The sequence below is a fragment of the Taudactylus pleione genome, unplaced genomic scaffold (genome assembly GCF_031769625.1).
Source record: "Taudactylus pleione unplaced genomic scaffold, aTauple2 ptg000019l, whole genome shotgun sequence".
Classification (NCBI taxonomy): Eukaryota; Metazoa; Chordata; class Amphibia; order Anura; family Myobatrachidae; genus Taudactylus; species Taudactylus pleione.
Genome location: NW_028284421.1, coordinates 18,398,872 through 18,543,050, shown reverse-complemented (window position 1 = coordinate 18,543,050; position 144,179 = coordinate 18,398,872). Strand labels below are relative to the sequence as shown.

At 41.1% G+C, this 144,179-nt stretch overlaps 4 protein-coding genes and 3 non-coding genes across 8 annotated transcripts; 6 read left to right on the top strand and 1 right to left on the bottom strand.

The window, feature by feature from the left end:
* Nucleotides 1-27,022: 27,022 nt before the first annotated feature.
* On the top strand, nt 27,023-27,973 carry LOC148540369 (olfactory receptor 5AR1-like). The gene has a single exon (XM_088444506.1). It carries the CDS (start codon nt 27,023-27,025, stop codon nt 27,971-27,973), a length of 951 nt encoding a protein of 316 aa, XP_088300632.1.
* Nucleotides 27,974-43,890: 15,917 nt separating this feature from the next.
* Nucleotides 43,891-44,841, top strand: LOC148540368 (olfactory receptor 5AR1-like). The gene has a single exon (XM_088444355.1). It carries the CDS (start codon nt 43,891-43,893, stop codon nt 44,839-44,841), a length of 951 nt encoding a protein of 316 aa, XP_088300481.1.
* A 9,552-nt stretch (nt 44,842-54,393) lies between these two features.
* Nucleotides 54,394-108,887, bottom strand: CHRNA5 (cholinergic receptor nicotinic alpha 5 subunit). Of its 2 annotated transcripts, XM_088445749.1 has the most exons (7): nt 108,595-108,887; nt 107,196-107,322; nt 69,405-69,562; nt 65,577-65,621; nt 63,099-63,208; nt 60,824-61,655; nt 54,394-54,616 (listed from the first exon to the last, which is right to left on the bottom strand). In XM_088445749.1, the coding sequence occupies exons 2-7, from the start codon at nt 107,320-107,322 to the stop codon at nt 54,443-54,445; spliced, it is 1,446 nt and encodes a 481-aa protein (XP_088301875.1). In that variant the 5' UTR covers nt 108,595-108,887; the 3' UTR covers nt 54,394-54,442. The 2 variants fall into 2 exon arrangements, with proteins under 2 accessions (XP_088301875.1, XP_088301869.1); XM_088445743.1 differs by lacking the exons at nt 107,196-107,322; nt 108,595-108,887 and adding an exon at nt 87,497-90,054.
* A 171-nt stretch (nt 108,888-109,058) lies between these two features.
* TRNAD-GUC (transfer RNA aspartic acid (anticodon GUC)) lies at nt 109,059-109,130 on the top strand. Its single transcript has one exon. It is a non-coding gene; the product is annotated as a tRNA-Asp (tRNA).
* A 611-nt stretch (nt 109,131-109,741) lies between these two features.
* Nucleotides 109,742-109,813, top strand: TRNAD-GUC (transfer RNA aspartic acid (anticodon GUC)). Its single transcript has one exon. It is a non-coding gene; the product is annotated as a tRNA-Asp (tRNA).
* A 247-nt stretch (nt 109,814-110,060) lies between these two features.
* TRNAI-AAU (transfer RNA isoleucine (anticodon AAU)) lies at nt 110,061-110,134 on the top strand. The gene has a single exon. It is a non-coding gene; the product is annotated as a tRNA-Ile (tRNA).
* Nucleotides 110,135-135,935: 25,801 nt separating this feature from the next.
* Nucleotides 135,936-136,910, top strand: LOC148540363 (olfactory receptor 5AR1-like). The gene has a single exon (XM_088444044.1). It carries the CDS (start codon nt 135,936-135,938, stop codon nt 136,908-136,910), a length of 975 nt encoding a protein of 324 aa, XP_088300170.1.
* Nucleotides 136,911-144,179: the final 7,269 nt, after the last annotated feature.

Sequence of the window (144,179 nt, the reverse complement as noted above, 5' to 3'; positions counted from 1 at the left end):
TGTGAAGATCCCCTGAACATAGGAACAGAAGAATTTATAACTGGGATGGACAAATGAGCGGAAGTTGTTCTTTGAAGTATACTACTCGAAATCCCCTCCTGGGGAATGACACTGGGAACCCCATCCTGGAGTGAGACACTTGAAGTCCCCTCCAGGGGAATAACACTTGAAATTCCCTTTTGGGGCACAACACTTGGAACCCCATCCTGGGGTGAAGAACTTGAAACAAGAACTTTCTCTTGAAACGTAACACTGAAAATCCCCTCCTGGGGTATTACACTGGGAACCCCATCCTGGGGTGAGACACTTGAAGTCCCCTCTAGGGGAAGGACACTAGGAACCCTCTCTCTGGGTAAGAGGCTTGAAACCCCCTCCTGGGGTAAAGAACTTGAAATGAGGATTTCCTCTTGGGGCATGACACTTGAAATCCCTTCTTGGGGTATAACACTAGAAACACCCTCCTGGGGGATAGCATTTGAGGCCCCTTCCTGGGAAACAAGATTTGAAACCTTCTTTTGGGGTGAGAAACTCAAGGCCCCCTCCTGGAGTACAGAACTTGACACTCCCTGTTGGAGTATGGGACCTAAAACCCCCTTCTGGGGAAGCTGACTTGGCTTTTCCTTTCAGGATATGCAATATGAAACCCCCTTTTGGGATGCAAGAACACAGACTTCCTCCTGGGGTGAGTGGCTCAGAACCCCCTCTTGAGGTATGGAACTTGAGACCCTTTCTTGGGGAGTAACACTTGAAATTACGGTCCGCTCCTGGGGCATAACACTCGAAACGAAGGCCTCCCCTTGAAGCATGAAACTCGAAATGAAGGCCCTCTCCTGGGGCGTGAAACTCGAAACGAAGGCCTCCTCTTGAGGTGTGTAACTCGAAACGAAGGCCCCCTCCTGGGGCATGAAACTCAAAACATAGACCCCTCCCTGGGGCGTGAAACTTGAAATGAAAGCCCCTTCTTGGGGTACAACACTTGTAACGCCCTTCTAGGGTGAGAGATTTGAAACCCCCTCCTGGGGCATGAAACTTGAAATGAAGGCCCCCTTCTGGGGCGTGGAACTTGAGACCCCCTCTTGGGGAGCAAGACTTGGGACCCCCTCCTGGGGTGCGAGACTTGGGACCCCCTCCTGGGGTGCGAGACTTGGGACCCCCTCCTGGGGTGCGAGACTTGGGACCTCCACTCGGGGTAAGGAAGTTGAGACCCCTCCTGGGGCTACTGACTGGAGTCCCGTATTGGGAAAAACAGAATCCGGACTGGGACCGATGGAAATGGAATGCGGGCCGTGAACAGTAGAAATGGAATGAGTAGTGTCCCTGACTTTAGAAGGTTGAAATATCCTCCCAATATTTCTTAGACGAGGGTTGAAGCATCTTGTAGCAGGGCCCCGATCGAAAACTTGAACTTTCTTTTCCTTAGTGGACATCACCTCCTTATCTGTAACTGAAGAAACGGGAATCACTGATGGATGATGGGGAGAACTGAAAACGCAGACATTAGGAGTCACACACTTGTCCCCACTTCTCAGTGGGCGCAGAGTACAGTCCTTAAGAAAGTGATCGTCATAACCACAATATAAACACAGATGCAGTTCCCCGCGTCGCTGACGTTCAACCTCAGTAAGTTTAGGGCGCAGGTAACTTTGATGCTTTACTTTAGTTTGCTTGGAAAAGCTGTTAGTCAAGTCAGGAGTAGCACTAGAAAGCTTGGAAATAACTTTTTAAATTTTGGGACGGAGATTTTGTAGTTGTTCTAGAAGCCAGTAGAAACTCTTGAAAGGTTCAGGGTCATGAATATCTGAATATTGGGGAACCAGAGGACACTTGAGAGGTTCACTAGCTTGCACAGAAAATTTTTCATCTGTAGGGGTAATTGAAACTTCGGAATGGAACTGTGGAGAATTCACTAGCGGAACTTGTGGTGTGTCTGGGGACAAAGCAGCTAGAACTGAATGAATAACCATCATTTGACTAGAGAGTTCTTGCAGCTGCTGTCTGACGGATTGCTAAGCTGTCTCCTGTGCAGACACACGAAAGAGTAAATCCTGAAAACCTGCTTCAACCTGGAACCCGGCGGCTTGCATATTAGGCTGTTGAAACTGTCACAATCCGGTGAAAGTGATCCTCTGTGGAGGACGGTGAGCCGGTGGGTTCAGGTGACTATCGGAGTGACTGAGGCTAGGTCTCCTATTTGCGGCTGAACCCAGGTTTGGCTAGACCTGCCCAGAGGCGCGGAGTCTAACTCACTTGGTGGTTTTCTCCAGTGACCCCTCCAATTGGGATTTGGTTTTCCGCTGCACCAAGTGAGCAGGTCACGGCCCTCTGGACAGGTACCTGGAAATGGCGGAAGACCGGAAACTATATTAAGTTATTGCTAGAACACTGGAGATACACTGGAATACAATTAGAAATCCTGATCACCGGCTTGCATGAGATTACTGAGAAAGTACTGAGAATCACTAAGAAATCCAGGAGCTGACTAGCTCAGCAGCTCAGGGAGACGTGGACACAGGCAGGTACTGGAGTTTGCTAAATATGCAGGAAAGCACAAACATATACTGGGGATTGCACATACAAGAGTAGAGTGGACTCAAGGAATATATTGGGAATGCTAGAAATGTGGTACTGGACAAAGGCCAAATACTGGGAGAGCTAGAAATGCTGGTACTGGGCAAAATACTGGGAATAATTATATATGCAGGTGCAGATTGCACAGACAAGACATATAGAGAAGATAGGCATACACTGGGAGAGTGCTAACTGCAAGTGCAGATTTGCACTGACAAGACACAGAGCAGATTGACACAGACATGTGCTGGGAGGACCAGCTGTGAGCTAATTAATACCAGCAGGTAATCTGACACTTCAGTGATACAGGGTAATAGCCACAGGAAAGCTGCAATAGAATTAGCAGCACATATACAAAGACACACAGGGAAGGGACATGAAACACTGAAGTACTTGTGAGAAAGCTAAAGTCTCAGAGTAAGGTTTAGCATGGAAGCTGATACAGGAAACTGGGAAACTGTGAGCAGGCTGAAGCAACAGTGGGAGTAACACAGGCACTTGGAATAATGAAGTTGAACAGCAACTTCCTGGAGTTCTGGAGGCGGATTTATACCCAGGGGTAGCAGATTACTGGAGCACAGCATCAGCTGACTGAAATCATGCTACCATAGGTTAGGAGTACTGTCACATGAGAGGAACTATCATGGCGGCGCCCATGATGGGAACTCCGATCCCCAGCACACACAGCCGACCATGGAAGCTCGCAAAAAGCACCTAAGGCAGAATACTCAGCCCCACATCCATCACTGCACCAGATGTCTGACCGCAAGGAAGTCAGGGGAAGCCGGCAAGGAGGTGAGAGAGGCCAATCCTAGGCTGAACCCTGACATGTAATGTTCTCTATTTCACTAGTTTCCCACCAGGCCAGAGCAGGTAGACCGTCTGATATCAGTCATACTGTCCCAAGATCAGTTGTAAGATGGTGGGGCTGGCAGAAGCATGGTTAAACATTGAGGTGCGTAATGTTGTCAGATTACTGCACCTAAAGGGCTCATCAGCAGCTGAAATTCATCACCAACCTGTCGAGGTGTATGGTGATTTCATGAAACATAATTTCATGGAAACAGGTTTGGGTTTGGTGCACTTTCTTTGATAACAGCAGGACACACGTTCAAAATGAGCCGCGATCTGGCCAGCCAAGTACGTCCACCACAGATGACAATTTGTGCCACATTGAAGGTATGTATGATTCAGGATGGCAGATGCATTTGAGTTAGTGATATTGCTGACAAACTGAACAACTCAGTGGGTACTGTGCACAACATCATTTATGAGCAACTGGGGAAGAGGAAGAAGTGTTCACACTGGGTACCGAAGCAATTCACAAAAGTTCACAAAACTAATAGGATGGGATTGTCTCTTGTGCACTTAACATTTTACCATGAGGAGGGAGTGCAGTTTATGCAGCATATTATTACAGGTGATGAAACGTGGGTGCATCATGTGACACCAATATAGAAAACAAAAATGCAGCGCTAAGTATAAGTTAAAAAAAACATTTAATAATAAATAAAACTGAAAATTATATTCAAACAATCCTACTAAAAGGTACATTAAACCATAAATGGTTGATTGAGCATAGGCACATCATGTGACACCAGAGACGAAGCAAAGATCCATGACATGTAAATGCACATCGTCCACACCTTAAAAGAAATTCTAAACAACTCTATCAACAAAGAAGGTTGTGGTTTTGGGACAACAAGGGGATACTTCGTGTTGATTTCCTGATCAAAGGGAGATACTGTGAATGCTGTCTGCTATTGTAACACATTGAGCTGGTTGTGGAGGGAAATTAGTCAAAACTTACCTGAGTTGTTGCGAACAGGCATCATATTGCTGCATATTAACTCCAGACCACACTCAGCCAATCACACACATGAGTTGTTACAGCACTACCATTGGGATATTCTGAACCATACTCCCTAAAGTACTGACCTGGCACTGAGTGATTTCCATCTCTTTGGACCATTGAAGAAGCACCTGGGTAGAAGGCAATTCGCAACCAATAGTAAAGTTCAGCAAGCCATCCTGTCCTGGGTTCAGATGCTTGACACTGATTTCTTCTATGTCAGAATAGATGTCTTTGTGCAATGTTGAAACAAATGCTTAGACAAGTATGGAGACTGTGGATGTGGAGAAATGTTCTGTACCAAGGCCATACTACTGATTATACGTATATGTATGAGTTGAATCAATTTAAGCAATCAGTGATCTTGTTACCTTATTTATTGAACCACTTATTCAGATATATATATATATATATATATATATATATATATATATATATATATATATGGAAGGAAAAATCACATATCTACACTCTCCTTACTCTTAATCCATCCTCTGGGGTGCTGCATTCAAAGCCATACCAGTGTTCAGAACTGCCACATAAATAGCAAAATGATGATGGCACTTTCCAAATTATTCACGCAAAAAAAAGTTTTACTTAATCATCATGTTACACAAGTGAGAAAGAATATATTGCACAGTCACTTCACCATGGAAAAATGTTTCAGGAACACAGATCATGAACTTTGGCATCTAATGTTAGCTAGTTATCATGTCAGTCAACTTTGGCCACCTCCAGGCCATTCCAGACTACCACCCAGTTCAATTGCCAGCGGCGTAGACCTGCTGCAAAATAGTTGTGACCAAATTGCTCACTTACCTGACACCCGATATAAATCTTGCAAATGAGCACCAGCTGCTGCATTGAGCTCTCCAGAGTGCGTTCCACCTGGCCAGACCCCCCCTTTAGCATGCACTCCGATCAGAGGCACCCACCTGTCACAATAAACACACATAAACAAGGAGGTATTCCGGTGTGGGCTGAAGTCAAGCCAGCCATAAGCCAATGTATCCATAACATCCACTACATGGCACAAGATCATACAGATACGTATGCCTAGGTAACTGTGGTATTCCACATAACGGGTTCTGGCTTCTGCCAGATCACTTTCACTATTATTCCGCAACACTCTTATGAATTGAGAAACTGGTAGACCTTCAACCAATGCCCTAGGGTGATGACTGTTAGCAAACAAAACAGTGTTATGGTAGGTTTTCTTGCGAAACAATGTCGTCCGCAGGAGGCCATTAATTCTAAAAATAGAAATATCCAGGACTTCAATTAAATTGGCTTGTATTTTACCTGTGAATTTGATGGGCCTATTAAGTCTTTTGAAACAATGGTTTTCTGAGAGCATGACAGCTACAGAGTCTGGAAATTAGGTCATCTGTACCTATAACTGACACAAGAATGGTCATAACCACCCTGTTCAATACTAGAGCTACCCAGTTTGCAAAATCAGTCAAGACGAATTGGCCTATAATTGGGACAGATCTGAAACTTTCTCATGTAGCATCCTTCAACAGAGGACCTAATTTGAGACATCTTCTCATGCAACCCATGAAAATTTCAGTAAAAAAAGCCAATATGACCACCACAGATGCTTATACACTGGGATCCTCACTTCCCAGCTGCATGCTGAACTGCCAGCTGCACCACCTAGGATACCCATCACCATGCATGTAAGAATCCCTCCCAAAACCCCTCACCAACGGGAATGTATTTTTTATCAAAGACACCATGGGTCACTTGATGAAGGAACTGGTGGCCACACATACCCAGGCAGTTGCAGACATAAAGGGGCACATTCAACAGCTCTAACACAGTGTTACTGAAACGTAGCAATGCATCGGTTAAGCTTTTCAGGATGTCGCAGAGTTAAAGAAACACACTACTCATTTTTAGAAGTTAGAATACTAAATATGGTTGAAATTAGATGATTTGGAAAATAGTTCAACATTAAATAACCTGGGGATTCTTGTCAAGGTCACTGAAAGGCCTCACTCTACCAAATCGTATGCACAACCTTACCAGACCTTCTACATATCCAAGAGAACTGTACTGATTTGGTCATTGAAAAAGCCCATAGCCTTGGCCACAATGATCTAATAATGATGCAAGGCCATGTGTGTATAGCTATCACAGCCTTAACTACTCACACAAATATGCCATTTGTGAGATATCCAGGAAGTTATGGGACTTGGTGTGGAATAACTCCAAATTCTTTATATTCCAGGATTATTCATCTTAAGTGACCAGGACATGCAGAAAATGTGCTTTTTTATTAAATCTGGCAACATGGTCTTTTCTTCACTTATTTGAGGTTTTAACTAATGCATCTGATGCTGCCGCCTATTTGAATGAAAAGGATGAACAGCTTTGGACAATGGTCACTGTCCCCTTGCTTTGAGTTGTATAGTCTTGGACTAAATCCTCTAACTACAGTACCTGTCTTGGTCTACCAAAATACTTGATATCAGCTGTGGTGATATTTTCTCTTATTATGTGGTTCTCACACTCTATATAGAATACCCTTTGGAAGTCCTGTTTATGTTATGCCTCCAGTCCACAAAAGGTTCTGTGTGTTCCTGTTTTTGTGTGTGTCTTCCTTTTTTGCATTCTTTCCCATATTGTTTTCCTCTTTCCCTTCCCATTATCTTTGGTCCTGTTCTGGAATGATCATTACCATTTGTCTATCTGTCTATTTGTTTGTACTTTATGTTTGCTCTATGTCAATGAAGGGGGCATAAACTCCCTGATTAAGCACAAAAACATTTTGCTTTATGTTAGTAAACTTGATTTAGATGTTGTTGTCCTGCAGGAGGCATATTTCCTAACTTCCAAAATACTGAAACATAATTCTTTGAACAGGACAGTTAACGCCATACTCCTCTAAGGCCAGGGGTGTTGTGATTTTGGTGAAAAGATAATTACAAATTAAATCCCATTCTGCTATAGTATTCCCTGCAGGAAGATATTTTTCTATTGATCACCAATGTTAGATTTTGTGTAACCTTTATGCTCCCACTATGTACAGGAAAACAGTTTTTATACTATGGTCTCCAAATTGTACCCCTTTTCCTCATTGCCATTTATAGAGGGTGGTAACTTCAACCTTGTTTTCTCCTTGTATATATCAGAGGTTCCCAAACCCGGTCCTCAACCCACCCCAACAGTTCTTGTTTTAGATATGGTTGAGCACAGGTGGTTAAATCAAATTAACTGAGGTAATAATCAAGTCACCTGTGGTTAAGCATGGATATCCTTAAAACCTGGACTATTAGGGTGCCTTGAGGACTGAGTTTGGGAACCTCACATATATATGTAACAATCCATAGAATAGAGTGTTGTTGCAGTATAAAAATACCTACAGCACCTGATATTTCCAGGTGGTCCCCCATTGAAGTACTAACCCATCCCAACACTGCATAGCTTCCAAAATCAAACAAGATTGATTATGTCCAGTCTGGTTTGTCTGTAGTGGGCTCTGTTTATTCTATTAGTCCCATATTACTTATCACCACCAGTAAATTAATAGATAAGTCAATAAACAGAATGTTACAAGCCATAGAAAGAGTGTTGTGGCAGTAAAAAAAAAAGACATACAGTGCCTGGTATTCCCATCCAAGTATTGCCTAGGCCCAACACTGCATAGCTTCCAAGATTAGGCATGTCCTGTGCAGTGTGGCTGTAGGTGCACTTTATATGTTCTATTATCCATCTTCTACTTTTCAGCACCAATAAATTATTAGATAAGTTAATAAAATGAATGTAAAAAGCCATAGAAAAAAGAGTCAGTAAAAAAAAACATTTAGCACCTGGTATTCCCAGGTGGTCTCCAATCCAAGAACTAACCAAGTATAAGACTGAATAGCTTGAAGATCAGATGAGAATGAGCATGACATTGTGGTGCGGCTGTAGGTGAACTCAATTTCCATTATTAGACCTCTTCTACATTTGGGATGCAGTTATCAGCCGGCGGTCAGCATGCCGCCAGTCTTAATCCCAACGCTGAAAGTCCAACATGGGACTTAAAATAGGCGTCGAAATACCGATGCTCATCTTAATCCCGATGCCAGAATCCAGAAGGGCGCCAGCCCAAATGAGGTAAATCCGGGGCGCTGTTAGCTGCAGGGGGGGAGTGTTAGGTTTAGGCAGTGTAGCGGGGTTAGGGTTAGGTTTTGGGGGAGGAGGTTAGGGTTAGGCACCCCTAGGGTGGAGGGTTAGGATTAGGCACCACTGGGGGGAGCAGGGCCGTTTCTAGGGGCGGGCGACCCGTGCAATCGCACGGGGCGCTCCACCCTGTCACTGATCTCAAAATACGCGGCCAACGTCCAATCACCGCCTCCCTACTCTCGTCATGGGTGGCACTGTCACATGACAGGAAGCCGCTCTTCCCGCTCGGCGTTCACAGCAGCCGCACTGACACTCTGGGCGCCGGCTAAGAGGGAGAGACCTCCGTCCTCCGCTCCACCACTCCCCCCGGGTCGCAGCCGGACTCTGAGTCCTGAAGGAGGGCCCGCTTCCCTGCCCTGTCTGGCTTCTGCCTCCGCTCCGTCTGCTGCCGCCTCAGATTGACTCCCGCGGCGGGCGCGGCCGCCGCCTCATTCAGGTCTCAGCGCCCTATACAGTGACTGAGTCACATGGTGGTAGCAGGGGCCCCGGCTGTCCGACCGATCCCATCTGCCACAGTGCCGCACTCCGGAGTCCGGACTGGCTGGCCTGGGACAAGCAGCTTCACCAGGTAAGGTAACCTCCGCGAAGGGGGAGGGGGTATAGGCTGCTTGTGTGTGCGCACTATCAGTCGGGGGGGGGTGCAGGCTGTATGCAAAATCACACAACAGAGGTTTTAGTGAAAATATTATAATGGGGGGGGCGCATTTTGAATGCTCGCACTGGGAGCCAAATTGGCCAGAAACTGCCCTGGGGGGGAGGTTAGGGTTAGGCACTAAGGGGGGAGGGTTAGGTTTAGACATGAAGTGGGGAGACTTAGGTATATGCACTAATGGGGAGGGGAAGGGTTAGGGTTCAGGGTGGGGAGGGTTAGGGTTAGGCTACAAAAAGGGAGGGTTAGGGGGAGAAGTGGGAAGGGAAGTATACTTACCCAACCCCTGTCGGGATACCAACCGTCGAGATGCCGCTGTCGGTATTTTGACAGGAGGCATCCCAACAGCCGGCATTACATAAAATTATGTGACAAGTCAAAGAAATTACATATTTTTTGGCAGTGTTAAAAATACATATATCACTTGGTATTTACAGGTGGTCTCCCATCAAACTTGTTACCATTGCTATTACTACATAACTTATAATATCAGATAAGATTTCTCATGTTCAGTTTTTTGTGGCCATAGGTAAACTCAATTTATTCTCTTAGACTGCTTCTAATTCTCATCACCCATAAATAATTGATAAGGTAAAACAAAAATAATTTGACAAGCAATAGAAAAGACTGTTGTTGACAGTATGAAAATACCTACAGCATACTGTATCCCACCCAAGGACTAACCAGATGCAACACTGCATAGCTTCCAAGATCAGATGAGATTGGACATGTCCAGCGTGGAATGGCTGTAGGTGAATTCAAATCATTATCTTAGACTTTTTATAATTTTCACCACCAAGAGAAAAATTTAAAAGTTAAAAAAAATTTACAAGCAAATGCAAAGACTCTTGTTAGCAGTATAAAAATATCTACATCTCCTGGTATTCCTAGGTGGTCTCTCACCCAATTACTAACCAGGCCAAACACTACACAGCTTCCAAGAAGAGATGAGATTGGGCATGTTCAGTGTAGTGTGGCTGTAGGCGAACTTCATAGACTGTATTCTCTAAGACCTCTTTTACTTCTTTCTACCAGTAAATTAACTGTGAAATTGAAAAAATTAATGTGACAAGCCAAATAAATGACTGTTATTGTAAATGTTTAAATTCCTATAGCATCAGCTGTTTTTAGGTGGATTCCATCCAAGTAATAACTATGCCTGACACTGCATAGCTTCAGAAATCAGATGAGAATGGTCAAGCCCAGTGTGGTGTGGCTGTAGGTAATGTAATTGTTTTCAATTAGACTTCTAGTACCACCAATATATGAACTATTCAGATAAAAAATGTATGTGACACTAATTAAAAAAGAATTTTGTGGGCAATATCCAAATTTATACAACACCTGGTTTTAATAGTTTTTCTCCCATGCATGTACAAGCTATAAAAGCAGTATCAAGACACCTACTATACCTGGTATTCCCAAGTGGTCACCCATCCAAGTATTATTCAATGACAACATTGCATAGCTTCCAAAATCAGATTTGGTTTGACGTGTCCATTGTATTGTGGCAGTAGGTGAATTTAAGTTTTTCAGTTACACCTCTTCTATTTCTCCCCACCAGTAAATGAACTGTTTAGATGAAAAAATTAATTTGTGAATCCATATAAAAGTTTGTTATTGGCACTACAATACCTACAGCACCTGTTATTCCCATGTGGCTTCCGAGCCAAGCACTAACCAATTGTGAGATCTAAGAAGTTAAAAAGTTAATCGTATACAGTTTCTTTCAGTCATTAAAAGTGTTGTGAATGTTAAAAGCATTCTCTTTGAGAATCGAGCAGATTTAATTCAATATATGCTACATTATACCATGTTAGCTCCCAAAGTCCTGTTATTCTAGTTGGCTCTTTTTCCCAGAAGACATAATCAAATTAACATAATTGTTATTTTTATTATAAAATCATTTGCATCTTTTAAAAATTAATGTTTTCTTCAGTAAAATTAGTTTTTTCAAGGAACCATGTCATGTTTAATAATGATGTAAAGGAGAGTAATGTCAGCGGATATTAAAAACTTGTTTCCTCCCATACAGTCTCTCATTTCTCTAATTTTTTCAAAGTGTCGGTGGTGTCCCATAGATAAAATTTTGTATTTGTGACCAAAGATGGTAGTTGAGAGTCATTGTAAGCTGACAAGTTTGAGGTTACACGGTTGATGCCCGCAATGATAGTGTATCCTGGAGGGTTTGTGGAGTTTTTATAAATTTTGATAGGATTTATTCGGTGCGGTTCCAAATCAGAATTGGATAAATTTGGCTTGAATCTGGATGGGAATGCTTTTAACATTCACCTCACTTTAAATATCAGCAAAAATACTATTAACTCTTTTTAAACCTAAAAATTGATATAAAAGAGAACCAGCTCCATACCAAATACTCTGAAATACGGAATTATTTTAGCATGACTAAGATAGTGAAACCTTTGCTTTTTGATGGTTCAGTGTACATAGCATGACTAAGATAGTGAAACCTTTGCTTTTTGATGGTTCAGTGTACACAAACTTTATTTAAGGCACACAATTATTAAAAATATTGTACAAAATTACCTTCAGGCTTTGTGTATAAGATGTATATGAAACATAAATGAATTTCATCTATGTACAGAAACTTTTTTGAGCCACAAAATTATTGAAAATATTGTATAAAATGACCTGCAGGCTGTGTGTATAAGGTGTATATAAAGCATAAATACATTCTGTGTTTAGATTTGAGTCCCATTCCTAAGATATTTCATTATGGTATGAAAATATTCCAAAATACTGAATATTCCGATATCCAAAATACCCCTGATCCCAAGCATTTTGGATATGGGAGACTCAACATGTATATTGAAGCATCCAGTGAACACCATATAAACTGTTGAAAATATGAGCAAAAACCTCTTTAACAAAGGAATATGAAAGTACAACGATCAAGAAAGCTATTGAAACTGTCACCTCCACAAATAGGAAGAAACTGTCACCTCCATGAATAGGAAGAAACTGTCACCTCCATGCTTTTAAGAAAAATTAAAAAGACACAAGATGAGAAATTTTTAACTATGGATCCAACTCTAAAAAAAATTGAGAATATTATCAGTAAAAGCTGCAACCTACTACTTAAAGATCCTACATTAAGGAACTTATTACCATCGAAGACTACTGTAGATTTATTTACCGCAAAGCAGCAAAATTGGTCAATATGGAAACTAATCTCATTAGAAATATAAATAAAAGGATTCCTAAGCTTGCAAATATGTAAAGAGTAAATTTACAAAATATACTACATTCACCATCCACAACAAAAGTTCTGACACTCTTAGCCAATCAGCACTTCCCCATTTAGTCCTATGGGAGTGATCGGCAGTAACCTGTCATTACACAAAACACTGTACAATGTGTGTCCATAGGGCCTTGTTCGGTTTATTGTTTTCCAAAGACATGAATTTGTTAAGTATGACTTTTTATCATCTTGAAAAAAATACTACCCCTTTGGTGTGTGCATAATGTGCTTATTTTAACATTATTTTAGTATTTTCTTTACAGGTGGACTACAAGTGTTCCGTGTTGTTCACAAGTGCCAGCATGCTGGGGCTGCCTTGCTGGGACTTGTAGTCTGCCTGTAAAGAATAATATTATTTTCTATTTTTACACATTAACCCTGCACCCACCACCAACAGGGGTGTGGTGAATAGCTCCAGGCTTTCAGCCGAGGCGTTTGCATTCCTCAGGAGGGGAAACCCAATTTTATTTATGGTATCCTGACTTCCTGCTCTGGGATGACCAGTTTAGGGCTGGACTTCACACTGTGTGTCTCTCTGTTATAACTTAAGTCCCCCAGCTTGTTCAGCCCGGTGCTGGTTGTTGGAATATTGGGAGGTCTCAATGCAAGTTTTTCCCCTGATTTTACAGTACCAGACCAGGTTAAGAGGAACAGGGCTAGCTATGGATTTACAGGGGAATCCCACACATTTTATGTTTAACTATTTCTAGCCTTTTACATCTAAGAAGCCTGCATAGATCATAGTGATCTGTGCAGTGTTTCTATTTGGACGGGTGTGCCATTGTTTTGAACTTCTATTTGCTATCAGTTTTGAACTGAAAGATCAAAACTGATGGTATTTAGAGCTGCCAAAACCAATTGACATCAACATAGGGTTTCAATTGAAGCTGAAACAAGACAGATGATAAATAGCCGTTTTTTAGACACAACACTCCAGTCATTTTTATTCATATTTTCTCTTTTTATCTCTACTATTTATATTTTATCTCCATATATTTTACATAACACCAGATATTTTATCTCCATCAATTTAATGTGTGGTCAGTAGCCCATACCATTCCTTGGAGACAAAATGATAGAGAGAATTATGGCCGTTTTTGGGGGGCCAATAATGTATGCTGAACCAACTAAATATTGTGCAGCTTATCCATATTAGCAGAGTACTTCCGAAAAGTGATCTAGTACTGCCCTATTAGTTCCTTTGCTAATATTAAGCGTGTCTTTTGTAAAGAATGGGGTTGATTTAATGGGTTCCCTTGAACCCTTTTCAAAAGGGTGGTGATTATCTTGGTGGTACAGTGGTTGGTTATGCCACTCATTATCAGGAGGCATTTCCCTTACATACTGCTTCAGCTAAACAGGTAGCTACTGTATGAAGTTTGTAGAGTTCTTTTATAGAGTTGGGGGGTAATTACTAAGAATTGTTTTTGGTAGATTTGGCCAAATTCAGTGATAAAGGTGATTTTGTAAATCGGAAATTCACTAATGGTAAAATCGCATCGATATCGCACGTCATACACGACTTCACAAACCAAATCGCAACAAATCACCAACGAATCAAACAGCATCAAAATAATATTGGCCCCAATGAAATTCACAAATTTACTAAGATTCGTTTTGTCAAAACTGACTACACCCAAATCGCACCTCAATACACTAAATCAATGCACTTGTTTTAAAAATGTAAAAATCAATATACTTAATTTCAACATCAGCATCCAATGTATTTGATAGAATACACCTATGAAAAAAACAATGTTAGGGTGCCTCTTTTTCTGCAGAATATAATTGGTATGCTAATTAGTGACACTGTTTAAAATGACATTTAGCGGTCAAGTATGTCACTCTATTTCTTACACACACTTTTTCATTAACATGTCACAGTGTTTACACATTTTTATTTTCTAAAGTATTCCTAGTCATTTAGCCATTATTTGAAGGTTTCTTAGATACCAAATACAAATAAGTACATGACAAGTGCTTTTACATTCTAATAGAAGAGAGATAAAACAATGATATTTTATGTCAATTAGGTCAATAACTGAATATTATGTTCTTGCAACCTTAATTGAACATTTTCTTGTAATGAAAACTAAATTCCTACCCAAAAGGACTAAACATAAATATATTGTGTATACAGTATATATATATATATATATATATATATACCTCTTATTAATTAAAAACATACAGATATGTGTCATATTTTTGTTTGGCACAGCATAGAATTCAAAGGTGAACATATCTGTATTTTAGCAGCATGCAACAAAGAAACTGAAGACATACTTTTCAACATTATTATGAATGTCTCCTTCTAGTTGGCTGACTAGGGGAGGGTGATGAGCGGTTTGGACCTGCAGCTCCACCTCTGGTGCGATCCCCACGCTTAGGTGGTGTGGTGCAGGTGAGGGGTTCAAACTGCTACCATTAGTACTTGTAGTCTCAGGGAATCTACTCATTATGGTAGCATTTAAAGTGACCATATTTTGATTCATGTCTCTTACTACATTGGTTAGCGCTTAGAACATGTGTAAATAACTCTCATGAAAAATATTGTTAGCACTAGTTTGTGTCTCAAGTGTTCAGGCCATCAATTCTAAAATCCTTGCTAAGTTGTTGTTATGCCTGCTAGCATTTTAATTTTGGCTCATCAGAGTACCATTACAGTTTGCTGTCATGCTTACGCATTACCCTTGTCATTTGTGACAAGTGTTCCATTTGTCTTCTGTTTCCTCAGGATTACCACGTGGCTGAATTCTTGGAGACTGCGGACCTTTAAAATAATATGACAAAGGTAATGATTATGATATTATTCACTCTTTGGGCGGAGTATCTGTGTCATGGACATGGACAGCCACAACCTCCTCTGGCGGGATGATGGAGCACAATGGCTCTTCATACTCTAGCCACTCCATTTGGGAGATCCAGAACCGGTATGCCTTTGATGTTTGGCCTCTGTGTCCATTTTGACCTTCACATGCCTCTTAATGTCACTGAAGCAATTTTTACAGACACCTACTGTGTGCTTCAGCAACCTGGAGCAGTTGACCTGATCCAATTTTTGCTTCCACTTCAACAACTTCTTCCAACCATTGTCACTGAAGCAATTTTTACAGACATCTACTGTGTGCTTCAGCAACCTGGAGCAGTTGACCTGATCCAAATTTGCTTCCACATCAACAACTTCTTCCAACCATTGTTCGGGAGGAGTGTTGCCCGAACAAATGGTTGTAATGCCTTATGACCCCATTAACAAGGGCCATATTCTCCTCAAAAGCAAAACGCACATTGCGGCCACTCTTTGTTTTGCACTGTGCTTTCATCCTCCTCCTCCCCCACATCAGACTCCGGCAAAGGCTGCTGCACTGTAACCTCCTCCACATCTGACACCATCCCCTCTGCCCTCCTACTACCACTCTCCTCTTCCATTAAAGCAGAAAACACTGAAAATAAAAGAAAATAATAAATCCTCCAACACCACCTCACACACACACACACACACACACACATTTCAGACACATACACCATAGTTGCTCACAAATAATGACAAGACAAAAAAATATAATATAAAACAGGACAAAAACATGACAGACTTTAAAAACTTACAAGACTACAGAAAAACACGAGACAACTCGCACTACTAACCAATCAACAATCAAATTAGATTTCAGCAAATCTCTACTCTCCAACCACTATGCACACTCCAACAAACACTAACGCCACCAGTGCACGTGTTCCCGATGGTTTGTGAGCGTATTTATACCATCACGGTGATGCCATAGTAGCATGTGCGAATTCTGACCAATCAGATTATGTTTGCGATTACCTCTGATTTGCTCCGATTTGGCATGCGCTTTTGAGTGGATGCGAGTTCTGTCATATTACACGTGCAAATTCAGTTGCCAATTTAATTGCAATAAAACCCCGAATTGACTAATCCCGCACATGACATAACACGACTAGTTACACCATCAAAAGACAAAATTAAAGCAAACATGAATCTTGGCAAATGTGCGTTTTGATGCAAAAAACATTCTGGCAAACAAGGTGTGAGAATGGATCGCATCTCAACACGATTCTTAGTACATTTCCCCCCAGATCTTCCAAAGGCAATCCTTATAGGAACCATTTTTATGTTCCATTTAAATAAGGGGGTGTTAAAACTTCTAAAGATTTTGTGCCTGAATCAGAGCTGCATGCTATCCCACAGCTGTGATTTCACGCTTTGGATGTTCGAAAATATGCTAATGCAACCATGGCCGAACTTGTACTGAGACACCCACCTGAGCATCGCAGCTGTCTGCAACTGTGTACACATACGCAGCATTGTACACAGATCATGCTAACATCAGCTCCTTGAGTGAATCTATTTTCACTCAGAAGGGCCGCCGCAACTGAGACCCCGGAGCCATTTTTCCTGCGTACATGATCACAGGCGCAGGATGTGACACACCCTCAAAACATTCAAGACACACCTGAGTTTTTAGCCGACACTCCCCTTTGCCTCCCCCAAATGCTCCATGCTTGTCAATCACACTGCGAATAAAGAGCAAACCCTGATGTATGCGCAGTGCGACTCTAATAATCACTCCATTTACAAATTCATTGGCATAGAGTACAACTCTGATTCAGGCCCAATATCCATAAGGACATCGGTTTATCATACTAAAATAGATGGATTAGTGGAGCAATTTAATCACACATTAAAATCGATGTTGAGACGATATATATATCTGGACCGAGAGACTTAGATTCAAACTTCTTCTCTAAGTGCTGTTTGCTGACCAAGAGGTACACCAACTTTCTATAGGGTTGTTACCATTTGAGTTTCTTTATGGGCAGAAACCTTACGGTATCCTGGATCTCTTGCAAGAATCCTGGGAGGAACATCCGGTAGAAATCTAGAATACCCAATAGTATGGACATGAACATGCAAAATCATTTAGATTTTGTTGGTCAGTCAGAGAAAATTTGTTAAACTGCTAACAGGCATAGAAATGGTTATATAATTGTAAAAGTAAGGTTTAAAAAATGGTCAGCAGGATAGAAGATTTATTACTAATGACTACTCCAGATAGCAAAAGACAAAAATGTCAGCACATTAACCACAAGTCCTTATCTAAGGGCTAATTGCCTAATCAAAGAGTACTACTAAATGCACAGGACACATTTATTAAAACCATAAAGAAATACATAAGAAAATCCAAATTGAATAAACCACAATGCTACAATATGAAAAAAACTTCATATACTCTGCACATACCGTGCTGGATATATGGAGGAATCACACTCCAGCAAGAAATCCTCCCATTAAGGGAGGGAGGTGAAGCTGTTTAATTGAAGCATGTAAACCCAATTTTTCCTTTAGCTGCTTGAGCTGGAGCTAGTCATTGCAGTGGGATATTGTTATGATACCTGTTGAGTGGCTCCTTCAGTCCTGATCCACATGACTAACGAGAGATCCCACTGAGCACTCCCATTGTTGCCACAGGTGAAATTGTGGTCACCGAATAGGCAGGAGCTAAAAGGCTTGTAATACTAGGGAAGGAAAAAGGGGAGACTCTGAGCACTGGTGACAAAGGAAATAAGATGAAGGTAAAATTACTCCAAATAAATAAATATGCAAATGCAAATAGTAGTATCAGGGATATATTATCCTTATGGAGGTGCACCCATTAGAGTAAGAACAACATTCAGAAAAGGGAAAGAAAGTACTCTCTTTTTTAGGCACAAGAATCTACCTTGTATAGTAAAACTGAACTTTTAATGTTATGTCATAAAAGAATCATAGGAAATAAAAAACTTAAATTATAAACATACAATAATATACATACAATAATTGCACAACGTTATATTAAAAAAGCTAACACTTTTATCATATCAAACAGCACATCAGAGAGTGGTCATGATCTATATAAATAGATTCAATAATCCAAGGTACCAATACCTCAATACAAAATGTAAGGGAAACCACACGTAATTGGTTCTGATGCAGCTGTAGCCAAGGTGAAGTTTTTAAGTTTGTATATATATTTTCTATACAAGGGAAAAATATCCCAATATCTGTAAGACAAGCACAATCCAACCGCATATGAATAAATAGCAGATGATTAACAGTTAGTAATCTATAATCTTCTGGGGAGGAAATAAAGGCAAGCAAATGAATATTCAGATCCCAATTTAAGATAGTATTTTTACTTATATATCAATCATCTCAACATAGTATCTTTTTTATGCATCTGTAAAGTAAATATTTTTTCAGACTAGATGCAAAAATATTCTTGTAGGAGTCAAATTGTGGATCAATGTAGTTTCACTAGTCTGGATTAATTTAAGGTGTGATAAAGGACGTAATTTAATACCACAGTAATTAGCATTAGATGAGTACCAAAAAGGATAGTGAAAAATACTGTTCAGTATAGTATGGTGCAAGTGGCTGCTGTATCCCATATACAAGTGTAGTTAATGGGGCATGAGAGGACCTGCCTCCTATACCCTGGCAGTATGAAGAAAGATATTGGCATCTGCTGTTTATCCAGTCTAACTCACTAGGAGTCTGGTGAAATCAGAGCAGGCTCCCTGGTGCAGTGTCCAGTAAATGAGAGTGCCATATGTATAAGAAATAAATAGAAAATCATGAGAAGGAGGAAATCCTGAATGCTGCTGCCCTATATTTGAGATATAATATGAGATGAGCGGTTCAGGAAGCTCCAATCCCAAAAGAAGAAAGATACAGGGAGAGAGCTGGTGTGTATAAGTCAATCTCACCCCACTGTTGTCTGAGACAGCGCAGTGGGTGGCCCAAAATTAGTAACACAGCAGCCACTTTCACCATACTATACTGAACTAGGGATGTGCGCCGGAACATTTTTGCTGGATTTGGCTTTGGTTCTAATTCGTCGACAGGCTTTGGATTTGGATTTGGATTTGCCAAACTGCGGTGACTGGCTTTGGATTTGGATTTGGATTTTTTTACAAAAATTGACAAAAAAAGCTAAATTCACATAAATTGGTCTTTTTTTTCTTCCTAGAGTATTATTAACCTCAATAACATTAATTTCCTGTCAATTTAGACCACCTCACAGCTTATAATCTTGTTTTCAACATTATTGGCCAAAGGTTGCAGTGAGCTGACTGGTTACCAAGCGACAGAGCAGCAGCGCAGCGGCACAGACACCACAATTTAAAGCACATCTATGAAACATTGCCACACAGCAGTGGCAGAAATGAAAAGTAGTGCACCCACCCAGTGGGGTACGGCCAGCAGAATCACAGTACTTGTTTACAAAGTGGGCAACGGCCCTAGGAGTCACAGTGCACAATCGTATTCACATTACACCACACATAGTGCCCCTGATTCACATTACACCATAAAGTAGTGTCTCTTATTTATGTTACAACACACAGTAGTGCCCCTTTTACACAATGCCCACAGTAGTGACCCTTTTACACAATGCCCACAGTAGTGCCCCTTTTACACAATGCCCACAGTAGTTACCCTTATACACAAAGCCCACAGTAGTAATGCCCCTTATACAATGCCCAAAGCAATAGTGTCCCTTACACAATGCCCCCAGCAGTGGTGTCCCTTACACAATGCCCCCAGTAGTGGTGCCCCCTATGCAGTCCCCTTAGTAGTAGGGCCCCCTATGCAGTGCCCCCAGTAGTAGTATGCCCCCCAGTAGTATGCCCCCATTAGCAGGCCCCCAGTAGTATGCCCCCCCAGTAGTATACCCCGAGTAGCAGACCCCCCCAGTAGTATGCCCCCCATTAGCAGGCCCCCAGTAGTATGCCGCCCAGTAGTAGGCCCCCTGTAGTATGCCCCCCAGTGGTAGGCCCCTCCATTAGCAGGCCCCCATACACACATAAAAAGAGAAAAAAAAAACTTACCTGTATCCCCGCTCCAGCCGCTGTCCGCTCTGCTGCCACGCGACGAGGAGGGAGCCGGAAGATGGAGCTCATGATTGAGCTCCAGCCAGCTCCCTCCGTGCAGCAGCCAATGAGAGTCTGTGTGACTCTCATTGGCTGCTGTAACAAACACACAGCTGCCGCTGGTGGCTGTGTGTTTGTTCTGTGTAGGGCAGACCGCTATCACAGCGGTCTGTCCTACACTCGAGGATCCCTGATGTTGGATTCTCTAGTGAGAATCTGACATCAGGCGGCCGCCATTCGGCCCCGAACGGGGATCCGAGTCAGGCGGGGAACACCCGAACAGGGTTCGGGTGGACTCGGATCCCCTATGTTCCGAGTGGTTCGGATTCCACAGAATCCGAACTGCTCATCTCTATACTGAACAGTATTTTTTCACTATACTTTTTGGTACTCACCTGATACTAATTACTGTGGTATTTAATTACGTCCTTTATCACACCTTAAATTAATCCAGACTAGTGAAACTACATTGATCCACAATTTGACTCCTACAAGAATATTTTTGCATCTAGTCTGAAAAAATATTTACTTTACAGATGCATAAAAAGATACTATGTTGAGATGATTGATATATAAGGAAAAATGCTATCTTAAATTGGGATCTGAATATTCATTTGCTTGCCTTTATTTCCTCCCCAGAAGATTATAGATTACTAACTGTTAATCATCTGCTATTTATTCATATGCGGTTGGATTGTGCTTGTCTTACAGATATAGGGATATTTTTCCCTTGTATGGAAAATATATATACAAACTTAAAAACTTCACCTTGGCTACAGCTGCATCAGAACCAATTACGTGTGGTTTCCCTTACATTTTGTATTGAGGTATTGGTACCTTGGATTACTGAATCTATTTATATAGATCTTGACCACTCTCTGATGTGCTGTTTGGTATGATAAAAGTGTTAGCTTTTTTAGTATAATGTTGTGCAATTATTGTATGTATATTATTGTATGTTTATAATGTAAGTTTTTCGTTTCCTATGATTCTTTTATGACATAACATTAAAAGTTAAGTTTTACTATACAAGGCAGATTCAGGAGCTAAAAGGTGACAGAATATTTGGTTGCCCCAGTATGCAGGGTTGTGGAATCCATTTACCATCCTCCACTGCAGCTTTGTTGATGATGGCAGTACACTCACAAAGGCTCAAGGTGACAGAATGTTGGGCTGTCACAGTATGCAGGGTTGTGGAACCCACTCACCGTCCTTCACTGCAGCTTTGTTGATGATGGCAGTACACTCACAGAGGCTCGACTGCCAACACCTGAAGGAGCTACTCTGTGCAGGCTTGTTTGATTACGCATGTTACATTCAGGAGAAGCTCCAAACGGATACACAGCCACACAGGTGGAATAAAAGCATCAGTTGCCATGGTCAAGATTGTGCTGCCTCATTAAAGTTACCAGCAATTCTTGTAGTAGAGTGCAATTAGAAATGTAAAAACCATAATGGTGAATGTGGATTTTCTTATGTGTTTATTTATGGTTTTAATAAATGTGTTTATATTAGTCATTGTGAGCCTGTGCATTTAGTGGTACTCTTTGATTAGGCAGTTAGCCCTTAGATAAAGACTGTTAGTTAATGCGCTGTATTACATGTTTTTTTCTGAGTTAGTTATAATATAAACCACACAGGTTTTTAAGACAGCATCTACAAGGGGCATAGTATTATTATTATTATTATTATTATTATTATTATTATTATTATTATTATTATTTACCTCTGACTAGTGCCCTATAGTATTTTTATTTTCTTTTGTCTACTTTTGTACTCCAGATAGTAAACTGCTAGCAAAATAGTAGGGTCCTTTTGTAGTCGATTGTAGAGTCATAAATTATTAAATTCTCCAACCAGAAACCCAAAGGAAACATAGATTTATCTAGTGAATCTATTGAAAGCTTGGGAAGACCAGGAGATGCTGTTTGCTCATTCTATTGAGGGTGTAAATTATATCCAGGTCTATGGGTTCCATCAAGTATATTTCAACCCTCAATCTCATAAAAGGGTATTAGCAGATTGAGGAGCCTAGGGATAAAACATTCTTTACCATTCCCCTGGGTTTGTTCCAATGGGTTACTATGCCATTTTGGGCTTCATTGTGTCCCTACTTCCTGTCAGTGAGTTATGGATAAGATTTTTCGGCCTCAAAAAAATGACGCTGCCACCAATTTGGAAGATGTAGATATTTACAATTTTATTGGAGGTGCATTTAAACCATGTGCTCCAGTCATTGGAAAAAGCAGGCTTAGCCATAAAGAGACTAAATACTTGGGTTACATAGTAAACAATGGTGGTCTTAAACCTTTGGTAAATAAGCCATTGCATTCTTTTCTGGGATTGTCAGGACATTACAGGATGTTAATTCCTCAATTTACAATTTGACAGTACCCTTGTCAGATTTATTAAAGAAATCTGCTGAATTTAAAGTGGTCTCCATAATATATCTTAGCTTTTGATTCTGTCAAACATTTGTTCTTTGTCACAGCCATGTAATGAAAGCTCCTGATTTCTCTAAATTGTTAATTCTATGAACAGAAGTTTCCAATATTGGTTTGAAGGCTATAAAATGGGCATTAGAGAAACTTGGGTATTACTTATCAGGAGTGTCTTTTGTAGTAGTGTCAGACCATGCTCCCTTGAAGTACATTTCCTGATAGATGGTAATCCAAGACACATGAGATGGCCTTCCAGCCATTTTTTGAGTCTGTCATTGGCCATTCTGACTTCATCTTATGCAGATTTTTTACCTTGAGTTGAACTGGAGTGCCAACATCCACCTCGAGTTGTCAATGACTACCCTCTTTCTTGAAATTAGGCACAATTAGGGACAATGGATAGCTATGCAAAATATTTTATTTATAAGTATTTTAAGTGAATTTTGTGGGATGAAGTGCACCATAGATGTGCATACACAATCTAATTATTTAAATCTGACTATGCATGTATGTTAGAATCATTTAGATGACTAGACATACAGTAGGACCATATTCAGTTTGAGGTAAAAAGTCGGAGGTTAGACTTTTCGCCATCATCGCAGGTTTTCCTGGGGATAAAGTATTGGGCGCGTGCCCGCGTATCCCCATATTCAATTAGGAATCGGTGAAAACGGGACCCGGTGAAAAGGTGGTATCAAAAAGTCCTGTCACTGTTGGGGAAATCAGCCTGTCACCCCCCAAAAGATGGTCTGACATGGGGGATCACTATGGGTACCCCCGAATTGGCCTACAAAAGCTATTTGGGGTTTGTAAATGGTGCGGCAGGTGCTTTTATGCATCTTAAAAGAAGTGGTATGTAAGAGAATACGTACAAGAATATTACTAGGCAAAATCACCAGTTCCACAATGGTTATAGACAGGAGAGCGACGCGTTTCGTCTACTCTGTAGACTTTTTCAAGCTCAACGTGAGTAGATCGGCTAAGCCGCTGAGGGACACCCCAGTTTCTACTGTTTCATTCAGTCTGAATCTCTCAGACATTCTCATTTGGATTTCTACACGGTTAAAATATGGAACATTGCATGCGTATTAATTAACATATGTAGTCTCTTACAGGATTTTTTTTGTGCAATTTTCAATCATTTAAAGCCAAGTATAGACTCCTTCCAGCTTGATACCCATGAGAATCATTAATGTGATTTGTACTTATTAAAGGAGCAGTTATAAATGTTTTTTATTATAATGTGTATGTGCAATTTTCATGCATGTTTTAAATCTACCTGCTATTAAATAGATATTAGTGTAACCAGCGCTGCATTGTGTTATTAATGTTTCCAATTAGTCGGTTACATATTTGATCGTTTGTATTTGGTTTTAGCGTGGGGGTAGTAAATCCCTTGGAATTGCATGCTGCAGGTTCTCTGACCATTGAAATTTATTGAATTTCATCAATTGTCCAGCGCAGACCTTTTGTTCTTTTTTTTCTAATTGAATATGGCCCATAGTCATGTATAGAATCCTTAGACTGCAAGTGTGCCAACAAACAACAAAACAACCATAATAGGTCCCTTAGATATTAATTGTAATTAATCCTCATGGGGCTGTGTTATTATTATTACTACATTTTAAATCTCAAAAGGCTGCTGGTGGAATGAATATCCTTATAAAGGCCCAGCGAAGTAAGTATCATTTTTATACAGCAGCCTGATAGAAATACAACTGATGTAATACTACATAGTGTTTTATGTTCTTGCCTTCATTTAGGCACCAAATACATAAAAAATGTAAGTATTATATAATATATGGTGTTATGATTTGCACTGAAGACCACAGTTTTATATATATATATATGGCTGCTAGAACAGATAATTAATTATCTGTTGTACTTAGATTATGTATGTGCAGGAGTTCCACGGGCTGGCTCAGATTCATAGTGCTTGTCCTCTTGTGCTGCCCCCGTATTACCAATGTGCTGTGCATGGCCAATGCCAATATACTGAGCTTGCGCAAAGAAAGAGTTTTATGTTCAGCTGCTGATTACTCGATTTTTGCAGCCACTGCCAACAGCAGATTCAGGAATGCAGAACCGATCTACATCATTGATAATGAGAGCTTGCAGAACAGTATTCCCATGCATTCCTGCAGGAAAATAGCACTGCATATACTGTAGCATTTGATATAGAGGCAATGAGAGCCAAGCAGCAACTTGGAAATGTTAGTGTTCAGATGCATGAAAAGATTGTTCTGCACCTGGTATATCACAAAACAGGACTTGAAGTCCTGCAACTGGGATACCACAAAGCAGTTAGTGCTGGGTGTTGTAATAGTAATGAACTGTAAAGTCTGTCGGGTAGAAAATAAACTATTTTTTTGTAATGTGAGTTAGCTTTTAAGTAGCACCCTGACTATTATATTTAGAGATAAGTAAAATTAATTAATATGGTTTTGAGAATGTAAGGACTTTGGCCTATTCAAGTGTTTTGTATAAACTTGTGAATGTAAATTTAGATGTTCTGCTTGTAGGGGAATAATTAGTAGAGAGATTTTCTGAAAGTTGTCATTAAAAAAAAATGATGCCTTAGAAAGTGAGTTCAAAAGTAAGAAAAAAACGACTTTGCTATGTAACTTCTTTTTGTATCTTCAAAACATCTAGAGATGAGTAAACTTATCAAAACAGTTATTTGGAACATTTGATTCATACTGCATTATGTCAAGGAATATCACACATTTCTCTGGACGAATTTGGCCTTGAGGGTTCTATGTAAACTTCCCCCTATAATTTTTGTCCCGCATGGAATTCTTTCTTATTATACCCCAATCACACCATAGATCAGAATGGATTAACATTGTCATTGTCCCTATTCTATTTATAGACCAGGGTTCTGCTAAATGTGGATTTGGAGAAAAGAAAAAAAAGGAAGTAACTTTGCAACTGGACAAACCATGTAACAATGCAAGGAGAATATATATAGTTTTTGCTTTGCTCCCTATTTAGATCCAGACCCACATTGTGAAATGTAATTGTGAGGAATAATGAAGGAGAAGTTGAACTTTAAGGGCTAAATTTACTGTGCTGTACTATTAAAACATCTTCAATGGTTTCAGCTACTGGATTTAAAGTTGCAATAAAATGATGCTTTGTTTTGTATTTAATATTGTAGCGCCTTTAAATCAAACACCCATAACCACTAAAGATTCAGTAGCCATGGAACGCAACTATTAGTAAATTTTGATTAGTTTGTAGCACCAGAACTGCACACCTTTCTGAACATTGAAAATATTTTTACTTTGATTTTACAAAACAGAAGCAGTAACCAATTAGAATTAGGCAACCTGTTCTATGTGAGATTCACTCATCTCTATTTCTGTTTTACATTAACAGCCCAGACACAATGTGATTATATATATGAGGAACTGTCTGCCATCTACTGGAAAGAGATGTGCTGGGGATATTTGCTTGCATGTGATTTATCAAATGTACAAATCTGTCTACACTCACAGCCCACATCTTGTATTTTACTTCTTCCTTTTCTCCCTCTAGAGTGTTAGGGCGGGATGTACTAAGCATCGCATCCCCGATGCGTTACTTCCCACCTCTCATCAGGTACATACCTGCATTAATTACATCGGTATGCACTTAGAAATTTGATTACAATCACAAAGGACAGCTCTCTCTATAAGAGGTGTCCTTTGCAATAGCCTCGATAGAGAGAATTCCAGGTTTAATGCCCATTTTAGAAATGTGATAAAACCCCCGAAAACAGCAGTTTGGGGGTTTTTACCACATGTCTGCCCTTAGTACATCCCATTCATAGTCTTCACATGCCGGGCCCTCGTTATGACTGTTACTGTTAAAGATGCTAAAACATTGACACAATTTTCAACCAACAAAAACAGGAAATATAATTCAAACACTATTCTTTTATCTTTGTTCTGAAGGTTGGTGGATGTTGGAGTTGGCAAAGCTATCACTGGATATTGCATATCATTTTATGTAGAAGATATTTTTCATATATATGTTCTCTGTTTCAAAAATCAGTCAGAATAATGTTTTGATTCATTAAGAGCTGATGTTCAAATGATAAATAAGTTACAACATATCATATACAGATTTGTATCGATTATACCGCTGAGCAGCACACAATGAAGCCAAAGGATACAAGACTTGTGACAGAATTTGTACTCACTGGTCTTTCCTCTGACCCAAACCTTCAGCTTCCTCTCTGTCTCCTCTGCTTATCAGTGTACCTGGTAACCTTGCTGGGTAATCTTATGATCATAGTGATAATTAGAGTGACTCCAGGCCTGCAGACACCAATGTATTTTTTCCTTATGAATTTATCCCTTATAGATATGATCTACTCATCAACTATTACACCCAACATTATAGCCAACATTCTCTCTGTAAACAAAACAATTTCTATCACTGGTTGTGCAACACAAATGTTTTTCTTCATTGACTTGGTGAGCTCTGAAGGGATGCTGCTTGCTGTGATGGCCTATGACCGATACGCAGCCATATGTAAACCTTTATATTATACAACACTTATCAGCAAAGCAAGATGTTTTCAACTTGTTTGCTCAGTATACATGGCAGGATTCCTTAATTCATTAATACATACATATTTTGCATTTATCCTACCATTCTGTGGGTCAAATCATATTAATCATTTCTACTGCGATATCAACCCCATCTTAAAGCTGTCATGCAAAAATACGTTTCTTAATGAGCTTTTCTTATTTATTATTGCTGGCTCTATTGAAGTGGGCTCTTTTTTATGTATACTGATATCATATGCCCATATTTTATTACCGTTATTAAGGATTGGCTCTTCTAGAAGTAGGAGCAAGTCTCTTTCCACCTGTATCTCGCACTTTACGTGTGTAGCCTTGTTCTATTGCCCAGCTCTCTTCATGTATTTACGACCAACTTCTGCGTACGCAGTGGACCAGGACTGGATGTTGTCTCTGTTCTATACAGTGATCGTACCAATGTTGAATCCCATTATCTACAGCCTGAGAAACCAAGATGTAAAACAGGCTTTGGCAAAGCTGAAATTCAATAGTATTTTCTTATTATTTAGGTTAAACTGAGAACATTAGGCAGTTGTAGATGACTTGTGCCGATACTTACACTACAGGGCAGCACTGACAATTCTCTCTTACATTCTATAAAAGTACTGTATAAAAGTATACAGTCTGTGATGACTGACAGTGTCTCATCTCCCATTTCTGAACATATCTATATATTGCTAACTCCTAACAAGTTATTCTGGATCATGACATTTTCAAAACAGGCTGCTCTAATTCATGTCCCAATACCTCTGAAAACTGTATCCAGTGCCTTGAAATCCCAAATATCTGTGAACATATGTATGACGCTAACCACAGGTTCCCAAATGTGGTCTTTAAGGCACCCCAACAATTCAGGCTTTAGAGTATAGTTGAACAGTGGTCAACATGAATATACTTAAAATCTAGACGGCTACTTAAGGACTGAGTTTTAGAACCTCTGCACTAACCTCTTAGACTTTTAGGGGCATATTTATTAAACACATTTTGTGGGAAATCCCTCTAAAATGTATATTTTCATGTGATACTCGCAAAATGTAAGAATTCCCATTTGTGATCGCAATAGCAGCTACTTTCTGAAAAATTTACCATGCTCCTAAATGCAGAGCATTCCAGTGTTTGGCCCTGGTAGATAACGCAATATTTAAATGAAATTAGCCATTGTAGCTTACAGGCTACAGATCACAGATACACTATATGGACAAAAGTATTTGGCCACACCTGTTACTTATTGAATTGAGGTGTTTCAATCAAACCCGTTGCCACAGGTGTATAAAATCAAGCATCTAGCCATGCAGTCTCCATTTGCAAATATTTGTGATACAAAATGGGTCACTCAGTGACTTCAGGTGTGGTACTGTGATAGGATGCCACCTTTGCAATAAGACGGTTTGTGAAATTTCATCCCTGTTGGATATTCCAAGGTCAACTGTAAGTGATATTATTAGAAAATGGAAGCATTTACTAACAACAGCAACTCAGCCATGAAGCAGAAGACCACATAATATCACAGAGAGGGGTCAATGACTGCTAAGGCACATGATGCATAAAAGTCACCAACACTTTGCTGATTCCATAGCTGAACAGTTCCAAATTTCCATGTGATGTCAGTAGTGAACTTCCTGCTCTATTAGAGCAGGAAGTTTCCTCAGGCTTGCGGTGGATGAGACCCTACCACAAGGGTCTCATTGCAAGCCGGATGGTCGCGATAATCGCGACCATCACCAGGCCGTCCGCTAAAGCTGTGGGTGGGTGGCTGGAGGCCAGGGGAAAAAAAAAGGGCCCGCCCTGATTCAGAGCGAGCGCTTGCAAATAGCAAGCACCTCTGAATCAGAGCCAGAGTCCTGACCTCAACCTCATCGAGCAGCTTTGGGATGAACTGGAACAGAGATTGCGAGCCAGGTCTTCTCCACCTACATCAGTGCCTGACCTCATAAATGCTCTACAGAATGAATGGACACAAATTCCCACAGAAACACTCCAAAATCTTGTGAAAAGCCTTCCAAGAAGGGTGGAAGCTGTTATAGCTATAAAAGGGGGACCAACTCCATATTAAAGTATATGTATTTCAATACAATGTCATTATAGTCCCTGTTGGTGTAACGGTCCAGCGTCCGAATGCTTTTGTTCATATAGTATATGACTGGAAAAGGGATCCATAGGATCCATCCCCAGTAATGGCCACTTGCACGGTCTAATGACCTTGTATGCGCACTAGACCGACAGAGGTCTCGCAGCACAAAGCAAACTGATTGCATCAATTATGACTTTACTTTACACATCGAAGGGACAGGCTCCTATTGGAGCCTCTGGGCCTGATTCAGACCCGCTCGCGAGTGGGTCAATGGGGGCCCAGTGTGCATGCGCACAACAGAGCCGGTTCCATCGCGCGCAGGCGCGAGTCCCGGATAGCGGCGGCAAACCGACGCTACGGGTCTCGTACCAAAGGGGGAGTGCTGCCGATGTTTAGTGACAGCACGCCCCCTTTGGTGGGCGGCCCGGGGGCGTGGCTGCCCAGACGGAGGCATTCCCATGGGAACGCCTATCATCTGGGGCTGGCCCCACTGACATCACAAGTGATGTCAGTGGGAGTGCTTTCGGCTCTGTTAGAGCCGAAAGCACTCTTGGGCTTGTGGCAATGAGACCCTACCACAAGGGTCTTGTCGCAAGCCCGATGGTTGTGATGGTCGCGATGGTCTTGACCATCGCGACCATCATCATGGCCGCTTGCTATAGCTGTGGGTGGTCACCCACAGCCAGCTCCGTCGATGTTGAGTGACAGCACACCCCCTTTGGTGGACGGGCCGGGGGAGTGGCTGCCCAAATGGAGGCATTCCCATGTGAACGCCTCCGTTTGGGGGCGGCCCCACTGACATCACAAGTGTGAGCCAAAATTTCTCTGGGGCTTGCAGCAACGAGACCCTACCACAAGGGTCTCATCGCAAGCCCAATGGTCGCGATGGCCACGATGATCACCCACAGCTAAGCGAGTGGCCAGGAGGTCGCTCTAAAAAACAAGAAGGCTGGCCCTGATTCAGAGCGAGCGCTCTGTCAGAGCGTCTGGCTCTGAATCAGGGCCACTGTCCTTTTTTTTTTGTATTGCCGTAAATAACAGCGATAAGTAATTATATAATTATCGGGTCTAAAACCCAATAATTAATAAATTAGCCCCTTAGCCATCACCTGCCAGAACATTCTTTCCATGAACTTGTATGAGAATCTTGTCTCAGGTGGCACAATTATAAGTAGGATAAAAATGTTTCTCACCTGGCCATTGGGCTGCCATAGTCTTCTAGCTCTCACTTCCTCTAGACACAATGCTCCTGAAATTAGTGACCACAGAAGAATGTGCAGTGTGACATCAATATTCTGGCAGTAATTACAAATAAGGGGATGGAATGTGCTTTGATTTTTTATAATGCTGATAATTTCCAATCAAGTGAAACTGTACCAAAATGTAAACAATTATTGTTAAGATTTAATTTGCCTTCTCATTTCTAATATTCTTAGCTATGTGAATCGTTTTTAGCCCTTTCTTAAACATTCTAAACTTTCTGAAAATCATAGCGTGCACAGAACTAAATGCAGATATTCATATTTATACAGAGCTTTACGCATCTTTGTGACCACACTTTTGCTTGATTTCATAGCTCTCATCATTATCAGTGCACAATTGCATAAGCCCTGCCTTTGATAAAAGAGATGCAGCTGAAAACAATTGGATCTGTACAACTCAGCATAGTTCACGGTTCCGTCTATGCACCATTGTCAAGTTCTCACTAAACTTAGTCTATGTGTGACCACTCTGTTGCCACCCATTGATTGCCTTCTCAGCCACAAATGGAGATGTGACTGAGATGCGGATAACTCAGAATAACCTGTAGATGCAGGCGCTGGGCTACAGAGCTAAGGAATTAAAGATCCATCCACACAATGGACCAGTGTACAATTCTATATAAGCCGCTATGTTATGTACTTAAAATCTGTGCATGTTACAGAGTCAATAAAAAAAGCTTATAATATAAATACATTATGGACCTGATTCTGAGTCACATGCAATGGTGTTGTCCATGTACTGTACATGCACGAAAAGTTCTGCAAACCTCTAAGGTGCATCCGTTACACAGCATAACCACAAAGGTGCTGTTGCGATCGATTCAGACAATGTCAGAAATGTGGTGGAAAAGTGATGGGTGTCCCTGGGCAGTGGCTGGGAGGTGGCTAGTAGAGCGTGTAAAAATGGTCCGTTCAGTGGGCGTATTATGAGAGTGTCACGGGTGTGCTGCAGCGTGTGTTTTTTCATGCGACTCAGAACTAGGCCCTTTTTGTCTTTTTAAAATACAATAAAATAGTATTGGATGAAACACCTTCTACTAAACTACAGGGCAGGTTGGACTTCTGGTTATGGTGGTTATGGAGTAAGCCACACTTCCCCTCAGCTCTGCTGCCTGCTCCGCCTGCATATGGTCATTCCAGACCTTCAAATAGCGCTCATTTCACCTGACTTCCAATATGGCCACTGCGGCCACCACAAATGCTGACACACCTGGATTCTCTCTCTCCAGCTGCCATGCCAATCTGCCAGCTAATATCGTTCTACACCTCCTCACCTATGAGGAAGTTGTTTTAATTATCAAATAAACCATGGGTCCCTTGATAAAGGAACAGGCGGCGATGCATACCCAGATGGTTGCAGACATAAAGGGGCACATTCAACAGCTCTAACACAAGTAAGTCGGAGCAACACATGGGTGAAGCTTTTCAGGACATCACAGATTTTAAAAATCACACTACTCATTTACAGAAGTCAGAATACTAGATATGGTCAAAATGAGATTGACCAGTTCAAGAGGAAATAACCTGAGGATTGTTGTCAAAGTCGATGAAAGGCCCTACTCTTTACCAATTGAAAGGCCCTACTCTTTACCAATTCCTATGCACAACCTTACCAGAAGTTTTACATATGCAAGAGAACTGTTCTAATTTGGTAATTGAAAGAGCCTATAGGCTTGGCCACAATGCTCTAATAATGACACAAGGCTACGTGTACTTGGCTATCTATGCCTTAACTACTTACACAAAGAGGTCATTTGGAAGACACAGGATATAGGACTTGGGAGTTTATTTACTAAACGCATAGTTAGCGCACATCTCCGATGTTTTGGGATCTGCGCATGCAGAAGAGCAGGTTTGCGCATGTGCAGAACGGGTACTGTGATCTCGCTGGCAGACCCCCTCTAGCCATAGGTGGTTGGGGGGGCGCAGCAGCGGTGTGGCTGGTCACTGTTCTTGGAAATGGGTGTGTCACCAACCAGGACCTGGTCAGGCTGCAGTAAGCTTCAGCCTCTGCAGCCTGGCCAAAAGAGCAACCACCGTGATTGTTGGTTGCAATGGTGTTTCCAGGCTGTGACCTCGTCACAGAGCTGGGATCACAGATGCAGCAATGAGGTGTCTGTTTCCTGCAGAACCTCCTGCTGCAATAGCATTTTAGATGGACAGAATTGCACAGCAGCTCCATCTCTGAATCACGCCCTCTATTCCCTGGAGTGCTGGTTTTTGAGACTGAATCTACTAGATTGTCTGATCATGCCTTGGTTCAGATGACTGTTGCCACCATGGCAGAAAGAGGTTCCTTATGCAGAGATTCCTTATGCAGTTTCTACCTCCCTTAAATTAAAGAAAAGTGGAATCCTATTGGCAGGAATATAAATACGACAATACACAGCATGATACAGATTATCCTTTTTTGTGAAACTTCCAAGGTGCAGGATTATCTCCTACACAAAACAATGGCAAAAAATATTTTTTTCTTGGAATCTTACCAGTTAGCCCAGCACTCCTTAACTGTAGACTATCAGTTGTACAAAGCTACTCTTACCACCTGTAGCAAACAAGCCTACCATAGTACCAAAAGCCATTTTTTTTACTTCTTTAGTTGGAGAGATCGGTTTTCCTTTAGATTAATTTCAAATTTTATGGATTTGGCAAAAAGACAGAGGGCCTGATTCAGAGCCGGACGCTCTGACAGCATGTCAGTGATGTCAGTGGGGCCGGCCCCAGATGGTAGGCATTCCCATGGGAATGCCTCTGTCTGGGCAGCCACGCCCCCGGGCTGCCCACCAAAGGGGACGTGCTGTCACTAAACATCGGCAGCACGCCCCCTTTGGTACGAGACGCGGAGCGACGGTTTGCCCGTCGCTATCCGGGTCTCGCGCATGCTCGCGACGGAGCCGGCTCCGTCGTGCGCATGCGCACTGGGCCACCATCGACCTGCTTGTGAGCGCATAGCGCTCGCGAGGGGGCCTGAATCAGGCCCAGAGTGCCTGCTCGTAAATCTATTGAATATATCTAATTCCACTTCCACGATTAAAACACTAAAAATGATCTGGCAGCTCTTCACTGCTACCAGTGAACAGACAATGGAGGTAATAAGATCCTTTTATGCATCTATAAATACCCAACTTACTATTGATGTTGTAGCAAAACATTCTTTCTGGGGTGATTGCAGCTGCCTCAACTGGAACCCTGATGGGCTCATTGGGGAGCATTATAAAATCATCTCATACAGAATATGTGATGCCCCTAAAACAATGTTTAATACTATCATAGATGTAAAAAAATGGTTACAGAGTTACTTTAACTCTGCTATCCATAAAGTTCTTCCCAAACTCGGTAGGGACTTACCATAACTGGACTCTTATCACCCTATCTCCCTCCTAAATGTAGACTATAAATTACTAGCAAAGATTCTGGCTGACAGCCTCAAACATATTCTCCTTTTAATTATACATGAGAACCAGACAGGCCTCATATTGGGCCTGAAAATAATCATAAATAACAGGGTGGTACTTTTTGCAGCACAGTGGTCCTCTGGTGACCCGGGCATGACTCTCTTGGGACCACCTACTTGAGTCTTTGGTGTTATAGATATTGTTAGGGCCCTTCGTATCATGTGTCACCTACGACCCAAGTTGCCTGTAACAGTTATTTTTCTCCTACATTTCAGATTATATGAGGGACATGCCATGGCTGTCCTACTGTGCATTTCCATTACTTTTCATGATAGCTTTACTCAACCAGCCATTATTTTCTGAAGTTGTAGTACATTCCACTGAACTACAATTGTCACTTTTTGCAGATGATATTCTGCTGTTTATTTCAAACCCCAGTATATCTATTCATGCCATAATGGATGTCATCTCTGTATTTGAATTATTTGCAGGTTATAAGATAAACGCAGATAAATCTGAAATACTTTATCATCTCACAGTGTTACTCCCTCCCTACAGTATTTACCATAGATTCTGTCTGAACAGTACCCAAATATTTGGTAACAAACAAAATTTATATAAGTTAAATTTCACTCCCCTGATCCACTAATTGGAAGTCTCCCCACTGTCTTTGTTGGGACATGCTGCTGTTCGCTAAAGTATTACCTTCCCCTAATATTACACAAATGCTTCCTACTCGCCTGTCCAAAAATGATTTGGCTCTTTGCTCCACTCTTTACTCCAAATATCATTGGTCTGATAAAAAGTTACGAATCTCCATGGCCAAACTGAAACATTAATGTAAGGATGGAGGCTTAGTGGTCCCTGATCTCCTGGCCTTCACACATGCTGTGCATTTTCACATTTCATCTATATGAATATTGCTCAGGACTCAGGACTTTGCTTCACACTCCCAAACAACCCCACCCCTCCAACTATCTGCAAAGCATACTTATCAGAGAAGCCTCGTATCAAGATATTCTATATTTTGTGGCAACCCTAACTTCCTACCAGGTCTAAAGAATGCATTATTCACAGTGTGGCAAAATAAAAATGTAATAGCTGTTTATCCTCTGTTTGATCTAAGTGGTGATGTTTATTCTTCCCAACATCTAAGAGACAAGTTTAACTGACCTCATTATTGTACATGCACATGTACTTACAAATGAGACATTTTGTGCTCACTATGCTAACTGCAATGAGCTCAGAGCAAGGGGACGCTGAGCTGATGACATTACTTAGATTTGTGACATTGCTTAATTGTAAAATTAAATACTTATACTGGGACCTACAGTACTTAAAGTTGACCTGGATAAACTTGGGTGTTGTAATATTTCCAAATGGACTGCTGATATTCCGGTAATGCTTGATAGGGAAAAAGAAGAAATCTGTTGCACAGGAAAATATGAACAAATTGAACATGAAAAGTACCCCTAACAGTAATGATTCTCAATTCTAATTATAGTTGGGGGTGCTACCACAGATCCAAGAGATACATATAGCTGTAATAGCTAATGTGCCAGGGGTAAAGGTACCTACACACATAGCGATGTGCTCACAATCCCACAATGTGTTCGATTTCCCTCACTCTCCCCGGGAGCTCCCCGGCAGTCGTGGGCACGATTTGGTCTGAAAATGCTGCCAATGTGACACTCGATCTATCGTGCCTCCTAAACTATCCAGTGCATCGTGACTTGAGACAGCATGGCAGATCTAATGATGCGATGTGCGACCTGCGGGGACGCGCATCACATCGTGATCGTGAATGGGGACTCACGATTTCGGCATATTTTACGTGATCTGTCATTCAATGCATCGGAATTGGCCAGACGGGGTAAAATATTGCCGTGTGTATAACTGTATCCTTTTAATTTAAGATACAATTGTATCTGATACATACAGTGAACAACTGTTTCAATATAACACACCAGTATAAGAGATACATAGTAACTCCAATTATGGGCAATATTTTCAACTAGCTGGAGTCAATCTGACATGTTTTGGGAATAGCAGTTAAATATGTGTATGATCTTATCAGTATATAGGATAATATATATATAACAATAAAACCAGGCATCAATATTAGGGTATAGATTGAGCTCTTTATTGAAAGACATGAGAATAAGGCACTCGACTATTTAAAAGACTATACACATTTCTTTCTATATTTTTAACCAAATACTTCACTTTGCTTTTGTATCATATGAATAATTTTAAATAATATAATAAAGGTTTTATTTTAACACTCATGCACCATATACAGATTCCTTTCCTTTTTCTCTTCCATTCCGATAATGCTTGAAGCCCCAGATATTTTGGGACATATGAGTTTAACATTCAAATGCCTTTAATCGGCCCATGTCCAGTAAGTCCATTTCCTAGAGCTAATATACAAAGAGCTAATTTATGTAATGGGTCGCAGAGGAGACCTGTCATTTTCCAAAGGTAAGGCTCCAAATTCTCTGATTGTCCATAACTTTTTGGAATGCACTAAAATTAGATGGTTTTTGAATAGGGTTATTTTTTTCTCATCTTTATTTTCCCCCTGAGTTGTATTTAGACCCATAGCCCTGGCACTTAGGGGCATATTCAATTGGGGGTGAGAATAGCAAAAATCCTGCACCCGTGGTGTTTTCCTGCAGGTGCAAGATTTTTGCTATTCAATTAGGAGCGGGGTTTTTGTTTTTTTGAGCGCCAGGAGTTTTTTTTTTTGTGTACCTCCAGAGCACGGCCAATTTTTCAAAAAGTTTGGGAAATGCTCTGGGACCCTCGTGGCACCTCTCCTAATGACTAATTAAGCAATTGGAAGTTTCCTATTAGCTTAATTAGTCAGTAATACTCACCCTCCGAAGTGCTGTCTTCTGCATCCAGCGTCGGGACCTGGTCTCCTTCAGCAGCGGTTTGTGTGTGTGTGTGTGTGTGTGTGTGTGAGTGTGTGAGTGTTTATGAGTGAGTGTGTATGTGCATGAGTGTATGTGTGTGACCCATGGTGTGTGTGTGTGTCCCGTAATGGGTGCTGGGAGAACCACATCTCCCAGCAGCCCCCTCCCCAGTAATAAGATGGAGGGGAGGCCACCGGGAGCTGCAGAGACCACCGGAGACCCCCGGGCAGGTAAGTATACATTTTTTCCTTTATTTTTTTACGCGGCACAGGGTTTTCAGCTCTGAAAACCCCACAACCACTTTTTTTATTGGATACCGCGTGTATCGGGAGTGCGCATACCCATGGTAATCCAAAATTGGGCGCGAGGGGCGCAAGGTTTTTTCCTCTCTAAACCTCACGCCCAATTGAATATGCCTCCTAATTTCGGAATATACAGATCTTATTCCAGTCCTTTCTATAGTGGTCACTATTGCCAATTCTACCGTACTTCATTGGACAGACCGATCTTCCCCTCTTTTAGGTATTGTCAACATTATTAAAAACCTTGTATTTTGTTCTCCCAGACAGTGAAAAAAGTGTTGTCAGAGTTTATACAAAAATGAGTTCTTATATTGAATCTTTAGATGCACATACTTCATCGCAAATTATGCGCATTTTTGAAACCACTGATTGGTCTTTGCTCTGCAGACTTGATGACTTAATCATTGGTTTTATAATGTGAACATACAATGTCGTATGCAAACGGAAAATAGTTTCAGTCTGCGCAAGTGTCTGTGCCGCACTGCGCAAGCATTCTAGCTGCACTGCACATGCGTCCTGGTGGTCACTACTGAAATACGCAGGCAGAGCAAATAGCTGTCTTTTGCCGCAGTTGCACTCACACCAGCGCCCATGTTCAGTTGAAGATTCTGTGCATCCTTAGGGCTGGTGCAATCTTCTATTCTGCGACTGATGGTGTGTTTTAATACGCACAGAGGTAGATTAGCGCCGCAGCTGGTGGGTGTCTCTGTAGGAAGTCCATCAGCTGTGGCATTAGCATAAAGATGCTGTCACTCTGCGGTAAAAGACGTATTCATGACTGTAATAGTGTGCACCTCTGAACTAGGCCCTTTTGTGATATGTCCTTATTAACTATTTCATTCTGGAATCCCCATCCTTATCCCTTCTCTTTCCTTATTTTTGACCCCTTGTCGTTGTCTCTGTATATGCAATTGTTTTTGTTTGTACTATCACTTATGCTTATTTATTTACTGTACTATTTATTAATGTCGTATATGAAATATGTTAATATCATATTGTGAATTTACAGATCCTCTTCTCTCAGGAACTATTTTGTATTGTATTATTGCTCACTGTGTCAAGGTTTGGGCTGCATACAGTATTTTCCTTTTATTTGTGCCCATTGCTGTTTTGTATTATTTGCATTATTGCTGAAACCCCAATAAAGAAATATAAAAATAAAACTACTGGGCAGGTTAGTCTTTGGGCATAACTACTCAACATAATATGACCACTGGATATGATTATTACATTTTATTCAACAGTACATATTTACAGGGTCGATGTTAGCCCTGGGGGGAAGCAGCCTTCCACACACACTGCTTACATTACCAGCAGTAGGTTGGCTGGTTTGCATTCTACACTCCTGGGACCGGGTGCTGCTCGTGGCTGTGACTCCATAGCCAAACTCCACTATCCCATTGTACAGCAACACTGAAATGGAGGAGCAATACCAGCAGCCTCACCTGTCAGAATCTGATGGCACTTCTCCTTCATGTCTGTGACCACTCCATATGGGGCAGTTTGTCATGGCATGTGCTTCCAGTATGAAACCGCTTCCAGGCAGCGCTAGCCAGCTTCTAGGGGCTGTAGCCAATGCTATCCCTAGAAGCCAATGTTTTGCACATGCATGGTCCCACCACTGCTTGTGCACATGCCCTGGTTCTAGTGCCTGCCAGATCCAATGAACAGGCACCAGAACCAGGGACTAGGCCATAAAAAGGTCCAGGAAGGTATGGGCCAATGCAGGGGCTAATTGTGAGTGGTGAGCTGCTTTAGCATATTTTATCGTACTCACACTACTCTGTCGTACTACTCTGTATCTGCTGATAAGCTGCAGGAAACGGAGCCAATATGCCTAGATGAGAAACTGGTGATTGATACAGAAAAACAAGAATGCCCCAGGAAAGGGGATGCAGTCAGGAAGCCGATGGTCAAAATGCCAACCGCCGGCTTCCCAACTGTCAAATTCTGACAAGGTAATAATGACAGGTGTCGAAATCCTGACGCCCGGCATACCGAATGAAGGTAAGCTGGGCACCGGGCACGGACAGACGCGGGTGGGAGGGTTAGGTTTTAGGGCTCCCAAGCACTTCAGCGAGTGGCAGCCACTTTTGTGGGTGAAGTGCTTGGTTTGTTGGTTCCCCACAAAACAAGCTCCATCAACCTATTTCTTCAAATCCCTGCTGAATACAGACTAGTCGAGGATTGAGTGTAAGCAAACCATTTTGGGCTAACATTGCACATCTATACTGCAAGGTGCCGATTCCGGAAATGGAAATTGTAGTTTCCTGCATGCGGAGCTATGGCGTCCAGGGGGAGTGAGGGAGGTAAGTCTATTTAAGTTTTTATGTGTTGGTTGTACACTTATGTATATCCTGAGGACAGGGATACATTCCCCGAAATGTTGAAATAAACACTACTTTTTCTGGTTGCTACAGAGAAGCTGGTAAATGAAAGTGTGTCTAACATGGAGAAGCTTGTAGTGAGTGGGAGTGTTGATGAGGGATTACGCTACTGCACAGACTCCAGTTTATTCTTCCAGGGAGGCTTCATTCCCTGTTCTAAGATGACCATCTAGGTTAGTACTACGCATGCGCAGTGCTATCTTGCCATTGTGTAAGGGTGCCACAGTGGGAGAAGGACATTTACCACCTAGCTCTAGGTATACCCTCAACATTGCCCTGCATTGTTCTAACATCCTGCACTGTTACCTGCTAGCTGCATAAACTCACTGGCTGGTAAGCTGTATAACACCCCGCACCATCTAGAACCAATGTGTATCACAGTGAGTACAACTGCACATCATTTATCCTGCAATAAACCGTCCCACTGGATAAGCAACTGGGCTGTTCATAGTGATAAGGCATCCGCTGGTATGTACATAAACTCTGCCATACTACCACACCTGTACACACACATTTCCAACAAGCTTTTAGGGTACAGCCTATAACAGTGTTTTAGCAATCTGCTTTGCTCAGAGTATCCTATGGACATAGACTTATGGACATGCTGTATGTGACTTATTTATGTGAAGATAGAAAAAATTACACTGAAAACATTAATGAAGTAGATGTAATTTTAAATTATACTAATTAATACCCAAAAGATATTTTTTTAGTTATATGAGCCATCTTTGTGGGTGCTTGAACACATATATGGACGGGTACCCCCAATCATCAAAAGTTGACTCCAATGTTTAAAAGTATATATATGTCTCAAAAAAAATTCTGAAGTACAAAAAGATATATGATTAAATGTACTGTGGTCTGGGATCCTCTCATTTCAAAATAGTGAACAGAGTAATCCCCAACCAAAAATCCAGGGTACCTGAGCCAGTGGCATCCTTCCCTGTGGTGACACCCGGTGCGGGGAGAGCTGTAGTGTGTGCGACATATCCGCGTGCAGACAAAAAGGGGGTGTGGTCTCACGGGTTGGGTGTGTGGCCTCGCCTCCCTCACTGTATCAAGAGCCGAGTGCTGCACATAATGCTACAGTGCAGCCCACACACCCTTGTGATGCCACTGACCTGAGCATTATCCCAACATGTATCTCCATATGCGCCCTATTGAATGCAGGTTATGAGGCAATAAGAAATGTCCCAATGAATGGATTGCATGAAAGCAACTATGAGAAAGGTATTGGTTTTGTTTGCATATTTGCAGTTTTTAACACAAATGTTACAACCCAAAGGTTTGAACACAATTTTTAGCATATGGAATAAAGAGTTATCTATGCCAATATATTTTTTAGTTTCTATTTCTATTTTATCCCCTTAGATTACAATAAGAAGATCCTTAAATATGGCCCATAGTCATGTATATAATCCTTAGACTGCAAGTGTGACAACAAACAACAAAATAACCATAATAGGTCCCTTAGATATTAAGTACAATTAATCCTCATGGGGCTGTGTTATTATTATTACTACATTTTAAATCTCAAAAGGCTGCTGGTGGAATGAATATCCTTATAAAGGCCCAGCGAAGTAGGGATCATTTCTATACAGCAGCCTGATAGAAATACAACTGATGTAATACTACATAGTGTTTTATATTCTTGCCTTCATTTAGGCAAAAAATACATAAAAAATGTAAGTATTATATTATATATGGTATTATTATTGGCACTGAAGACCACAGTTTTAAAATATTTAAATATGGCTGCTAGAACAGATAATTAATTATCTGTTGTACTTAGATTATGTATGTGCAGGAGTTCCACTGGCTGGCTCAGATTCATAGTGCTTGTCCTCTTGTGCTGCCCCCGTATTACCAATGTGCTGTGCATGGCCAATGCCAATATACTGAGCTTGCACAAAGAAAGAGTTGTATGTTCAGCTGCTGATTACTCGATTTTTGCAGCCACTGCCAACAGCAGATTCAGGAATGCAGAACCGATCTACATCATTGATAATGAGAGCTTGCAGAACAGTATTCCCATGCATTCCTGCAGGAAAATAGCACTGCATATACTGTAGCATTTGATATAGAGGCAATGAGAGCCAAGCAGCAACTTGGAAATGTTAGTGTTCAGATGCATGAAAAGATTGTTCTGCACCTGGTATATCACAAAACAGGACTTGAAGTCCTGCAACTGGTATACCACAAAGCAGTTAGTGCTGGGTGTTGTAATAGTAATGAACTGTAAAGTCTGTCGGGGAGAAAATAAACTATTTTTTTGTAATGTGAGTTACCTTTTAAGTAGCACCCTGACTATTATAATATGAGATAAGTAAAATTAATTAATATGGTTTTGAGAATGTAAGGACTTTGGCCTATTCAAGTGTTTTGTATAAACTTGTGAATGTCAATTTAGATGTTCTGCTTGTAGGGGAATAATTAGTAGAGAGATTTTCTGAAAGTTGTCATTAAAAAAAATGAGGCCTTAGAAAGTGAGTTCAAAAGTAAGAAAAAAACTAATTTGCTATATAACTTCTTTTTGTATCCTCAAAACATCTAGAGATGAGTAAACTTATCAAAACAGTTTTTTAGAACATTTGATTCATACTGCATTATGTCAAGGAATATCACACATTTCTCTGGATGAATTTGGCCTTGAGGGTTCTATGTAAACTTCCCCCTATAATTTTTGTCCCGCATGGAATTCTTTCTTATTGTTCCCCAATCACACCATAGATCAGAATGGATTAACATTGTCATTGTCCCTACTCTATTTATAGACCCGAATTCTGCTAAATGTGAAATATACTAATATGAGGACTGGTTCTGGATTGGGAGAAAATAAAAAAAAAGGAAGTAACTTTGCAACTGGACAAACCATGTAACAATGCAAGGAGAATATATATAGTTTTTGCTTTATTCCCAATTTAGATCCAGACCCACAGTGTGAAAAGTCATTGTGAGGAATAATGAAGGAGAAGTTGATCTTTAAAAGGCAAAATTTACTGTGCTGTACTATTAAAACATCTTCAATGGTTTCAGCTACTGGATTTAAATTTGCAATAAAATTATGCTTTGTTTTGTATTTAATATTGTAGCTCCTTTAAATCAAACGCCCATAACCACCGAACATTCAGTGGCCATGGAACGCAACTATTAGTACATTTTGTTTAGTTTGTAGCACCAGAACTGCACACCTTTCTGAACATTGAAATATTTTTACTTTGATTTTACAAAACAGAAGCAGTAAAAAATTAGAATTAGGCAACCTGTTCTATGTGAGATTCACTTATCTCTATTTCTGTTTTACATTAACAGCTCAGACACAATGTGATTATATATTTATGAGGAACTGTCTGCCATCTACTGTAAAGGGATGTGCTGGGGATAATTGCTTGCATGTGATTTATCAAATGTACAAATCTGTCTACACTCACAGCCCACATCTTGTATTTTACTTCTTCCTTTTCTCTCTCTAGAGTGTTAGGAAGGGATGTACTAAGCATTGCATCCACGATGTATTACTTCCCACCTCTCACCAGGAACATACCAGCGTTAATTACATCGGTATGCACTTAGAAATGCAATTACAATCACAAGGACAGCTGTCTATATAAGAGGTGTCCTTTGCAATAGCCTCAATAGAGGGAATTCCAGGTTTAACACCCAGAAGTCCCTCCCTTTGGCGTCCTTCTGTACATACGCATGTATGCGATTGGATCCCTCTCAGAGGGCATCCCAAAAAGAAGTCCATAGATGGCGTTCGTTAACCACCTAGACGAAGCACTGAAATCCATTGCATTCTGGTCCTTAGAACATTTTAGAAATGTGGTAAGACCCCCGAAAACAGCAGTTTCAGGGGTTTTACCACATGTCTGCCCTTAGTACATCCCATCCATAGTGTGCACCTGCAGGGCCCTCGTTATGACTGCTACTGTTAAAGCTGCTGAAACATTGACACAATTTTCAACCAACAAAAACAGGAAATATAATTAAAATACTATTTTTATCTTATTTCTGACAGTTGGTGGATGTTGGAGTTGGCAAAGCTATCACATACGTAATATACAGATCTGTACAGATTATGCCGCTGAACAGCACACAATGAAGCCAAAGGACACAAGGCTTGTGACAGAATTTGTACTCTCTGGTCTTTCCTTAGGCCCAAACCTTCAGCTTCCTCTCTGTCTCCTCTGCTTATCAGTGTACCTGGTAACCTTGCTGGGTAATCTTATGATCATTGTGATAATTAGAGTGACTCCAGGCCTGCAGACACCAATGTATTTTTTCCTCATGAATTTATCCCTTATAGATATATTCTACTCATCAACTATTACACCCAACATTATAGCCAACATTCTCTCTGTAAACAAGACAATTTCTATCACTGGTTGTGCAACACAAATGTTTTTCTTCATTGACTTGGCGAGCTCTGAAGCGATGCTGCTTGCTGTGATGGCCTATGACCGATACGCAGCCATATGTAAACCTTTATATTATACGACACTTATCAGCAAAGCAAAATGTTTTCAACTTGTTTGCTCAGTATACATGGCAGGTTTTCTTAATTCATTAATACATACATATTTTGCATTTATCCTACCATTCTGTGGGTCAAATCATATTAATCATTTCTACTGTGATATTAACCCCATCTTAAAGCTGTCATGCAAAGATACATTTCTTAATGAGCTTTTCTTATTTATTATTGCTGGCTCTATTGAAGTGGGCTCTTTTTTATGTATACTGATATCATATGCCCATATTTTAATACCGTTATTTAGGATTGGCTCTTCTAGAAGTAGGAGTAAGTCTCTTTCCACCTGTATCTCTCACTTTACTTGTGTAGCCTTGTTCTACTGTCCAGTTTTCTTCATGTATTTACGACCAACTTCTGCGTACGCAGTGGACCAGGACTGGATGTTGTCTCTGTTCTATACAGTGATCGTACCAATGTTAAATCCCATTATCTACAGTCTGAGAAACCAAGATGTAAAACAGGCTTTGGCAAAGCTGAAATTCAATAGTATTTTCTTATTATTTAGGTTAAACTAAGAACATTAGGCAGTTGTAGATGACTTGTGCCGATACTTACACTACAGGACAGCACTGACAAATATCTCTTACATTCTATAAAAGTACTGTATAAAAGTATGACTGACAGTGTCTCATCTCCCATCTCTGATCATACCTATACATTGCTAACTCTTAACAAGTTATTCTGGATCATGACATTTTCAGAACATGCTGCTCTAATTCATGTCCCAATACCTCTGAGAACTGTATCCAGTGTCTTGAAATCCCAAATATCTGTGAACAATACTGTATGTATGACGCTAACCACAGGTTCCCAAATGTGGTCTTCAAGGCACCCCAACAATTCAGGCTTTAGAGCATGGTTGAGCACAGGTGGTTAAATTAAATTGACTGAGGTTCTAATTAAGTCACCTGTGGTCAACATAGATATGCTTAAAAACTGGATGGTTACTTGAGAACTGAGTTTTAGAACCTCTGCACTAACCCTTTAGACTATTAGGGGCATATTTATTAAACACATTTTGTGGGAAATCCCTCTAAAATGTTCATTTTCATGTGATACTCGCAAAATTTAAGAATTCCCATTTGTGATCGCAATAGCAACTGCTATATTGTGAAGTTTACCATGCTCCGAAATTCGAAGCACTGGAATGTTTGGCCCTGGTGGATAACGCAATATTTAAATGACATTAGCTATTGTAGCCTACAGGCTACAGATCACAGATACACTATATGGACAAAAGTATTTGGCCACACCTGTTAATTATTGTATTGAGGTGTTTCAATCAAACCCGCTGCCACAGGTGTATAAAATCAAGCACCTAGCCATGTAGTCTCCATTTGAAAACATTTGTGATACAAAATGGGTCGCTCAGTGATTTCAAGCATGGTACTGTGATAGGATGCCACCTTTGCAATAAGACGGTTAGTGAAATTTCATCCCTGCTGGATATTCCACGGTCAACTGTAAGTGATATTATTAGAAAGTGGAAGAATTTACTAACAACAGCAACTCAGCCACGAAGCAGAAGACCACGTAAAATCACAGAACGGGGTCAACGACTGCTAAGGCACATGGTGCATAAAAGTCACCAACACTTTGCTGATTCCATAGCTGAACAGTCCCAAATTTCCGTTGGCATTAATGTAAGCACAAAAACTGTGCCGCAGGAACTTAATGGAATGGGTTTCCATGGCCGATCAGCTGCATACAAGCCTCACATCACCAAGCCCAATGCCAAGTGTCGGATAGCGTGGTGTAAAGCACACCGACACTGGACTGTGGAGAAGTGGAAACGTGTTCTGTGGAGTGATGAATCACTTTTCTGCTTGGCAGTCAGATGTGCGAGTCTCGGTTTGGCGAATGCTTGGAGAATGTTACCTGTCTGACTGCATTGTGCCAACTGTGAAGTTTGGTGGAGGGTGATAATGGTATGGGGTTGTATTTCAGGGTTTGGGCTAGGCCCCTTACCTCTAATGCAGGACAATATTAATGATTCATCATACCAAGATGTTTTGGACAATGCTATGCTTCGAACTTTGTGGCAACAGTTTGGGGAAGGCCCTTTTCTATTCCAACATGACTGTGCCCCAATGCACAAAGCAAGGACTATAAAGACCTGGTTTGATGAGTTTGGTGTGGAAGAACTTGACTGTCCTGCACAGAGTCCTGACCTCAACCTCATCGAGCACCTTTGGGATGAACTGGAATGGACACTGCAAGCCAGGCCTTCTCGTCCAACATCAGTGCCTGACCTCATAAATGCTCTACAGCATGAATGGAGACAAATTCCAACAGAAACACTCCAAAATCTTTTGGAAAGCCTTCCAAGAAGTGTGGAAGCTGTTATAGCTGCAAAAGGGGGACCAACTCCATATTAAAGTATATGTATTTGAATACAATGTCATTATAGTCCCTGTTGGTGTAATGGTCAGGCGTCCAAATACTTTTGTTCATATAGTGTATGACTGGGAAAGGGATCCATAGGATCCATCCTCCGTAATGGCCACTTGCACATACATGGTCTAATGACCTTGTATGCGCACTAGACCGACAGAGTTCTCACAGCACAAAGCAAAGTGATTGCATCAATGACAACTTTACTTTACACATCGTAGGGACAGGCTCCTATTGGAGCCTCTGTCCTTGTTTTTTTTTATTGCTGTAAATAACAGCGATAAGTAATTATATAATTATCGGGTCTAAAACCCGATAATTAATAAATTAGCCCCTTAGTCATTGCCTGCTGGAACATTCCTTCCATGAGCTTGGATGAGAATCCTATATCAAGTGGCATAATTCTAAGTAGGATAAAAAAAATATTTCTCACCTGGCCATTGGGCTCCCATAGTCTTCTTGCTCTCACCTCCTCTAGACATAATGCTCCTGAATTAGTGACTACAGAATGATGTGCAGTGTGACATCAATCTTCTGGCAGTCATTACAAATGAGGGGATAGGATGTCCTTTGGTTTTTTATAATGCTGATATTTTCCAATCAAGTGAAACTGTACCAAAATGTAAACATTTATTGTTAAGGATTAATTTGCCTTCTCAATTCTAATATTCTTAGCTACAGTATGTGAGTGGTTTTTGACCCTTACTTAAACATTCTAAACTTTATGAAAATCTTTGTGGACAACAACAACAACAAAAATCATCAAGAATTAGATATTACTATTAGGCTGATGCAAGCTGTCCACAATTACAATCACATAGCGTGCACAGAACTAAATGCAGACATTCATATTTATACAGAGCTTTACGCATCTTTGTGACCACACTGCCCCTATCCATTTACTTTGTTTCATAGCTCTCATCATTATCAGTGCACAATTACACAAGCTCTGCCTTTGATAAAAGAGATGCGTCTGAAAACAATTGGATCTCTACAACTCAGCATAGTTCACGGTTCCATCTATGCACCATTGTCAAGTTCTCACTAAACTTAGTCTACAGTATGTGTGACCACTCTGTTGCCACCCACTGATGCCTTCTCAGGCACAAATGGAGATGTGACTGAGATGCGGATAACTCAGAATAACCTGTAGATGCAGGCGCTTGGCTACAGAGCTAAGGAATTATAGATCCATCCACACAATGGACCAGTGTACAATTCTGCATAAGTCGCTATGTTATGTAGTTAAAATCTGTGCATGTTACAGAGTCAATAAAAAAAGCTTATAATATAAATACATTATGGACCTGATTCTGAGTCACATGCAATGGTGTTGTCCAGGTACTGTACATGCACGAAAAGTTCTGCAAACCTCTAAGGTGCATCCGTTACACAGTGTAACCACAAAGTTGTTGTTGCGATCGATTCATACAATGTCAGAAGTGTGTTCGAAAAGTGATGGGTATCCCTGGGCAGTGGCTGGGAGGTGGCTAGTAGAGCGTGTAAAAATGGTCCGTTCAGTGGGCATATTATGGGAATGTCACGGGTGTGCTGCGGCGCGCGCTTTTCCTGTGACTCACAACCAGTCACTTTTTGTCTTTTTAAAATACAATAACATAGTATTGGATGCAACACCTTTTACTAAATTCCACAATAGTTTAAATACATAAACTTCAGGGCAGGACTTCTGGTTATGGTGGCTATGGAGTAAGCCACACTTCCCCTCAGCTCCGCTGCCTGCTCTGCCTGCATATGGTCATTCCAGACCTTCAATAGCACTCATTTCACCTGACTTCCAATATGGCCACTGCGGCCACCGCAGATGCTGACTCGCCTGGATTCTCTTCTCTCCAGCTGCCATGCCAATCTGCCAGCTGCACCACCTACCTCCTCAGGATCACCAACAGATACCCATCGCCATGCAGAAACTAATATTCTACAACTCCTCACCTATGGGGAAGTCGTTTTAACTATCAAATAAACCATGGGTCCCTTGATAAAGGAACAGGTGGCCATACATACCCAGATGTTTGCAGACATAAAGGGGCACATTCAACAGCTCTAACACAGGTAAGTCGGAGCAATGCATGGGTGAAGCTTTTCAGGACATCACAGATTTTAAAAATCACACTACTCATTTACAGAAGTCAGAATATTAGATATGGTCAAAATTTGATTATTTTGAAAACAGTTCAAGATGAAATACCCTGAGGATTGTTGTCAAAGTCGATGAAAGGCCCTACTCTTTACTAATTGAAAGGCCCTACTCTTTACCAATTAAAAGGCCCTACTCTTTACCAATTCCTATGCACAGCCTTAGCAGAACTTTTACATATCCAAGAGAACTGTTCTAATTTTTCTAATTTGGTAATTGAACCAAAGAAAAAAGATTCCCTCCAGCACACTGCAGAAATGTCAACAAAAAATTTATTTTTGTTGACATTTCTGCAGTGTGCTGGAGGGAAACTTTTTTTCTATGGTTCAGTGTAAACCCCGCCCTTTACAAGCACCTGTCATTAAGCTGATATGAGCGACCACCATACTTTTTGTTTGCAGTCTTGAGAGGCATGAAGGGAACCAGCATTGGGAGGATGTGCTGGTCCTTATAGTTCCATGTGGAGGTTTCTGGGGTGCCTCCAAGGTGAGTCAGCTCTCAGCTTATACATGTGCTGTTATTATACAGTACACTAATTTGTAATTATATGACCCAGAGTGGGTGCTATTATGTAGCAATAATTATTTTGGGGTGAGTGTTTGGGAGTGGGGCCCCCGGATTTGCTCTGGCTGGACATTTTCCAGGGCATCACCACTTAATTCACATAGATATTTTTTTTATCACTTTTCTAATTGTTTGTTTATTATACATGTCATTTTAATTCTCTCTAATTTCATTAAAACTTATTGATTTATCTTTACACTTCACTATCACCTTTTTTCCATTTTTCGTGTGATGCCCTGGGAGTGGTCCTTGGCTGGGTTCTTTTGGGCTTCTCTGCGCCTCGGATGTGAACCCCTTAATGTTAGGGATGCCGGTATAGAGGAGCCTTGACGCTGGCCCGGCGCTTAATCATATATTTGCAAATGTATGCAACCAATACCTCTGAATTTCTATTATCATGTAGGATTCAAGTATTTTTGCTAATATTGCTGCAGTGTGCTGGAGGGAATCTTCTTTTTTCTGTGGTTCAGTATAAACCCCGCAGTTTACAAGCACCTGAGCAATATCACTAAGCGACCACCATACTTTCTATTTGCAGTTCTGGGAGGCATGAAAGGAGCCAGCATTGGGAGGATGTGCTGGTCCGTATAGTGCCATTTGGAGGTTTTTGGGGTACCTCCTAGGTGAGTCACCTCTCAGCTTATACATGTGCTGTTATCATGCAGTACATTAATTGTAATTATATGACCCAGAGTGGGTGCTACTATTTTGTAGCAATAATTATTTTGGGGTGAGCGTTTGGGTGTGGGGCCCCCAGAGTGGCTCTTGCTGGGCCTTTTTCAGGGCATCACCACTTAATTCACATAGATATTTTTTCATCACCTTTCCATTTGTTTGTTTATTATTTATGTAATTTTAATTCTTTCTTATTGTATTAACACTTATTAATTATCTTGACACATCTATACTTTATACTTCACTATCACCTTTCTTCCATTTTTCTTGTGATGCCCTGGGAGTGGTCCTAGGCTGGGTTCTTTTGGGCAGCTCTTTGCCTCGGACGTGAACCCCTTAATGTTATGGATGCCGGTATAGAGTAGCCTTGACGATGGCCCTGCGCTTAATCATATATTTGCAAATGTATACAACCAATACCTCTGAATTTCTATTATCATGTAAGATTCAAGTATTTTTGCTAATATTGCTGCAGCTACAATTAGCTAGGTGTGTTTCATGCAAGTTTGACACTCTGGAACTTCTCTGTGCAGTGATTGCCTTCTCAGCGAATTTTCAATTTAGCACAACTATTATTACCATCTATACACTAGCTAGTTTTATTGATTTTTTTATTTCATGTTTTTATGGTATTGTGTATATGTTGTATGTTTGTATTGAACCCAGTTCAATTAATATTCCAATTGGTACATTACTCTATATTTTTATTTATTACTCTATATTTTTTACCAGCACAGTTATTCCTATTATTCCCTCATTTTTTGTGTGATGCCCTGGGAGTGGTCCTTGGCTGGGTTCTTTTGGGCTGCTCTGCGCCTCGGACGTGAACCCCTTAATGTTAGGGACACCGTTATAGAGGAGCCTTGATGCTGTGACGGCGCTTAATCATATATTTGCAAATGTATGCAACCAATACCTCTGAATTTCTATTATCATGTAGGATTCAAGTATTATTGCTAATATTGCTGCAGTGTGCTGGAGGGAATCTTCTTTTTTCTATGATTAGGCATGACCCTGCAGTGTATTAGAATCAATATAATTATAGTATCGGTCCCACCGCATGCGTATCAAGCGCATAAGGTAAAAGTTAATTCACAATCCTCTAATTGTAAGAAACATCATTGCAGGTTCTTCAGTGACTATAATTCACTTCTGATGGATCTTATTAATTACAGCATTGCAGTGTACCAGTTATCGATATTATACATTCCTTATCAGGCAGTTTGCATTATAGATGTACTACTACAATAAACTATCGCTGCCTGTATATTCAGTTTTATTGCACATAGATATAAGCACCGATAGGTATACTGAGAAAAAATATAATTGCACTATAACGATATCTGATATTCCTAGAAATGGTATTTCTTCCCAACAACACAGGAGCATATATATGTGTAATAATCTATCTAATAAAAGTGCTTACACATTGCCAAAAATATATAATTAGATATTAGTCTGCAAAATACTGATATCAAAATATCAGTATATTAAAAAGGACATACGCAGTTTAACAAAGCAAGCATTTCAGCGAGGGGCAGCCACTTTTGTGGCTGAAGTGCTTGGCTTGTTGGGTCCCCACAAAACAAGCTCCTATTTAAATCCCCACTGAATACACTTTAGTGGAGGATTGGGTGTAAGCAAGCCATTTTGGGATAACACTGCATATCTATACTGCAAGCGATGCAGGAACCACGGATTACCACATTATCGGTTTTCAAGTCCTTGTCAGCTGACTGCAAACTTAGGGATAGAAATACTGAAATCAAACCCCTAGACGAGACATAAGGATCCGGGTTTGTGGTCCATATACAAGTTCCTCTACAGCCGGGCTTTGAAATAAAATAGTGGTGAGTGCACTCTTAGTCCACTGTAAACATAACTTTATATTATTTATATCACCATGGGGTTAAACACTGGGACTCTGCACTTCTAGCAGTCTATTAAAAGATATTTGACCTAAAGGGCGGTCTGTATATATCAAATCAGCGCTTTCTCTATCTCTCTGATCTTTTTCAACTGCAAAGAGGAATGGTTCACTACGTTAACCAAATGTGACCCTATCACAATCAAAGGGATTGGCAGTCAAATGCTTCCAGCTGCAAAAGTTAAAACAAGTATAGCCATGTTCACAGCCATTTATCTTGAGAACCGTTCTACCACAGTTACCCTAAAGGACATAACAGCTATTGAAGTGTGGTCAAAAAGAAAACCAAGTGTAAAACCTCAGAGCTTTTGAAAGCACAGTCTACATCCCAAAAGAAGGAAGTCACAAGCTTGAATCAAAATCAGAAAAGTGCATCATGCTTGACTATTGCCATGAAAGCAAAGTCTACAGATTATGGAATCTAAGTAGAAAAAACTTGTCATATCCAGAGATGTTATAATGAAAGAAACTGTACAAGTTAGAGAAAAGCTGGAAGTTGATATACAGAACAAGTATGTGTCATTGGATATAACAGCAGCTGGAGATGTATGTGAACCAGAGGCTACCAGTGTGGAAGTTCAACCACAGAAAAGATCTTCTGCAAAATCAAATATCGGCAGACCACCTTGGAGGTATGATGAAGAGATTGCAAATATTGCATTCAGTGAGCCTCTAGATCAGTGTTTCCCAAATGCATTCCTCAGGGAGCACTAACAGTGCATGTTTTCCAGGTCTCCTCATAGAATAGCAAGTGAAATAATTAGTTCCACTTGTGGATCTTTTAAAATGTGTCAGCCAGTAATGAATGGTGTATTCATTACTGGTTGATACATTTTAAAAGATAAGTGGAGCTAATTATTTCACTTGTTATTCTGTGAGGAGACCTGGAAAACATGCACATGTGCACCAACTAGGAAAAATGGAAACCATGCACTGTTAGTGCTTCCTGAAAAATGAGTTTGGAAAACACTGCTCTAGACATTCAAGAAGCAAAGTCAAGATCCAATTTGATGTGAGTGGAAATCCAACATAGGTAAAGAGACTTTGCAAGACCTAATTGTCTCAAGTGTAAAAGACATAAAAGATCATGACAGTGACAGCCGTCCTGAGTTCGTAAGTCAAGAGACTGTTGTTATGGACCATGATGTCAGTGAGGGAACTCTTGCTAATATATATATATATATATATATATATATATATATACACATTGCTATATGTGTTTAACCCTCTTTCAGTTTGCTACAGAGAAGCTGAAGATGAAAGTGTGTCTAACATGGAGAAGCTTGTAGTGAGGAGGGGTGCTGATGATGGATTGCGATACTGCACATACTACAGTTTCTTCCTCCAGGGAGGCTTCATTCCGTGTTCTAAGATGACCATCTAGGTTAGTACTGCGCATGCGCAGTGCTATCTTGCCATTGTGTAAGGGTGCCACAGTGGGAGAAGGACATTTACCACCTAGGTCTAGGTAGACCCTCAACATTGCCCTGCATTGTTCTAACATCCTGCACTGTTACCTGCTAGCTGCATAAACTCACTGGCTGGTAAGTTGTATAACACCCCGCACCATCTAGAACCAATGTGTATCACAGTGAGTACAACTGTACATCATTTATCCTGCAATAAACCATCCCACTGGATAAGCAACTGGGCTGTTCATATGATAAGGCATCCGCTGGTGTGTACATAAACTCTGCCATACTACCGCACCTGTACACACACATTTCCAACAAGCTTTTAGGGTACAGCCTATAACAATGTTTTAGCAATCTGCTTTGCTCAGAGTATCCTATGGACATAGACTTATGGACATGCTATATGTGAAGATAGAAAGAAATGACACTGAAAACATTAATGAAGTAGATGTAATTTTAAATGATACTAATTAATACCCAAAATATATTTTCTTAGTTATATGAGCCATCTTTGTGGGTGCTTGAACACCCCAATATCCATGTCTATGCATGCTATGCAAATATATGGAGGGGTACAGCCAATCATCAAAAGTTGACTCCAATGTTTAAAAGTATATATATGTCTCAAATACAATTATGCAGTACAAAATTATATATGATTAAATGTACTGTGGTCTGGGATCCTTTCATTTCAAAATAGTGAACAGAATAATCCCCAACCAAGATCACATGGATAGCTCCAGAGAGAGTATTTGAAACAATTTGCAGCAAGATCAACTTAATGAATAAAACAGATATTTAGCAAAACATTTCATTGCACACATATTTCATTGATTTTGTATATATTTATTTTCTTAATTTTAACTATACAAGATATTCAAATAAAAATATTTTCTTTTTAAAGCAATAATTTTCAAAATATTTCATACAGCAGCAAATATATGGGGTATGCATTCAATATTTTAAGAAAAGTACAGGCAAGTAGACTATGTCGTTCTGTCTCCATGCATATTCCCAATGTGTATAGGCACAATGATGTTTGCCCACTTGTGTATAACAGGAATAAATAGAAATAAGGACCCAAGAACTGAAACAAGAAGAAATGTCCATAAAAACACTCGGTCCAAAACTTGAGCCACAAATTTCCAATCTTCAACAACCTGGAAAACAAAACAAAGTTGTTACTTGTTAGTTGGGTAAATGTCACTATTATATTCTGGTGATCTGATACATAATTCCCATTTTCTTTATTCAAAATTGTAGGGCTGATTTAGAGGCAGATGCAGTTGCAGTCACGTCTGCATCTTTATGCTAATGACGCAGCTGATGGGCATCCTACTGAGATGCCCACCTGCTGCAGAGCTACTGCAACTGCACCTTTGCATGCAGTCATTGGCCGTGATGTGCTTGGGGCTGAGTAGCCTCTCCCCCCCTCCCAGTTAACTTCCAGGAAAGCATACAGAAATTGTCTCTCTACATACACATTCGTTCTGCGACTGCCCGCAGTAACGATCGGGATGTATACACAGTGGGACTCAGATGCATGTGCAATATAAAAAACATCAGACAACTGCACAAACATCAGCACTGAGTCCACCTCTGAAGCAGGTCCTGTATTTCATAAAAGCATATAAAAAATACAGCAAATCAATAAAAAAATGTAATGACTTATCATGTCACGGTGTGCTTTGCTTTTGATATGTTGAGCTGCTAAATGACTATGGGCCTGATTCAGAGCCGTTCGCTATTTGCGGTCGTTCGTTCAAAAACAAGGGGTGGCTATTCAAATGATCCGTTCGCAAATTGCAGTCTGTTCACACCTCTAAGTCTGAACGAGCGAGCAAAACATACGCTCATTTATTTGATAAAAACGCCCCCTGGCCGCTTGCACCATACGTCATGTCCGCTATTTATTAGATTAATCGAGTACATCGTACAACGTATGAACTGCTCGCTATTCTTGTGGTTGGTTTTTTCAACCGCTATTTTGCGAGCAGTTCTGAGTTAAAAAAAACCAAGTGACGTGGTCAATGACGCTGCTGTATTAATAATGCACTCCCTTAAAACGCCCGTTTTGACCTTTAAGCACGCCTGCGTTCGAATTCCACTCCCCTGTTTTCAAACACCTTCCCCTGTTACCACTCACATACGCCTCCTTCTGTCACTCAAAATAGCAGGCACTCGCTATATAGCGTACAAACGATTTTCGGCCGCACTGACTGGTTCGCGCATGCGTACTAAAAACCGTACGCATGCGCAGATGTGCGAGCATCGCTCGGAACGAGCGTACGGCCGCTAGCGAGCGGCTCTGAATGAGGGCCTATGTGTGTATGTGTAGAACTGGGCAAAATATTTGTAGCTGTTCTGTTGGGCTTTAAATGTTATCAGTCCTTCTCCAATCATACCACACAGCAGAATTAACTAACTGCCATTGTCTCTGCTCTAAGTATAAACTATACATTACCAAAAATGCCACTTTATAAATGCAGTTCGGATTGGTATCCTGCAGAACAACAAAACTAAAGCAAAACTAAAATACTGTAAAATATTGTATAGTTGGGTATCTCTGCAACTTGCAATGTTCTAGAGATGTGCGCAGTCCTCTGTGTTTTGGTTTTGGCAAAATCACCCTCAAATGTTATGGTTTTAGTTTTGACAAACCACTCTGAAGTGGTTGGGTTTCAGATTCGGTTCTTGTTTTAGATTGCTTTAAAATTGATATAAACAGCTAAAATTATGTAATCCAGACCTGTTTACATTCAATCCAAAACCTAGGTTCAGTTTTTAAATCCGAGTTCTGAACTCAAAGCAGACCCGTGCTGGGACTCGGTTATACTCGGAACCCCCAAAGTGATCCGAGTCAGTACTCAATTCATTAGTGTGTGTTCACTTTTCAGGAAAACTGAACTGCACATCTTTAACCTATTCCGCCACAAAACTAAATTTTTGTAAATGTGAGTACGTGATTTGATTAGTTAAATGAATGCCGAGAAGAGGTATTGAAAATGATTTTAGACTTTAATAAAATAAAATAAAACAAAATTAATGTATAACTAGAATGTGAGCTCAATAAATTGCCAGTGTTAGAAGCCAGCCAGAGAATTAGATTTTCTCCATAAGGACACTGCAAAGTGTGGGAATAGAGGGGATACATACTGTGACAAAAACACTGGAGAGGTTGTACAGGGAAGATATATAGTCCCCAGGTTTTTAGCTTCTGTCTGGTAGACAGAAGCTCATTCGCAGCCTTGATTGCCAGACTACCTGTGAGAGGCTAATAAAGGCAGAGTCAATCTTTGCAGTCAGTCTCTCACTGCCAGAGAACGGGTCAGAGGCCTGTTGAGAGACACTGTGATTACTGACCATAAGTGCTCTGCTAAACACTTCTGTTTTGTGAGAGGGACATTAGGTCTTTCACTCAGAGAGATAATCATTTTGTTTAGTGGCCAGGATTTACTTTTATGTTTTGTTTATTTTTGTGCTGCTAATAAAAGCAGCTGGAGATACTATTACCAAGGCTCTGGACTGATTTACCATTTACCCCAGGAGACGGCACCCTTACCCTGATTTTGCCACAATACGACCTGTCATTTGGAATGCTGTTGATGGCATTGTTTCAATGGTAACAATGCAGACACTGTTGTTATGTTATTTACACTATTACAACTTTAAACGGAATCAGTATGAGATGCCGGCTGTTGGAATCCCGATGCCGGCATCCCTAAAGGGTTAACATACCGACACTAATTAAATATTACATTTAAAATAGGAACACCAATAGCACCTGCAATCTATAGTTTTCTTTAAGCAGAGCCCCTTGAATGAAGTGCTGTACATATTAAACAGGCATAGTCTGTACTTATATTTCTTGTTGTCTGTTTTATCTCCCTGTACGACACTACAGAATCCTTGTAGCTCTTTATAAAAAAAAGATAATAAAAAAAATATATAACATAGGGCTCTATTTATTAAAATTAGTTTTACTAAAATAATGTGAAAGATGGTGTTTTCACACCCTTTTCACATTATTTTAGTATCACCTACAGTTACTAAAGGGCAATTGGAGTAGAATTCGTAAAATTCTACTCCAAGCCCTAATTATCACTTATTTTTAGTAAGCAGATCGCATTTCCCATAATTGTAATGGGAAATGTGATCTGACCAAAGTTACTAAAAATAAAATGTGAAAAAATACCAGGGAAAGCCCTGTGATAATAACGCCACCTGGAGGTCTCCCCCAGTTACCGGACTCCTGCTCCGCTATAACGGGCAGAGCAGAGCCCGGAGCCAGCCCCAGTGATCAGCTGTGTGGTCTAAACAGACCACACGCTGATTCACTGGGGCCCGGTCGTTACCTGACAGGGTCCCAGTGCAGTATGGGATGTCACCTGACCGGAGCGACAGAGGACATCACCGGAGGCCCGATAACTGCAGGTAAGTGTAATTAAGGGAGGGGGGGTCGTGAGGGGTCCACGATTGCAGGGGGTGGGGCTTAGTGAAGGGGGCGGGGCTTGGTGACAGGGGGTTAGCAGCGGTGGCCAGTTGGCGCATGCGCAGGGCACTTGTCACTGTATTTTTTGCGAAAATACCGTGATAAGGCTCCAGAGGAGATTCGCAGGGACAGAGCTTTATCGCAAGCTCTGTCCCTGCAAGGAATTTGTAGTAAATCCCTGTGATATTGCCTGAATTCGCAATGCGAATTCAGTCGGTAATATCACACTACAATCTGCATTACAAATGTGGATTGTAGTAAATAGAGCCCATAGAGAATTAATGCAGTGAATATTCCTATTTTAATAGGTTTCTAAACTAAAAGTGCTGCATCTGTATATTGACCATCAATAGTAAAACTAATGTTTTACTTAGTATAAGCCAGATCTCATATACTGATATGATAATATTAAAATGTAATTGCACTTAAAGCATGACATCGACTTAAACCTTTCATACTGTGAAAAATAATGTGCCATTGGTTTGTTGTGGTCCAGTCAGGGGCGGATTTAGGGTTCAGGTCACCCCTAGGCACAATATTATCTTGTCTTCGTGGTCTAAGAATGTCCTCTTCTGGGCTCCAGACTGCACACGTGTTCTGCTCCCGAGACTTCACTGATGCATCATGGGTATGTAGTCCATGTTGCAGCCACGACTTCTGTCTACAAAAAGCTGCAGCAGCATTGGGGCACTGGAAAGCTCTAATGCCAGGGGTCTGCTGTGCTGTTCCCCAGCTAGTGATGTCACTAGGCACATGCCTAGTGGGAAATCCACCACTGTGCCCAGTCCAAAGAGCTCTGGCTACAACCATGGGCAACAAATCATGTGAGCATTTATTTTCACCATTAATTTTTTTTTGTGTGTTTTTTTTTATTTTGAGAAATCTTTTCATTGGATTTTGTCAAATATATAAAATGAAGGTTTGCAGAAGGGAATTATGGAGAGGAAGAAGTCTCACACAGGGTATAAATATATAATTATCAAATAAATATGTACACATACCTGTAACAATAAAGATGCTAGCATATAAAACATCATATGAGCATGTTCAAATTAAAGTCGAACATAATTTAAGCATACCTTGAGCATATGATGACTTACAAGGAGGAAAGGAGAATGAAGTCACTCAGGAAAGGACATAAATGAGGAAGGTCTCACAGATTTAGAGGAGATAGGGAACATAATAACCCAACCATTAACTCCACACACTAGTATAATAGGTTTGCACAAGCTGTTACATATAAAGCTAGAGCTTTTTTCCATACAATAAACATACCAAACTCAGCTGATAATTGATAACAACGAGGGAGATTCTGTTTTTTTTTCCATACAGTGTTTAACTTTGCCATTTAGTTGCGATTAAGAAGTGTGTAATAAGTTTTTGGAAATGGTTAGGAGTATTTCATATATTGTACATTAGTAAGGTGTAGGACAGATTGCTCAGTCCAGGTGGTGTACCTTTATCCAAAGAGAGACTATTTTGGGACAGTACCACAACACATGGGACAGAGTACCCTCATATTCTCATGCTCTCCAATAGAGAAGGAGAGTATTTGGGAAGATAGTATGTTATCATCCATAGACCAGGTATCATCAATAATACAGTTTACAGACAATTTAATTTATTTTTACACAATTTGAACATTTACGAAGAGTAAGATGAAACTTACCCATGTACTCCTTACATCTAAGCTCATGAAGATATTTATTTGTATGTTTGTAATCAAGAATTGAATTATAGAAGGTTGTAATGAGGCCTTTAGATGAAGCATTTCCCAAGTAAAAGGACTCTAATGGAGAATGTGACAGGGAGCCGGGACGACCCCAGAAATGTCTAAACTCTAGATATTGATAAAAGCAAATGTTAGAGAGGGATGCAGTCAGAATACCGGCGGGCAGTATTCCGCCCGCCGATATTCCGACTCTGACAGCCGGACAGGGGACTAAAGATAGGCGTCGAAATCCCGATGCCTATCATTAGCCCCACTACAAAATACCAACACCCGGCATAACGAATGAAGGTAATCCGGGTGTTTTAGCGTCTAGCCACGGGGGGGGGGGGGGCTTTAGGGTTAGGTTTAGGGACCCCCAGGGAGACTTAGGGTTAGATACCCCCCCAGAAGGTTAGGGTAGAGAAAGGGGGGGTTAGGGTTAGGCATCACTAGGGGGGTTAGGGCTAGGCATCCCCCGGGGAGGGGTAGGTTTGGGATGCAGGGAGGGGGGTTAGGTTTAGGCACTAACTGGGGGGAGGTTAGGGTTAGGCACTAGGGGGGAGGCTAGGGTTTGGCACCACTAAGGGAGGGTTAGGATTAGGGATATGGGGGGGAGAGGGGAGGGTTAGGTTACTTACCAGCCCAAGTCGGGAATTAGGTCCATCGGGGTTCCGCTGTCGGTATTTGATCCAGCGGCTATTTAGTTCCTGGCATTAAATACAGATTCTGTTAGAGAGGTGAAATCTCTGTTGAAGATCCATAAATGCAGGAACACATTTTCACTGTGCTATATCTGCCAAGAATCTGACATTGTAAAAAGTCCACTCTGCAAATGAGGAGAATAAGAGACCTGGTACAGTTTGAGCATTATTCCAAAGAGGGGCTAATGTCCAAGAGTTTGTGACCAGCTTATATGTTTTAGTGGTATGGAGACAGCTAAGGTAAGAGGTAAGCTAAATAAGGGAGGTTAATATATTGGTTTGTGCCGAACTAATATTGAATAGGAAATAATATAGGTTAATGATATTCACTTTTATACCTACCCAGATTCTTGTGTGTGGAGGTCAATGCAGTAGATCTTTAAATGTATTATTTTAATACAACATATTAAAAATAAACTTTTATGTCAATTATCTTATAAAAGATTAACTCAAGTATACATACCTCTCGGACTTCATGTTCCTTAACCACATGCCTTGTTATATAACGGATGGAATCCAAAGCTGCCTCTAATGTATTCCTGGATTTCACTGGTCCATTCACTATCCCAGTCTCTTCTTTCCTTGTAAAGTATCTGTCTACATGACTCCTCATACACAGCAGTTTAGGAAGTTTATGAAGAAAGATCTTCCGGACCCATGGTGCCATTGCATTATGTGTTGCAGAAGATCGATTGTGAATGTTTATAGCAAAAACTGTTATAACAATTGATAGAGTTACAAAGATCATGGTAAATACCAAGTATTCTCCAATAAGAGGTATGACTTTAGAGGATGATGGAATTATTTCTTCAATCACCAGGAGGAAAACAGTCAGAGACACCAGCACAGAGGTGCAAAGTGAGATTTTTTCACCTTGATTGGAAGGTAGGTAAAACACAAGGATTGTTAAAAAGGAAAGTCCTATGCAAGGAATGATAAGAAAAAGTGTATAAAAGAGAGGCAAACGTCTTATGACGAATGAATACGTAATAAATGGGTACCAACAGCAGCCATCTGTTCGGTTCCCTTTTTTTCCTGTAGCAGTAACTATTTCCCATTCTCCATTATCAAAGAAGTCTCTCTTGTCTACCTCATAGTCTTCAAGACTGATGTCAACTTGTGATCCATCGTATGTCCAAGACCCAAACTTCATGGAACAGTTTTGTAGGTCAAAGGGAAAAAAGGTGACGTCAATTGTACAAGAACTTTTATAGTTAGCAGGTGGTGTCCAGTATATGGTGCCATCATATTTTACCACGGCTTTTGTAACAGAACCTTCAAAACGGCCATCAGCACTAACATAAAGACAATTATTTGTAAACAGGTTATTTTTATGCAACTCTCTTTCTATACTTTATCTGAGATGTAAAAAGTGATTTTCCACCTTTAGACTACTTTAATGTATGGACTTGTAAACACCCTCTTGCTACTTTTACGAAGTTGCTTTATTTTTCTAGTTTACTCTGTGCTTTTCAGTCATTTAATTATATATTTACCCCATGATAATGCACAGCTCTGCTATACTATTAGCATTGGATGCATACAACAGAATAGGCCATTTAGATATTTCAGTTGTCAGACCAGCTAAAAGAGCAAATAACCCAGATAACTCCTGCCTGCAGCTATTTGTACTTTAATGTCATTTTGACTTCTCCCGTCTTTCCTAACTTTTGCATCAGATAGAACTAAAAGGTTTGAACAGTCTGTGCTATCGCTGATAAGCACAGAAGGAAGACAGAAAGACAAAATGACAAAGACAATTACTAAAAAAAAATTCAGAAATATTGAAAAACAACAAGAGCGCATAAGCCTATTAACCCCCACCTACAGCTGTTTATATTTCAATGTTCTTTTGATTCTCACTCCTTCCCTACCTTTTACATTAGATAGGACTAAAAGGTTTGTACAGTCTGTACTATCTCTCTCATGGCTTTACCAGGCCTCTTCAATCACAATTCACTTAAGTAATTAATGATTATATGTATCAGTTGCCTGTAATATGTTGAGAAGCTGATTATAAATCCCTGAACTTTAAACGACCAACTGCAAAGAAACCCTTTTTTATTCTCAGATAAACTTTTATGTTGTATAATTTGTCATATAAAAGACTGCTACGTGTGTGTGTGTCCTTTGTTTTTATGTTTCTTTTTAAAATAAAACTGTATATTATAACAAGTAACATAACCGATACAGTAACTAATGGGAAGTTAGCTCAGAACGCCATGAACTGAATAACAGGCTCATGATAATTTTATATTGTAATTGAACTGTATGTGGTTATTTGTAATATCTTTTTATGAGATATAAAATGGGAATGATGTGCCCACTACTGTAAAATACCATATAAGAACTGCATATTAAAAGCCATCAAGAAGTTCAGTGATCGTATAAAAACACAAGACCACATGGCAAGTATTTTAATATAGATCACAGAGCATCCATTATTTCTTATAATACATAAGGTTCAATTTATAATACATAAGTTTCAATATGAAACAAAGCAAGTTGCTTGCATCAGGTGATCCTAACATTTGCTTGTGTTTGGTCCTCACTGACAAATACAGTATACATTTCCTTATAAAATACATGTGACACAAGTAACAACTCTTCACTAAATATGTTATATTGGAATGGTATAATTATTCTTCAAATAGTAGTGGTGACATCAGTACAAGCCATATATAAGTATAAGATTGAACATATGTTCTTGCTATTTATTATATATGTACTGTACTTACTTGTCATAGAGAACAATATCAGGAATCCAGATAGAATCCGATGGAACACGAATTGATGTTATACCAGCAAATTCTTTCGGAGCCCACCTTAGTTTGACATCTACCCATTCCTGATTTAAAAAAATATAGGATAAAATGTAACAACAATACCACAGCTAAGTATTTATATTGTTAAATATGAAAAATTGACAAACTGACAGAACGAAGTAAAAAAAAAGTAAGGAAACTTTTAAGGCATTTCTCTAGAGATTTATACAAGTGAGCATCTTCCTCACTGTACTGACTTAGGCAAGTCCATAGACTACATCCCACCTACAGATATGTTATTTGCCTTGTTTGGATGAAGATGCATCTTGAAGACGCATCAAAATTTTGCCTCAATGAGTAATCAAAGAATGTTTCAAAGAAAGATAGGAAAATTCCCAATAATAAAGAAAGACTAAAGATTTTTGTTATATGGAGAATTAGCGTTGGTAAGACAGGACAAACAGTATATGAGGAAAAGTGATGAAAGGAGCAGGTAGTACAATGGAAATAACAATGAAGAGTACAGGTGCCATGCTTCATCACAGGATGATAAGGGTGAATTAAATATTTAGCAAATTGAGCAGAAATGCTTGGAGTTCCTGAGTCTCCTGCTGGATAGAATTAGCTCATGTTCGCATGGCCATTTGTGATATGGTGTTTGGCAGGAGAATGGAACATATACAGAGACTGAAATAGAATCATAGGTCTCTATGGAGTCATGAAATGGGCACAAAGGTTATTTAAAGTAATGGATAGTAGGGGTTGGGTACGGGATGTCAGCGCACGGGATACCGGTGGTCAGAATCCCGATGCCAGCATCCGGGCAGGGTTAGGACACGACACCTGTTGATCAGTATTCTAACCCTCTACCTCTCCCTAACCCTCACTCCACGTTGCCTAAACCTAACCTCCCCCCTAGTGCCTAAACCTAATTTCCCCCCGCACCCTAAACCTAACCCATCCCCCATAATGCCTAACCCTCCCCCTAGTGCCTAAACCTAATCTCTATCCCTAACCCTCCCCATAACTCCAGTACTTATCGTCGGGATGCCGGCTCCGGGATTCTGACAGATGTCGGGATTCTGGTGCCGGTATTCTAATCAGGATTATAACGGCATCCCAGAATATAAAGTAGGATGATGTAGAACATGTATTTTTGCTTTTCCTGGCTAAGACAATGAATTCATTATAGCATGTGTATGCGCAGTCAGTCCACTGCTCCATCGATCAATGATCTCTATTGCAGTATTCATCTCTCCTCCGTTGCCAAAATATAGAATGCAGGAGAACATTAATCTTTTGAAGTAAATAGATAAGTTATTGACCAATGAGATCTGCATTGGATGACTACACTGTGGGGTTAAGGATGGAGTTGAATATTTTAAAGCGGTATATGAAATTTAAGGATTTTTAGGAAATGAGTTATTGTACAAGATGAAATGCCATAAGATACAACAGGCAAAGACATTTATTTACTGTAACTATCAGTTCAAATAAGTTATTTGTTTCCTGCTCAGAATACAATTCAGTTTCTCAAAGATATCACCACTTCCATGTCATGCAAGTGTAAAGCTGGGTACACACTATACAATGTAACGAACGATGTGTTCCACTTTCACTAATTCCCAGAACACACAATATATACTGTAGTGTACACACTACGCAATGTTCTGAACGATGGCATGATATATCGTGTTGGGGGATTGTATACAATTAATCGTATCTCCTGTACACTATGTTTGGTCATGTGTACACACTACATGATGTGCACCACATTGTACATCGCATTGTCCCATCCGACGTGCAATACAGCAGATAGGATGATGCGATGAACGACGGCCAGGAACAACTGATTGGGCATACACACTATATGATGTGTACAATATATTTTGCTGATCCGTGTCGGAGCGATATATTGGACGATAAATCATATAGAAGGCCTGATTCGCATATGTACGCTAATGCAATCGCAGCTGTGATCCCGTATGCACCTGTTGTGAGAAAATATGCTAATGCATGCAGCTGCCTGGAAGTATATTGAGATGCCCACTGGCGGCTTCTCAGATCTAAGCAAGTGCATACAAACATGCAGCGGTGGTCGCAGATCCTTCAATAATCAACCATCTAAGTAACCCCATGGCAGCCCAGAATGGCCTCGGTAACTGAGACACTGGTGCCAAGTTTTCTGCGTACGGGATCTCAGTAGTATGCTAAGATGCACACAAAAAACAGCCACAACATGTCTACGTTTTTGCCGCCACTCCCCGTAATCACCCCCAAACGGTCCCTAAATGTCCATCACTTTGCAAAGAAATCCTCACTGCAAGCAATATCACTAAGGTACCATGGCGCATGCGTAGTGTGACCGCGACACCTGTTCAGTCGGCTGATAATCGCTCAACTGCATTAATATCGGACCAGTGTGTACCCAGCTTAAGAATTAATGCATACCTGCTTTAGCCACACATTAGTTGTCATCAGCTGATTTTTTTCATCCTGTAATAAAATATAAATATTTGTAACTTTAGAATGGTACTGCTATTTATATACGTTATGTGTGTATGATAATAAAAATGCTTGCAGTGTAGTATATACCATTTTTGAACATACATTAAGCCCTTATAACACATTTGAGGCAGATTTTCAAGTTATTTTATTGAATTATTAAATTAAAAATAACGTTTTATTATTACTACATTAAATTAAAAGTAACACCTATATTTCATATAAACACTGCATTCTGTAGGCTTTTAGGACATTGCACTATACTAGTTCTCATCCTACCTATTATACTGCTCTGTTAGTATTCATTTTTTTCTGAATTAATCTCCTCTCCGCATCCTCTATCAGTTGGAGTTCCTCCATGCTCGGCCCTATGCCATCCCTTCTTCTCTGTCTATACCAATCTCTTGAAATACCAATATGCTTCTTTCGTTTTGAAGAATTTCCTCTATGCGGCTAACACCCAAATGTACCTATCCACTCGGGATCTTTCACCATCTTCCCCATCTGTATTGGCTCATGTTACTTAAGAGGAGAATGGAGCCGACAGTACTTTACTTAATATAGGGGGATATGTATTAAGCAGTGGCGGAACTAGAGAGTGGTGGGCCCAGGTGCAAGAATATGCTTTGCCCCCCCACCCCCACCCCACCCATTCCTGGCACCCCAACATTTTTTCACCACCCCTCACCCCTCCACAGTAATTAAATAGTGTTTGTCCTGCTGCCCAGCCTTGTTTTCTCACCACCCCTCACTGCCCTCCCAGTCAGTAAATTCAGTCTGTCCAGCCCCAGTGTGTCAGCCTCGTTCTCCCCCAGCCCGAGCGTGTCAGCCTCTTTCCCCCAAAGCGTGTCAGCCTCTTTCACCCCCAGCGTGTGTCAGCCTCTTTCCCCCCCAGCCCCAGCGTGTGTCAGCCTCTTTCCCCCCCAGCCCCAGTGTGCGTGTCAGCCTCTTTCCCCCCCAGCCCCAGCATGTGTCAGCCTCTTTCCCCCCCAGCCCCATAATGTGTCAGCCTCTTTCCCCCCCAGCCCCAGCATGTGTCAGCCTCTTTCCCCCCAGCCCCATAATGTGTCAGCCTCTTTCCCCCCCAGCCCCAGCATGTGTCAGCCTCTTTCCCCCCCAGCCCCAGCATGTCAGTCTCTTTCCCCCCAGCGTGTCAGCAGCTTTCCCCCAGCCCCAGCATGTGTCTCAGCCTTTTCCCCCCCAGCCCCAGTGTGTGCCAGCCTCTTCCCCCCCAGCCCCAGTGTGTCAGCCTTTTCCCCCCCCAGCCCCAGCGTGTGTCAGCTTCTCTCCCCCCAGCATGTCAGCCTTCCCCCCCCAGCATGTCAGCCTCTCCCCCCCAGCCCCAGCATGTCAGCCTTTCCCCCCCAGCCCCAGCGTGTGTCAGCCTCTTTCCCCCCCAGCCCCAGCATGTGTCAGCCTCTTTCCTCCCAGCCCCAGTGTTTGTGTCAGCCTTCCCCCCAGCCCCAGGGTATGTGTCAGCCTTCCCCCCCCAGCCCCAGTGTGTGTGTCAGCCTTTTAACCCCCCAGCCCCAGTGTGTGTGTCAGCCTGTCCCTCCACCAGCACCAGCATGTGTCAGCCTCTTCATCCCCCCCAGCCCCAGTGTGTGTGTCAACCTGTCCCCCCCTCCAGTGCCAGCATGTGTTAGCCTCTTCATCTCCCCCAGCGTGTTTGTCAGCCTGTCCCCCCCCAGCACCAGCGTGTGTGTCAGCCTCTTCATCACCCCCCAGCGCCAGCATGTGTGTCAGCCTGTCCCCCCCAGCGCGTCAGCCTCTTCATCCCCCCCCAGTGCCAGCGTGTGTCAGCCTCTTCATCCCCCCCAACACCAGCCTGTCCCCCCCCGGCGCCAGCGTGTGTCACCCTCTTCATCTCCCCCCCCAGCGCCAGTGTGTGTGTCAGCCTGTCCCCCCCCCCTTAGCGCCAGCCTCTTTCACCCTCCTCCCCCTCCATACCACCGCCACTTACCTTATTTCTTCCTCTTCTGCTCCTCTTGATCCGCCGAAGCGGCTCTGCTCCAGCTCCAAACATTTAGGTAATGGGGACCAGGTCGGCCGGCAGCGGCGCTGTCGGATGCAGGCGGCCATGGGCCCCTGCACCACAGCGGGGCCTGGTGCAAGGCACCGGCTGCACTGCCGCTAGTTCCGCCCCTGGTATTAAGCCTTGGAGACAAATAAAGTGGAGAAGTTGCCCGAAGCAACCAATCAGCTTCTAACTATCATTTCAAATAAATGACAGCTAGATGATGATTGGTTACAGCAGGGAATTTCTTCAGTTTATCTCTCCAGGGCTTGATACATATTCCCTATATTAAGTAAAGTACTATTGGCTCTGTTCTCATGAAAAGCTTACCGACACAGAATCTAAATGGTAGTAATATTTTGTAAATAAATAAACTCTTCTAGAAAAGTATGTACATTTACATACTGTACACTATATAATTGTTATATATTGTCATCATATTCTTTGAATGCTATAGTATAATAGTTTATATGCTTATTTCTTTATAATCTGAAACAAATAGACTACTGGTAAATGTTTTCTACTATAGTAAATTAAATGTGTATCTGCCAGTAAATCTTTCACCATGTCAAACTTAATCCTGTGCTACTAATCTTTCCAGCCACCAGTAGAAGTCACTGATCATATATATTTGTGTTAACAAAATGTCAAGAAACCTACCCCTCAAGCTTACCGCCTAGTAGTCATCCATGGTTCAGAATTGATTGACAAATCCTAATCTACAGTATCGCCAAATTCTGCAGCATATATAAGAGACATATCCAGACAGTGCTGTAACAAGCTGGCAATGCGCTTTGTGCCAGCTCCTCCTACTACACTTGTGATGTGATTACATCACGCCTAGGGAGCAGGGGCACTGTCATTGTTGCTGGCTAAAGGACAAGGCTGAAGACATTGCCGCCAGTTACAGTAAGGAGAGCCCTGTCCCCACATTTTTAGGAACTAGTGCCATTTCAGGCACTCTGACAGCCACATGCAGGTGCCTTGTGGCAGCGAGGATGCGCCCACAGGGCCCTGCACTCTGTGCGCTGGCAACGCTGGCACATCCCTAGTTATGACCCTGTATCCAGACACAAGACACTGCAAACTTTAACTCACACACCCACAATCTACTGACAATTACAATTCAATTCTAACTGGCATTCCCCTAACTTTACATCTCAACAATTTTCCTCATTGAACATTCTTCTACTGCAGATTCATTCTGCCAGTCCCTACCTTGGTAAACAGTACTTTACAGAATCCAATATAAAATACTTCTACTAACATACAAAACCAATAACCAATCAGCACCACACCTCTACACAGTTCAAGCAAAGCTGACATTCAGTTTCTACTCTCAAGCAAATTTTTGACCAAGAAATTCATATTGCAGTGTTATTGAAATATACATATTATACAGATCTGTGCCATATAACCTTAGTAATTAGTATATAATTAGGACCTTTCTACATCATTGTTAATACCCAGTCTTGTTTTATTACCTTTATTACCCTGTTTGTCCCATTTGTAAGTACTATGGAATATTCTGTTGCTTTGCAAGTAAATGTTAACAATAATAATAATAATAATAATAATAATAATAATAATAATAATATAAATAATAATAATAATTAGTGTTTAGATGTAAATAAATGTAAAAAGGTGTATGTGACTTATTTATCTTCAAATAGAATATTATCAATGATAATCACATAATAAAAGAGAAACACGATTGAAATCCTCTAAGTTATAATAATATAAAGTACTATACATACTACATCCACAAGCTGTGTAATTGCGAGGCCAAACTTCACTTTCACTGTGTCATTTAGTTGTTCAATTGGACGAACCCATTTCTGATAATCTTGTTCTTGAAATAAATATTTGAACAATCGATCTTCACTTTTTGCAATAAAAGATGGTTCAGAAATACCTGTGTATACACAAGCAAAATAAACAAGATTAGCACCAAATGAAAAAAAAAGAAATTAATTATTTTTCAAACAATTTTACATTTCATAACATCAGCCTTTATCCACATTAATAAAAGCAACTATGTAAGAGTAGGAAGCATATATATCTAGGCCTATAGTAAGTTTGGACATTTTATCTGTTGTCCAATGTGAAATATCATTATAAAAATCTCTTTTTATTTTCATTTAAATGCAAGTGAGTTAAGCCCACTATTATATTGCAGATTTAATATTATAATTAATGGGGATATAGTCATAAGGTTGACAATTACAAAGTCAACATTTATAATGTTGACACCACAATGTCAACCAATATGATGTATTAGATGATGCAGCCATAACTGATGGTCACATGACCATTGGAACCTTGTAGATGTAGCTGGAAATGCTGCTGCCGCCAGGACCAAGTAAGTGACGTTTGGGCCACCAGGGACAAAATGTCAACATTCTATTATGTCAACATTTCATCAGTGTCTACATAATGTCTAATATGATTATGTTGACATCATTATGAATGTCAACATATCATAAGTAGACCCTAAAAAAATAACAACACTATTGGAAATTTTATTTATATAGCACTAACTGAAGTATCCGGCGTTGCCTAGGTTTAAATCTTCAAGTTACTCCCTAGTATGCCTTTTGGAATCCAATGTTATCACTCTGTGAAGTTTTCATCCAAATCCATTCAGTGGAAGGCTCAGAACAGGCTCCCCAGGTCCGAACAGGTTGCCTGGGTCAAAGTTCTTCCCAGCACACTTCACCGTGAAGTCTGACCAGAACCCCAACCAAGTGTGACCCCCCTGGGAAGTTTTCATCCAAATCCATCAAGTGTAAGGCCCAGAACAGGCTCTACAGGTCAAAGTTCTGCCCAGCGTATACCAACGAGAGGTCTGACCAGGACCTCGACCCCCTTGTATGTCTTCTGGGATCAAATGTTACCACTCTGTGAAGTTTTTGTCCAAATCTCTCCAGTGGAAGGCTCAGAACAGGCTCCCCAGGTCAAAGTTCTGCGCAGCCTACACCAAAGGGAGGTCCGACCAGGATCCTAACCCCCCACAACCTGGCCAGGATCCAACTGGACCACCTCGCTTTGGTTTCATCCCAATCGGTGCAGGGGTGTCCGAATGCATAACCAGATAGACAGACAAACAAACAGACCAATGAATTTTATATATAAGATTTGTTGCGCTGTCCTATGTGGTCTAATAGCTTAGTTTTTCGATACTAAATAACTATGTAAGATTTGGCGGCTTTACCTTGTGAGCTGTCGAAAGTATTCCCCAACAAACGAACAAACTTCATATATGTATGTATATATATATACATACAGTCCAATTGGTCCGGCACTCTCTGCTTCTCATAAGGTAAAGTAACCTGGGTGCTCGCACAATATAACACATATACAGACATGGTGAGAAGGCACAGATTGTAGCAAAGCACAGAGTGTCACTCCAGGATTTTGCAAACAGAATATGCTTTACTTCAACGTTTCTGTATAGATAGATAGTTCTACCAATAAGATACAAAGAGCATTACATTTGATTATAAAAAATACATGATACAAAATAAACTTAACTAAATTATCAACAGACTACAAGAAAGAGATAACCATGTTAGTTTTCTGTTTTTTTCATTAGAGTTGAAGGGGCATTACTGAAATTCTTGAGTGAACAGGTGAGATTTAAAATTGTTTTTGAAAGTTTCAAGAGTGAAGGCCTCTGGAGCTGCAAAAGGCAACAAATTCCAGAGAGTAGGAGCCACAAAATTAAAAGTTTAACCCCAAAATGAAGTATGGGAAATTATAGGTACTGGCAATAGTCCTTCATCTGCAGATTGAAGTAAGCGAGTAAGAGTACATGGAATCAGAAGCTGCTTCAAAGTACCTAAGACACTGGTTATGTAACTCAGTGAGCCAAATTTGAAAAAAAATTGCCATCTTACTGAGGGTTATCAGAAATTGTTGAGCCCCGTACTAACAAAATAAGCAGCCCCCCCCTGCCCCCCCCCCCAGTTATAGGGCAGAGTTGGGCTGAGCTATGGATAATGGGGGTGGAGCTATTCCAGGGGTGGTGCATCAATTGTTGCGTAAACCAGCGATGGCTAGACACGGTGGAGGGGGGGAGGTGACACAGGGCAGGGAAGACTAGATATTAATGGGGGCACAGGGCAGGAAAGACTGGACAAGGAGGGGGCACTGGGCTGGGAAGGGTGGAGGGTGGACTGGGGTGGCAAAGGGCGGGAAAGGCTGGTTGGACTAGGGGGGCAAAGGGCAGGGAAGGCCAGCTGCACTAATGGAGGGGCAAGGCAGGGAAGGCAGGCTGGTTGGACATGGGGGGGCACAGGGAAAGCTGGCTGGACTTGGCAGGGAAGACAGACTGGATGGCTGGACTAGGAGGAGGTGTGCAGGACAGACTGGCTTGACTGGTGAGGGGCAGGGAAGGCAAGCTGGCAGGACGGGGGGTGGACAGGAAAGGCTGGCTGGACTGGGGGGGACAGTGCAGGGAAGGCTGGCTGGACTAGGGAGGGGCAGGGCAAGGCAGGCAGGACTCGGGGTGGACAGGAAAGGCTGGCTGGACTGGGGGGGACAGTACAGGGAAGGCTGGCTGGACTGGGGGTGGACAGTGCAGGGAAGGCTGGATGGACTAGAGGGGGGGCACAGAGCAGGGTCAGCATACCTGCTGTCTTTTAAGTTTTCCTGAGAGAGAGGAGGCCCGGGTAGCAGCGGCGAGGAATGCACTTGGCGGCAGGCAGGGAAAAAGAGCATCGCCGCTGCAGCATTTGAATTATTAAGTCGGCCGCGAGCCAATCACAGCTCAGGGAACGGTAGCCAATCAAGAGCAGCTGCTCCTGATTGGTTGATCAGAAGTGGCCACTCCTGATTGACTACCTTTCTGCGAGCTGTGATTGGCTCGCAGCCAACTCCAGCCCATAGTTGAAATACTGCAGTGCCGACGCTTTTTCTATCTGCCTGCCACCCCAGTCTTTCCTTGCTGCTGCCACCCAGACCCGGTACTGGAGTCCCAGCAGTCCCACCCTGTTGGCGGCCCTGATCTTACCTGCAGCCAGTGAAGTGAGTAGAGAATGAGAGAGTGAGAGTTATGTACCAGCTGCAAGTGGAACAATTATTTTATTGAGAGACCCAGTTACAGTGCATTGGAGTAGCCCAAGTGTGAGCATATAAATACATATATGAGTGGAGGGAGATCTTCTGTGGGAATCAAGTGCTTATTTCTGGCTATGTTCCTTAGTTGAAATAATAAAGATTTGGGCACAGCAATGCACTGGGGCCCCTACCCACCCGTTCATGGGAAAAAATGTAAATTGTCAATAAAATTAAACCCTCCTGCATGCCCATCAGACCTCCCACACATGCAGAGAGACTCTGTTTGACTGGTCTGAAGCCGGCGGATGAAGTGAAACTGGGACTGAAGTGAGTACTCGTCACCAGGGTAGGGATGTTGTGGGGAAGGTTAGGTCAGAATAAAGTGCACTGGTGGCCGGCTTATAAAAATATCACAAATTTACCAGCTGGCCGCAGCTGGGTGGGTTGGCGGGCCCCTACTAGCTACGGGCCCTTGGGCAACTGCCCAACAAGCCCAATGGAAGAGATGGCCCTGATACGAACCCCTGACATATATGTGTCAAGCCACAATCCAGGAAAAAACAAGATTCCGAACATATTAATTTGTAATTTTGTATGCACATCTGAATCCCCAAATGTACACTCAGTTGGTTGGCTTAATGGCAGACTTGCCCTTTGATGGTGAGATTCTATTACAATAATGCAGAATGAGGAGTCTATCCATTAATAAACTGTTAACAGAAAATCTACTGACACCACTGTTTAACAATTTAAAACACTAATAATGCTGGAGCTCTATATAGCACACATTTATTTTCACTATGAGATACAATTTGTCTATCATCATAACAGGCTGAGGTGTGCTTGGACAATATGTAAATATATTTATGACTCTCTAACACCATCTTGTGGCGGATCTCTGTTCTTACAGTCCTTCTGGCTTTCCTAAATCATATGAATACTGCACTTGCACATCTGTTCTTCTGATGGCTTCCTAGTGCTTCTATGGGGAGTGGCGGATAGGGGCTTCCAGCACACTCGACTTAACATGTGACAGATGCTCTTTTCCATGTACCCTCCTGATTGGTATAGCCCTAGTGTGACTATCCTGTATGCTACAAGTCCAGACTATTATCTCTGCTTTTGTTCTGCATATTTGTCTCTCTACAGTACTGATATCCTTTCATGAGTCGACGACAGTCGAGAATTGTCCCCCACATCACTGAAAAGTCACCCCTGGACCGAATCTAAGGCACTTTCTTCACTATTCCAGATTATCCACCATCTGTGCTTCGCCAGGCCCTTCCTTGCCGGCTCACTCTTTAACCTCAGAGACCCCATCTGGACTGGGAGAACACTCAGATACATCTGTCTAATAGGAGCAACGGGATATCCAGAGAGTCCTTCATCTTCTTAAATCCCTCCCTACCAATGCAGAACTACCTACCAAAGCGGATTTTGAATCTTTGGAGAGTTAACATCGGAGTGGTACATTCGGAGGTTGCCACGCTTAAGATGTAGCTAACACACTTGGGGTCTCGTATCACCACCCTTGAAGAACATGGTGAGGCAACTGATGATTTCCAACACACACTCGTTGATGTTTTTAAGGAGCAGGCTGAAGAGATAAAGAGTTTGCAAGACCACCTAGACGATCTGGATAATAGAGGGCGCTGCAACAACTTGAGGGTTTGGGGTATCTCGGAAGATATTCCACACCAGGGCCTACAAGACGTTCTTTAAGCTATTTAATTAACTCCTTGGACATAATCATAACAAATTAATTGTGTTCGATAGAGCCCATAGGGCATTGCATGCCAGGAGTCTTCAATCTGAATGTCCAAGGGATGTCATCTGCCGCTTGCACTACTTCGCTCAGAAGGATGAGATTCTCCATAGACTCCATGGATCTGGGGGTCTGGAATTTGATGGCCATCCGATTCAGGTGTTCCAAGACCTAATCTGACACACCCTCCAAACAAGGCATCAGCAGATTCCGCCAGAAAAAAGATTTTCTTCTTCAGTCTCGAGTAGGTCAAATCTACAAAAGTTTATACTACATGCCCGTGTGACCAGCATTGAGCTGTGAGAGTTCTGTGTGGGGGGCAACCCCGACTATCATTTCACCTGAGGTGTTTGGTATATTTCCATTAATTGCTAAATATAGAGAATCATTCTAGTCACATTGAATGTACCTAGTATCGAGTATTGTGCAACACTGATTGTAAACTGTATCACACGATTGGATGTTGTTTTTCTCCCTTTTTTTGTATGTTTTCCTGAGGTACGTACCTATCATATGAGAACAAGAACTCAGGACTAACACATTACAGGGAAGTATCATTCTGTTTTATTCGGTGATTTTCCTAAGCGCCAATACCTTCAATGAGCTTTGATATATTTTTCTAGAAAGCACTTGGGGGGTTTACAACTGCCACATTTTGTCTCTTATTACCACCCTGTTCTGCTCACAAGGGTTATGGAATGGTGTAGAATTGATGATAGGAAACAATAGGTGGTTATAGAAGCTGCCTCTCTTCCTACTCTGACCCCTGGGTTGCCCTGGCTACATACCCTACCTCGATTACACCACCTTTTGCTGGACCCTACTATCTCTTGTAGGTGGTGTTTCTGGTCCCAACCATTCCTCTCACGCAGCCCTTCCTCCTTAACTCCATTGTCTGGAAATCAGGCTTTTTCCCCAGGGCTAGTGCCCAAATCATTTCAATTATGGTGCTTACAAGGGATCTCGGCAGTAGGCCAATTGCTTGACTCCTCTGGTGTTATGAGTTTCCCCTCAACACAGGCCAAATGGGACCTACTTAATAGGGAGTTACTGTATGTAAATATCTCCAGGTTAAGCACTTTCTCCTAGGCTTGGGACCCACTAGTGCCTATGGCCGTGGGGTCACCCCATTTGTAAACATGTGCATGTCCCATTCCTATCCCTCACACCCTCTGTCCTTTATTTATAAATTACTTGTTGATCACCTCTTTTCCACTAGGTCTAAATTCATGAGGGATTGGGAGATTAATTTGCAGGGATTAGTGGGGAGGATGACTGGCTGGAAACTTTTAGTAACGCATTCTCCAGCTCATTCAATATGTTGGTGAAAGAAATGCATTACAAAGTTTTATCTCGCTGGTACAGTTGTCCTAGTTTATTTCTGTATCCATGTATCCTGGGGTGCCTACTTCATGCTGGAAATGTAATGTGGCATTGGGTACTCCTTTGCATATCTGGTGGGAATGCTCACTACTGCGTCCTTTTTGGGATAAGGTGATAGAGACTGCAGGTATTATCCTACAGGAGGACCTGCCCTCCTGCCCTAGGTGCTGGCTTCTGAACCTCCTATGAAAACCGCAGGCGCTTTTTAAGAAAACCGTACTACGACATATACTCAGTATCTCAAAAGCGGTCATCCCAGTGCATTGGAGGTCTGCTATCATCCCCACCATGAAAGAATGGTGTGTTCTGCATGACCATTACATGTCTATGGATGACCTCGTACTACCCGTACCGCATGGTCATCAAGGTTTTACAGTGATCTGGTACCCTTCGCTCCGATATATAAAGAATCTGATCATTACAAATTGCTTTGTAGGGGGCCGGGGTAGTGAAGTAGAGAGCATTCGGTGTCCTAACTTGAGGGTATCGAGCATTGTTTTGACAGGCTACAGTATTTCTTTATTTTTATTGTGCTGATACATATCCCTGTTTTCCTGGCAGTGAGGATCTTTCCTTTCTTTTTCCTTTCCTTTTACTTTTTTCCTCCTTTTCTCCCCTTATTATGATTGTGTTTCTTACTTGCTTTTCTGTACCCATTACGTGATGTTTATTTGTCAAATGTAATCCAATACTTAATGTTGTCTTTCCGACATCATGCAAAATGTATTGTGTTATGTTTTGCTGTTCTTGTACCAGCTGTGACATGTTTATTTTATTTTGATATAAATTGCGGAAAAAAAAACCCCCACATCAATAGACAATTCAGCTGCAGTAGTATAATTGGCTAATGCAACATGCCAGTGCTGGTAAAGTTATCAGTTCAAATCCCACCATTTAAATAGAAAAAACAGTAATAAACTCCAAATGGGTTTCTAATTACATGCAGTTTCTATAAAGTATCTCTGTTGCAAATACTCATAGAAAATATAAAAAAGTAATAAAATAGGTTATAACTTAGAAGCGCCAAAAATTAAATGTTAATATAGTTTTAATATTATAAAAAGTACATACATGAAAATATCACATATAAAAATATTAAGTGCATTAAAGGTGGAGCTACAAGTCCCAAAGCAGGTATGTTCTGTATGAAATGGGAACAATTTCGTTTTGCTGCAAATTCAATTAGTGGATTCCAGCTGAATAAAACTGAACTCAGGTTGGTGGTGTTTCTCTATAAATATCAGATTTTTGTTGTGCAGAATTACAGGTCCACTTATATCCAGTATAGTCTACATGACATATTCACCAGGCACCAGCCATATATAGCATATTTAAATTGCAGAATTTTTGAAGTCAGTCCTCACTGCGCCAGGCTCAACCTCCCCCTCTCTTCGTAGATAGATTTAAGTCCCTCTCCTGGTGATCTAGACAACAGTCTCTGTTAAACTGCAGTCATATGAACAAACAGCCGGGGAAACCCCTTTAAGCTCTTACCGCACTGGTTTGATATAGTTTACCAGGCTGGTCACACACCTCTGGCCACAAGCTGCAGGAGAGGGAGTGCACTTAAGTTGTTTGCAGGCAATCCGCTTCCTTCTCCTCAGCAAGCAGTGTCGGACTGGGGCATGAAGGCACCCCCGGGGAAATGCAGTGATATGGGTCCCATAATTAGGGGTGTAACCAGCCTTCAGAGGGGGTGTGGCTAACCATTAGAGAGTGAATGGTCTGGGCTGGCTCCTTTAAACATATATATATATATAGTCAATTCTGCTAGTGGATGCATGATAATGTACCAGATTAATTACAGCAATGTGTTGTAGAAAATACACCATAGTCTGTGCAGTATAATGTGACGTGTATAATTTAAGTACACAGCCTGGAACCTGATTCCTAAAGGAGGGGGTGAGCCCTCAGGCAGTGGGGCCCACCAGGGGTTTCCCCTGTACTCCTGTGGGCCAATCCGACCGTGTCAGCAAGTGTATCAAAATGCACGATAGAATAAGCCCCTGACCGGTTTATCCGCTGTGCAGTATAGCGGTTTCTTCAAAGGGAAGTAGCAGCATAAAGTGGGTGCTCCTGAAGTGTGTTTTTATTGCTCTATTGGCCAATAGCATCCACCATTTGATTAACATTACAGGTTGAGTCTCCCATATTAAAATATTCCGAAATACTAAATTATTTTGGCATGACTGAGATAATGAAACCTTTGATTTTTGATGGTTCAATGTACACAATCTTTGTCTAAGGCACAAATTACACTGTACAACAAATTAATACTTTTAATTTGTTTCCTTTCTAAAAATAGTCATACATTACTAATTTGAGGTCAAGAAAAACTAAAATGATTTCAGAATGTTTTTACTAGCTCTATTTTTTGAGCTACACTACTTGCACTATACTGTACGTACATTAGTAATATAGTCATAGTGAAAAGCTATTTTAAAATTATCTGATATTTTCTTGATAGAAAATAAATAACAGTTGTGTTAATTCAATCAATCACAAATAAGAACACAAAACGAAACAAACATACAGCATACGAAACAAACATACAGCATACGAAAGTACTATCTAATATAGTGGCCTATTCATGGGGGTGCTTTCTCTTTGCTTGTCGCTTGTACTCCTCTTCTGGGGCATCTCTTGTCACTGGCCAACAGTAGTGATTCATCTACCCTGATATCTTTGTTCCATTGCTGAAATGTCTTGGTGGAAACGCTCACTATGCTTGTCACTCAGTGCACCACAGTTATCTTGTGTGGGTAATCCCGTGAATCGCATATATTTGAGTAGGGGAGGGGACAAATAACTGATTCATTTAATGGGTCATTAGGCCCCACCCCCTCTGCGCAGAACACAGATTGCTGGCAAGATTCTCTCCATTCTGTCCACTTCACTAGGAATACCCCTACATCATCATAAATGGGCTATATCTCGGAACTCAGAGCTAACAGAGTTTTAAATGTCATATTCATTCTTTGCATGCTGAAATCAATTAGAAGTAACTATTTTCACATCGGAAACATTTTCATTGTTGTGCAGTGTTATTAAAACATATTGTATAAAATTACCTTCAGGCTGTGTGTATAAGGTGTATATGAAACAAATGAATTTCATTTCTGTACACAAACTTTGCTTGAGCAACAAAATTATTGAAAATATTGTATAAAATTACCTGCAGGCTCTGTGTATAAAACACAAATGCATTGTGTGTATATTTGGGTCCCATTCCCAAGATATTTCATTATGATATGCAAATATTCCAAAATATGGAATATTCCGTTATCCAAAATACCCCTGGTCCCAAGCATTTTGGATATGGGAGACTCATCCTGTACCTATATTCAGGTGAGTAATTAACTGATTAAGACTCAGAAAACCATTTTTAAAGGTTTGTTAGTAAAATACAATATAATAATTTGGGATATAACCTGAGCAACTAAAATTTTAAAACCGTTTTAAAATTTTCTGAGTCTTAATCAGTTAATGTGAACTGGCGGTTCTGTGTGGCATAATATGAACTGGGGGCATTACAATGGGTTTGACACATTTGTGGTGCTGGGTGTATTTACACATAGCATTTTTAATAACATTGCAAACATATAATTTTAACAATCCTTAATCTGGCCCTGTACCTTTTTGTGGAAGGACAAACAAAATTAATCACAAACAGTTCTAAACAATTGATCTGAATTAGCATTTGGCAAAACATGTCCTACTTCGCGGATTTAAAACTGCTAACATAATATATTTATTTTTTGGGGTTAAGTTCCAAATTAAAGAGCAGAGCTAGAAACTAACCACTGACTTTTTCTGTTGCAGTCAAATACAATGGCTGAAAGAGTCCATCAGCCTGCACCATACTGGAGCACGAGGTTTCACTCTGACTTAATCTGGCTGTGCATTTCATGCTGACGCACAACAAAGAAATCAAAATCTATTTAAATCCTAGAGACACGCCATCAGGTTAATGAATATGGGAACCAAAAATAGTTTGCTTTGCAGCCACTGTCAGCTCTGCTCTATTGTTGGTTGAAATGAAAGAAAAAAATTTGGATTTGAGCTTAATGTATATGAAACCCACACGTGTATATGATGCTCACCTCACTAAATTGTTATGACTGGAGCTCTTTGCACAATACATTTAGCAGAACAATTCTAATATTAGACATGCATTCCAATCATCCCTGCTGCATTTAGATCATGGTTTAGTGAACAGCACTGTAGATTTAATTAAGAACTGATGCAGTACACTGGAACTGTGTTTTAATAGACCAATTGTGAAGAATAATTGAAATAATTAGAAATCACAATGTTTCATTTGGTCAAAATCTTCAGTTAAAACAGAGCTAAGATACTGGCTTTCTAGCTGGTGTTGAACTACAAGTACAGCAAACTTTCCTTTGATATATAGACAAACAGAATTTGCCTGTGACTTAAAAAGGCAATATTGTAGGTCACTACGAGTCACTTATAGAAGTGCAAAAATGCTCCTTCTACAGTGCTAATGCCTGTTTTCACCCAAATATTACTGACTTTATGCAACACACATGGAAGAGACAGCTATTGCTAAACATTTGCAGGTTTTGTTGTAAAAAAACAAACAAACTGAAAATCACCACAATATAGAAATCCTGCTAACCTCATAAACATCACATGTCTCCCATCACCTTCTAAATTACTTAAATGTGCTTTATGGAATGCTTGCTCACCCCCACCATCATCATGGGTGATTTCAATAATGATAGCCCACAATCTCCTTGTGTCTCGAAAATAGCCCATCTTAATAGTCTCAACGTGACTCCAAAATATTCTCTCTAACCTCCAGTCAGCTCATCAGGATGGCCACTGCCTTAATCTTGTATTCACCCGACTATGCTCAGTTTCGGAACACATTCACACTAGGGATGTGCAGGCTCGGATAGGTTCGAGTTTGCACGTGGAGTTCGGATTTTTCCCTCCAAAAAAACGGAACTCAGAACGAGGCAAAACGTCATCTTACATGGACGAACATCATCATTCCTGGACAAAAGACCAGGAATGATGATGTTCGTCCATGTAAGATGACGTTTTGCCTCGTTCTGAGTTCCGTTTTTTTGGAGGGAAAAATCCGAACTCCACGTGCAAACTCGAACCTATCCGAGCCTGCACATCCCTAATTCACACTCCTTTCCCTCTCTCAGATCACAACCTTATCACCTATACTCTCTCCATTACTTCTAGCTTTAGCATCACTGAAGCCTACCAAGCCTTGTCAAACCTGAAGAAATATTAATGCTATTAATTTTCAATAACTTTCCACCACTCTGCAACAACTGTTCTCACCAATTTCTACATTCACTGCTCCTGATATTGCTGTGTCATACTTGAACCAAACTCTAGAAATAGCCCTCGATAAAGTGGCTCCAGCCACCAATCACACTCCATGTAGACTTAGATGTCAGCCGTGGCATTCTAAATTAACAAGACACCTACTACATACATGCCTACCCTACCGGTTTTCACGGGAGGCTCCCAATTTTTCGGGTAACCCCCCCACACCCCTGAAAGGGTAGGCACTTCTCCAGCATTCTGCCCACTTCCTAGTGCAGTGGGCAGAATGGGGAGCTTTTCCGCGGTGATCGCGGGTCCCCGTGTAGGGGATGGGGCTTAATGATGCGATTCTCAGTGAATCGTGTCATTTAGCCATGCCCCCTATTTAAATTTAAGCCAATTGCAGCACTTTGCCGTGAATGGGACGGGGCTTAATGCCGCAAACCATCAGGCACCACCCCCGTCACTCCCCACCTTCTTCTCCTACCAAGGCTTCTCCCGGGGAGGAGAAGCCAAAGGTAGGCAAGTATGACCTACTAAAAACTCATGTAAGGTGATAGAAATCTCATTATTTGCTCACATATAAGACTATCTAACACTCCTTTTGAAAGATTGTGGACATGTCCAAAAAAACATTTTCAATATCTCATCTCTTCTCAAACTTCCAACCCCAAGTGACTTTTTAATACATTGAAATTATTTCTTGCCCCTCCCACACCATCAGCTACTATCATTGCACAAGATCTTGCTTAGTATTTCTAGGAAAGAAGAGGAGTTATATATCTGCCCGCATACGTAGATTGGAAATGTATAAAATATCTTGATGTTACCCCTTAATAGTGTATCAAAATAGTAGTTTGGTAGGGGGTGCAGCCTAGACCACCCAAAGGGACCAAACAAAAAGAATAGAGAAAAGCGGTTGTACCTGGTTGGCGCACTAATTGAATTTAATAAAATATAACCTTTATTAGTTTGCTGATAAAAATTGATTCAAACCATATCCTTAGGTTTAAATCAAAACACAGTGATATATGTTAGTTAAAAATAACAAGTGAAAATTAATGATTGTTAGTGTTCAAACAAAAAATAATAAAGAGTGTATTTAAAAAATGTCTGTTTTGTTGTGTCTAATTATTTATCTTAATATTCACTGCCCACAAATTGATTTGCACATTCTTAGTAGTATCCCATCAATGATTTCCACACTGATAATTATGTATTTTACTATAAGTCAGTATCAGACATATAAGTCGTTCACAACTGATCCGGTGTTGTTTGATTCTTGGATGAGCTACATTGCCTATTGTCTCTAAACCCGATAATTACCTATATCATATAGGATATCTATTTACAATAATGCAAGTGTCCTATATTCAAATGATACCAAGTGAATGATTATTTATAGAATTATGATATTGCTGGTGCTTCACCTATAGGTCAATTACTCCAGGCAGCACTCTATCTCCGAAAAAGACTGATGTGTTGAAATGCATTGGTGGTTTAGAAGAGCTGCACTCACCAGCAGGAACCAGGGAAAGGACCAGGTACGACGAATGGAAAGGTGAAATCTACCCGGGTTCTATTTTACTCCCCATGCTTGTACATGTGCCTTTCTAAAAAGGCTATCTACAGGAAGTTGAGCAATAGGAGGTTGATATGGCACCATTGGAATAATACCTATATTTGAGGCATTGGAACACTAGTGACTACAGTTTGAACTGTGCATATCAGGACTTAAAGTATTTATCTTAAAAAATATTTTTCCCTGGTGGAGGAGCACTTTATTAATTTTATTTTCATATTGACTTTCTTTTGTGATTGGTGAATATCACATTATAGAGCTGCAGCTCATTGTGTAGATCGCAGGTGTTGCTAGACCTTCTACTTGAGAGACTTGCATACACCCACCTTGAACAATTCCTTCACTCAAACAATTTATTGGACCCACAACACAGACTAAGGTAGTGAATGATTTGATCACTGCTAAGTCTAAAGGCCATTACTACCTTCTCATTCTTCTGGATCTCTCTGCTGCATTTGACACCGCTGACCACTCTTTTTCATACAAACACGACAATCCTTAGATCAGGTCACAGGCCTATACTGGTTCTCATTCTACAGTACTTTTCAAATTGCTGTTTCAGTGTTAATTTCTCTGAATTCACCTCCTCTTAGCTATAACTTGGATCACTGTAAGGTTCAGTCCTAGGTCCTCTGCTTTTCTCAATCTATACCACCTCTCTTGGCAAACTTATCAGCTCTTTCAGATTTCAATATCTTCTGTATGTAGATGATAGTCAAATCTACCCATCCTCTCCAGATTTGTCACTATCTGTATTGGTCCGCGTTACTTAATGTCTTTCTGCCATTTCATCTTGGGTGTCATCTCGCCACGTCAAACTTAAAATTTCCAAAACAAAATTATACTTTCACAGGCCAATAGAAGTTACCAACCTGAAATCTCTATCACTGTTGCTAACTCGACAATCAACCCCACCCATAAGGATGAACTACCTCCGAGCATTCCCTAAAAGCTCACCTCTTCAGGCAAGCGTATCATATTCCTGAACCACCCACATATTCTCCATAAGATATCCTACCCAGTTACTGTACATCCCCTCTATATAATCAACATATAACTTTACATATTTTATCTTCACATCTTGCTAACCCTAGGCCAACATTACTGTGTGACTGGATCATACAGCCCACCAAGAACCTCTGCAATCTGGCTGGACCAATATGGAACATGTAGCACTTATCCTTGTATCAATGCCTATTAACCTAAGGATTGTAAGCTTACAGACCTCTATGTCTGTCTGTTATTACCCAATCTTGTATTATGGTGTTTTGTTCCCAAATGTAAAGTGCAGCAGAATATGCTGGTTATATACTGTATAAGTAACTGCTAACAATAATAATAAGCTAATAAAAGCTGGGCCAATTATGGAGTTCTTGCTGAAAGCAGACTCATTCATTAATGCACCTAGTTATGCAACCACATGCAAGAAAAGTTTTCGTTGTGCAGGACATGATTATTTAATGGAGATTCTAGTATTGGAGAGGCCATATCTGGGGGAGGTTACCTGTTTGGCAGGGGGTGAGTGGTGCAGAGCATTTCTTCAGACTGCCAATGTACTTTCACTAATTCAAAGGCTACAAATATGTTTTTACAGGTCATTGAGGTGGTGGAAACCTTGATCTACATGGGATGCATTTTGCACACTTTATAAGGCATATTTCTTCCAATGTAATAATATTCAAACACAGATAAGTGACTAATTTTATACAGATAGTCCTAATTTCCTCTCTCTGCTTAATAATGTAGTACATAAATTAGGCTAATCTGAGAAGTAATGTGAACAGTTTGTACCTGACAGCTTCTGTCTCTGTATACAGGTCTTGTACAGACCTCCTAGGTATTACATCTTAGTACAGTACCAGATGTGCCTACAATATGTGCATGTCAGCATCTTAAAACTGCTGAATACATGGGTTTACAAAGGCTGCAGACCTGATCAAGTGCTGGATGGAGAAGAAAATCATTGATGGGTTTTCAGTGATGATGATTCCATTTATGGCAAGTAACCAATGGCATCCCCTTCAATGTGTAACCCTACCTACCACATCCCAATCTGACCTCCCCTCAACATACTCTCCCACACCTCCCCAAATGCCTTCACACACTTCCCTACTGGACTTTACAGCTAGAGCTTGTAGACTCTACAGTGCTCCTCTTCTTCTCCTCTAGTTGGGTGCTTCCAGTAGTAGTATTCTCTGTAGTGTGTAGAACATAAAATTGGAGCTCAATCTGCCCATGCCTGGGTTAGAAGCTGGGGACCACAAATAAAAGTTCAAATAGCCACATACAGCTGGTTCTAGACATTGGTATTCTGATTGAAAGTTGTGCTGGTGAAGTTAGAACGGGGGGCATATCTAAGTAATGATGGGCATAATGAGTGGGAATGGAGTAAAACTAATTTGTGGTTGGCCTATAGAAATAGATTATCAGCTCCTAGCAACAAGACTAAAAAGGTTATAGGAAGTAAGGCCAAGAGGAACAACAAAGACTAGATAGGGCAGGAAACCAGAATTGTTGGAAAACAAACATCATTTTGGGCTGGTGAGCCCCTGCCTCACCAGAGGTACTGATACTCTTCCTTTAGGTAGTTGTGTCCAGGATTGGACTGGCAGTTTGGACAATCAGACAGGCATCCTACCTGCAAGCCCAGTATTCATTGCAACCCCTGTTACCACAATAGTTCCACCAATGAATCAAACTCAGCTACTTAGTACAGTTAGAAATAAGCCAGCTCCAATGTTTCCCTTGTACCTTAGACACCATAAGGACTTGCAATATTCTACTGGGAAGTAAACACATTTCACATAGCTTTGGAGGAGCAAAATGCAAAGTGCAGCTATGCTTCATCATGCATCTTCCTGCAGACTCAAGTTAGCATAAAGACTCCATAAGCTAGGACCTAGGATGGCATGCTGCCCATGTGTTTAGACACACATGCCAAGCAACATAATATATATATACACCCATTATTAATGTAACTACTGGTATAAAGCTTTTTTTAATAACATATAATGGAGGTTGAGGCTATGGGCCCCATTAACAGCTAAAGTATCCTAGTAGGGCAAAAAAGTTAAAGTTGTCAATGAACAACTGAACATCCATTTGTGTTGCCATTTGTTTCCACATAGACCTGTAAATCCTGTTTAAAATATGTTTTTAGTGCATTTATGCCTCGGATGGATTTACTAGGTTCAGAAAGAAGGGCACAGTTGGCGTATGGGCATTATGTACAGTCAAAGAAATAGGGTAACATTCAGTGACCAACTAAAAATTAGTTTACATACAACTCTGCATTTCTGTTAATGTTCTGTTGTACTGAGGTGAATCGACCACACTGTATCATAGCTGAAAACAATCATCTTAACACAAGGATTAGCTAGTACACATTAATGTTACATATGACTGTGGGATGACCCTCATATACTGCATAGACTCAACAGAGCTGTTCTTTGTAAAGTAGTACAATTCACATAAGACTGCAATAAATTATTGTTCAGGAAGAACTTTTATCTTTGAAAAAAATAGGCATATATACCAAAATAGTTTATTCATTAAATAATTTACAATACAGTGCCACATCTGTGCTAAAATAAAAAAAGTTGCTTCCAAAATTTCTTGTTGTCGATGACTTTGCTTACAATGAGAATATGTTTAATTATAGGCTGCAACAAATTACATTTGCTGCCTTTTTTAATTATATACAATATATAAAGGCGAGACATGTACAAAATAAAAACTGGGAACACGTCCTATTTTTTATGTTGTAGTTACATTCATTTGACAATGCAAACATCAATACAAAGTAATTGGATTGACAAATCAATATTAATAAATAGCACAATGCATTGCCGTTGTTTTCTAAAGCCGCCATTTATCCTGGTAACTTAAAGCATTATTTTGCCTGCAGAGCAGAAGTTATTTATGCCTCTGCAGTGGGCAAGTGACTACGTAGGCAGGAGTCATTATGCCAAAAATGAAATTGGTGCATTTATCGTACTGCTAGGTAAAAAAACCCAAATAATCCTGAAATAAATAGCAATGTGCACAATGACTATTTTCCAAAATATAACACAATGGTTTAAATTGCACATGGTGTCATTAAACAGTTTATGTCCAAACATGTTTTTGTACAATCTGATTAATTTATAAACATTAAAAGTCATTAAATGAAAAAAAAAAAAAAAGAAGAACTGGTAAAATTAACGGCAACTTTGTTTCAAGTGTATATAATAATAACAACAATTAAAATACAATTAAACATGTAATTGCAAAAAATATTTAAAGTAAAATTGTAATGTAGTATATACATAGTATTAGTTTTAAAACACAATACACTCTTTTTGTATGATCATCCTTATATAGCACCAACATATTACAAACACTTGTTATATTAGTACAACTTTATAATTAACTATACAATTTATAATATAACCACTAGTAACATTCCTTTAGGGAAATTCTGAACTTAAACAGAAATAAACTTGTTTAGTTATGTATATTTTCTTGTATAAATAAACAAATATATAAATTCACAGAAGCAATGGAAAGCCAACAGCAAAATTACCAGTACATCACACTACTTAATATAAGATCAGTTCTGTTTCACTGCACATCCATGTAGGAACTATATAAGACAATGTTTCTAGCAAGTAATCCATGTACTGTAAGTGTGTTACTTTATATGTTTACACCATGCAAAATAATTAACCACAATGATCACAACAGAATGTCTAAAATTCACTTACCAAAAGCTTTTTTCATCTCACAAAAACTGAAGAATAGCCAAATAAGACACAGTCCACACCCAACCATCTTCAGACATCAAAAATCATTTTGTATAACAGAAGAATAGATATGACGGCAATATTCCCCTTTTTTCTATGTACAGAAGCTTCTAAAACACACCTACTGTTTGCATTTGAGACCTCTGTTCTAACCTGCACTCAGCATTGTGAGGTGAAAGAATATACAGAGTGCAAAGATGCTATAACAGATTACAATGCTGAATAATTCTCCCTACCATGCATGAGCTAGTGAAACCACCTTGTGCCTGCCTTCTGCTAAATTCATTATGTGCCAATAAATGCAGGAGGATGAAGGGGGATGGGACTAGATGCTCCTAGCTTGCGCTATGGTAGCTCGGGAGGCACAGTCTTTTTCTCTCAAGCTTTAAATCTTTGTGGAGGCAGAGAACAGAGGATAGGACTGCATACATTACAAGGCTGGCATGCAATAAATGTCAAGGCTAGGGGGTGGAACTTGGTTTTGCAACCCAGCACATTAATACTGCATAGAAGGTGTACTTCAGTTCTTTTAATTCGCTGTCATCTTGCTTCGTTGTCTGATATTACCAAGGGGCCTATTCATCAATGTGGTTTTTCATAACATTATGGCTTTGTAGTAATTTGTAATGTCATTTGATGTATCAACGCTATGTACTAAAAGGCTAATGTAGGAAATTTCACAGAAATCTGCAAAAGGCTAAACTATCAGTGCAGATATAAGTCCCAATTATTATCCAAGAGACTATGATCTGACCCATATATGATTATGTACCAAAGATAACATACACCAATTTATGCCTATTGAGTCATTTCCGCAGCAGGCTCCGTACACTGACACTGTGCACATGTGCAGTGTCAGGTGAAAGACTCCTTGAATGAGTATGCTGGGAATGTAACTCGCAGGGACAGCAGTTATCGCTTCGCTGTCACTGCTAGCAAACTTTAGTACATAACACAGATATTTTCATTCAGTGACTTAATGTAATCTCGGCAGTGCCTCAATTACTAATACATAGAGCCTGATTCAGATGTAGACGCATAACACACAGCAGCTGCGTCTTTGGATGCAGCTGCTGTGTGTAAATATTCTAATGCTGCAGGAGGCTTCTGAAGGAAATAGACAACCTCCTAACAGCATTGCAGATCCAAAGATGCAGCATTGGATCACCATCGCGACCATCTGTTGTGTTGGTTGCAGGTATAGTCCATTGAGAAATTCCAAGGCTACTCAGAATGGCCATCTTACCTGCATTACTGAGGCCAGGAAATCTGTGTTTCCTAATTAAAAACACTGCAGAGTATGCTGGTGCTATACAAATAAATATTAACAATAATAGTAATAGCTAAATCTTAACGTGTCTTTACTAATAGGTGACAAGATCTATCTTTGGTTGAAATTATATATAAACTCCGTTTCCTTTGTTTTACTTTGCTTATAGAGTTAGCAGCGTTCAGTTGTGGTGTTTGCTCATGCAGCGTTCATGGAGGGGAGGGCGATTTATTTAGCTTCATTTGAAGTGATAATGATTACTTATATAATTGTTCATTTAGGGTCACTGTTAGATGGTTTGTTCTTTTCACTTTTTCAAAACATTTATTTTGTTCTGCAGGATATAAAACCCAATGTGTATTCAGGGCAATAGTGTTTAATGTTATGTTTACATTCTGCCAGCAATGCTGAACTCTGACAGAATAGAAATGTAAAAGACACACAGCTGGGATTAAGCAGTTGTCTGACAGCCACTGGCAGTCTTTTTCTGTATATTGACCCTTTGTTTGCCATTGTGTGTATGCTCCTGATGAAAATCTACACGACTGAAATTGTACATTGGGCTTTCACTTATGCTGTACATTTTCAAATAAATGTAACTACTTTTTAACTATTTTTTTCATGAGAATTGATCCCTGCTGTTTATCAGACAGGTGAATTATATAATTTTTATATATGATTACACATGATTTTTTTTTGTATTGAGTGTCGTCTTTTACATACATATATATTTATAATTATATATAGTCCAATATGGCGGAACTCACAGCAATAGATAAAATATAACAATGGTGTGCATGCACACATAGTGAAGAACTGCACTCCAAGGGGCCTATGTATCAAAGCTTGAGGACAGATAAAATTGTGAGAGACAACATATTAACCAATCAGCTACTGTCATTTTTCAAACACAGCCGATAAAATGTAAGCTAGAAGCCGATTGGTTGGTGATTTATATCTCACAATTTTATCTCTCATCAAGCTTTGATACATAGGCCCTCTAGTCAGAATAACTGCATAAACTTTACCAGTTTGTTTGCACATAGAAGCAATATTTCGGATCTCAAGTAGACACTTTAACAGTTACACAGCTTGAAAAAGGGTCCACTTCCCGTGCATAAACGGTTACAGATTATGCTATTTGGGCTTGGAGTCCTGTTCTTCTCCGTATAAATATCAAATTCATGTTCAGGCACCCAACTATTTAATTTTCATTAATATATAATATATATATATATATAAAAATCAATCCAACAGGACGGCACTCAATAGACTTCCAGCAATAAAAAGGTCCTTTCATTTGCCAAAGGACCTTTTTACTATTGAGTGCCGTCCTGTTGGATTGCTATGAGGAGTTTGGTTACTCTGGAATGGCACCTTAGCAAGTTATATCTTCCCTGTTTGTGAGTGCCAGGTTATGGGTGTGTGGGTGTATATATATATATATATATATATATATATATATATATATATATATATATACATACATATACACACACATACACATATACATACACACACACAATTTTTTATTTTTGTTTTATTTTGTCAGTTAAGGGAACTGAAAGACGAAACCTTTTCATATATTCATGGAGTACTTGTAATATTTAATTTAGTTAAGGCAAGTTATTATATTATATTGAATATTAGGTTTGTCATTTAAAAATGATTTAATTCCGACAATTAAATACTTAGCCTTGTGTGTCTTATTCAACTGTCCTTTAACTCCTTCCACATCTTAATTTAGGGGATATGGATCAAGCCTTCGTAAGAGATGGTGGAGTAGTTGCTCAAAACAACCAATCAGCTTCTAAAGCTCGGTACATACTATACAACTGTGTGACCCAGGAATGCAATGTAATTATGCAGTACATTGCATCACCGTTCACACTACGCCATACGACAGCACAGCGTCGTCTGTAGAATCGCCCCATCTGATGTCCAGTACAGGAGATGGGACAATTTAATGAATGACAGCCGGGAACAATGCAATGGGCACATGTACTATACAATGTTTACAATATATTGTTCGGATCCGCATGTACCCAGCTTAACTGTCACTTCAAAATGGTGATAGATACAGTGGTGCTTCAAAGTTTGTGAACCCTTCGAATTTTCTATATTTCTGCTGAAATTTGGCCTAAAACTACCTCTGATTTTCACACTAGTCCTAAAAGTAGATAAAGAGATCCAATTCAAACAAATAAGACAAATAAATTAGACATGCTAATTTTTTTTTGAGGAAAATGATCCAATATCACATATCTGTGAGTGGCAAAAGTATGTGAACCTTTAGGCTTAATAGATATTTTGAAGGTTAAATTAGAGTCAGGTATTTTTAATCTATAGGATGACAATCTGGTGTGAGTGGACAACCTGTCTTTTTAAAAGAACAGGGATCTATCAAAGTCTGATGTTCACAACACTTTTGTGGAAGTGTATCATGCCATGAACAAAGGAGATTTTGGAGGACCTCAGAAGAAGAGTTGTTGATGCTCATTAGGCCAAAAAAAGGTTACAAAACCATTTCTAAAGAGTTTGGACTCAAGCAATCAACAGTCAGACAGATTGTGTACAAATGGAGGAAATTCCAGACCATTATTATCCTCCCCAGGAGTGGTTGACCAGCAAGGATCAAGGAGTCTCATAGTTCACAAGGTCAAAAAGAAACCCAAGGTAACCTCTAAGCAACTGAAGGCCTTTCTCACATTAGCTAATTTTAATGTTCAGGAGTCCACCATCAGAAGGACACTGAACAACAATGGTGTGCATGGCAGGATTGCAAGGAAAAAGCCACTACTCTCCAAAAAGAATATTGCTGCCCATCTGCAGTTTGCTAAAGATCACCTGGACAAGCCAGAAAACTATTGGAACAATATTTTGTGGACAGACGAGTCCAAAATAGAGCTTTTTGGTTTAAATGAGAAGAGTTATGTTTGGAGAAAGGAGAACACTGAATTCCAGCATAAAAACCTCATACCATCTGTGAAACACGGTGGTGGCGGTATCGTGGTTTGGGCCCTTTTTGCTGCATTTGGCCCCGGACTACTTGCCATCATTGTTGGGGCAATGAATTCTGAATTATACCAGAATATAACGACCCAAAGCACACAAGTCATTAAAGAAGAATAAAGTTAAAGTTTTGGAATGGCCAAGTCAAAGTCCTGACTTTAATCCAAATCAAAATGTTGTGGAAGGACCTGAAGTGAGCAGTTCATGGGAGGAAACCCACCAACATAACAGAGTTGAAACTGTTTTGTACGGAGGAATGGGGTAAAATTCCTCAAAATTGTCTAATTTTTTTGATTTGGTTCTCTTTATCCGATTTTAGGACGTGTGGAAATCTGAGGTAGTTTTAGGCCAAATTTCAGCAGAAATACAGAAAATTCTGAAGGGTTCACAAACTTTGAAGCACCACTGTATATGACAGATGATTATTGGTAGCTTTGGGCTACTACTCCACTTTATCTCCCAATTCCGAGGCTTGATACACCTTCCCCTTTTTCTTGCTACACCCTTTCTATGACATTGTCACCATTCTCCCAGTTCAGACCTGGGCCAGTACCATACAGTAAGTAACCATTGCTATTGCTGCTCCCATAGCAAGCCAATATAAATCATTTCTGTGAATATCTTTAAATATAAAACACACTCCACATAATACTTTCACTACCATTTACAAAGAATGATTATAGGAAATGTATGTAACATAACAATGTACAAAATAATAACAAAGTAACAGCCTCCACAGGACGTCTGGGGTTAGAACAAGAACATTTGGATTCACTTTACTGGCCACAATCACTGATTAGGTGTAGTTGATGTGTAGTGGAAAATTGCTTCTCGCTGACTGGCTGTCAATCAGATAGCCAGCTGCCTACATTTATACCTTGTGCAGCACTTTCCATACTAACTACCAGAGACAGTCTCTGTGGTTTACTTCACATTATTATGTAAAAGTGGTAGGTGGAAGAGAAATTTATAAGGGGTCAAACTGCCTACATTTAAATGCAAACTGACTGGAGATAGGGACTTATATATGGTCCCAGTATCAGGCTCACTCCTTCCTTGGGGGGTTTATTTAATAAGCAGCAGTTTGCAAAAGCCACTGCTTTGCGTGTTTATGCCCCAAATGTAAAATAATAATGACTTGAATTCATAAACACTGCATGCTTCACCCCTAATTCATTGATAGTTCCCTTCTTCGAGCTACTACTAAGTAACCCCCTAGAATAAAATGAGACACAGCGATAAAACAATAACTGCGATGGATGAGCTACTTATATGCCACTACTGATTTGATTATGAAATTAAACTTAGTTGCACAAAATAAATTGAATGACCTTCAATTGAGCTTGTCTGCGGCAGTGGAGAACATCCAATATGCTGTGAGATTCTCTCTCTGTGCTGTAAGCAGGCTTTCAGTGACCAGTACCAGCCTCAAACCCTTAACATCAGTTTCTGAGAATAAAAATCAATTATATATGACAGTGGTGAAGGTGAAACAAATATTCTCTAAAAGAGGTTACCTTTCAAAACCTATGAATTTATATAAACAAGAAGAAAACAGAAAATGACTGGGGGGCATCAGGCTATTGCCATAAAGTCGAAATATAATGCTACATTATGAATATCATAATTTGAATGTCATACATTTGCAAGATGCACTAAACATGTAATGTTGCAGAAATTCATAAAGTACATAATATAGCAATATGGAGAGTAGTGCAACATATATAACAGGACTCAACTGTTGTGTCCAGGGACGGATTGGGGTCCCTGAAAAGTGTCCTGGAAATATTTCTGGAAGTGGCCTCACATGGGCGTCACCAAATCAACTGTAGGCAGAGCCAAAACAAAAGTAGGCAGGATTAGTACATCACTATGACTAGAGGCATCTATGGTGGGCAAGGCTAGAGCAGTGATTAAATAATCAACATTAACCTTTCATCTGGTGTTTATTGATGGGGCTGTAAGATGTGGGTGGAGCCTGTGTGGGTTTGACATGGGCTGGTCTCTATGTGGATTGTGTGCAAGCAGGATTACATTGCACAGTTTCATTTAATCTTTACTTTGGGGTATTAATCAGATTTTCATGTAAATTTATGTGGAAATGATGATGGTTTTGCAAGGTCATTAAAAAGGCTGCGGCTCATAGGGGCACTGTATACGATCATGCAGGACATGTTCTGAACAGATGCCCCACCATCGGAGATGTACGCAAACCATTGGATTTGTGTACATCTCTGAATCAGGCCCAATATTAATCAGCAATTCATCAGGCAGGTCATAAGTCAGCAACAATAACAAAAGCGCATAAAATCTGCAGAGTCTGCGAATGCGACAGAGATTTCATTACATTTACTAATGTTTCAGACTATTTAATTAATATACATTTTGGTTCTAGTTGTCACTGTTGTTACCATCATTTCAAAGCAGCATTTTTATATACAAGAAGTCCTGATTGAAACTGTGATAGGCAGAGGGGAAACATATTTGACCTGGTGGACTCCCAGGGCCGGAGGTACCATTAGGCAACTGCCTAGGGGCGCCAGCACCTGGGAGGGTTCAGTAGAGTCTGCCAAGAAAAAAAAAATTATGTATGTCTCCAAAAGAGACATTCTCCTACTACATGACACTGGCAAAGGGCTCAGGTTTTACAGTGAGCTGTGCCGACTCATCTTATCCTTCCTTCTTCCTCCCATGGCGACTGGCGAGTTGGACTGGCCCCTCAAATTCATGGTGGATGATAGCCCGACAGCTTCAGAGATGGAAAAGCAACAAGGGCGGTCTATGCCAGACTTCACTGACCTGGATTCTTGCTTTCACATTATACACAGTGCACTGCTGGCAATTCCTCTGCAGTTAAGGCAGTTGTACAGGTAAGCATAATGGGTATTGTGGGGCACACTGGTGGCCAGGGTGTGGTAACTGAGGGAAGAAAAAGTGTGTAAAGGGGCATGTAAGGGGAAAACCTTGCAGGTACAAGGAGTTGCTAGTAACAAATCGAGGATAAATAATCACACCAACTTATAATACATCTAATATGTAAAAAATACATATTTAATAAAAGGAGGTGTGGTAAGCTGAAGCCTTGCCTAGGGCGCCGACACCCCTTGCACCAGCCCTGTGGGCCCCTGACCCTCAAGCAAGGCACCCTCAAAGCAAAAGCCACTGGGCAGCTTCCAAGGGAAACCCAGTGATAACTCCCCAACGGGTGTGTCCCCGATAGCACTGCTATACACAGATGAAGGGGCTGCAGCACTTACCATGACAATGTGAAATTGAAAAACTGAAACTGTACCCATAGAAGACACCTCCAATTTGCAAACAATAAGCTTCATGGATATATCAGCACAAATGCCAGCCAGAAAACAATGCAAGCTGTAATGTACAGAGGCACTGCAGAGCGGGAGGAAACAACAGCATGTTCGCTAACATGAGGGCCACAATACTTAACAAAACCCTAGTGAAATGCGACATTACACAATAAAAACAAATAGGTTTCCCCCACCCTCCATCTGAACACACCCACCCAACCCATAGACCCCAACACACTACATGCATCTGCTTTCTACCACATTGACTGGAGGAGCTGTCTTGTGAGAGAAGCACAGTAACAGAAATCCCCCGAGCCGCAGGCTGCTGAAGGGCTGCCAGGGCAGTGCCTGACTCCTGTCATAAGAATGGTGAGTGATGTGCTACTGGGCAGGGCCAGCTCCATGTCAAGCAGCACCCTGTGTAAGAATTTTGGGAGCGCCCCCCACCCAGTCACTTAGCACCCTGTGTGTGTGCTCATGAGTGTATATATTATATAAACATATATAATATATAAAAACGTTGTAGGCCCGGCACTCCTGCACTAGTTGAATTTGTAGTGCGTCCGATGCCCTCCAAATGACCTCTTCAGCCAAGAGGAATTAACATACAAGGAACAGGCGGCACTTGTGACGACTTGTCAAATAAAGTACAGCACAGCCGCTCGTATCTAGCAGGTGTAAATGGATAAATGGCACCATATCTTTCGCCACTATCTGTATTATATGAGAGGAGGGCACCGTAACAGCAGCAGCTGCAGAAACTACTGTATAAAGTTACAGGCAGCAGGGAGGAGAGGAGAAGAGAGCTGCAGGGGCAATAGGGAATTCGGAATGCAGGGGGAGGGGGGCTTCTGGCTGCAGTCGAAGGTGGATTTCTGTCTCCAGGGAAAAGGGGGGGAATTCAGGCTGCACTGCAGCTCAAGGTGGGTTTATGTCTGCATGGCGAAGGAGGGGGGAGGAGCAGAGAAGGGAGCCTTCTAGCTACAGGGGGGGGGGGGGGTGTCAGTCTGCAGGGGAAAGGGAGGATTATTTTGTGCTGCATTGCAAGGGAGGAGGGCTTCTAGCTGCAGGGTTAAGGTGGAGTTCAGTGAGCAGAGGGAAGGAGATAAAGGGATTCGGGCTGCAGTGCAGAGTCCTGGAAGCAAGTCTCATTTGATGTTGATGCAGCATCCCACGAGACCTATACTGTAGCTCCGCGGCAGTCGAATGACTGTTTCAGCCAGTGAGAGGACAGACCAGAGGCAGGGAAATACTGCCAATTTGTTGTACTGCCCTCCATGTGGTAATCTCTGCTCTGCACAGCAACCCTGTGCCCCCATAAGGTGGCGCCCCCTTTCATCCGCTTGAGCGGCCCTCTAGCCGGTCCTGCTACTGGGGGCGAGGCCACATGCGGTACTCGGCCCCGCAGTCCTGACGGCCTCCCGGGAGACTTCCCGGTGACTAACTGCCAATCCGCCCCTGGTTATATCACTATGTTACACATAACACAGCAATAATTTTCCTTTCAACGTATGTTGGCAACATCATGATATTCAAGCTTCATGGAATGTACAATAAAATATAATTTAGGTCAATGTAACAGGGACCAATATACGTAGTAATCCTCAGTATGCATGCCCTATCAAATGCCTTATACTTGTTCTTATGAATTTCTAACACATTTGGCTGTCTTCTGCAATATTCAGATGGGAGGGTTCTTGGGCAGCTCTTCGGATTGCAGGGTACTGTTCAAGGGAGACAAATACCAGTGCCAACAGAGTAGTGGCAGTGCTGCTGCCTGGAGCTTGTGCCTGGGGCGTAGGCACCACTCCACTTGGAGCTTGAACTTCCCACAATGAGAGTAGCCATGTGCCATTGCAGTGCCAGTTGCTTTCATTAAGGAATGAAGAAAGGGTTCAGCAATTGTATTTTGTGACCTTTGGCATGCATCGTCATTTCTCATTCTAGAGTTTACACTCTAAGCAGTGTTCTATTTCATGCATCCATAAATGCAGCACCTACAGTCAGGTGCATAAATATTGGGACATTGACAGAATTTCCATATTTTGGCCTCTATTCGCCACAATGGCTTTGAAATGAAACAAACAAGATGTGCTTTAACTGCAGACTCTCAGATTTAATTTGAGGGTAATTACATCCAAATCAGGTGAACGGTGTAGGAATTACAATGGTTTCTATATGTGCCTTCCACTTTTTAAGGGGCCAAAAGTAATGGGACTATCAAATCAAAAGCTATTTCATGGACAGGTGTGGGCTATTCCCTCATTATTTCATTATCAATTAAACAGGTAAAAGGTCTGGAGTTGATTCTAGGTGTGACATATGCATTTGGAATCAGTTGCTGTCGACTCTCAATATGAGATCCAAAGAGCTGTCACTATCAGTGAAGCAAGCCATCATTAGGCTGAAAAATCAAAACAAACCCATCAGAGAGATAGCAAAAACATTAGGTGTGGCCAAATCAACTGTTTGGAACATTCTTAAAAAGAAAGAACGCACCGGAGAGTTCAGCAACATCAAAAGACCCGGAAGACCACGGAAAACAACTGTGGTGGATGACAGAAGAATTATTTCCATGGTGAAGAAAAACCCCTTCACAACAGTTGGCCAAATCAAGAACACTCTCCAGGAGATAGGTGTATATGTGTCAAAGTCAACAATCAAGAGAAGACTTCAGAAGAGTGAATATAGAGGGTTCACCACAAGATGTAAACCATTGGTGAGCCACAAAAACAGGAAGACCAGATAAGAGTTTGCCAAACAACATCTAAAAAAGCCATTACAGTTCTGGAACAACATCCTATGGACAGATGAGACAAGATCAACTTGTACCAGAGTGATGGGAAGAGAAGAGTATGGAGAAGGAAAGGAACTGCTCATGATCCAAAACATACCACCTCATCAGTGAAGCATGGTGGTGGTAGTGTCATGGCATGGGCATGTATGGCTGCCAATGGAACTGGTTCCCTTGTATTTATTGATGATGTGACTGCTGACAAAAGCAGCAGAATCAATGTGTTTCGGGCAATATTATATGCTCATATTCAGTCAAATGTTTCAGAACTCACTGGATGGCGCTTCACAGTGCAGATGGACAATGACCCAAAGAATACTGCAAAAGCAAACAGAGTTTTTTAAGGCTTAAAAGTGGAATATTATGCAATGGCCAAGTCAATCCCCTGACCTGAATCTGATTGAGCATGCATTTCACTTGCTGAAGAAAAAACTGAAGGGAAAATGCCCCAAGAACAAGTAGGAACTGAAGACATTTGCAGTAGAGGCTTGGCAGAGCATCACCAGGGATGAAACCCAGCGTCTGGTGATGTCTATGCGTTCCAGACTTCAGGCTGTAATTGCCTGCAAAGGATTTGCAACAAAGTATTAAAAAGTAAAAGTTAGATTTAGGATTGTTTAGTTTGTCCCATTACTTTTGGCCCCTTAAAAAGTGGAGGCACATATTGAAACTGTTGTAATTCCTACACCGTTCACCTGATTTGGATGTAATTACCCTCAAATTAAATCTGAAATACTGCAGTTAAACCACATCTTGTTTGTTTCATTTCAAAGCCATTGTGGTGGTGAATAGAGGCCAAAATTTGAAAATTATGTCAATGTCCCAATATTTATGCACCTGACTGTAAATAAACAAATGTTTAGCCACTTAGCATCTACAGAAAACACAAGTGGTACTCTGCCGTTATATCCCAAAAGTAGAGTGCATCAAGTTTCCTCAACACAATAAGGCAAGAAACTTTTTCTTCATGTTTGTACAGGTATAAATTAAAGTGTCGCTGCGAAGGTTCTCACATTTCGGAAATTGGGGAGACAAGAAGATGGTTATATAGTTTGAGTTAGGCTAGGGTTGGGCTCTTTTACTTATTATCACTAAGGAACATTCCCGCATTCTTTCAAAAAAGTCAGAGGCTAATCTAAACCACACCATGTCATGCCAAAACAGCAGCCAAGGGTATTCATACACCAGAGCCACTGATGAAATGAAGAGTCTCATCCCGTACAAACTTCAATTGTATCAGCCTAACTCTGGCTGGTATTGCAACTTTGAGAATGACACTCAGGATTTCCTTACAGTTTATTTACTTAATAACTCTCACATAATTTCTTTATTAGGTTGGTGACTCTCAAAATATCAACCAGTCTCTAAAACTGTACAGTATAATATAATTCGTATTTTCGACTATATCATATTGAAGGGCACTGTAAACATCCTCCAACCAACCCTGATCATCATCATCGAGCAAAATGTCCTATTCAAGAAAATCTACATCTAAAAGTTCAAAGGCAACATGAGCACAGATACCAGAAACATCAATGGTTCTATTTATTGGGCTTATAAACAGTGGGACAAAGACCTGTCAGGTTCCATATGACAGTGAAAGGAGAGATTGATACCAATATTGTGCAGCTCAGGTAAGTGTGAATACAGAAGTGCCAAATACAGTATATGATCAAATTGAAGCCAAATTTCTCAAACACAAACCACAAAATATGGTCACTCAACAGTATGACAAAGTTTAATGGTAGATATTAAATAAGGCTATCTGTAAGAGTTCAGCACCAAAACTGGTGGTGGCAGAAATTGAGAATTTTATTCTCATTTTAGACAGACCTGGTGGCTGTTTTTGGTTGTGCTTTTATCATGCCCAGGTTCACACTGGCTTAAGCGAGTGACCATTTGTGACAATCGCCATGGAAGCTGTGGGTCACAAAAAATTTAAATATCACTAGTTGGCAGAACTGGCATAAACACCACATTTTATAGAAGAACGTGGCTCTTATTCCCTTACCCACAGCATATGCTGAATAAAGAACACTATGCAATTGCATAATAATAATAATGATTAAGATCATGACATTACAAGCACACACATGCATTGTACATATTCATTCTATACATTATTCTATGCAGTTTTACATGTTTTTCTTCCTTCTTTAGTTTGCATGCTTTCTTTGACACTTGTTCTTTATGAGAATATGCGCCTTCCACTCTATATTCCGGAGAGCACATTTCATTTGGGTTACTAGAACTAACAATCGTAGAATCTCCTGTGGGAAATAGATGAAATACACAGTTATAGAAAGAAAATCATAAGCTGCAGTTGTAAAATATCTAAATGACTCAACTCATAAATGACCATCATTAGCTGACTTGATATATCCATATTCAGGCACAGAATACGTAGTCATTGCCATAAGAAAAATGGTCAGTCTTCACGTAATTTTCTAACTTAGGAGAATATTTGACCAGACGTTAAAAGAAAGTGTATATGCTGTATTTGTCCTCTCCATCAGCACAGAGCCCTGCCATGTGCTATATAACACTTAAGGGCCTATGTAGCAAGCTGTTTGTTACATAAAATTATGCAGAAACTACAGTTTCTCCATAATTTTATGTATTGTTCCTATGTACTAATGGCACAATGAAAGAGATTTCACAGGAATCTCCAGCAAAGTGCTAATTAGCACTGCAGATCGCAGTCCCCATTATTATCAATGGGGACTACGATCAGACCCCTATGAACTAAACTCCAAAATGCAAAGCTTTTTGGAGTTTAGCCCCAGCAGTTTACACCATCTTCAGTTGGTGTAAATTGCTTTAAGCCTATGGGGGCTCCAGGGGCAGGAGAGAGCCCAACCAGCTCCGGAACCTGACACTACGCAGCTTCCACAAAAGAAGTCTTTCACAAATGTGAAAGCTTTCTACAATTTGCCGGGGTTATACCTTGCAGGGACAGTGGTTACCGCATGTTCCCCTTTGTACATAGCTGGGATATTTTCATTAAACATGAAAATATCCCCTGCGATAGGAATAGATAATTGCGGCAGTTCCGCGATTATTAATACATAGACCCCTTAGTGGACTATTCAGTTGATAAGAGGGAATTCAGCTCTGAGAGCTACAGTACAGTGTTCAATTAATTCACATCGGCAACTATTTTACATGTAAATGAACAGATTTAGTTCCCATGCTAAGGTGTCCCCAACACTCACGACCAGTCCCCAAGCCCTACTTAAGGCGAATTCTGCTCACACCACTGCATGCAGAAATAAATGCAGCCTTGGCTTGTCGCGAATATTGAATCATTTCCTTGTGCTTAAGGAGCTAATTTCCCATATAAGAATTGAATGCACCCCTTACAATACTAGAGTCCACTAGAGAGCACTTGACAATATGTTTAAAACAAATCTCCAGTAATCGTATGAAACTATATTGTTGTACAAGTATTAGCTTGTAGTGGTTGGGTATGGGATACCGGTGCTCAGGATCACAGCACCCAGAATCCTGACTAGGGGAGAATGCCGACACCTGCAGGTAAGTATACTAACACTTAAGCTGGCTACACACCTAACAGATATATCTTCAGATGATTATTATTCATACACACTGAACAACCATTATCTGTCTTTTGGCTGCAAGTCCCACTGCCGGACCCAAGTGTCGCCTCCCCCGCCCAGCGGCCTCTGAAGCAAGTGTACGGGCAGTTGTCTAACCGCCCGTACACACAGCACGATGCCCCAATATATCTGCATATATATTTGGCATTGGCGGTGTAGCACAGCCGACGCAATGTTTGTAAACGACGTCGTTCACAGACATATCGTCTGTACATACTGGCCGACGGGCACAACATATATTGGCCGATTAATTGACCAGCCAATATATCTGCCAGTGTGTACCCAGCATACCCCTAACCCCCACGCAGCCTAAACCTAACCCACCCCTCCTGCAGCCTAAACTTAAATCCCCTCCAACCATAACCTTCCCCCTAGTGCCTAACCCTAACCCAAATACTTACAGTCGGGATGCCAGTGCTCGGGTTGCTGATGTTGGAATTCCGGCACCAGCATCCTGAAAGTCGGGATGCCAACTACATCCCACTTGTAGAGATGAGAAACAATCAGGTGATGAAAAGGTTCCTGCAGGAAAAAGCTTGAACAAGAGGTGGCGAAACAGAGGGCCTGATTCAGAGCCGCTCGTAAGCGGCCGCTCGTTCGTTCCGAGCGATGTTTGCACAACTGCGCATGCGTACGGATCGTAATATGCATGTGCGAACCAGTCAGTGCGGCCGAAAATCGTTTGTTCGCTAAATAGCGAATGCCTGCTATTTTGAGTGACAGGAGGAGGCGTATGTGGGTGGTAACAGGGGAAGGTGCTTGAAAACGGGGAGTGGAGATCAGAACGCAGGCGTTCTTAAAGGTCAAAACGGGCGTTTTATGGGTGTGCATAATTAATACAGCAGCGTCATTGACCACGTCACTGGGTTATTTTATAGTCAGAACTGCTCGCAAGATTGTGGTAGGAAAAACCAACCACAAGAATAGCGAGCAGTTCATACGCTGGTCGATGTACTCGATTAATCTAATAAATAGCGGACATGACGTAGGATGCGAGCGGCCAGGGGGCGTAGTTTTCCAAAAAACGACCGCAAGTTTTGTTCGCTCGTTCAGACCTAGAGGCGTGAACAGACCGCAAAGAGCGAACGGTTCATTTGAATAGCTACCCCTTTTTTCTGAACGAGCGAGCGCAAATAGCGTCCGACTCTGAATCAGGCCCAGAGCCCAATAACAATTTAGGCCCTTTTAGTCACTTGACAATACTATTTTGGTCCAGGATTAATATATACTATGAATTTATTTACATTAAATATATATTTAATTAATCTGAGAAATTGTAGAGATGGAGAATTCTTATTTGAATCAATAGTAGCTTGGAATTATAACAACAAGTATTTGGACAACTTGGTAACAATGTAGTGCACAGTAATGTTCCTATTAAACCAAATGAAAAGACATTTTGAGGAACTACATTTTAGATCTAAGTAATCACTCTTTTTTCAAGTATGTGGTTATTTGTTTTTCCAGCTAGAACGGATATCACCACCCCTTACTGACATTGGCAGCTTTCCTTAGTGTTACCGAATGTGGTGCAGGCAATGTTTCGACCTTAGCAGAGTACAATAAGGTAATAATATTGCAGAACCTATCATTACATTTACAGTGATTATGCAAATGAATATCAAACAGCTTAGTTGATCAGACAATTTGTGCATGGGAAGAAACACTAAACCACTACACACATTTCTTACACGGTACAATTATGATATTTGATATCTGTTACTGCACATGAGGACTAAGGGCCTGATTCAGAGCTGAACGCTCTGACCAGAGCGCTCGCTCTGAATCAGGGCCCTCCTCCATGAAAATGGAGGGGCCTCCTGGCCGCTCGTATAGCTGTGGGTGACCACCCACAGCATATGCGAGCGGCCAAAAAGATGGTCGCGATGGTCTTGACCATCGCGACCATCGGACTTGCGACGGAGACCCTGTGGTAGGGTCTCCCTCCCACAAGCCCTGGAGTGATTTTGGCTCTATCAGAGCCAAAATCACTCCCACTGACATCACTAGTGATGTCAGTGGGGCCGGCTTCAGACGGTAGGCGTTCCATGGGAACGCCTCCGTCTCCCAGGCACGCCCCCGGCACGCCCACCAAAGGGGGCGTGCTGTCAATCAAGATCGACAGCACGCCCCCTTTGGTGCGAGACCCGGAGCGATGGAAAGCCCGTCGCTCCCCGGGTCTCGCGCATGCGCACGACGGAGCTCCCTCCGTCGTTTGCATGCGCTGTGGGGAACATCGACCCGCTTGCGAGCGGGTCTGAATGACCCCCTAAGTATCAAATTAGACTAATACGTAGTGTTTGCTCCATTTTAACATGAATGATAAAGTAATGTATAAGTACTATGAGCTTATTTGTGTACAGGTAGTTGATATTAGATGGATAATTGCTAGGTTAGTTAGCCATGTTCAATTACTTCAGAATAATTATGACACTGCCTTCTCAATGACAGAGGTAAAGGAACCAGTGCAGTGTTGTTGCTATGGCACAATAATGTGCGCTGCTGATACTGTCGTAAGAAGAGAGAACATTTTCAAAACCAGGGGTAAACAATGTGTGGCACTCCAGCAGCTGTGGAACTACACATCCTAGCATGCACTGCAACAGTTTTGCTGTTTGGGCATGCTAAAACTGTGGCAGAGCATGCTGGGATATGTAGTTCCAGAGCAGCAGGCGTGCCACACGTTGCCTACCTCTGTTCTAGGAATTTATATATTATGTTAATGAATTTGAACCTCGTTTTACAGGTGCTTATTTACCTGTACAGGTATTGTTACAAATATTTTGTTTTCCTCCTTTGTGATCATCCTGGACATACCACAACGCTTTTCCTCTCTGCAGAGCAGATATCAGTTTTGGCTTAATATTAACCCCGCCTGCAGATGACAGAAGCAACATCAATAACAATGTAGCATGCAACTGTTCTAGACAGAGAAATTAGATATCTAGATCGACAGAATGTGTCCTATTAAGGCTGATGAATTTGTGATCCACAGTACAGGACTCTATCATACAACGGGCTTAAAGTTCATCTGATGCAAATCAATAATGCCCCTTTCAGACTTAAGGTCCAGGAATTTGTCGGGTTGATTTGCCGGGCCTATCAACCCAGCAAATGTCCGGGTCTCAGCCCAGACCCTGGTGAAGAGCAAAGTCGTGGACCCAGGACTTGGTCCCAGGTTGTTTGCATTCACACATAGCATATAACCAGTTGATACGCGTTCACATGAAAAAACCCGGGTTTTTGCTCTTTGAGCCCTATTTACTACAATCCGCATCTACAATGCAGTTATAGAGTGATATTTTTGCCTAAATTCACATTGCAAATTTAGAAAAGATTGCAGGGATTTATTAAAAAACCCTTGCAGAGACAGAGCTTTATTGCAAGCTGCGAATCCCCTCCACAGTCGTCTCACTGTATTTTTTGCAAAAAATACAGTGAGGTGTCAGTGCATGCACTGCCGAACCCAAGTCACTTACACTTACCTCTGTGATCCGTTGATGTCCTCTGTGGCTCCGGTCAGCTGCTCTTCTGTCTCCTGCACTGTGACCCCGGTCAGCTGCTCTAGGGTCACCAGCTCACCGAAGCCCCAGAGGACATCATCGGAGCACCGATCACCAGTCCCTGGATGAAGGTAAATGTTTTTTTTTTTTTTTAATTCTTTTTTTTTACTTTTACAGTAATCAGCTTGTTGTCTATTTAGACTACAAAACTGATCACAGAGGATCTCTCAGAGCAAAGCAGGAGTTAGGGGAACTGGGAGAAACCCTGGATAACACCATCTCCAGGTGGCGTTATTATCACAGGGCTTCTCCCGGGATTTTTTTACCAATATATTTTTAGTAAATCTCAGGCAAGTCGCATTTCCCATTAGAAGTATGGGAAACGCGATCAGCATACTAAAAATATGCGAATTAAAGAGCATAGAGTAGTTTTTCATGAAATTGAAATTGCCCTTTAATAAATTGATGTGATACTAAAATAATGTGAAAAGGCTGTGAAAGCATTTTTAGTAAAAATAATATTAATAAATAGGGCCCTAAGTGTGAAAGGGTAGTTAGAGGTCTGGAGGGAGGCCACACCCTCTCCCCTCAAAGCTCTCGCTGGCTGCCTGAAGGACACAGCAAATTCCCCTAGCCTGGAGGAAGAATTTTTCGACATCGGCATCTGCCTCTGTACCCCATCGGAGAGAAGGCCCCCATCCATCCCATGCAGTTCTCCTGGTCCCCTGCCGGAGGAAAAGGTCCCGTGAGCCGAAACAGTTCACAACCCCACACTCAGACCTCACTAAAATAGTCATAAAGCGAGGAAGCTTCAGCCTTAAACCATGCACACTCACCATCTCATTAGTACTTGCGGCTCTCTGACTACTGGAGACACATGGTGAGGGGTGAGGAGGAGAGACAAACTTAGGAACAGCGGGACGGGATGGATGAGGAGAGGATTTAAATGTAAAGCATGAGATAAAACCTAGAATTATCTACTATTTACCGGCAATTGTATCTGCTACAGAGTTCTGATGGTAGGAGAAAGAGATAAGGAAGGGAGAGAGAAAAACGGAGGAAGAAGAGAGACACATGTGAGAGATAGATGGAGAGGGAGAGAAAGAGCGCAAGGGAGACGGGGGATGGAAATGGGAAGGTGGGGGAAGAGAGGAAAAAGAAACCTCTGCAGTGCCGGCACAATAGCTAGCGACCCAGTGAATAACGGTTCCTAAATAAGAGTATAATATAAAAAGCAATTAATCCAATGTTATATACAGTATGTGTTATACGGTGTGTAGATTGAAATATATGGCCAGGCTACTATGCAAAAATTTATATATGCATTAATAAAGGCACACATATACACACACACACTTTGCTGAGCAGGACAATTAAAATGTCAGAAAGTTGAGATATGAGAGTATGGGAATAAGTACAGCAGGGCTTGAGAATGGATAAGGATTTAATTGTGTAGGGTGTAACCTACTATATATACTGAATACATCCATGTAGGTGTTGCGCTGAACACTAAAGCAGTCAATAACAGCCTAGATCCACATGTTCATTCACACACAAATATGCAGCAGCAACTTTACAAAAATGTCATGTTATGTATGGTAAAGTGTTCCATCTTAGGTCATAAAAATGAACAACACTGAAAGCATTCATTACTGTCTCATGTTCAGATTGGACTCAAACATCTGACATAGGGGCCTATTTATCAACGAGTTTTATCATACGCAACGAGTGATAAAACGTGTTGCATATGATAAATGGTGCCCAAGCCAATCAGCTCCTAACTGTCAATTTTCAAACAGATGACAGTTAAGAGCAGATTGGCTGGAGCACCATTTATCATATGCAACAAGTTTTATCACTCGTTGCGCATGATAGAACTCATTGATAAATAGGCCCCTAAAGCTGGCCATTGACTGCACAATAGTGCAGCTGACCAACCAACATGGAGGATGGAAGGAGCAATGTCCCACTAATCCGAGTGAACATTGATCAGACAGGTTTGATAACCAAACGATCCAGACCGTTTTAAGCCATTTTCAGGCTGTGAACCATTATCATTCAGGTCCATATACTGAACGATAATCGTTCAAACCAGTTATAGGATCGGGTGGTTTGCATGATTATGAGGTATATGGCCTGCGTTACCTACTCACCAACAGAGCAGAGCATCTGATAATTTTCCATCATCATATCTTTGTACAATTTCTTCTGTCCTTTGCCTAAATATCTCCACTCCTCTTTGGAGAAATAGATTGCCACGTCATCAAATTTTACCAGCATCTACAATAAAACATACAGTAATCATTTCCTTAGAAGGCCAATATTATATTACGATTAGCCACCCATTAGGTTTGTTCCAATGAGTTAAATCCTGATGGGAGCTATTATTTGTAAAAGCTAATCATGCTTAAAATATAAGAAACATAGTGGGAGATGTATGACCCGGTGATATGGGGGAGGAGTGGTATCAGCGCACAATATGTGCGCTGATACCACTTCCCCCTCATGTATTAATGTGGGGTTGGGTGGAAAATGACAGAGGCGCTATAAGCCCCTGTCACTATCAGCGCTGCTATCTACAAGATAGCGTGCTGATGTGCCACCAAGTGTATGAACGGTCATTGGCACTGACCGTTCCGATAGCTGCAGCTATCGATATTAACTGCTGCAGCTGTCATTCCACTATCACCACAGAAGGGTCCCCACTGTCCCTGCTGTGGCGGCTGCTGGGCTCTGGGCTGCACTGAGATCTCGTGATGCTTGTGAGATCTTGCGTATGCCCAATGGAGCCAGCCGGGAAGTGAGATACAGCACATTAGCACTAGGCTTATGCGCCGTGTGCTCGGGCAGGGATCACCGGAGGAGGTAGTTATCACTCCCCCACTGCAACAGATACAATGTTAATCAACAAATGGCAAGAGTGAATGGGGACCCGGCCAGTACAGCCATTCCGGCTATAGCAAAGTCTTCCGGGAATTGCCGAATCCCCGTCAGGTGGAGTCATAAGCATGTACAGACTGGCCATTGCGCATGCGCATGACAGAACAGCCCGTCACTGGCAGAGATAGGCTGCCAGCAACAGAGCGGAAGATACCACTGAGGAGATGGAGGACGCTGGATGTCGCCGGAGAGGTAACGAATGTTGAAAACAAGATGGGTTAGTATCACAGCAATACTAAATAAAATATGCCGCTGGTATTAAGACTTACTAATAAATGGGGCACTCAGTTAACAGAACATCGCTAATTTTCTGCACACCTCTATGGCGGTGCAAGGAAAAATTAGAGATGTTACTGGTCGCAAAGCGCCTTCGTCCCACCCATACCGTGACTCACTTTGCAGCCTTCGAAGAGAATTGAATTTCCCCCTTTGTTTGTACTAAACTGTTAAATACAAACATAGGGGGAGATTCAGTTCACCTCAATGGTCGCAAAGTGAATTCAATTTTAACATATTCACATTCCATTTGCTAAATGTAGTGGCATATTCCTGTCCAAAAGCATCTACAAATGATAGAAACACAGTTTGAACAAAATAGAAATCATATATTACCTCTGTTTTTGCCACAGCTTAGTCTGTTGAGCAGAGCCCCTGCACTATGCAATGGTTACACAAGCAGCTGAGAGAGGAAGTGACAGAAAAAACTAAAATCCATTCCCTACTATACTATTGGTTTAGAATCATACTGCCTGCTGTGTTTCCTTGTCCTCAGTTATGCGTACTAACTTCAATACAAAACAGCTGAGCTTTGTGCTGAGCGGTATTTAGGAAACCCTGTACACAACTCCCTCACTCTGTGTTCCCTCTCTGTCTGTCTCTGCTTCCTCTCCCTCCTAATCAGCAAATCACTGACAGCCTCAGGCAGCAGTACTGCACTATGCTAATAGTACCTCTCTGATACTAATCTGCTCGTGTCTCCAGCCAGTCTTCCTGTACGGTTAGAGCCAAAGAAATCCATGGTAGATACATATTAGTTCTTTATGGAGACACCATGGTGATGAGCCTGAGCAAGCAACTCCTCGTTAGTATAGTGGTAAGTATCCCCGCCTGTCACGCGGGAGACCGGGGTTCGATTCCCCGACGGGGAGGCTGATAATTTTTTTTTTTTTTTACAGGTACACTTTGTAAAAACTCTTAGTGCAAACGTTAAATGGGAACTTTATTTATTTTTCTGTAAACATTTTGGAGGTTTGTAGAATAAAATATCAGTCTATCTTTTGCAGTGTGATGAGCTTTTACAAATGACTGGGAACAAAATGAGTAGAAGAATAATCAGAATAGTGTTTTCTATGGATTACAGACACATGTGAGAGGAAAACAATCACCCCAGTCAGTCGTTATAATGGGACCCGCCAACCTGTACATCTGATAGTTATAAATGATCACATATTTGCCTATTATAAGGACAAAGTGATTATTTATTTGTTTTTGATAAAGCTCTGCTAGCAATGTAAAGCAGACACATGGCGGCGACAGTGTTACACATTGTACTCTGCACAAAGCAATTAAGTAGCTGGGGAATGATGATAGAGGAACGCTGCTCTATTCTATCTGTGTTCTATGTCAGACCTCACTCTCCTGAGGTCCATGCAGCTGGATTAGTGCCGTGATTCATGTGATACAATGTAACATCACCTAGAGATGGAATTCTATTGTCGTTTTAGTTGTGGACTTTCCTTGCAGACTGGCATACAGCTAGTCCTCGTTAGTATAGTGGTAAGTATCCCCGCCTGTCACGCGGGAGACCGGGGTTCGATTCCCCGACGGGGAGGCTGATGTTTTGTTTTTTTTATTTATCACTTACAGTGCAAATTTAATGTGATTTTATTATTATATGTGGCATAACAAAAGATCATCATAGTTTATATTGCATGACCTTATTTTTGTTGTTATGAACGATATAATGTACATTTTCCACATATACACATCATATAAATGAACAGTTCTTTTAAACATTTTTCTAATTCTTTAAAAGTGCAATAGCCACAAACTGCCGCAATAGCATACCTGTATCTAATGGCCGGTTAGCTCAGTTGGTTAGAGCGTGGTGCTAATAACGCCAAGGTCGCGGGTTCGATCCCCGTACGGGCCAGAGTTAGATTTATGTTTCCTCTGTGCATAACCATTTATATGGATCAAAGAGATATTATGACATTTTGCATTTGGAATGCCATAAACAGATCTTCAAATAAATAAATAATTGATTTTTAAACAAACAAGATATTAAAAATTTTTTTTTTTTTCCTGTGGGGTCAAAATAGCATCAGCTCTATGTAAAACAGTGACAAAGCAAAATGGCCGGCACTTTTCAAGAATTATAAAAGAAAAGAAATAATGTTTAAAAGTACTTTATATGATGTGTATATGTGGAAAATATACACTATGGGCCATATTCAATTAGAGGTTAAAAGTCCATTATCAGCGATAATTTATCGCCAATGATGTCATTTTCGCCATTTTCACTTATCCACCTTTTGTAATTTCAAAGACTTTTCGCAGGTGCGAAAAGTTTTTGTTAAAAAATTGCGATAAGTTTTGGTGAAAAAAAGTGCAGAATTGGGGTTTTGGGCTGCAGACTTTAAAAAAGTACCCTGCACCCCTTGGAATTTAAAAAAATCACTTTAGGGACTTAAAAAGATCCTTGCACCCGTTTTCATGTACACCAAATTTGATGGGACTAGTTTTTTCCCAATAAAATAAAGCTAAGTGCTATACTTCACCACCTTTACAAAGGCGCATAAAAGCACCTGCCGACACCGTTTGAAAAGCCCAAATACCTTTAGCTGGCCAATTCGGGGGTACCCATAGTGATACCCCATGTCAGACCATCTTTTGGGGGTTGACAGGCTGATTTCCCCAAAAAGTGACAGGACTTTTCGATACTTACCTTTCCGCCGGGTCCTGTTTTTGCCAATTCCTAATTGAATACGGAGATAAGCGGGCGTGCGCCTGATACTTTATCCCCTGGAAAAACGGCGATGATGGCGAAAAGTCCGACCTCAGACTTTTCGCCTCTAATTGAATATGGCCCTATATCGTTCACAACAACAAATTTGAGGTCATGCAAGATACACTATGATGATCTTTTGTTATGCCACAATTTTATAATACAATCACATTAGATTTCTACTGTAGGTGATAGATAAAAAAAACAGCCTCCCCGTCGGGGAATCGAGCCCCAGTCTCCCACGTGACAGGCGGGGATACTTACCACTATACTAACGAGGACTACCTGAGCTCACTTTTGACAGCTCAGTAGTCACTATTTTGGTCTCCTTCAAAAACTTTTCTCATTTTCACGAATGTGGGGGCATCTATCACCCAATGTCTGTCTTCTTTGGGACATTTATCTCCTCTCTCAACATGTATACTTCCTGGACATGCTCTTCCATCTGCAGCGTTTCCTCATGGGGAATCCTCACTGCTCCCTCTTCCTATACAAGGACCATACTTCCCACAGACATTCTTCAAACATGTACTGCAGTCGACATGTTCCACATCTCAGTTTCCACCCCCCTCGGGTAGGGACACATTGCTGGGATAACTCTTTAGATGGGACAATCACCTGTGATCCAATCTCTGACAGGTATTCTTGTCCCACTCTCTGAACTCCATATACCTTCTTAGATAAATTCTTTCACGGGACCAATGACATTCTCTTCCTTTAAGAATGGCAAGTCATCTGCTGTGGATAACTCTCAAGCATCCATTTGTTCATCCTGTAGGCGAGCGTACCATTCCTGAGAGCTTTATCCAGATGAGTTAACTACCTGCAATCCAGCAGCCCTTCCTGTTACCTTTTCTTAAACTCCATCACAACCAGAAGACATTCCTTAACCTGTTGCAATTATTTGCGATCAACCTTCATCCTCTCATCATCTTCATCACACAGTCACTGGACACTGGAATGGTGATACCATTGGATTCCTCTCACATGCTTTCTTATTGTGCTCTTTCTCACAGTGCTGCATCACCTTCTACAGCAAGTAGGTAAATGCTTCACCTGAAATTTCTATCCAGCGTCTCTTATTGTTACTCATCCTGGGATGCACTCCTCCTTGGACAGTCGGCATGAGGTAGAAAAATGATGTCAGTATTCTTCATGTCAGCATTCTCTTCATACCGATTATGCCAATTGTAGAAGTGAGGGCAAATAACAGGAATATGTCAGCTGAATCAACCCAAACATACTTGCATCTAGTTGATCGGAATTATGGTGGGGGACTCAGTTTTCTATAGAAGGGCAGAGTTCCCTCATGTAAATGTTTCTAGGAGAGAAGATAGAAATGTCCTGCTTACCCTACTTAACCACCTAGGAGTGAGGCCTGGACAGACCAACGCAAAGACACTCACCATAGATATGCACCATGACTTATTCTTCATGCCTACTGCTCAACTGTCAGAAGACACACACCAGTTACCTACCCCTGAAAAATGTCTAACTATATACAAGTTATAGCGTACCACCCCTACTATACTACTTTACCAACAATAACAATAAAAACCAGTACACCGACTCTAACTATTTATGTGAGGTCAGCTGTTGTGCAACTGAATTAAGGATGCTGTCTGTTTCTCTAGCTAACTACATAAACTGGAAAATGGTAATTTCCAATGGGAAAATGGGTGTGGGCGCATTCCCCAGGGTATGGAGCATCAAAAGGCCAGAAATCAATGTCCAGTGCTTGTATTCCCAGACATCCTACTGTTCCTCAGATCCAAATTACTTTATGAGCTCAGTAAGCCTAGTATCTATCTACACTATACAAGCAATGCAGCAATGTTTCTGCCCTGGCCCCTTAACAGGAGACATAAGCTATAGTGGCAGTAGTTTATACTTGTGGGAGCCATACAGCCTGCACACTTGAGATGTGGCGTTGGCCTTGTTTCTGAGGAGAGACCCCAAAATTACAGAAACAGTGGGGGCAGAGTGAAAGAGGGAAGGTAGGCTTAATGCCTACCCTCATTCCATGTTAAAGGGGTCTATCGTCCAAAGTGTGTAGGACACGGGAAACCTAGGTGTGGTTATTCAGCCTGAGTCAACCTCTAAGTACTCCCTGGGATCTAGTGGTGCCCCTACTGAAATGGGTGGTGCCCTTACTGTGTTTTAACCTTCAAAAGTAAGTGTTTTTTATTGTGTTTTGTTTATAGGTGGACTACAGTTCCCAGTGAGCCTTGATGCCAGGGCATGCTAGCACTTGTGATTTCTCAAGTTTATGAGGTTGTATGCATGTGAAGTATACACTTCATATTTACCTCAATTACGGAATTTAGAAACTGTATATACTGGTTCATCCAGAATATTGTATTGCTAACTAGTTTGTTTTTAAATAGCACAAATTACTGTAGTAAGAACATGATAAACGTCATTACATGAAGAACATGATACACCATATTTGTGCAAGTCTGAAAATAGGGGGCATAGCTTAACGACAATTGGTGTGACCTCTGCTGGACAGCCCCCAGCCTCTCCCAGAGCTGGCACAGTGTGTGTGGATAATGCGCACATGTACGTCAGAGTGTCCCCCAACCTTCTCCACCATCAGCAGGACACTGTGGCCCACAGATGGGACAGTGCCTGAAAAGCAGGATTGTCCCGCTGAAATGGGGAGAGTTGGGAGGTATGAGATTTGTGCATGAATCAGCAGCAACCTCTGTATTTGCTGAACATCTTGCAAGATTTTTTTAATGAAATGTATTTTATTTAATTCATTTATAGTGAGAATGCCTCCTTATAATACTTATTGGTTACAGTAACACAGTATGCCATGTCTAAAATCACTAACAGCTATTTTACTATTTGAAATCACTAAAATGTACTTGTAATACTAGTTTTGGTATCCTTCTGAACCTCAGAAAAACAGTTCAGTGTTTTTTCCTGTCTTAGTATATCAAGTCGTTCTCCACTTTATAAAAGTACACTCCAGTCCAAACCAAAAAAAAAATTATTTTCTGTGTTTAGCCGCACGTATATATCAAATCGATATAACATAAATGGAGGACCAAACTTTCTCCGATAAAAATAAAATAGAGAAAGATCAAGAACCACTTCCTCCTAGTGCTGAAGCTGCTGCCACTAGTCATGACATAGACGATAACATGCCATCAACGTCGTCTGCCAAGGCCGATGCCCAATGTCATAGTAGAGGGCACATACAATCCCAAATGGCAAAGTTCAGGAAAATGACCTTGAAAAAGACATTTAAATCAGCTGAAGAGAAACGTAAACTTGCCAATATGCCATTTACGACACGGAGTGGCAAGGAACGGCTAAGGTCGATCCCTAGTATGTTCATGACTAGTGGTTCAGCTTCACATGACGATGGAAGCCCTCCTCCCACTAAAAAAATCAAAAGAGTTAAGCTGGCAAAAGCACAGCGAAGAACTGTGCTTTCTAAGAAGATATCACAAATCCCCAAGGAGAGTCCAAGTGTGGTGGTGGTTGCGATGCCTGACCTTCCCAGCACTGGACGGGAAGAGGTGGCTCTTTCCACCATTTGCACGCCCCCTGCAAGTGCTGAAAGGAGCACCCACAGTCCACTTGCTGATATGCAAATTGAAGATGTCACTGTTGAAGTACAACAGGATGAGGATACTGGTGTAGCTGGCGCTGAGGAGGAAGTTGGCGAGGAGGATTCTGATGGTGATGTGGTTTGTTTAAATCAGGCTCCGGGGGAGACAGTTGTTGTCCGTGGGATGAAAAAGCCCATCACGGTCATGCCTGGGCAGAAGACCAAACATTCCACCTCTTTGGTCTGGCAATATTTCTATCCAAATCCGGACAACAACTGTCTTGCCATATGTACCATATGTAAAGGTGAAATAAGTAGGGGTAGGGACGTCAACCACCTAGGAACATCCTCCCTTATACGGCACCTGCAGCGCGTTCATAAAAAGTTACTGTCAAGTTCAGAAACTTTGGCTAAGACCGTAAGCAGTCCAGGGACACCTAAATCCCGTTGTCCTGTTGTATCCAAGCGCCTGCAAACCACACCGTCAACTCCCTCCTCGTCAATTTCCTCCTTAGTCAGGATTGGAAGTAGTCCTGCAGGCCATGTCACTGGCATGACTGACTCTCCTATCCGGGATTCCTCTGGAGGATCCTGCATTGCTACGCCTACTGCTGCCGCTGCTGCTGTTGCTGCTGCTGGGAGTCGTTCATCATCCCAGAGAGGAAGTAGGAACACCACTACTTTTACTAAACAATTGACCCTCCAACAGTCCTTAGCGGGGAGGATGAAGTACGACAGCAGTCATCCTGAAGCAAAACGTATAACTGAGGCCTTGACTGCTATGTTGGTGTTAGACGTGCATCCGGTATCCGCCATTAGTGCAGTGGGATTTAGACAATTGATGGAGGTAGTGTGTCCCCGGTTCCAAATCCCGTCTAGATTCCACTTCACTAGGCAGGCGATACCGAGACTGTACAGAAACGTCAGAAAAAGTGTCCTCAGTGTCCTGAAAAATGCCGTTGTACACAATGTCCACTTAACCACGGACATGTGGACAAGTGGAACAGGGCAGACTAAGGACTATATGACTGTGACAGCCCACTGGGTAGATGTATCACCTTACGCAGCAACAGCAGCAGCGTCACCAGTAGCAGCATCTCAGAAACGCCAGCTCGTTACAAGGCAGGCTACGCTGTGTATCACCGGTTTCAGTAAGAGGCACACCGCCGACAACCTCTTAGAGAAACTGAGGGAAATCATCGCCCAGTGGCTTACCCCACTTAGACTCTCCTGGGGATTTGTGATATCTGACAACGCCACCAATATTGTGCGGGCATTACATCTGGGCAAATTCCAGCACGTCCCATGTTTTGCTCACACAATAAACTTGGTGGTGCAGAATTTTCTGAAAAGCGACAGGGGCGTGCAGGAGATGCTTTGGGTGGCCCGAAAAATTTCTGGCCACTTTCGCCATTCAGCGACTGCGTGCCGAAGACTGGAGCACCAGCAAACACTCTTGAACCTGCCCCGCCATCACCTGAAGCAAGAGGTTGTGACGCGGTGGAACTCAACCCTCTATATGCTTCAGAGGATGGAGGAGCAGCAAAAGGCCATACAAGCCTATACATCCACCTATGACATAGGCAAAGGAGGGGGTATGCACCTGACTCAAGCGCAGTGGAGAATGATTTCCGTGTTGTGCAAGGTTCTCCAGCCCTTCGAACTTGCCACACGTGAAGTCAGTTCAGACACAGCCAGCTTGAGTCAGGTCATTCCCCTCATCAGGCTTTTGCAGAAGCAGCTGGAGAAAGTGAAGGAGGAGCTAAGAAGGAGCGATTCCGCTCGGCATGTGGGACTTGTGGATGAAGCCCTTCATTCGCTTTGCCAGGATTCCAGGGTGGTCAATCTGTTGAAATCAGACCACTACATTTTGGCCACCGTGCTTGATCCTAGGTTTAAAGCCTATGTGGTGTCTCTCTTTCCGGCCGACACAAGCCTGCAGAGGTGCAAAGACCTGCTGGTGAACACACTGTCAGCTGAAGCGGAACGTGACACGTCAACGGCTCCTTCTTCATTTTCTCCCGCAACTGGGGCTGCCAGGAAAAAACTTAGGTATCCTAAGCAACCCGCTGGCGGTGATGCAGGGCAGGCAGGACCAAGTTTGGACATCTGGTCCGGACTGAAGGACCTGGCAACAATTTCTGACATGTCTACTGTCACTGCATATGATACTGTCACCATTGACAGAATGGTGGAGGATTACATCGGTGACAGCATCCAAGTAGGCATGTCAGACAGTCCATACCTGTACTGGCAGGAAAAAGAGGCAATTTGGAGGCCCCTGTACAAGCTGGCTCTATTTTACCTGAGTTGCCCCCCCTCCAGTGTGTACTCCGAAAGAGTGTTTAGTGCAGCCGGGAACCTTGTCAGCGAAAGGCGTAGGAGGTTGCTTCCACAGAATGTGGAGAAGATGATGTTCATCAAAATGAATTATCAGCTCTTCCAGGGAGACCAGCCTCCAGAAGGTACAGAGGGACCTGTGGTGGTGGATTCAAGTGGGGACGAGTTAATACTTTGTGAGGATGAGGATGTACACACTGAAGAGGGTGAGGAATCGGTGGATGAGGAGGATGAGGATGACATCTTGCCTCCGTAGAGCCAGTTTGTGCAGGGACACATTAATTGCCAGCTTGTTTTGTGGGGGCCCAAACGAACCAATCATTTCAGCCACAGTTGTGTGGCAGACCCTGGCGCTGAAATGATTGATTTGTTAAAGTGTGCATGTCCTGTTTATACAACATAAGGGTGGGTGGGAGGGCCCAAGGACAATTCCATCTTGCACTTCTTTTTTTTCTTTGCATTATGTACAGTTTGGGGCCTAGTTTTTCTAACTGCCATCCTGTCTGCCACTGCAGTGTCACTCCTAGATGGGTCACGTGTTTGTGCCGCCCACTCGTGTCGCTTAGCATAGTCATCCAGCTACCTCGGTGCAACCTTTTGGACATGAAAACACTATTGTGAGGTGTGAGGTGTTCAGAATAGACTGGAAATGAGTGGAAATTAAGGTTATTGAGGTTAATAATAGCATAGGAGCAGAGAAACCAACAAATTCTGTGATTTTAGCTGTTTTTATGCTTTTTAAAAAAAAAATACAGATCCAAAACACAAAACCCAGAACCCAAAACACGGAAGGGTGGTTTTGGCAAAACCAATCCAGATCCAAAACACGAAGAAAGATCCAGATCCAAAACCAAAACACAAAACACGAAAAGTGGCCGGTGCACACCCCTACTAAAGATCAGTGTGTTCTTGTGCTGCCTTTGATGGCTTATAAATCTGCATCACAAAAAGAAAATCTATTTCATAGATACAAAATGGTAACACCAATGTTGGAATTGGGCATGGTCTACTCATGAAATGGTAACACAAATGTTGGAATTGGGCATGATCTACTCATGAGCACCAATACAAACAGAAACAATCTGATGCCAGTGCCAGTAAATGGGGATGCAGTCATTAGGTCGACAATGTTGACAGTTATGATGTCAACACTTTTAAAAATTTGAGTGGCAACATGTTATTCTCAGAATGTCAACATGTTCACAATGTCAACATCTGAAATGTCAACATGTGAAATCCTGACATTCTGAGATGGCCAAGGCTGCAGGATGGGACGGTTAACCTTTAGGCTACATGGGGGAGGTTATTGGTTAGGCTACAGGGGTGAGGGTTTGAGGTAGGGATTAGGGTTAGGGCCAGTATACTCAGGAGAATGCCATATATGTGTGTACTATTGGTGATGACAATAGCAAAGTAATAGTATACACCAGTGGATCCCTCAAAGTCATAGAACAGCCCAGTACTAATAGTATACACCAGTGGGGTGGTTTATTAAGCAGCAATGTGATTGTACAGTCGTACTCACAGTTATGCACATACAGACTCATGCATGGAGTGGATCTTATGTGGAGCAGACATGTCACCAGACAGTGACTGTATGTGGATAGTGGAGCTTGTATAAGCGATGATAATAACCATATAATGCAGGATATTGAAGGTTTCTCAGCAAGCTGTAAAATGTGAGAGTTAGAGAAGCAGGAAAACACCAATATTTTCAAGGGAATTCCAGTCAACGTTTCTCCAGAAACATGACTAGTGACTGCCATAGTCACTTTTGTGAGCATGTCAGCAGGATTCTATTCACTTGCCACATGAACCACATCTACAGATCCTCTCTCTACAAGCTCACAAATGAAATGCTGACTGATCTAAATGTGCTTGGATCTTCTGTGATGCTTAGTGCTGTGGGATATATCAATTGCATCTCTATTGTCACACTCAATGTTAATGGTGTTGTCTTTGTTCATGTGATTCAACTCACTAAAAGACTCTTTGAGATGCAGGGCTTTCATGGCTCATTCTGTCAATACCATATACTCTGCCTCTGTGGTTGACAAGGCCACAGTGGGTTCCTTATTACTTGCCTAGCTAAACGCTGCATCTGCCAGTAGAAATAAATATCCAGTGTAAGAATGGTGGTCATCAGTTCCCCAGTCGGCATCGCAGAACGACTCCAGTGTAGAGCTTCCAGAACTAATAAACTCAGATTTCAAGGAAGATTTCCCATTTAAGTATCACTGGATTCTCTTGACTGCCTTCCCAGGACTGGTAGCAAACTGACTTACTTTGCTTACTGCATGAGTAATATTGGGGTAAGTTCCAACACTTGCATACATCAAGTGCCAGATGGCACAAAAAGGCACACAGTAAAAGCGGGGAAATGAGAGAGCTTTTGAAATGTATCTGTCACAAACCCAAAAAACACTAATTTCAGTCCTTTGGTCACACGTCTATAAAAGGTAACCCTCAGGTTATCAGTGCAGTATTTAAATATGATTCATGACACCAGTTACAACATATTGGCCTTGCAATACCTCAGGTGTTACTTTACCAATTCACTGGTGATTAGTGTGTGTGGTTGTGCACAATTCAGATTGAGGTTTGATCATGGTTGAATGCACAATATTAGTTTCCACAACCTCTTGTGGGGGGGGCGGCGCCATTTTTTTTCTGTTTCGATTTTTACACGTAAAATGTTTTTAACACACAGATGCAGGGTTCACGAGCATGCATCTGCCGCTGACGCTGGCTACCTCCCCTAGGTCCTACTGCATGCCGCTCGCCCTGCCTAGGCCACTAATGGCCACACCGCCGCCTGCTGCTTCCTCCCCCAGGTCGCAGCCGCTGATAATGCCTGCTACCTCGCCCCGGGTCCTGGCAACAGCAAATGCCTGCTTCCTTTCCCCCCAGTCATGGCCCCCGGGACTGCCTGCAGACAACAGCCATCTTGGTGCACCCAAGTGAAGTCACAGTGAGTACACGTGCTGGAGGCTCCTACTGAGGCTGCAGAAGGCATTTAATCTTCCTATCTCTATGATGGCGCAATTGTGAGGTAAAAGTTTAAAAACTGTAACTATCTCAATTACCTGAACCCCAAAAGGCCCTACCCTGGAACAATAGCTACCTAATAAAACAAACCCCAAGTCTAACTTTGCCCCTACCCTGAGTAATGCCTTCCCAAATATCCCCCATAGAGAACAGCAGAAAAGTGGTCCTAACTGAGAGTGTCAGAAAAAATTGACATTTGGAAATGTAGATTACTCCCAAATCCTCATTTTTTTATTGTTTTGCCCTGAAATTTGGCATGCAACACCGAGCGACAGTTCCACCTGCCCAAGCCAAATTTCAGCTTGGTACTTTTAATAACTTTTCAGGTGTATCCCCTTAAACACCATGCTCCCCCCTCCAGAATTCTTTATGGAAATTTCAATTTTTTTCGATTCAGCATTTAATATAAGGGCACAACTGTGCCCTTATAATTTATATATTATAATATATCCATAATCATTGCAACAAAGCAGAGTTCACTCACCAGGGCTTCTCTTTATAGTGTCAAAACACCTACTTTATTCATCACTTCAGTGCAATAAGCAGGGAGGTTGACGTTTTGACCGCACAAACGTGGTCTTTTTCAAGACACCACCAGTGAATAGGACAAGACAGCCAACTCACTCCCAGAGCTCCCTGATATACCCCTAACAATCATCTAATAAACCAACTCCTCCCACAAGGGTCAGCCAAACTGGAAGTAACAAACCTAGAAATGAAAAGCATAGTAACTACTTTTACAATTTACCATGTACAAATCCTGACTCATCCTGGGTACTGCACAACAATGTGCTAGCGCCCAGTATGATGGCACACATCTCAGAACAAGCAACTTCATCGTGCTGGTCTCCACTTCCGGTTTGCATTCCACACAACTGGAAGTCACGCAACCTGATACCAACTGCTAATCCTATCTCACACTGAATATTGCACAACAGTATGCCAGCGCTCAGTGTAATGGCACACATCACGGAGCCAACAGCCCCATCACACTGAACCACACTTCCGGTTTGCATTCCACGCAACTGGAAGTCATGGGGCCTGCATTCCAATGAGCTAAGTAATACTTTGTGCGCACACAATGCCATCCCTAGGCAACACAGAGGAGCAACATAGGGGAATTGATTTTCAATTTATCTGGATGGAGGTTAGATTCTGCAGAAACTTCTCTCCTGTCCAGGGGTCTCAGTTTTGTGCCAACGTGTGATTTCAACAGCCTTAATTGGTCCATTGACCATTACAAGATTGGCAGGAAAGTGAGGCTCAAGGAGTTTTTTCCTCTTCTGTTGACACTCAAAAAGGCTCTATGAGCAAATTTAAAAGAACCAGTAGTTTTGATACACCCTCCAGTAACCCGAGCATCAAGACTTTCTTGAGAATGGTTGATGCTGGGGTTAAGGAGGAGACTGCTAAATTATGTACCTTTGACAATTTAAGTGCAGCTGAAAGGATTGCTTTGAATCCCTCTAGAATAACCATTTGATAGTGATCTGCAAGGCGGACAAAGGAGGAGCGGTTGTGTTTCAGGATGATGTGAAGTATGATCTTGAAATATGAAGACAGCTTAATGATGTTGAGACTTATGAGAGGGTTGTTTACCACCCTATACCCAGAGTTAAGAAAAAAGTTGATGAACTAATTGGCATTGCACTTTTGGAGGGGTGGATTGATGAGACGGTTGCTGATTTTCTGACTACCGACCATCCAATTGTGCTGTTGCTTTACACCCTTCCAAAGGTGCATAAGTCATTAGATGCACTCCCCGGTAGGCTGATAATCTCGGCTCGGGGTTCAGTGTTGCAGCCCCTTGCAGAATTTATCGATCACTATCTGCAGGAATGTGTGATCAGCTCTGGAAGTTATGTCAGGGACACGGGTCACTTCCTTGAGGGAATTGGCTCATTGTATGATATACCAGAACACTGTCTCTTAGCCATTTTGGATGTGGGCTCCCTCTACACCATCATCCCTCATGGTGGTAGTGTAGAGGCAGTTCAACATTGTCTTTTAAAAGGCCCATACCATGGATCACCAATCAAGTTTTTGCTTAGATTACTGCACACAGTATTAGAATGTAATCACTTTTTGTATGGTGATGATTTTTTTGTTCAAAAGTCTGAGATGGCTATGGGGTCTAATATGGCCCCAGCATACACCAATTTGTATATGGACCAATATGAGCAATGCCATATCTTGTCTAAATTCAAGGCGTATATACTCTATTATTGAAGATTCATCGACGATATGTTTATGATATGGCAGGGAGATGTTGTGTCCTTCCAGTTGATGATGGAACACCTGAACAGCATGGACAGTCCTGTATGCTTCACTTCTTCAATTTACAGTCAACAGATGAAGTTCCTAGATGCAATTATTTTTAAGAAGGACAGAAGATTGGCTTATACTTTCTACTGCAAGGCTACAGACAGAAATACGACCCTTCTGGTGACTAGTCACCATCCGGATGCCCTGAAGAATAACTTGCCAGTGGCACAATTCATGAGGGTGCTCAGAAACATTCTGAAAATGACCTAGCTGAGATTCAGCTGGAGGAAGTTGTGAAGAGATTTAAGGCACGAGGCTACATTAAGATGGTTATTGACAAAAGCCTCACCAGGGCTTGAAAGCTATTTGGAGGTGCTAGAATGGCGACAGCAAAATCCCCCCAACAGGACAGACTTATTTTGAGTGTCCAGGGTGAGACAGGTTTATGTGCTGTACAGAAATCGGTTAGGAAATATTGGCCGCTCTTGAGTACGAATGCGTCATTGAATAAAATTGGCATTAGACCAACTTATTGAGCATAAAGAAAAAGGTCAACCTGAAGGATTTGCTCTATAGAACTAATGTGTCGACTGCAAAGGTTACATCTGGGAATTGGTTATCTGTGAAGAATGGATGTTTCCGTTGTCTCGGATGTACTACATGCGGGGCATTACTGATTGGTGGCTCATTCCCTCATCCACATAGTGGGAAGAGGATCCAGTTGCGGCATCGGATGTCCTGCCAAATGAGTCATCTTATTTACATTTTGCTTTGCCCATTTGGGCTGATGTACGTCGGCAAGATGGTTAGGACCTTTCAAGAGCGTATGGCCCAGCACAGGTCTAATATTCGGCTTGCTTATGAGAAAGGCAGTATGGCTAAACAAGTTGCGGCCCATTTTTTGCTATAGGTGAGTGAGGGAGTGGGTTATTTTTCTCTTAAAATAATTAAATTTTTTTATTATTATTATTATTATTATTATTATTATTATTATTATTATTATTAAATGTGCAGTATTGTTTTTTCCTCAACTTTCTCCCTCAGTCTTTGAATAGTGGTAAGTTAACTGTGCTGTATTAAATGAGTGTTTTGGATTTATTTATTCTTGTTAGAAGTTTTTTCCCCGTTATTTTAATAGTATGATAATAAGTGTAGTTTTTTAGCCAATTAGAAAAAGGCGCTGGGAGCAGAAGATTCTCCCCTCCTTCTCATTCTGGGCAGTGTGCCGAGTAGATAAGGAAAGTAAATGGTATATGCTGTGTTTTTTTTTCCTTCCCGTGCACTGAAATATGTTAAAGAGTAAAATATTGGCAGTCTTTAAATTTGCAAGTTAAGTGATTGTCTTTGCATTATTCTTTTTGTTGAGATATTGATTTCTGAAATTATTAATAAAAAAAAACAGATTAGGTGGTTAAAGTAGAAGTGTGTTAATAGTGTGTATTTTTCTGTGTTAGATTTAGCAGACAGTTTGATTAACATAGATCAGTTTCTGCTGATGTGTTATGATATATTGTAAACTTGAGGTGTTTATTACAGAATTTGAAATATTGTTTAAGATTTGTTATGTGTCAGATACATGTTTGAGGTAATAGGCATTGGGGACATATGTGTTTTTAGATTTTCTTTATTGTCTTTTCTGAAAGGTGTGTGTAGAGAGACATGAATCTGTTTATGTGGAAGTTGCAGAGGTAATATTATAGACAAAGAAGAGAAGTCCACGGCCATGGCTAGATAGTGTGAAATCAATCTGCAGATATCTGATAACCAGATAATATTGATGTGAAAGTGCTAAATCTGGTAACGAAGGGCAGATAAGCACAGTATAGGTACAAATCTGATAAGCAAAGACAGATAGTAAGTAAAAGGTGTTTGACCTGATAACGAGGGCAGGTACCATGATTAGGGTAGTTTTTTAGGTTTTTATTTTGGCAGACGTCACAATCTTGAGAAAAAAAAAGAGTTAATCTCATTTGTTTTTTTAAAGGGCAGCATTGTCTAGGTATTTGTATGGGATTGAAGATAGTTCATGGAAGTGATACAGAGGGTATGAGCAAGTGATTTGAATGTGCAGAGGTTGATTGTAGCCTGCAATGTGCCACAGAGTACAGGGGAATGGTGCATGAAGCACCTGGATGGTAATGATTGTTTGGGTGAAGGTGAGAATGAATTGTTTTGGTGAAATGGTTAATGGACCCAGGGTAGTTTACCACAATTTGCATGGAATCCCACTAACATGCTTATACTTAAGATATAATTAATGTTTCTCATTGCAAGTGTTAAAACTTCTTTGAGGTGCTGAAAGAAAGAGTGTTCCCATTTCAAGATCAAGAGATTAGCTATTTGAGAGAAAAACAGTTTTATTTTTGCAGCAGAGAGAAAAGAAAAGAGAGAAATACATTTCTTGTGTATGTCATCGAGTGAGTTGCCAAGAGTTACGAGTGTAGTTAATTTTTAAAAAAAAATGTTTATAGCTTGGATGCAGAGGATGGGGAATGAGATTAGCGCAATGCGGGATCTATGAATTATAATAAAAAATGCATATGTGATTAGGAATGACAAGTATGTATGCAATTATTAAAGACTTGTATAATGATGAGAGCATGACATTTTTTTTAATACGTCCAAAATGGTCACCAGAACCTTTCCCAATGTCTGGCACATTTAATCTGTCTGTTTAAGAAGCTTTTAAAGCAACAATTATTTTATCCAAATTGGCCAAATTTATTTAATCAAACAATTGTCATTTTTTACAGTGTAGCAATAAGAAGCTACACAATGACACCTATAGTGTGGTATGGCAGTCAGCCAACGGCACCCCCTGCCTTCACAGCTGAAGACCAGCTCTCTCCTCCTTCTTCCTCCCCCTGCCCTCCTTCCCCAAACCCCCTTAACCTATTTCCTATAGAAATGTTGTTATTTCCCCCTTGTGTCTTTTTATTCTGTTTTATTCAAGATGTGAACCTCAGAGACTGCTGCCTCTGATGATGACAATGCTGATGTAATGCCTGAGCTCATTGCTATATCTATGCCTGTTTATTTTAATCAACAATTTGTTTATGACCATTCCCCAGAAGTGAACTGTTAGATCTGATTCAGCTGATGCAATTGATGATTATTTCTGATGTCCGTGTCCTTCTTGGAACTAATCTCACTATCAGTAGCAGGTTCAGTGTGTCCTGGATACCTAGCATTTATCTAACCATTTATTGTTCATCAGTTTCCTGATGAAGTGACCCGGATGTTGTCACAGAAATCTTTCATCATGTGCAGCATCATTCACAGCAAGGAAACTGTACAGGAATTTGTGTCCAGATATCCCATGTGTTGTTAAAGGTGACAGAGGTAAACATTTTACAGGGAAGGTATTCCAAGCAATGTGTCAATATATGGGTATATAAAAAAGTAAAATTGAATATGTAAACACTAACATTAAGTACAAAGTTAGCTAAGGTGGGTGTCGGGACTGCCATGAGTTGACTGGGGGCTTTTACCTCTGGTTTTGTATAGCATTCACACCACTCCAAAAGGAATCGGTATGATTTACTGCAGGATGCTTGTCCGGCGGTTCGAATCCCGACAGTGGCTGCCCGACATGGGTGAAAATATTGATCGTCCCCAGGTAAGTATTCACTAACCTAACCTCCCCCCCTAACCCTAACCCTCCTTAGGGGTGCCTAACCCTAACCTTCCCCCCAGTGACTAACCCTAATCCCCCCTCTAAGTGCCTAAACCTAACCCCCCTTCCCCGCTGCCAAAAGTCCACTGGGTGGTGCCTAACCCTAAGTCCCCCCCGAGGGTGCCTAACCCTAACCCTCCCTCCCCCTAGCCTAACCCTAACCTCCCAGGGGGGTGCCTAACCCTAAGTCCCCCCGGGAGCCCTAAACCTAACCCTCCCCCCCCGCGGTTGTCCACACTCGGTGCCCGGTATCACTTTATTCAGGATGCCGGGCGCCGGTCTCCCAGTATTGGTAAAATGATAGGCGTCTAGATTTAGATGCCTGTCATTTAACCCTCGCCAGGATAAAGCAGTTGGGAAGCTGGCTGTCGGGATGAAGTCAAAACAGCCACTTAACCACTCCTATTTTGAAATCCATGATTGTAAGGGATAGGGTATTGACGGTCATAGACGACGCCCACACTCATTTTACTACTGATACTCCCAGGTATAGGTATGGATCAGAGGATGGTCAAAAGACCAAAATGAAAAATTCTTAATAACCCATATATAAAAATAATTAGAAGGTTTAAAAAAAAAGAAATATATAAAAGTAACAAAATACAGGTAAATAAGAACTTATACTGGTACTGGGTATAAGATGTATCTGGTGAAATATCGATAAAGAAGAGTTATTACAGTGAGGAATAGGTGTGGAAGGTTGGCCTCACTTATCATGAGCTCATAGGAGGAACAATAAAGTTGATTGTTGGGTATGTAGTCACCATGTCATTCAGGGAATGTTGTGTTAATGTTTATCTCATTGCATTCAAATCAAACAACACTTCACTCACTATGTGGAACTCACACACTTGAACCTTATAATGTCACAGGTTCCCTACGTTTAAAATTAACAAGGTATCCAAGGTATGATCAGGACAACATCATGTGTATTAACAAAAAGGTACAGGAGTTGAAGGTACTTATTTGGGAACCAGTGTCTGTAATACAATCTTACAGAATTAAACTTGTTTCGGGATCTTTTACAAATTATTAAATACACAAAACCTAATAAAGAGGAATGCGTGAGTGCATTAATAAACTGTGTAATAACAGAAAAAATGTAGAGGTACAATAAAATACAGTCATCGTATTGCAAATGTAACAAGCAAGAAGAAAGCGTGGATGAAAAGGGTGCCCGTTGTAATGTCCCTTATAATGCTTTTTCTAACACATTGTCTAATAAACCATGACACTACCCAGGGCCGGATTAATGGGGGGGCGACAGGGGCGACCGTCCCTGGGCCCCCACACGTAAAGGGCCCCCACACCCTCAGCCCGGCACCGCAGAGAGGGTCAATTTACCGGGCGCACGCTGGTCGCCCGCTGGTAACCAGCATGCACCCAGCTCTCTCCTCTCAGCAGCATCCGGAGTCGGAGCTCACTCGAGAGGTCCAACTTCCGGCTCACGCAGTGTGCACTATGGGAGAGACATGACGTCTCTCCCATAGTGCAGACGAGCAGCCGAGCGGACCAGACGGCAGCAGCGGACGTGGGAGCGGGGTTTAAGGTAAGTATTATTTTTTTTTGTGTGTGTGTGCGGGCAGCTTTATTACTGGGGGCGATAAGCGGGGGGACATTACTACAGGGGGCAATGCTCGGGGGGCATTACTACTGGGGGCAATGCTCGGGGGGCATTACTACTGGGGGCAATGCTCGGGGAGCATTACTACTGGGGGCAATGCTCGGGGGGCATTACTACTGGGGACAATGCTTGGGGGGCATTACTACTGGGGGCAATACTCGGGGGGGGCATTACTACTGGGGACAATGATTGGGGGGCATTACTACTGGGGGAAATGCTTGTGGGGCATTACTACTGGGGACAATGCTTGGGGGGCATTACTACTGGGGGCAATACTCGGGGGGGCATTACTACTGGGGGCAATACTCAGGGGGGCATTACTACTGGGGGCAATGCTTGGGGGGCATTACTACTGGGGGCAATTCTCAGGGGAGGCATTACTATTGGGGGCTCTACTTGGGTGCGGTGCATCACTACTGGGGCACTACCACAGGGGGCACTATTACAGAAGGAGCATTACTATTGGGGGCACTAATACAGGGCCACTACTACTGGGGGTATTTATACAGAGGGCTCCACTATAGGGGACATTACTATTGGTGGCACTACCACAGGGGGCATTACTACTGGGGGGGTATTACTATTCGGGGCTCTACCACTGGGGGCATTTATAAAGGGGACATTACTATTCGGGGCACTACAATAGGGGCATAACTACTGGGGACATGACTACAGGTGGCACTTCTAATGGGGGTATTGAATAGGCACTGCATAAGTGGCACCACTCCTGGGGGCACTACTACTCTGGGCTCTGCATATAGGACACTACTACAGTGAGCACTGACATTACTGGGGGGACTGCATAAGGGGCACCACTACTGTGGCCTCTGCATAAGGTCCCCATTGTGCATGCCCCCAGTTTGTCCACATTTAATAGGGGCCCCCACATGTTTGTTGCCCAGGGGCCCCCACAGACCTTAATCCGGCCCTGACACTACCACAAGGGTTATATTATATATGTGTGGGCATAGAGCTTATAAATGATTACTGGTGAATTCTTTTGGAATGGGTCTTATTAATAAACAATATCGCAGACATTGTGGTAAGAGAGTTTCAAGCAATAAAACACTGAATTAAATGCAGCACACACTACCTTACAGCTGCAACTTCAGGATATTGTGTCACAATACAAACAGTATATCGGTTAAAGTGTTATACATACATCACAAATTCTTCTGATGCAGAAGAAATAAAATAAAGGTTAAATGAAGTTACTCAGGTTAAAAATGAATTTGCTGAACAAATAAACATGATGGTGCGATTCCCGATAGGTGGTTCACCTGGTCGAACCCCAGTACCTAGTTTGCCTGGGTTGGAAATTGATTAAGCAATATGATGCACATATTGGGAAGGTTAATATTTTTTGTCATGATAATGTTGACTTTCTATATATTAGTGAAGTGCTTCAAGAAGATTTTCCAATGCATTAAGGAGAAATCAGATGATGCAATTTATGAGAGATATGAACTTTCTTCAGAAATATATTCAGAATGTTCAGAGGATGGACTGAGGGCCTGATTCAGAGCCGCTCATAAGCGGCCGCTCGTTCGCTCCGAGCGATGTTCGCACATCTGTGCATGCGTATGGGTCGTAATGCGCCTGCGCCAACCAGTCATTGTGGTCGGAAATCGAGCGCTCGCAAAACAGCGAGTGCCTGCTAATTTGAGTGACAGGATGAGGCGTTTGTGGGTGGTAACAGGGGAAGGTGCTTGAAAACGGGGAGTGGTGATCCGAACGCAGGCGTGCCAAACGGTCAAAACGGGCGTTTTAAGGGTGTGCATAATTAACAAAGCAGCGTCATCTACCACGTCACTTGGTTGTTTCTTAGCCTGAACTGTTCACATGATTGCGGTAGGAAAATCCTACCACAAGCACTGCGAGCAGTTCAGACGCCTTTCGATGTACTCGATTAATCTAATAAATAGCGGAGATGACGTAGGATGCGAGCAGCCAGGGGGCGTCTTTACAAAATAGCGAGCGCATGTTTCGTTTGCCCGCTCAGACATAGAGGCATCAACAGACCGCAAAGAGCGAGCGCTCAATTTAAATAGCTGGCCCCTTTTTCTGAACGAGCAAGCGCAAATAGCGTCCGGCTCTGAATCAGGCCCTGATAACACAGATTTATGTGGATCTACATGTTCCTTCAGCAATTTACGAATATATGCATTCTTGTGTATTTCACTATTACTTTTATTACAATTAAGAATGTATAGAAATAATTGAGAATATATAAATTAGTTGTATGAGTTGCAGAAGACCGTATTTGTCGAATGGATTCAGCCTAGAGCGGATAGGGCCTTGTCTATCCCCTTTTAAGTAGGCAAATCCTGTGTCTGATGTAGCAGCCATTTTGTTTAGTGGTTAGCAATTAGAATTGTAGCTTTAAAATGTCCGTATTCCGTCATTTTTGGGTTAACTGGAGGTATAGCCAAAAAGTATAGTATAAAGCTCATGAGAGAAAGAAGGAGGGGGAGCAGTCAGGGAGCACTCAGAGGAAGGAAGAGGGAGCACACAATGAGGGTGTTGGGTGCGGTTGCCGTACGTATGTATGAAATTGGCTGACTGGTATGCTGCACTGGGTGTCACAAATTTATTTTATAAGTATTCCTTACTGTTGCTAATATAATCTATGTCTTTTGTTGTGAGTCTGCACTGGCAAAATACATGTATAATTACGCTGTCTTTAAGTAAAAGCATTGTCATTAATTTTAGAATCTGTGTTGGTGTGAATTATTTAATTTCTTCTTATAACAAATAAGGTTTATAAATAAATCCAGAACACATTGCGTTATCAGTACACAGATCGCGTGACTTCTGGTTGCGTGGAACGCAAACTGGAAGTGGAGACCAGCACAATGAAGTTGTTTGTTCTGAGATGTGTGCCATAATGCTGGGCGCTAGCACACTGTTGTGCAGTACCCAGGGTGAGTCAGGATTTGTACATGGTAAGTTGTAAAAGTAGTTACTATGCTTTTCATTTATAGGTTTGTTACTTCCAGTTTAGCTAACCCATGTGGGAGGAGTTGGTGTATTGGATGATTGTTAGGGGTATATTAGGGAACTCTGGGAGTGAGTTGGCTGTCTTGTCCTGTTCACTGGTGGTGTCTTGAAAAAGACCGTGTTTGTGCGGTCAAAACGTCGACCTCTCTGATTATTGCACTGATGTGACGAATAAAGTAGGTGTTTTTACACTATAAAGAGAAGCCCTGGTGAGTGAACTCTGCTTTGTTGCAACGATTATGGATATGGATTTGGTGCTTGTTTAGCACCAATGGGTTGTCACCCCAGGCAAAGCTTAAACTGAAACACACAGTGTGTGCTGGCTGCCGCTTTGAAATATATTATAATATATATATATATATATATATATATATTATATAATATATAGCGGTTAAACAAGTATTGAACACATCAACATTTTTGTCAGTAAATATATTTGTAATGGGGCTGTTGTATTGAATTTTTCACAACATATCAACAACAACCCGTGCAATCCACACATACAAAGAAATCAAACCATAGATGTCCATAAATTAAGTTGTGTGAAATTACACAGGGAAAAAGTATTGAACACGCTTACTGAAATTTATTTAATACTTTGTACAAAAGCCTTTGTTGGTAATGACAGCTTCAAGACACCTCCTGTATGGAGAAACTAGTCACATGCATTGCTCAGGTGTGATTTTGGCCCATTCTTCCACACAAACAGTCTTCAAATCTTGATGGTTCTGTGGGCCTCTTCTATGAACTCTGATCTTTAGTTTATTTCCATAGATTTTCAATTGGATTCAAGTCAGGTGATTGGCTGGGCCATTCTAGCACCTTTATTTTCTTTCTCTGAAACCAACTGAGACTGTCCTTGGCGGTGTGTTTGGGATCATTGCCGAAATGTTCACCCTCGCTTCATCTTCAGCATCCTGGTAGATGGCAGCAAGTATGTCTCGGTACATTTTTTCATTCATCTTTCCTTCAATCAAATTAAGTATGCCAGTACCGTATGGTGAAAACTAGTCCCACACCGTGTTGTTCCCACCTCCAAAGTTCACTGTTGGTATGGTGTTTTTGGGGTGATGTGCAGTGCCATTTCTCCTCCAAACTTGATTTGTATTATGGCATCCAAAGAGTTCAATTTTGGTCTCATCTGACAAGACTATATTCTTCCAGTATTTCATAGGCTTGTCCAAATGTTGTGCAGCAAACTTTAAATGAGCTTCAATCTGCTTTTTCTTCAGCAATGGAGTCTTGCGTGGTGAGTGTGCATACAGGCCATGGCGGTTGAGTGTATTACTTATTATTTTATTTGAAACAATTGTACCTGCTAATTCCAGGTCTTTCTGAAGCTTTCCTCAAGTGGTCCTTGGCTCTCGGACAACCCTTCTGATAATTATCTTCACTGCTCTGTCAGAAATCTTGTCGAGGAGCACCTGATGTTCTTTCCACTTCCGGATTATGGCCCCAACAGTGCTCACTGGAACATTCAGACATTTAGAAATCCTTCTGTAACCAATGCCATCAGTATGTTTTGCAACAATAGGATTGCAAAGTTCTTGAGAGAGCTCTTTGCTTATACCCATTATGAGATGTTTTTTGTGTGACACCTTGGTAATGAGACACCTTCTTATAGGCCATCAGTTGGAACTGAACCAGCTTATATTAATTTGCACTGACAAGGGGCAGGATTGCTTTCTAATTACTGATAGATTCAACTGGTGTCTTCACTTTCCATGCCTTTTTGCACCTCCCTTTCTTCAAGTGTTCAATACTTTTTCCCTGTATCATTTTGATATTATTACACATAACTTAATTTATGAACATATATGGTTTGATTCTTTGCATGTGTGGATTGCATGGGTTGTTGCTGACGTTTGGTGAAAATTTCATTACAATAGCCCCATTACAAATATATTTACTGAGAAAAATGTTGATGTGTTCAATAGTTATTTTACCCACTGTATATAAATAAAGACAATGGGTCCGCAGTTTTATTTCAACCTTTCAGAATGTTGTAGCTGGGCAGCGGCCAGGAAGTAGGAACATCCTCTGCCTGTCTGCCGCAGCCTGGTGGCCCTGGAATACTGAAATTGTACACCCAGCCCAGCCCGCTCCTTGCTATTACTAGGTTTATAGAGAGAGGGTGTAAGCTTTAGTTGGCATTTGGAGTACAGAGAGCATTGTAGTAGGTAGATGGGGTGAAGGTTAGAACAGAGGCATCACCGGGTCTTATGACACCCGGTGTACACCCTGGATACCCCACGCACGCCTTCCCAAAAAGGGTGTGTGGCCTAAATAAAAGAGGAGTGGTCTTATGAGGGATCCCAATAACATTACTTTAGGGGCACCCCAGCACCACCAGAGATGCTGGGCTGCCCCAGGAGACTGGGGTGTCTGCATTGTTTGGCTCCTCTTCTATGACAGGAGCCAGGGGCTGCAGGAGAATGTTACACTGGAGCACTTGGCTACTGTTACTGCAGAGGAGCCAGAATTTTGGTTTCACCCCTCCAAGGTGACACCCAGGTGCAGTCCGCACCCCTCTCATGACGCCACTGGGTTAGAAGGGTGACTGGCTGCAGATATCTTCATAACTGTGTATGCATGTTCAATCCAGTGCACTGCTGTGCAAACAGCCTACTGTGTGTTTGTCAGTCACAGTAGCACCTGCAATCTAGTGCTGTAAACAAACTGTTGTGTCTGTGAATGTTTGTTAAAGTGGACTTGCACTTGTTTTTAACAAGGATATCTCTCAGTATCTACACTGCAGCATATATATTGTCAGTCTCTTGTGTATGAGGGCAGAGACAGTGTGATTTCAACTTCAAGATTATTTGTCCATATAATACTGTGCTGTGTCTGAGCGAGCTGCCCCCAAAGAAAGAAGACCTCATTTCTCTGTTATAAAAAATAATAATTACAATTTTTTTGATGGTGTTTAAAAAATATTTATTATAATTCAATTAAAATTTTATTTTTTCAAGATTGTTCTTTTTTTTGTAGAGGCAGCATATATTACTGTACTTAGTAGGTGTAGACATGTCCCTGTCAGCTGCACCCCAAAAAGAATAAATCCATGATTGCAGGATCAGAGTCCTTGCATTCCTTATGAGCAATCCCTATTGTCTTTTATGTTTTAATGACTACTGTTTGTATTCATCATTTCAAAAATATATGTCTTCAATGTTAAACAAATGTATATATTTTACTTATCTGTGGATAAATTCTATTTCTCTGTGATTTCTTGATACTTACAAAATCTACTATTTGATGTAAATATTGAAATACAATTTGTAGACAGTAAAGTTGCTATAGTGTTCATGTAAGGTTAGCAAATATATCCTATAGATAATAATGTTACAGTTACCACTGAATTTTACATTATTCCCAGTATACTGTAAACTCCCTCTGAAATTATTTATTCCACATGGATTAATTAGTAATGTTAAATAAAATACATATAAACCCCTCACACAAACTACTTTTTAAACCCATGTTACAGCACTGTGTATGCACCAAGAACAAGCTCTCTTGTTTATACAGTATGATGTGGATTTTCAAGTGGCTACATGAAAGTGAGTAGAGTTTTATTTGTAGAAATATATGTATAATTCAGTGGTCTAACAATGTGTTGCAGTGGTTGCAACTGTGACCAGGTTTCAAGGGGTGCTGGGTTATGTCCCTTGCATGCACTAGGTTTTAATGTGACCCGGGTACCAAAATCCAGGAATGTATTAATGCACACTAATAATATTTGCAGGATACTCCCCAAAAACAGGATGTAAGATAGAGGGACAATAGCAGGTATCTCCAATATATACCATGATCCCTATATTTCCGACAGCAGGAGCAACTCCCATAGGTGGGGGCTGCTAGGCTGATAGAGTTAACAAGATCCATACTGCAAAGCATTCCGGAGCTTGGAACCGGGAGCTAACATCATCTTCAGAATGCGTCAGCTGCTGCAGTCTATGGTCTACATTCCACATAAAATGCAGACAATGGCTGCTGCACATGAACAGTCAGCAAATCATGCATGTGCAGTAGCAATGCGGGGTCCTGATAGAGGAGTGAAGTGATGGCTAATGCGATCACTTCACTTCTAACACACCGCAGGGACGGGCTCCTTTTCGGAGACCCTATCACTGCATGTGAGCCTGTCCCTGCATGTGTATTTATACAGCTTTGCGAATCTTCATTTCTTATTGCTGCAAGTAGCATTGATAAGAAATTATAATAACTAGTATAACTAGGATCCGATACTTTGTAAATATTTCACTATTACTGAGATAGCTTCCATATAACTGGATATCTTTCTAGAACTTCCTCCTCATATCAGACACACAAAAGGAATGCTCAGAAATGGTCCTTTATCATTCTCCACATTAACAGGTAAGCTAAATAATTCATATTAATGTCCATGCAGAGGAGAGATGTGCGCTGCCCCGTGTTTTGGTTTTGGATTAATTTTAGTTTTTTGGTTTTGCAAAACCACAGTTCTTGTTGTTGACCAGCAAGAGGTCTGACAGACCAGACCACAAGCGCAAGTGAGGTGATGACTAGATGAGAGCATAATAAAATATACAGTATGTCAGTAGTTCACAATTATATATACAATACAGCTTCCATTCCAGGGCAAATTCTTGACATTTTGACATAACTAAATGAATGTATATAGCAGTCCTTTCATTCTTACAGATAAGACACAACTTCTCACTGCATGCTCCCGATATATCTGCAGTAAATACACAAAGATGTGTAAATTCGCTTCTGCACACTGATTGCGTCCGTTACTAAGATACATTCAACTTAGAATCAGCCCCACAGTGGCTACAGACAAAGTAGAAACAGTATTCATAATATTAAGGTGTGATTTGTAATTATTTATTTATTTATTACCAGTTATTTATATAGCGCACACATATTCCGCAGCGTAGTTCTCATGATATACTAGTTTTGTAAAAAAGGATCACAGTGGTCCATCTGAAACCAGATGGGAATGTTTAGATTCACACCCCTGCCCCTCTTTAACTCTCCTTTTTCACTTTTTTTTATTCTTTCTTCTGTACTGTTATTATAAATTTTTAGTTGTGGATAATTTTTTGCTAATATTATTGGTTGATTTTCAGGAGTATCTTTGTTTTCAACATGAAGTGGTATTTGATGGGTAAGTATAGGAAATAACAGAAGCATTTGTAGACTATAGATGTGTGTTGACAGAACTTTCTGTTATTACATGCCAACATAATGGCATCATTTTTTATCAGCCGTTATTTTTTTTGTATAGATTTGTCCTGCAAAAGTTATAATACCTGAAACCAGATACTGATTTTCAAGTGTACTAATTTTTCAACTGTCCTTGTGAGGTAGAGAGTAATGATCAAACTTCTATTTATAATTGTATGGTTACATTTTTTGCAGGAATTTTTATGGTGTTTCAATGGAGTTTGGAGTCTCAATGGCATTTTTAGAAGGCAACAACCAGACCATGGTCAGCGAGTTTGTTCTTATCGGCTTCTCTAAGAGACCAGATCTACATACATTTTTATGTTTGACATTTTCATTTGTTTATCTAACTACTCTCTTGGGAAATGCTGGTATAATAGTTATTGTGTATAATAATACCCAGTTTCATACTCCCATGTACTTTTTCATAAGTAACCTCTCCTTTCTTGACCTTGTATACTCTTCAGATATTGCCCCAAAGATGCTAGCTGGTCTGCTTTTTGATCAAAGATCTATTTCCTATATTGGCTGTGCTATACAACTTTTCTTTTTTTGTGCTCTTGGAAGTACTGAATGTATTCTTTTTGCTGCTATGGCTTATGACCGTTATGTTGCAATCTGCACTCCATTAAACTATAACTTGGTAATGCAAAAAAAGACCTATCTGGGACTACTTTCTGGGACTTATACAGCCGGTGTCTTGCACTCTATAATCGAGACTTGTTTTACCTTTCATCTTTCCTTTTGTGCATCTAACATCCTCTACCATTTTGCTTGTGACTTCCCTCCGTTATTAAGCATCTCCTGCACAGACACTACTCTTAATGAAATTGTTCTGTTCATCCTCTCATCTTTTGTCACAATTCCTTCTATCGCAGTGATTTTGATGTCATATATATCCATTTTCATGGCCATTCAACGGATAACTGCTGTAGAGGGAAGACAGAAAGCTTTTTCTACCTGTGCCTCTCATATCACAGCAGTTACATTACTTTATAGCACAGTCCTTTATGTGTATCTCAGCCCCAAATCTCTATCTTCCAGAGATAATATCAATATAGCAACCGTCGTTTACCCAGTGGTACTACCTATGATAAATCCAATAATTTATAGTTTGAGAAATAAGGACATAAAAATGGCTATAAGAGCAGCATATTACAGGCAGTGCTGTCACATAGACCTAAGGTAAGGGAGTCAGTCATCTCTGGTAAAACAATATATAAAGTATCATTTATTTAGTACTACCTACTGTCTATTGTAGATGTTTTTAATTAGGTTGTATTGTCATTTTACCAAATGTTGTATTAATCTTTTTACTTTAATATAATCTATTTATTTTTCTTTCATATACAGAAATATATAGTCAGTGAGGGATTATTAGGGAATACCCAGGATCTTTTTAAGAAATAGTCTTTTAGATGATTAAAGGCCATAAGATTTAAAAAAGTTGTAAAATGGTCTTGTAACTTTTAAAATAGAAATATCCAACAATATACAGGCCTCTCTGTATATTACATTATTCCAGGGCTAGGACAGCAGGTCTACATGCACAACATTCAAATAACATGTTTTGGAGGGACATTAAAGAAGGGCTGCTTTACCAGCATGTTGAAACCTGCCGCAAATCACCAACGATTCTGCCCTCCAAAACACCAGATTTACTATTTAGCAGTTTTGAGGCATACAATGCAAACTGTTGGAAAACCATCAGGAAATATCTCTGGCCAGCAAGATTGCTTTTTGTCTAGCCAATAAGGAGCCTTATCCATACTCAACATATATATTAAAGTGGCAATATAAATAATTAAGGACCAAAACAATAAGAATTATATTTATTGGGCACAGTTATATAATGAATGTACTATTGGAGGAGAATTTAATACTAAATAATAATACAAAATAAAATACTAATTAATTGGACAAAAATAATATGTAATAAATAATATTGGATGAATATTATTAGTAAATTAATTAATGTGATAATATTATTTTTGTTTATTAGGACCATATTAATCAATTATTCATGTAGACATGTGCATGCTGACATTTGTAGTGCTTCTATAGTTTTAAATAATTGCTGCCTCCATCATAAATTAATTGATGTGGTCCAAATTAACCTATAAAATCATTGAACCGGTAATTATTTTACAATAAATGTAGCATAAGAATACTATGTGCACAGAATACTTGTTCGATTTATTCTTAACTAGCTGGAGTACCCGGCGTTGCCCGGGATTTTAAGAATGATTGTTTACACATCATCCTCCAACAAACCTCTCCTTAGGCAGGCCTCATGAACAGTATAACCACTAATATCAATAGTGGTTATAAATTCATACAGCATTTAAAAGGTACTGTAAGCTCCACGCGAGAGCCATAGTAAATTATGTTCAGAGACTTTGATTATATGCTACAGAAAAAAATTCCATAATTCCTTAGTAAATAGCAAAATGCATGTTATAAAATCAAATTATGAAATGAAACAAAAATAACATTTAAATATTTTTTATTATTGACCTTGCAGATGGCCCAAGAAGAATGGTGTCCAAATCTGCATCTAACAATAAACCAAACAGGACAATGCTTTTATTCTTCTTTGGTGTTTTAAGTGTAGTACCATGAGAGATCCTGGCTTGTAAACTGTGGCTTGTAAACTGTGGATTTGTATAGAAAGACAGAAGGACAGAAGGAATTTTTTTTGCTTTTATATAGTAGGTAGTAGAGATAGAAAAGAAAAAATAGTAGATAAGCTAAATCCTTTTCTAATTCCATACCTGACCTGTAGAGGGCGAATGCTATGCAAAGTTATGTTTTTAATTAATTAAAAATGAATAGTAATTAATTTCGATTTAAAAGTTTTCTAGTTGCCTCCGCCGTGTTTGAATACGCTCGTATGTAAAATTTCACGATCTTGGCTTGTAAACTGTGGATTTGTATAGAAAGACAGAAGGAAAGAAGGACAGAATGACAGAAGGACAAATTTTCGCTTTTATATAGTAGATAATCATGTAATATGGACCCCAATATGACTTATTCTAATGCACAAAGAATGAATTCTTTGCGTGTCTTACATTAAATATAGAGTGTGCCACCATGTAGTTTCTAAAGGTTATGGACCTATATATACACAATTGCATACAAAAGAGTCCCAAAAATAGGGATAGAAGTACACTATTTTTCAAGATGTTCATTGTAGAATTGTGTGCCGGACTATTTTTGCTGGTTTTTGGTATTGATTCTAATTCTTCTTCTGGTTTTGGTTTAGCCAAAATGTCGTGACTGGTTTTGTAATTTAAAATTTTTTTTTTTACAAAAAACTAAATTCTCATAATTTGGGCCTTTTTATGTTCCTAGAGTATTATTAACCTCAATAACATTAATTTCCAGTCATTTACAGTAAATTTTGACCACTTTACAACTTACAATATTATTTTCAACTTTTCATAAATATTGGCAAAGACTGCAGCGTGCTGGACAGAGCCCTTATACACATTACACCAGACAGCAGAGCCACTTACATACATTACACAGACAGCAGAGCCCTAAACACATTACGCCAAACAGCAGAGCCCTTATACGTTTTACGCTGCACAGCAGAGCCCTTATATAGCTGCAGTCAGTGCGGGAGCCGGTGGAGGCGGAGCTGAATGCACAGGAGCCGGGTGTCCGCCACTGAGATGTATATTAGTAATATACATCACAGCGGGCGCCTGGAAGGTTGCGGCGGCCCGGTGTACTGATGTCTCCCTCAAGCAGCCTGTCAGATGCATTCAGTGATCGCTACCATGCTAACAGGCCACTAGTTTGCTGAGGGATAGCCATTCTCAGCCAAACAGCAGCCTGTTACCAATAGCCGTGGCTGCTGATTGGATCCAGCAGGAGGATCCGTGCCGGGACTGATCCACTTGGATCCTAAAAGTTCAGGGTGGTTCCAATTTCCTAAAATCCGAACAGTTTATCTCTAGTTCATTGATATCATTAACTGAGTTAAAACATAACTTTTATATCATATACTAAAATAAATCTGTAAGCATAGTCTTGTGCTAGTGAAATAACTAAAATTTTATTAAATAAGGGGAATTGATTGAAGTAAAGTGTTTAAAGAACAAGGTGTTCCGCAACTGTCAATTGACACAATCTTATCAATTCAATAAATTATCTTGCCGATATCTTTGTTTTGTCATTATTCAGGATCTAAATATTGTTACGGCTGTAGGTGAAGGCTTTAATGTGGTGATAGTTGTCCACCTTATTGACTACAATATAATAAATATAATACTGGTGAATGCCACAATCCTGCTTGTATATTAATGGTATTACACTTGCCCTTTGCAATATAAAGGTTAAAGATCACATCCATTATTACCAGATAATAGATTGTTGTATTATTAAGGGATATTACTGTAAAGTATTTATTCAGGATTTATATTGGTAAACATGTATGAAATGTAACAATCACACCCAGGGCCGTCGACAGCCGCACAGGCCCAGGTGACAGGGGTGTGGCCTAATTGCGGGAGACATGGCCATGCCCCCTTAGAAAAAACAAGAAAAAGCTGCGTGCTGGTGAGGGGGGCACTGTGTACCCCTCAGCCCAGCGCACCGCCAATGGGGGGGCACGATCAGCGTGTTCGCTCCCCCCATAGGCATAGGAGACTGCTCTGACTGCTGCTTTAGCACCCGCGAGCAGTCTCCCAGTACAGCCCAGCACATAGCAGCATGTGCTGGGCTGCTGTGACGTGTAAGAGGGAGGCGGAGCAGTGTCGGACCCGGGTATTTAGCCTATCCCCTCTTGGCGCCCCTGATCACACCTACAGTATAAACATTCACAATTCGCACTAGATAAGCATATCAACCAAGAGTATAAAGCCATATTTGAAATTATGCTGTTAACAATTGACCCAATTTTATTACAATAGGAAAAAAACCCATAAAATTCTGTATGTTGAGTACATTAAAAAGTCTCAAAATGAATTACTCATAAGTACAACAATGAGAAAAAAGATGAAAACATGTATTTCCAAAATGAGTATGAAAGGAATAATTTGGTATAGTGAATTATATCATCGTGTTGTGACTGACTTTTTAATATTTTTAACAAATGTCCCCACTACTGTATGTACTAAATGTAACTGTCCCTGTAAGTTACATCTCATCAGAATCTTTTAGTAGTTTTGAAAGACTCCTGCTGGGAATCTAACATAAGCACAATGTCCGTTTTCGGAGCTTGATAGAGGCTGTGGAGAAGGATCTTAAGATCCCTCTTCTGCGAGAATGCCTCTATAGGCATAAAGAGGTTTATGCCATCTGAGAATGTCTCAAACCAACATGGCAAAATGTGAAAAACTTCACTTTTCGGAGTTTGGTCCGAGCGTAATTCCTATTGATAATAATGGTGACTGCAGTCTATAGCGCTAAGTAGCCCTATGCAGGACATTTCTGTGAAATCTTCTGCATTAGGCTGTTAGTACATAATATAATTATACAGAAACTGCTGTTTCTGCCTAATTTTATGAAGAATGGCCTTGATAAATATGCCCCATAGTCTTATTCCTAAATAGTGCATTGCTAGGCACACTGTTTATATGGCATTATATGCAGGAACAGAGGGTTAGGATTAGTGATAACAGGGGGAAGGGTTAGCATACTCATGGAGCCCCATTGGGATACTGAGCATCGGGATGCCGCTGTCGTTGTTTTGACAGCTGGTATCCCGACTGCCGGTATTTCATACCCAACCCAGTCAGCACAGTTTGCACATACTAAATTCAAAGAATGTAAATTAAATTGTATCTTTATTGTTCAGGATCTCTTCAGCTGTAATTTCCTCCAGATCCATTTGAAGCAGGTAATTTCAAATTTGTTAACAAGTTTAAACACACAACTTTTATAAACCATTTTGTAAAGGTGCTTGCATACATTTCCTAGATGAGATTTCTAGAAATCATATGGCAAGATTCCATTTTAATACAAATACCTAGCAACTAATTAGCAATGGAGTATGTATTTCATTACCTCAGGGCTCTTGCTGATCACTACTAGGCTCATCACTCCTGCTCTGGCTCCAAGGGGCAGTTCTCAGTACTAGGAAGTTGCTGCCCCATTCACAGCTGTACAATGCTGTGCTGCACTGATGCACAGTCTCTCCCGATGGTTCCTGCCTCAGCCTGTCACTACCACTGGTCCCACCTGCAGTCCTGCTGTCACTCTTTCCTTGGAACAGCACTGGACATAGGTCCTCCTCCTTCTAGAAAGATCTGTCCTCAATATCCCTCTTCACAACATAGCTCCTTCCTCCAACCAACTGCTGCTCGCTTCCAAATGACCCTTCCCTACCACCAGACACTGATCATCGGACATGCTCCTGACCTCATGAGCAGCTGCAGAGGTTGCTGGCATGACATGCACATGAAGTGTAGAAGTGATGCACAGTGTCAAACGTAATACGTCACATAGCAGGGTATTATAGATAGCGTGGGAGCAGAGTGTGGACAAGGGGGGAGTACACAAATCCCCTTTCATGGAGTGTAAGAAGGATGGAGTGTAACTCGGCCAGGGTGATTTATGTGCAAGTTAAGTGAATACAGTAAAACTTGGTAAATGAACAGCAGGCTGTATTACATGTGTGTTTGTATTTTCACTATTATTGAGTGGTGTGCAACAGCTCTTTTAAGGCCCACCATTTAGAACGTAAACAACACTCTTCTTAAGGAAAGAAGCACACCCTTTCTTCAATTTAGAGCTATGGTACCGTATATAAACCTGCTTGTATGGGTCATTTAGGGGGAGAGATAGGAGGGTGGCATCCCCTCTGTGTACTGGATGTTGCATACCCTGAGCTACCATATTGCCATTCTCCTGTGATGCTATATTGCTATGTTCCCGAATTGCTGTTTGTACTTCTGTGTAAGAAGCTATTGCACTGGAAATATCTTTTTTGCTGGAATAAAAGCCTATTTGTTTTGAAGCACTTCAGTCTCAAGTGGTCACCTGAACCTACCAGTATTACAACCCTGCTCTATTCCTGCAAGTCAAAATAATCTGCTGAAATCTTGTCACCTATGCTGGGTACACATTGAGTGATGTAATGAATGATGGAACAACCTCTTGTTCCGCCGTTCATTATCAGCAGAGTTGATAACTCAAAATTAGTGATAAATATCACTTTTTATGATAAATGGTGCTCCAGCCAATCAGCTCCCAACTGTCATTTTTCTAACTGTTGACAGTTGGGAGCTGATTTTCTGAGCACCATTTATCATAAAAAGTGATATTTATCACTAGTTTTGAGTGATAAACTCATTGATAAATGAGTTGGAAACGGCATATCGGGACAACATCATCCTAGTGTGTACCCAGTGCTACAGGTTAGAGCTACTATACTGAATTTCCTAACTGTTCTGTGTTAAACCAGTAACATTCTGTCAGCTACCCTGAAGTCCAGATGCTAAGAAAGTGGTCAGATTGAAACAGTCACTCTTACGAGCAAAGAGGTGCTGCAGAAGCTACACACACCATCCACCAAGCTGTTCCAAGTGTTGATGAAAGGAGCCTGATGATGGTAACAACAGGTCTCCAACTGGTGGTGGGTGGTTGGCACAATCAGTGAGTATGACCACATAGCTCTAGCAGGAGTGGTCAGTAAGTACAAGTTACTGACGATGAGAGGAACCCCACAAAAAACCTGTAAAACCCCTCCCTGAAGTAGAGTGACAGAATAAACCCATCCCACCTATTCTGAAACCTCATTTTTTTCAAATAGAAAGCATTCATAACTGAGCAATGTATTAAGTCACAAAAAGCCATTTATTAGTCTATCTGTGGAAGAAAATGGTTATTGTATATAAAAGGGGGTATTACTGGTGATGACTCCCATTGGCAGAGCCCATTTTAACATTAAAAAGGCTTTATATTTAGTATATTATTTTAAATGCAGTACTGTTTGAAATATTTCTTTATATTAAAAGGAACGGTTCTTGTTAATTATATGGGTCCCTGTAATTCACCAGCATTGAGCTGCTTTCTTCATTGGAACTGCTGATTTTAAATATCCAGCTACTGTACCTGGCTCAATACATATACATTTACCTGGATATTTTTGTCTTCCTCTTTCTCTGTAATTGTCTATTGTGTTTTCTTTCTCTTTTCCCTCTTACTGGTCTCTTCTCTTTATTCTTGTTTTCTCTTCCAGAGTTCAGGTGTGGACTTTTCTGCCCCTCCTGACTCTATATGGGAGCATTCTACTGACAGGAAGGTGCAGGGTAGGTGGGAAACTGATACTTAGGCCAGGTTGATTTTGCCGTTTAAATTATTGGCGTTTTAAAAATATGGGCTAACTCAATGGAATCATTACAGTAGTTGCTACCTAAATGAAAAAACTAAAAACATAAAACAAAAATTAATTAAACAAACTTCTTTACTCTACCAATTAGTTGGCATGTAAATAATATAAATAAAA

Excerpts from the sequence above, each read along its gene's own strand:
- CHRNA5 (XM_088445749.1), bottom strand. The coding sequence starts at position 107,322 with ATGCTGGTAAAATTTGATGACGTGGCAATCTATTTCTCCAAAGAGGAG. Across the intron at positions 69,563-107,195 it reads TCAGATGCTCTGCTCTGTTG|GTATTTCTGAACCATCTTTT; the intron begins GTGAGTAGGTAA and ends GTGTATACACAG. Across the intron at positions 54,617-60,823 it reads AGGAACATGAAGTCCGAGAG|GTTGTTGAAGATTGGAAATT; the intron begins GTATGTATACTT and ends TTTGTTTTCCAG.
- LOC148540368 (XM_088444355.1), top strand. The coding sequence starts at position 43,891 with ATGAAGCCAAAGGACACAAGGCTTGTGACAGAATTTGTACTCTCTGGT.
- LOC148540363 (XM_088444044.1), top strand. The coding sequence starts at position 135,936 with ATGGAGTTTGGAGTCTCAATGGCATTTTTAGAAGGCAACAACCAGACC.
- LOC148540369 (XM_088444506.1), top strand. The coding sequence starts at position 27,023 with ATGAAGCCAAAGGATACAAGACTTGTGACAGAATTTGTACTCACTGGT.